A 142,894-nucleotide genomic window follows, 5' to 3' on the forward strand; every position below is an offset into this window, starting at 1 on the left:
TCCACTCCCTTAGTTGCCAGGCTCTATGGCAGGCACTTTCTATGGAAAATGCCATTTAGTCCTGCACTAGGATAGCAGCAACCACTGAATCATGTGGATACAATTTAATTCTCCTGCATGGGCAGAGCCTGGCAAGCTACCCGTGGCATATTCGATATGCCAAAACCAGTAACGATAGGTCTCATTCCCCTGACCCTGAAAGAGCCTCCGATAGTTGGGAAAGACAAGTAAGGAGAGGCTGCTAAAATCTCAGGGCTGGGAGGAATAGAGACGTTACTGGTGCTTGCTTGAGTAAATCGATGAACAACGGGATGACAGTGACAGTGACAATTAAATTTTAGATTCCACTAATAATGAGTGCACCCCTTAATTATACAGAGAAGGTTTTGTGGTCCTTGAAGAGGCATGAACATTGTGATAAAAATTGTTTGAACAGAGTCCTAAGCAATAGTACAGCAGATAGGGTGTTTGCCTTGTGGTCGACCAACTAAGGTTTGATCCCCTGGAGTAAGACCTGAGCCTAACAGGAATAAGTCCTGAGCAATGTTGGGTGTGACCCCAAAACAAATAAAAATAAAAGAAAATAATCATATTGCATTTGGATTATCCAACGAATGTTGAAAATTCTTTCTCAGGCTGGAGTGATAGTACAGCAGGTAGGGCATTTGCCTTGCACACAGTTGACCTGGGTTCGATTCCCGGCACCCCATATGGTACCCCAAGCACTGCCAAGAGTAATTCCTGAATTCAGAGCCAGGAGTAACTCCTGAGCATTGCTGGGTGAGACCCAAAAAACAAAAAACAAAACTCTTTCTTGGACTCAAATTCTTCACCAGCCTCCAAATCCATCTTTTAAACATGCGCTGGCTTTATTTTTTATTTAAGATCTTTAATCCGATTACTCAAGCATTTTAGTCCTGCTGAAATCATGGAACAGTGACTAAAGAGCTTTATCATGATTTAAACCACCATCAGCCTCATCGATAAGAATTATGAATTGAGTCCAGTTAGCCCGGGGCTGTATTGGTGTTATGCAAAATAATGATCCATAACCCACAGCAACTGAAACAGAAAGTGACTCTTAACAGCCTGGTTCATTCGTCCCAGCCAAAGAGTATACAGGACCCAAGAATCCCTGGTCATTCCTGCATCGCCAGATCTGTGTGATGTGAACTCACAAATGGCCATGTCTGGGGGAGTGGGTAGAGGAGAGACCCACTCCCCCAGAAGGTTCCAGAATCTTTCCTGGGGCTGTGAGTCGAAATAACTGCAGAGGCAGAGAGTGGCGGGTGGCAGTGGTGGAAATAGAGATGGAAGTGATGACGGGGAGGGGACAGGCCGTGGGAGCTGGGGAGCTGGAAGTCACTGTGGACCTAGTGGAGGGGAAGCGTTGGCAGAGGGAAGCTGGCAGTGCTGGGAGAGGTGTGGCGGTGTTTGAGGAAGGCGGAGATGTGGCAGCTGGGGCAGCTGAGCTGGAAGTGCTGGAGGTTGCAGAGGTGGCGCAGATGAAGACGAAGGTAGAAGTGGTGGAGAAGATGAAGACGAAGGTAGAAGTGGTGGAGAAGATGAAGACGAAGGTAGAAGTGGTGGAGAAGATGAAGACGAAGGTACAAGTGGTGGAGATGGAAGTTAAGTGGAGGTGGAGACCTCTTGCTAGAAACGTGGTGTGAGGACCTGCACTTCATTAAGAAGGAAACAATCAAAGAAAAAGTAAAATAACATTCACTGGCGTGGAAATCTGAGGGCTGTGTGTGGTCTCCTGAAGAGCCACTGTATTCAGTTAAAAGAACAAATGACTTAATCAAGAGTCCACCACTTGGAAAGCAGGACTCCCCTTCGGTCAGGGCAGCTCCGGGGGTGTCCAGAGGGTCATGGAAGCAGTGAGCGGCCCTGGCCAGTTCCAGTGCCCAGGGTCCCTGACAGGGCCTCCCTGGCTGGCACCGGCCTTTTCCAACCAGCAGCTTCCTGCAGCCAACAGGGAGCACACGAGCGTGCCATGCCCTTCGCCTCCGACCCCGCCAACGTCTCCAAAAGCGTGCCAAGTGCCAAGTGTCTCTGGGCGACCTGCAGACCCCCATCCATTTCCACCAGGAGGGGCTGGGGAGAGGGCTGTGGGCTCATGCAGGGCCCCCCTCAGTGTTGGGAACGTGGCGCTTGGCAACCACCATGCTCAGAGCTGGGGGGCCCTTGCAGGACATGCCCTAAGGTAGCCCTCAAGGGCGCCCACCACATGCTCCATATTGCACATGTGATAGCCATGCATCATTTCTATCGCATTCAGCTCTGCCCTCGTACCCGCTAATATCTGATCTCAGAGTCTGGTGGCCAGCACGGAGCCCCAAAAGCCCTCCTAATTCCCTTGTGATTGGTGTGATTGGAGGATAGATGGGTTCATGAGGACCTTGGGTGGGCTCCTGGCTGGAGGCTGACCATCAGACAGACCAACCCATGGCTTGCCAGGGTTGAGAGACAGGAAGAGCCAGAGAGAGGGAGTCCTGGTTCGTCTTATAGTCCCAGCAGTGGTGCTTGGGCAAAGCGCTGGGGTCACACCACGGGGCTGCGCTATGACCTCCAAGGGCTCCCAGCTGCCCAGCCAGGAAGGCACCCCCAAGCCATCCTGGACATCACTGGCTGATGAAAGAAAAGCCCAGGAGGCCTCCCAGTGTCGGGAGAAGGAGAGCGGGACAGGAACTCTGCTCCCAGGTGCTCCTACGGCTGTGATGGGCACAACCCCACAGGAACCGCCGGAAATGCAGCTTCCTGGCCTCCCCTTGACCTTCAGGCCAGACTCTGGGGTTGGCCCTGCACTTAAACTTGAACATGCTCACTGCTGACCTCACTGCGGGCAGCCAGGCACTGGTGACTCTTCCCTCTGCCAGTCCTGACCCCCAGAGACAGTTCCTGTGGTTCTTCCGCCCCTGCAGCCTGCACAAAGCATCTCTGCTCATCTCCCGCATCCTCTCCCCCAAGCCAGCTTCACCCCTGCAGGCACCCCTCCGTCTCTGTCTCCAGGAAGCTCCTGGCCTCTCTGCTTGTCCGTCTTCCTAGTCTTTGACCCTGTTTCTCTCTCGTGTCTCCCTGCCACCCTCTACTCCGGACTTCCTGAGTCTGCCCATTTCTCTCTTTATAGCTCTCTCTGTTCCACCCTCCCTCCCTCTCTCCACTCACCCTGCCCCTCTCTCTCTTTCCCTTCCTTCTCCCCCACCCCCTCTCAAACTCCCTGGAGGCCTCAGCAGTGGCCCAGGACAGATGGCTGCTGTCAGACCTTGGCCAGTGGCTCCTCCCCCGTGGCAGCCTGTCAGCGACCACCTGGGGAGTGCAAACTGTTCTGCCACAAACAGGTCCGCTGTCATCACTGCGATCAGGCCTGCCTGCCTGCCGCCTGCCTCGGGTAACCCTGGGCAAGGCCAAGCTCCGAACTGCTTGCGCAACCGCTGCCAGGGCCAGAGGCCCGGCCTCACGGGAACCCGATGGTGCAAGCCTGGCACCGGAGGCCTCTCGCCTAGGGGTGCACGGGAGGTGGAAGTCCTCAGAGGACTCTCACCGAGAGGCTTATCACTAGCACCCCACACCAGAAGATAGGGAAAAACCTGTGCTCGGTCCCCGACTCCCAGGCCTGCAGGGGTGCTGGAAGTAGCCTTGTGGCAGTCACCTGGGACCAGCCTGACCCCCATCAGCTGACCGGCAGCTGAGGGGCTCCCTGATTCCTGTGGCCCCACCTTCCTACCCCCGTTCCCAGGAGCCCCCAAGGCAGCCTGTGGACATGTCTACAGAGAAGGGAGAGAATCAGGGGTCAGGGGTGGGCCAGCTGCTGGACTCCCACCCCCAGAGGCCAGCTGACCCCATGCACTCATTGTCCAGGGAGGATCTGATGTGACTACAGCAGGGTGTGCAAGGGGAGGGAGGAAGAATGCACACATGTGCATGTACAGGCATGCACACACGCATGCACACACATGCATGCACACACGAGAACTGTCTTCAAGGACCACCTGGCACGTACAGGAAACAGATGCCCCAGAATAGGAAGGGGCAATCCAGCACACATGGGGGCATTTCTGACCTCATCCTGCTGCCCAGGAACCAGAGATGCCCCCGGGAGGAAGGAAGTGCCTAGAGTCAGCCCTGCCATGCTGAGCCCCAGCTGCCACCCGTGCCGCCCCTCACCCAGTGGCCGGCGGAAGCTCTGCAGCACCCCGCAGGCCCTTGAGGATGGACATCCAGGCAGTGTGGTCGGGAAGACAAAGGCCAGGGAGGGGCAGAGACTGTGGGCTGGACAGGCAGCGTGGTCTCCAAACTTACTGTGTGATTACACATACAGACACAAGCATCATACTGTATATGCTCGTGTGTGTGCACGTGTGTGTACAGGTAGGTGTGCATGCATCAGTTCATATGTGTGTAAGGTGTGTGTGCCCATGTGTATTTCTGTCAAACCATATGTGTGTAAGGTCTGTGCATGTATGTAAAATTCATACATATGCCAGATCATATATGTGTAAGGTGTGTGCCCATGTATACATGGGTTAAATCATATGTTTAAGGTGTGTGTATATGTGTACCCCATGTGTTCATGTGTCATCTCATATGTGTGTAAGATATGTACATGCCCTGTGTACACATCAGATCATATTATAAAGGTATGTGCATGTGTGTAAGGCATATGGCCATGTGTACATGTATCAGCTCATATGAAAGGTGGGTGCATCTGTGCCCATGCATGCATGTGTCAGCTCATGTGCATTGTGTGTAAAGTGTATACATGCATGCCCATATGTACATGTGTCAACTCACATGTGAGTAAGGTGTGTGTATATGTACCCATGTGTGCATCAATGTTCATTGCATCAATGTTTATGTCTGCATGTGTAATCTCATGTGTGCATTGATGCTTTTATATGCATGTGTCAGTTCGTATGTGTACATGTAAGGTGTCTGCATATGTCAGCTCATATGTGTGTATAAGTTATGTGCATGTATGTCCATTTGTGGATGTTGGCTCATGTTTATGAAGTATGAGTTGCATGTCCACATATGCATGTTGACTGATGTACGCATGCACCCTCAGGTGTGCATGTGCCCATCCTGATTCACATGCTTGTGTGTTCATGTGTCACTGTGCATGTGTACATGTTTGATGTTTAATATGCATGCATGTCAGTTGCTGTGTGTATGTGCAGGCATGTTGTACATTCATGTACATTGCATGTGTGTGGGTGCCATTCCTGAAGGAAGGCCTCAATGATAGTTTCCAACCACACTGCACCCCTCTCCCCACTGTAGGGCAGCCAGGGGCCGCCAGCCTCGGGGCAATCCTGGCCCCTGCCCTTCTGTGTCCCCAGCCCCCGCCCTCCTCCGTCCTGGCAGGAGGGAGGACAGGATGGCAGGAAGCAGTGGGACAAGGCGCGGCTCATGTTTCCCCTCTCTTCCTGGCGGGGGTACATGGTGAGCAAGAAGGACAGCTGAGTTGGCAGGTGGGAGGCCCGGCCATGCCGAGGGGAGAGCTGGGGGCGGGACTGCCAAGGAAACGGGTGACTGCAGCCACCACCCTCACGCCGAAGGGCTGCCCACGGGGCTGACCCGGGCCAGCACAGTCCCCGGCCCCCGGACACCCACTGCCCAGGCTCTGCTCTCCAGCGCGGCAAAGGCGTCCACACCCCCCGAGAGCAGAAGACGCGCTCCTGTAGGAAGCCCCGAGGTTGAGGGAAGGAGGGCTGTGGAACTCTAGAAGCAGCTCCCCACCCCTCCCAGCCACCCACCTCCCACCAACAGGCTCGGCAGCTGTCCCACAGCAGCTGGGACAGGTCTTATGACCCGCCATGGCATCCCGTCACCTAGCTACACCCCCACCTGGCCTGTGAACAGAGGCGCAGAGGTCCTCAGAGAGGGATCAGGGTACGGGAGCCCCTAAGTGGCCTCAAACGCCGAGAACCTGATTCCGATCCTGAAGGGCAGACACTGCACCTCAGGGCGCCATAGAGCTGGGCCCGGGCTCCGGGTTTCCTGGCTGATTGCGTCTGGCAGCAGGAGCAAAGCTGAGCTTCCCTCCAGGGCTCCCCTGGGTCCTCCCAAGCAAGTGAGAGCAATCTGGGGCCAGACAGGCCACTTCCTTCCCATCCTCCCCCACTTCGTCTCTATTGTATCTGCCCCCAGGTAGAGTCTGTGCATCCCAGGGAGCCTTCCGCACTGCCACCACCTCCTCCACAGCCTTCTTTGCATTGCTCCCCTTAGGACCTTCTGAGCTCTGTTTCCTTTGTAAACTCAGACAGGTTTGCTGCGAGAGAGACTCCTCTCTGCATCCGCCCATTGTCCCCCACAGGGCCTGGAACAGAGGGCCAGGTTCTGTCCGGCTCAGACAGAATGAGAAGCTCAGTGAGCAGATGGGAAGGGAAGGACTGAAGAGGAGATGGCTGAGCGGCCGGCCAGTGTCTGGAGGGGCAGAAGGACAGGCTTGGGCAAGGGGGTCAGGGAGTGGAAGCAGGGGCAGTGGAGGACCGGGCAGATGGATATCTGGTGGGAGGATGAAGGAGCTGAGTGGCTGGATGACCAGACGTTGGGATGGGCTGGTAGATGGATAAACGGACGAACAGAGGCAGGAGCTCGTGGGCTTTGGACTGCAGCTGAGATGCAAGACGGAAGCCCTCCATGCTTCCGTCTCAGAGGCCTGGGTTTGCTTGGCTTCCACTGCTCCCCGACCACTTGAGGACAAGAGGGAGGCAGTGGCTGACAGCGGCTGAGGCCAGGTCCCACCTTTCTTCCAGCCTGGGGCTCAGTGCTCGGGATGAGGGACGCAGACAACGCTGAAGGCACACTTGCCCTGCCAGGCTAGCTGAACCCCGTGGGCAGATGCCACACAGCAGAGGGCTGACTTCAGCAAACACAAAAGGCTGGGACAGGCCTGCAGATGGGCCCGGCTTCAGCCAGAAGCAGCCTCTGTGTCACCTGACTAAGAGAGACCGAGAGAGCAAAGCACAGTGGCTATGTGGCACCCCCAGCCCCCTGCCCGAGACAGAGCTGGCACAGACTGGCATGGAGCAAACGCCTGCGGTGAAATACTTGGGACCCTTCACCTTAACCCTGGCTGCTGCCTGAGGAGGGGGGTGTCTCGCTCAGGTGCCCCGCAGCAGCTGAGGGCCAGCCCTGGCACCTCATCCCCACCGGGGGCTGCACTGCACCCCTCCTTCCCACCCTCGAGTCTATAGGGTCATTCTGATGCAATGAGTTGGGGACTGTCCTTCGCACACGTGGCCTGCTGGCTGGATTGCCACAGCCCAGAGCCTCGCCAGAGGACAGAGAGTCCGTGGGGACGGGGCTGTGGGCGCGCCAAGGACCCAGGCTGGCGGCAGGCTCCACTTCCCGTGTCTGTGCTGGGGCCGCGCACGCTCACCCCGACCCCAATCTTTCTTCGTGAATTATGGGAAGTGCTCCCTGAGAAGGAGGCGAGCCCGTGCCCTTGCCTCCTGCTCCCCTCGGCTCATCCTTCCCTGCTCCGTGAGGCCCGGGGCCACCTCGCCTGTCCTGTGCCTGTACACGTGAGACTAAAAATACCCGCAGCTCCTATTAGCAGCTCTGCCCGGGGCCAGCAGGCCTGCGTCCCCGCTGACATGGAAATCTGGCTCCCTCGTGCCCCCTGGGATCCAGGCCACTGGGCCTGTCCTGCTGGGGACAGACAGACACCGTCTCTCATCAGTCCCCAAGAGACTAGAATCAGGAGCTGACTCTTCCTTCTGACCCTCCAAAGTCCTCTGTGGCCCGGCCCACCACTGCCGGGACAACCTCTAACCCTGGGAGAGGTACCCTGCAGCTGACCATGTCCCTAGGAGCATTGCCCAGGCCGGGGAGTGGCTGTCCACCCAAACATGCAGGACCACAAGTGTGTCAGGTCGGGTACAGTGAGTCCTGGACCCTTCAAGAAACCAGGGTTGGCTCAGAAGGAAACTCACAAACTCTTCTTGATCCTGTTTCTTGGCCGTAAGATTGGCAGAAATACATCACTGTGAGGTCCCCTGAGTTCCTGGGAACAAACCTGCAGGACTCTGCATCAAAGCGAGGGACTGTCAGGATGGGGTACGAGGACTCCTACTGCCCCCGGGAAGAGAAAGGTACATCGAGGAACACCCAGAGGGTATTTCGATCTCTCCACTCTAAACACTTGGCAAGGCTGAAGAGGTCATCTCTCCGTGGGTTTTCGTGTGCCACTGGACACCACTGTTGGCCCAGCCTGAGATATTTTGGAAGCGGTGCTGAGAGACAAATTGATTTTCTTCATTTCCATCCACAGGAAAAGGCCAAGAATGGCACCAAGTATGAAGTCCGCCTGATCCCGGCTCCACGGGAATGCGGGGCTTCCCACACTGGCACACCGCTGCATGCAAGGCGACAGGGTGTGACCCCGGCAGGCAGAAAGCTGAGGCAAGTCAGTGAAGGGTGGTGCAGACAGGAAAAGTGAGATACCGGGTGACAGGCAGGACCTTGGGCGAGAATGCCACAAGGTAGAGAAGGAAAATTCCACCTCGAAGGCCCCTGACCCAGCACTCCCAGAATCCTGCTCCAGTGGATTCTGCTAAGAGCTGAGAAGGTGCCTTGAGAGCTTCCTGTCCTCGATCAACCCCCTTTGCCCTCCTTCTGAGGTCTGGGACAAAGACACAGAAAAGCAGATCTTAAGAACCTCTGGCTGAAAACCCCACCTGTGGTCGAAGGTCTGCTGAGAGCATTCGTGCCACCCAATTTGATTTGAACAGTTATCAAGCACCTTCTGAATACAGCACAGAAGAGACCCAAGGTATGTTGAGAGGGGTAACTCAGAGTCAGTAAAACTAGGCCATTGAGGAACGCCAGGGACTTGGCCATAAAATAGGACCCATCTGAAGACAGTGAAACGAGAACCATCTGATGGTGGTTCCTTTTCGTTACAGCAACATTTAAAGGCTGGAGAGACATACAGAGGTTACAGCAATTGCTTTGTATGCAGCCAGCCCAGGTTTGATCCGTGAAACTGCATAGAGAATGCTGAGTACTGCCTGGAGTGATCCCTGAGCACAGAGCTAGGAGTAAACCCTGAGCATGGTCAGATGTGATCAAAAGACAAAACCTGGGTCACATTTAAATGTACTGATCCAATAGAACGAACTCCTTGCCCTCATTCTCCTCCCCTGCCCTACCTCCAACTCATAAACACATAAACTTAGGTAAAAATAATGGTTCGACCACCAAGAGAATAAGAAAGACACATCCTTTCAACAGTGAATATCAGGATTGAATGCTTTGAGCATGTGCAGAGAGAGAGAGATGCATGGAGACAGCAGAACCACAAATAGGCGCAATCTTTCTGGAAAGCAATTTGACATTTTATATATCTCAAACCTTAAAATAGTTGTAACCTTTGACTTGGTAACCCCACTTCCAGGAATCTATTCTAAGGAAATAGCCAGATAAGTGGTCAAAGGTATAAGCATGCAGATATTTATCATCATATTTTTTATAGAAAGTTAAAAATGCAAAACAAACTAAAAACCCAAGAAAAAGAAAATGGGGGAGTGGACAAACTTTTAAAATGGGCTGCGGAGAATTTCAGTAACTTCTTCATTGTTGAGTGAAATGTATGTTAAAAGAAAGAAATAAAAACAAGATACCTTTCTGTACCTGGTGTGATCCCAATATTATTTTTTTAACACAAAAGTGTGTATACACACATATAAACACGTCGATTGGATTGCTGTAGTGTTTGTTCCTGGAAGAAAACACTAAATAAGATATCTGATGAGACGCAGCGGGTTTGTTTACTTCTTCCAATAGCTTTTGCATTTTCTACATTTTCCACCATGAACCTGGATTAGGTCAAGCCTTATTTTTCAAGGACCCCTATGGAGGTCACTCCCTAGGCCCCTCATGAAGGGCCCACATGGTCGCTGAGGTGGGAGAGCTCTCGGGCGGGCCCTGGGCTGGAAGCTGCCCCGTTGCCCCCTGCTCTCCCCGCTGAGCCCAGTTCCCACCGTAGGCCCAGCCAGCACACTCCCCACGACAGCGTGAGACCCTGTGTCCAGCCCTCCGTGCTCTGACCACTGTCCCCGCAGCATGGCCCCATGGTTCAGGTCTGTTACATTAGGCCTGGCCTGATGAGACTGAGCAGCTCCCCCTCAGCAAGGCTCGAGCTCCACGCTGCTCCCCCACCCCTGCAAGTCTCTGTGCTCACATTCATCACCTCCCTCCCCTCCAGAGCCCCGGTGCCCGCTGCACGCCCCAACCCCACTGCCTGCAAAGCCCTCGCCAGCCTTCCCTGGGGAAGACGGGATTTTCCACTCTGAACTCAAAGAATGTGGGGTGTCAAGCGTTCGGGAGTCCCTGGCTCCCTCTGAGATGCCAGTAGAATAGATGGTCACCCATTGCCCAGCCTCTGTTTCCTCATCTGGAAAATGGGCATTATAGAAAGGCATGACCGGAGGTACCCAGTGTTCAAGGATGCAGTGGGGAGGTGAGGAGAGCCAGGTTGCCCAGGGTGACCTCTGCCAGCACCTCCCAGCTCTGCCACGACTAGATGCTGCCGCATGAGGCGTTTCTCGGAGGCAGGACAGTGTGGCTCAGAAGGAAAGGTGGCTGCCCTTTTGGGGGGCAGGAGAGGCCCGGGGCTTTGGGGGTGCTGCCCCTGCTCCTGCCCCAGCTGTGGGAGTGCATGCTCCTCCCGTATGCGGGCTCCTGACAGATGCGACTAGGAGCCGGCCCAGCTGCAGCCCTGGGGAGATTCCACTCCCTTAATCCCAGCAGCACCGTCAGGCAGGTGAGGAAATGGGCCTTGAGGAGGCCAGGCCTGGCCCAGGCCATCCTGATGGGCGTGGGAGTCCACGTGACGGCTTTCCTGAATCCGAGGAGTGTGGGCCGGGGCAGCGCCAGCCCGGCCAGTCCTGTGAGCTCTGGGGACGGTTCAAGGCAAGACCCCTGGACTAGACGCTTCTCAAGTGCTCCAAGAACAAAGGTGGCCAGGCTGGCTGGAAGATGGAAGTAAGGGCATAAGTCTGACCCTGAAGAAAAGGAAGAGAGTCCCCGGGGGGTTGTCTAGGCAGTGGTGACAGCAGCCATGGTCAGGGCTGGTCAGCAAACATGAGACGCCCATCCGCCTGCAGAAAGGCTTCCGGGGAGCCGTCTGGTCTCGTGCTCCTGCCCCCCTGCCCACTGCACTCAGGGAGGAGAGCCTGTGCCGTGGCCACAGACCCGCCATCCCAGCGCTCGAGTCTCAGCTGGGGACAAACTGGCCACAGGGACACAGCCTGTGTCCCCCAGGAGCCTAGAAAAGGCCGTGTGAGTCCAGGCACGCGGTGAGGAGGTGCACAGCCCTGGCAGGGGGCAGCCTGGCCGCTCCCCAGCAGCCAGGTAGTGAGTGGACAGCATCGGGTCTGGAGAAGCACAGGGTGGACACAGCCCGACTCTTACTGAAAGCACCGCTCTGACTCCCAGGGAGCACATGGCATTGAGTCCTACGCCGGACAGGCGGGGTCACCCGTAAGGGGCAGGGAAGTGTCTTCCTATGCCCGGGTCCCCCAAGGACAACTCTGAAGCTCCTTTGGGGGATCAGCACCCTTCATTGACCACTTCTTCCCAAGTCAAGTTGGACACCGGGAGTAGAGAGCTGCTGCCTGGGCAACCTGCAGGTTTCAGAAGCTTCCGTGTTCACTCCCCAGCCAGCCTCGCCAGCCCTGCCCGCAGACACCCACCACCCCAGAGCCACCCCACGCTGTCCCACCACCACGCTGCACCAGGAACCGCTCCTGCCATCAGGTGCCATCAGATGGCAAAGGAGGGTGGGGGCTATGGGGAGTATTGGGGGGGAGGGGGGAGGGTCAGTGAGGGGGTTAGTCTTTACTAGAGTCCATGTGTGAGCCCCACTGGACAAAAAGCTCTGCAGAGTCAGGGGTACAGCGATGGAGCCCCAGTTTCCTCACTGGTGGCCCTTCTCCGTCCTCCACCCTTGAAACAAGGTGGGTCTGCAGCATCCTCATCACAGCTGCCGGGACATCCACAGCCTCCCGGAAGCCCAGAGAAGCAGGCTGTGCCCCCTGCCAAGCAGGCAGCGCAGACCAGCGCTGGCTGGGCACCCAGGTGAGGGACAGCAGGAGGTGGGCTCCCAGGGGACAGGCTGGCTGCGGGGGAGGAGGCCGGCAGCCACGGGGAAGTGCGCACCGGAGTTAGGGGCTGGTGTGCTACAGGACCGCTAGATGCCTCTGTAAACACTCCTGAGCCCCGGGGCCAAAGGCACCGCCGCTGGCCAGGCCAGGGCCCGCTAAAAATAGGCGCTTCTCAGGTCCAGCTCCTGACCACAGCAGGCTGCCCGCTCTCCCTGCCACCCCCTCGCCTCCCGGCCAGAGCCAGGCTTCTAGAAGGAACAGAGATGTCAAGACGTCTGTTCGCTGCAGGCCAAGCCGGCAGCGAGGTTGTCGCCTGTGGAGAGCGCTCCAAGTTCTGGGTGGGGGTGGCACGCACACAAACCGTGGGGATGAGGGAGATGCTGACCCCCAACACCCCACCATCCCCTTCCCACACAGAACTGACCCCGTTCCAAGCCCCGCGGGCAATGTGGGGCTGAAGCACTGAGCTGGCCAGTACCTCCGCCCGCCGCAGCGCCAGCAGGAGCCCCCTGCTCCTTCGCCCAGACGGAGTGCCAGGGTGGACAGCGCGCTTGCTGCCCTGGGCGGGTGGGCCGGGGGGGCCGCCGGCCCCAGGGCGCTGCCGTGGGGGGCGGGGGCGGCGGGGCGGCGGGTGCAGGTCGGGCCGGGCGGGGATTTCCTTTCGAAGGTGACTTAGAGCGGCCGGGCGGGAGCGCCCTGGCGGGCAGGCCCTAATGGCGTGTTTGGCAGAGTCAGCGGAACCGGCGCCCAGCGGCCCGGCGGCGGGGGAGCGCCCTCTCCCGCGCCCTGCCCGTCTCCCGCGCCGCCCGCCGGCCGCGCCGGGCCAGTTGCGGCGGCGGCAGCCTTGCGAGCGGCCACGCGCGGCGGCTCCGGAGCGCGGCGGCCCCATGGAGCTGAAGAAGGACAGCCCGAGCGTGGCCATCGACATGCTGCTGATCGTGCAGCCGGAGCCGCGGCGCGCGGAGCCGCAGGCCGAGCCGGGCGCGCTGCAGCCGCGCCCCGCAGGTAACGCGCGCTGCCCCGGCCTCCCCGGGTCCCCGCCGGCGTGCGCACCCGCGTCCCGTAGCAACGCGCTCGCCCCGAGCGCCCGGGGGCCGCGCGCGCGCCCCGGGAGAGCCGCCCGGCTCCCACCCACTCTGCCGGCTTTGGGTCTGGGTGGGGAGAGTCTCGGGAGCACGGACCGGGGTCCCAAGCCGCCGGGATCTGGGGGAGATGGGGGGGTGGGGGACTGCGCTGCTCCCCCACATATTGGCTCTTTCCCGGACTAGCAGAGGAAGGGGCTGCATGCTGAGCGTCGCTTTGACATGCAGGGGCTGCTCCCTCAGTGCCTTTGCACAACCGCATGCAACTCCTGACTCAGTTTCCCCTCTCTGGAAAGGCTTGCAGCAGAAGGCGCACAGGGTGTGAAGGAGCAAACGTGGGGGGAAAGGGGGACTTGAAATGGGCTCTCCCCTCTCCCTGTTCATGTCGTTGGTCCCGGATATTTCCAGGGGGGCTGGGGCTGGTGCAACAGGGGCCAGTTATAAAGTGTCCATAAAAGAAGGCTTCCAAGACAGTACTGGGTGATACTTCAAGGGATATAAATCACTCTTCCCAAGTGGGGGCCTGGGGCCCTGGGGGGGGGTAAAGGGCCTGAAGAAGCCCTGGGAGACCCTGCACAGTTGGAGGGGCTGCCCAGGCTGGCCACCTGTGGCACTACAGCAGCAACGTGCTTCACAGCCGGGCTGAAAAGGATTTCTGTGTCCGTTCCACCAGCCGCACCAGGCCTTCCTCTGGGGAGCCCCCCTTTCTCCTGGCCCATGGACCCTGTGCTCACAGAGCACCCACCGACCCCGGGAGTCAAAGAGGGACAGGCCCACTGGTCACACCAACTGAAGCTAGCCTGGGAGCTCCCTGTGACCGCTGGGGAAAGAAAGAGATTCTCCGTCCAGAAGCTGCTTAGGGGCGCCCCTCCCCAGGGAATGACCCAGAGGGAATCTTTGTGCCAAGGATGTTGAAAGAGGCCATGGACCCCTTGGTCGAAGTAAGGCTGAAGAGATAGCCCTGGGCATATGGCCTTGCATGCGCAGACCCAGATTCAATACATGTCACTGCATAGGGAAAGAGAGGAGAGGAGAGAGGAGAGGAGAGGAGAGGAGAGGAGAGGAGAGGAGAGGAGAGGAGAGGAGAGGAGAGGAGAGGAGAGGAGAGGAGAGGAGAGGAGAGGAGAGGAGAGGAGAGGAGAGGAGAGGAGAGGAGAGGAGAGGAGAGGAGAGGAGAGGAGAGGAGAGGAGAGGAGAGGAGAGGAGAGGAGAGGAGAGGAGAGGAGAGGAGAGGAGAGGAGAGGACCTGAATACCACCCTGCAGAGCCCCCATTTGGTCCATACCCAGGTCAGCCCATGAATCCCCCTCCCCTTCCCCGTCACACCTCACTCCTACGGGCCTGGTGCTATAATGTAGTAGGACAGAGAGGTGCCCGAGACGCATGCGGTGTCGGACACCAGCACCCACCCTGTGTGACCGCAGGTGCCTCCTGCACACTCATGGCCAAGACTCCAAGAAGGGAGGAAGCCCCTGCTGGTGGGGCCCAATCAGCTTCTTCCCCTCGTATTCCCCTGATCGTGGTCTCCCGTGGTTCCGTGGCAGTGGGGAGGCCATCCTGCACCCAAAATGAGGCCTAATGGGCAGTGGGGTCCAGCAAAGGCCTTGCTCAATGATACTGACTTGTTCCATCTACATGACCCACCTCCAAGCACCCCTCCTGGGTTCTTCGCCCTCCCGGTCCCTGCCTGGACCCCTTCCATGACTCTGCAAAGAAGACCTGTGTCAGGAAAGAGTCCAGCACTGGCCGGGACATAGGGCAGGGTAAGGAGGAAAGCTGTGACCAGGTGGCTCCTCTGCTCTGTCCTTGCAGCTGAAAAGAAGTTAAGGGACAAGAAAGCAAGGCGTATGTACTAAAGTCCATGCCCTGGCTGCAAGCCATGCTCTCACCCCAGTTCCTGTAGGGTCCGAGCATTTCCCCAGCTCTGTGCATAGAACAATGCTCCCCTGACAGTGTCTACAAGTCCTTCCACCTCCCCTGGCCTCTCCCGGCCTCAAGCCTTCCACACCTGAAGGCACACACACATCGCCAAGCCCGATGGAGCATGATGTAGCATGTGTGTGACCCTCCACGGAGGTGGCAAAGAGAGTTTTCCAAGTGTGATGTCCCAGATGCTGATGCAGAAAAGGAAGGTGAAGAGAAGGGCCTGGGGGGTCCTGAGTGCTCTGGAGAACAGGCTGGGGGCTGAGCACCCAGGAACAGTCCCACACGAGCTGCACACAGATTTGACCTGGTGAGGAAGCTACAAGTGGGCAGGCCTTGGTGCCCGTCCCTCGCCAGGTCCTTGATTTTACTGCAGCTACTCCTGGTGTCAGAGCGGATGCCAGCTCCGAGCCGGTAACTCGACCTTGCTGTACCACTTCTCACCACAGCCAGAGGTGGGGGGGCAGGGGGCCAACAGCCTCTATTCCCTCTCCTTTGGCATGATCAAGTCCAAGAGAGAATGGGACACAGGTGTGACCAATGGACCATGCCTGGGCTGCACACGCCCAGGGTTTAGCTGCAAAGGAGGTGGGGAGAGTGGGCTGCTGGAGCCGTCGGCATCAGTGACCACTGCCCCCAGCCCCTCCACACATCGAGACGAGTGAGAGATTCACCCTTCACGGAAATAGATGAGCAAGATGAGTGGCAGAATGTCTTCTGGAAGAATGCTCCCAGATTTATGCTCTGGAAATGTGGGTGTAAAAAATGAGCATGTGTATTGCAAACCTCTAGCCCTGGGAGATCTTGATCACCCACCCCCAAATGCTGGAAATAGGTGTTTTTATATCTCAATGTTGTCATTGGGTGTTACATTCACACACCCCCCCCACACACACACACACTCCAGAGCCTTATTTTCGGCAGCCTGCCTCAGGGCCTGGGAGGGGTCCCCTCTACAGTGCCTTGCTCACCCAGATGCATTTCCACTAAACACACCCTTTGCTCGGCGTGGCTCTCTCCTCCCCAGAGGGCCTCACACCACCCTTGTTATTCCATAGGATTCCCGAGTGTCACCAGTGAAATCCAGAGATGGCAGAGATTGGAAGGCAAAGACCCACATGGTAAATTCTCTTTTCTTTCATTTCTCTTTCCACCCTTGGGACTCGGCACGCTGGAAACTGGCTGGAAGGATTGAGTTTCTCTGGTTTGAAGAGAGGCTCAGGACATGTGACCTCTCAGAAAGTAGTGACTTAGCCAAGCCTCCGAGGCCACGATGACCCTGCATGGATTTTCCTGGCATCGGGCCCCATGATTTCCTGGAAGCAGTACCACAGGCTTGACCACCCTCTGGTTCCCAGCCAGGCTCTAGGAAAGACGCGTATCATGGAGGGTGGAGAGACCCCAGCCCCCCGGAGCACAGGCCCAGTACCCATCTGTCATTTGAAAATATCCCCAGACAAAGAGGACAGGACTCCTCCACCCCACAGTGCCAGCAGAGAACTAGCCTGGTTCTAGCCATGGAAAAATCCACTTGGTCACTCTCATCCTCTGGTGAGAAGAACAAAGACCTGGGACAATCCTAGTCAGGCCCAGAGGGATGCCCATCAAGGCATCAGTGGCTTCTTGCTCTCTGAGGCCCCTGATAACTCAGCTTCTGTTATCTCCTTTCCCAGGCCTCTGGGGAGAAGGGGGAGTGGGGGCGAGATGGGGTGAGCACTGATGCCAGTAGTCTCTGCTAGGTCTGACTCTGCCCAGAGGGAGTCAGCTGCCCAGCCTCTAGAAACAAGGGTCAGTAATGAGCCCTGTGGGCATGGGCAAGTGCCGAGAAGAACCAGACCTCGATCCCAGGGCCCTTCGGGGGGCTCGGGCAGACCCGGCTGTGTTTCCCAACATTGAAGGTATCAAAAAGCACCATGAGGAAACCTTCCCCAGGGAAGTGGGCTCAGAACCGAAAGGGAACCAGGCTAAGTACCCCAGGGACAATAATGAAGTGTGGTCCATGCTAGCTTTGATTCACTCAGCCCTTCCCTAGGCCAGGCCTCCTGCTTGCTATGTGCCAGGCCAGTCGCTAATCGCTGGAGATGGGCATGGAAAAAAGACAAGCAGGAACCCCTGACTTCCATGCTGGAGTGTTCTTTGGGGCGAAGGAAATAACAGAGGCCAGAGGAACATGCTTTGCATGTGTAGACCCTGGGTTTAAGCCCGGGCACCGCATGGTTCCTGAGCACTGCTGGATACAGTTCTGGAGGCTCCAAGTACTCCCGGCACCTTGGTGGTTCCCAGCTTCTCAGGGACCACGCAGTCCCCCATTCTCAGACCCTAGCGTTGTGCAGGCCAGTAAGCCGAGTATCATGGAGATTGGGTCCTGAGAACCCTGAGCACTGCTGGGAGGGCCCCCCCACCGCAATCCATCAATCAAATAAAATAATCCTAATCCTAACAACATTTACATCCAGTCTCCACCCATTGGAGAGCAGCTGTCTGCACCTCTGCCCCATGCATGAGTCAAAGTCACCTCAAGGCAGCACCCCCTTCCCTAACCGGTCTGGGTCCTCTCCGGTGGGCTTGTGGGTGGTGGTGGGGTCATCCTGTCCAGACCAGCTCTAGCTCTCTGGAGGTCGATGCCAGAGTGAGTGAAGCTCTGATGGTGGGTATCATAATTCAAGGCAGACCTGCAGAGACCCCCGCACCGACCCCCATGCCCCAGAGACACACAGAAACAACCTGGGTGCAGCTTGGCCCATGTGTGTGTGGGTCAATTGGCAAGAGAGCAGGAAAGGAGAGGCAGCAACCACGCCTGGGAGTTGTCAAAGTTCATGCCAGGGGCCCTTGGGCATGTCATTCCATCCAGAGGGCACTAAAGCACGCCAAATCCAGCCCATTTCTTTTTCTTTTTGGGTCACACCCGGTAATGCTCAGGGGTTCCTTCTGGCTCTGCACTCAGGAATTACTCCTGGTGGTGCTCAGGGCACCATATGGGATGCTGGAGATTGAATCCTGGTCTGCAGCGTGCAAGGCAAATGCCCTACCCACTGTACTATCGCCGTGGCCTCAAATCCAGCCCATTTTTATCATCTTTGGTGACTCTGGTTTGGGCATATGTTAAAGAAAAAAACACAAACACAAGTGACTCAGTAGCTCTTGCAAGAGAGAAAGCAGGCGGGAGTCTTAGGACAAGTGAGCCAATAGGGTGCAGAAAGTCCTTCTTGCAAACCCTGATGGAGAACTGAGCTTCAGGCAACAGAGCCAGGTGGTGGCTCGCAGAGTGCTGGTTCCCCAGCCTGTGTGATTTGCGGCCCAGTTTTATTTCTCCTGCTGACAGCATGCTGGATGCTGAAATGAGAGGGGCAGCTTCCTTCTGAGTTTGCTATGGATGGGATGCCAAGACAGTGCCTGCCTCGGGAGGGTGTCACAGACACCCAACCCTGGAAGTGAGGTGACTTTCATCTGAGGAGGAAGAAGAGGCCGGTGTTGGTGGCAGGAGCAGAAAGGGGACTGGCCGGGGGGGATCCAGAAAGGCACCTTCCCCGAGTCTCCCTGCCCTGTGCACTCCTGGGGGTTGACGGTGTCCAGGGAGCCTGGAACGCTGCAAACTTTTCCAAGCAGCAGGTGTCCGGGCTGAGCCAAGCCCCTCGCTTGCCTGGCACCGGGCTTGGCCTGCTGTGATTGGCTGCTCTCCCTGGTCCAGGCCGAAGTCTGCCCAGCAGCACGGCAGCCACTAATGCCCACAGCGACAGGGAGCGCAGTGGTGCAGCCCTGGCTATAAATACCCGCCGCTGCTCTGCCAGCCAATCGCTTTCCGGGAGGATTCCCTTCCAGATCCCGTTTCCTCCCGCGGCCAGCCGGGTGGACAAGCGGCCAGCTGTGCCCATAGGAGGCACCTCCCGGCCAGGGCCGCAGCCCAGCAAACCACACGGGCCTGGGTCAGCACCCACAGTGGTCCTGGCCCTCAGCCCACAAGCCAACCACAGTCCTAGGGGCCGGGGTCTGGCTATGCCTCTTTAGAGGAGGGGCTGGGACAGGCGGGCATCTCCAGAACAGGGCCTGCGGCTGGATCTGAACCCAGAACGGCTCGGTGTCCGCCTTGACCCCCCTGATGTGAAGGGGAGCTGGTCTGGCCCCCTGACTCAAGCCTGCTCCTGAGCACAACTCCCTCCCGTCCAAAGGCAGGTCCAGTTCCTCGCTGCTGACCACGAGGAGGCCAGGGAGAAGGTAGCAGCCAGGCCGGTGGCAGGTGGGAACCTTTTGTCTTCCCAGCACCTCGTTCCACCCCTCTGAGCGGAGGTTCAAGGGCGGCTGCAGGAAAGAGAACACACTGAGTGTGTGTTTTGCCCATGGGAGGCAGCATGAGCGTGAGTCCCACTTCACGGGGTCCCCCAGGCACACTGGGAGCGACGCCCAAGCACAGTGCCCTCCCCCAAATAAGAACAAGCTCGAGGGCAGGGCCAGTGGGGGAGATGTGGGGGAGACGGCGCTTCTCAGAGGAGAGGAGAAAGCTGGGGTCTCCCCTCCATGCCAGGAACTGGGCCTTTCCTGCAGCAGCCTGAGTCACACGGCTCTGGGACCCACACACAGGGGATCCTTGGAGAAAGGGTCACGCCCCTGTGATGTGGAACCAGCCGCGGGGCCCTACATGGGGTCCCGCCCCAGGTCTCACCCTCCCGGGCCTTTGACAAAAAGTTGTAGGAAACATTGAAGGAATGAGGTCCCTGCCCCCCCAGCCCCCTCCCATGCCACAGAGAGAGGAGCGAGCCACCGGGCATTAGAGACACGTGTGGCCACCCAGAAGCAAAGCGCTGAGGTCACTTGGCTCACAGAGGCGGTAGGAAGTGGAGGGCTGAGGCTGTGTGCTCCTGGCTGTGCCACATGCCCGAGCGTGACTGTGCGGGTCACACGTGTGCAGAGGCATGCGCACGTGCTCAGATCAGGCCTAGGAGAAGCCCCGAGTCCGCCTGGCGAGGGGGAGCGGGCAGCTATGGGCCCCTGGGCCCCTTCTTCAGGGCATCATCTCCTACAGCCACCAGGGTCAGGGGTGTCTGATGACCATGGCCTCTCCCCAGCAGAGGCAGGGGGCTGCGGACAGAACTCAGGCAGGAAAAATCAGGGTCCTCTCCGCTGTGGCTGATGTCACAACATCAGTGCCCCCCACTTTAGTCCTCAGATATTGAGTGTGAGCCGTGAGCCAGGTACCCCCCAGCCACTTAATAGGGCCACTCAGGTGAAAATCGTGCTTGGAGCCGAGTGATAGAACAGCGGGTTTGATCCCTGGCATCCCGTAATCCCGTATGTTCCCTTGAGCCCTGCCATGTGTGATCCCTGGGCTCGTGTGTGTGTGTGTGTGTGTGTGTGTGTGTGTGTGTATGAGAGAGAGAAAGAGAGAGAGAGAGAGAGAGAGAGAGAGAGAGAGAGAGGACAGCACTTGGCAGCCATCCAGTGTGATGGATTCTCTTGCCATCCTCATTTCACAATCGGGTAAACTGAGGCTTGGGTAGATTATCCCACATGGCTCACTAGCAGGAACCAAGGCCTCTGGACCCCCCCAGCCACCTGCCAGGCCGCTGCCCCTCTCCTTCCCAGAGCTCTGTAACCCCCCGAGACCAGCTTGTCCCATGAGGCTCAGGGCAAGCAGCGGCCACAGTGGCTTGGGGCCATAACCCTGGGGATCTTGGCCACGGGAGATGGACCCAGGCTGCCAGGAGGACAGGCCTGGGAAGGTGCTGCATCAGCCTGATTGCAGGAGCACTGTCCAGGAGCAGCCCCCACTCCTCCTGGTTTTCTACTTTGGTCACTACTGGTCCCAGATATGATCAGACAATTTCCTTACAGGCTCTGCCCTCGGTACAGAGAGCGGAGACGGTGGGACCCTGGGCAGAGCAGGGCCTGCTCGGGGCACGGAGCTCTGACACCGACAGAGCAGAGTGGGTCGGGGCGGGCCACAGCCTGGCTTCCACGGCCAGCAAAGTTGGTGTCTGGGGGCTACAGAGGAGCGCTCTGGGAGGTGGTTGAAGGATCCACTGGTCTCGACTCTGACCCCTGCTGACCGGCCATGTGGGGCAATCTACCCAAGCCTCAGTTTACCCAACTTTAAAATGAGGATGTTGAGAGAATCAGTCACATTGACGGCCGCCAAGCGCCTGGGGGTGCCTGGCCACACATGGCGCTCAGCTGATGTCGACCAGAGCGGGGGATGGCCATGTCTCAGGATGCCGATAGCCTGAAACCCCCCTGAGACTTGCCCCATGAGGCTCAGGGCATACACACACATACACACTCCCACACCAAGAGCCACAGCAGGAAAACCAGGAATCTTGGCTTTTTGTGGTGATGTGACCTCAGAAGTTCATGCAGGGGGCAGTGAGAGGTCACCAGAGCCCCTGGCTTCTGGTTCCAGAGTCAGGAAGGAGCCAGGTTTCCCCCGAATGTCCTCCCAGCTCGGCCTGGGTCCCTGTCCAGATGCTGTGCCCCCTTCATTTAGGCCGCACGACCACTATTCCCACGATGCAGACGGGATCCTGAGGCTTGTGGTGCCCGAGGGGAAAGCAGGCTGGGTCAGGGCTGCCCCCAGGTCACAGTGTCATCATGAGCTGCCTGTCCCACCGCTGTCCGGCAGGCGGCTCTGGGCTGTCAGCGCTCGAAAGCTGAGTCCCACATCCTGTGCCACTCAGCGTGGAACCCCTCACCAGGGGGTTTGGAGAGGACGCTATGTTACAAATGCCAGAGCTGAGGTTTCCAGCTCTCAGCTCTGCAGGGGGAAAAACAGGCAAAGAATTCAGGTTGTAAAAGTGGCGGCCAGGCAAGAGTCACTAAACACTGGAAGTCAGGAATGCTGGCCTGAGGGCCACACACACACACACTCGCACTCACACACACACCACACACACCCATACACACATACACACAACACACACTCACATGTGCACACACAACACACACTCACATGCGCACACACAACACACTCATATGCACACATACACACACACACACTGGAAGTCAGGAACGCTGGCCTGAGAGCCACACACACACAGACATACACATATACACACATACACACATGCACACACAACACACTCTCAAATGCATGCACACACATACACACACTGGAAGTCAGAAACACTGACCTGAAGGCCACACATACACAGACACACACACACATACACACAGATGTACACACATGCACATGCGCGCACACACATGCACATACAACATACTCTCAAATGCATACATACATATACCCACAAAGTCAGGAGCGCTGGCCTGAGGGCCACACACACTCACATACACACTCACATACACAGGAGTGCTAGCCTGAGGGCCACAACAGACACATACACACACCCACGCATACACTGAAAGTCAGGAATGCTCACCTAAGGGACACACACACACACACACACACACACACAAACTCACCATCACACTCACTGAAAGTCATGAATGCTGGCCTGAGGGCTGTACACACCTTCCCCCACACATACTTTCATATGCACATGTACCCACACTCATACACACATGCACATACACCCTCACACATATGCATACATAAATCCACACACACTCAAACACACACCTACACACACACACACACTCTCACACAGGGCTGCTAGTCTTGCTTATGTGACCCCTTCTCCTCGGCGATGGTGAAGGAGCAACACACTGTCTGCAGTCGGCCTCCAGAGCGAAGCTTTCAGCAGATTCTGACTTAGGTGTGAAGAGACCAAGAGAGAAGTTGCCAGAGCAAGGATGCTCCAGGCCAGTAAAGGCAGGCCCTGGGCAAGACACATGGGACGCACCCCCACCTGCTCCCTCTGCACTGCCCAGAGTTGGGGGGAAGGAGACGGGGCCAGTGGAGCTTGGGAACCAGCCCCCGGCGTGCCACAGGAAACGGTCACCAATGCCTTCATTGAGATATCCAGAGCCTCTGACAAAGTAGCATTTGAGTGACACATGGTAGAACTGGGGTGCGGAGCACCGAGAGAGTCAGCCAGGACTGCAAGTCCCAGGCAGGGCTCCTTGGCAAGGCTTCCGGCTTCCTGAGAGCACTGGGGTTTTACCTGATGGCATTTAGCACGTGGGTCCAACTGTGCTTCCTGCTCCTTTCTTTCTCGTTGGCAGTTGGTCTGATGCATTGTTTTCCTTGGTTTGCCTTGAGAGATGAGCTGAGTTTTGGAGAGGAAGGTCATGCACTCAGCACTTCCCAGTTTCCGGTGGCAGGAGGGGCTAAGCCAGCAATGCTGCTCACCTGGACACTGAAGTGCCCGGAGTATCAGCGCAGACTCCTGCCCGGAGTGCCCTAGCAGAGATGGGCAGAGGGGGCAAGTGAGTCCCACAGGGAGCTGCTGTCCCTGTGAGGGGCTTTGAGAACCAGGAAGTGGGACTGGAGGAAGCTGGCCGCTGGCTACTCTCTAAGCATAAGCACGGGGTGGAGGGGGGGTGGAGAAGAGGAAGCTCAAGATGGTAAGGGGAGAGCTTCCGAGCCTGCACCAAGTTCCAACAGTGAGGGTACTGCCGCCCCACCCTGCTGGGATGATGTGGCTGGAACCGCAGTTATCCTTTGCCAGGCCCAGGGATGGAGTGGTAGAAGGACCGCATGCAGGCTTGGAGAGATAGTACAGCGGGTAGTGCGCTGGCCTTGCACACAGCCAACCCAGGTTCAATCCTCATATAGTCCCCAAGCCTCAACTAGGAATTATCCCTGAATGCAGGCTCAGGAGTAAGCCCTGAGCACTTCCGGGTGTGGCAAGGGGAAAAACAGCAAAACCAAAACAAAAGGAAAATTTGGGCACGCTATGGAAGGACGTGGGGGAAGATTTGGTGGTTCTTGAGCCCTGAGCCCCCAGCTACGTTGAGGCTGCCTTTCCCGCAGCGTGTCGGGCCCTGGGACACTGGGGCAAACCCACTCCTTTGCTCCCTTCCCCAAAAGTCTTGCGTGGGGAGACTTACAAAGAAGAGAGTGCGGGCGCGTCTTCCCCGCTCTTGTTCACAAGGGTTCTCTCAGCCAGGTACGCCTTGGCACTGAGTTGGAAACCGTCGCTGTATTTCAGGTGGAGGACAGAGCCCCGGGCCTCAAGCCTCCCGGGAGCATAGGGAGCATGTGGTGGCGGTGCTCCCTGCCCTATGACCAGGAGGTAGTTGTGCTCTGAACTCTGAAAATGTTTCAAGGCCTAATTAGAAGGTCACTGGCTGATTTTTTTTCCCTTTTTTGACAGTGAATGAGTTAGAAAATGCGCTTCAAAATGAATGTTAACCCCTTCAGAATAATGCCTTGGAGCCCAACAACATATCTTTTAGAATGAAAAAAAAAATTGCCTTTTTTTGGCAAGCAGAGCAAGTGTAGGAGCAACACAAGAAAGTGGAAAACAATTGCGACCCATTTTGCAAGCAGTAGGTTAAAACAAAGAACTCTTGGGAAATGAATAAGGAAAAAAATTAATCAATTGGAAAATTGGCAATTCGCACAATAAGATTTTAAATGGCCAATGATTATATAAATGTGTGTATAATGCTACACTGAAGGAAAAAATAGAAGAAATGCACCCAAGTGACAATGAACCATCACTTTCATTGATAGAAATGTAGAGGATTAATTAAAAAGCTAGTCACCGCGTCTATCTGTGATCTATGAATATAGTCAAACCCAAACTCTGTGCTTATGGCTGGGCCCTGCCTCCTTAGCTGAGCCACACTCAAGTCTGGCTTGGGCTACTCCTGGCTCTATGGTCAGTTGATGAGCTTGCTGGCGACCAGATGGTCTGGGCTGGTCTTCTCCTGAGCTGGCTCTGTTCTGCTCCTTGTGAGCACTTTTCCTCCAGCAGGCTGGCCTGGGGTCATCACATGAATATCACAGAACCCCAAGAACAGCAGCAGAAGCCCCGCAGTCCCTAGAGTTCTTGGCTGTGTCTGAGCTGGCTCAGCATCACGGTTGCCTTGTGCATTTAATTGAACAAACAAATCATAATGCCAGCCCCAATTAAGAAGACAAAAGGCCTCTCACTGAGAGTACACAGTATTGTGGTCAATTTTGCAATCAAACACACCAGGAATGAACACAGTTGGTATGGCCATAAATGGAGAAAGTCATTCATGGGAAAAGTTGGCCAGTGTCTAATAAAAAATCTTCAGCATCTCCATAACTTGGATACCACAAATTCACGAGTTTGTGAAATAAGGGTTTCATCACATGTGAAATGCCGTAGGTCATTTAATACAGTTGGGCACAAAAAGTCATTATTTTCAAGGAGTCGAGCCATTTACTCCAAGCTGTAGAATTTGTGTGCGTGTGTAAAATTGTTTGTAAGCGTCTTTATTAGTCTTTTAATGTATGTGGGGTCTCTCGTGATATGCCCCACTTCATTCCTCATGTTGATGTCCTGATTCTTTGTCCTGAAGCCAGTCCCAGCAGTGCTCCGAGACCCAAGCTATTTCTGGCTATACTCGAGGACATATGGTGCCAGGGATCCAACTCAGAGCTTCATGCATGATAGTCTCTACTCTACGCCTGAGCCAGTGCTGCAGCCTGGCATCTGGGTTCTTGATTGTTGCCTCCTTTTCCTTTTTTCTTGTCTTTTTGTCACTCTGCTTGGGGTTTTGGGTTTTTTTTTTTTTTTAAACTCTGCTGGTCTTCTCAAAGAAGCAGCCTTGATAATTGTCTGATTATCTCTTCACATCTACTTTCTGTTCTACCCTATTTCTCCTCTCCTCTCTTCTCAGTTCCTTTGGCATCTTAATGACATAGATATTAGGCCTTCTTTTAAAAAGGAAAAATAATTTGGGGATAATCCTCAGGGCATACTTATGGCTCTACACTCGGGGATTACTCTTGGAGGTGCTTGGGGACCATATACCTCACCTGGGATCAAACTCAGGATGGCTGTGTGCAAGGCAAGTGCCCTGTTTTCTTGAAGTACCTCTCTGGCCCTAGATATTAGACATTAAGCATTTCCCACACTCATCCCTGAAGCTCTGTTCAACATTTCTCTCTTAATACATATTGAATAATTTTTACAGATCTGTCTCCAAGTCCACTAACTCCTTTGTCATCTCTATTCTGCTATTGAACATACTCAGAAAAAAATTTTAATGACTCCACTTTTCAGTTCTAAACTTTCCATCTGTTTCTTCTTTGTATCTTCTAAATTTTTTTTGCTGATAAATTTGTATCTTTCCACTTGTTTCCAATCTATTTGCCGTTACTAGTTAGAGCATGATTCCAAAGGCTGTTTTGGATTCTGTTCATTTCAAAACTTGTACCACCAGGTGGCTGGTAACTTTTTCTTTCCTTTCCCTTTTCAAGATGAGATTACCCTGGGTCTTCCTATGCTGAGTAATTGGGGATTATAACTTTGGCAATGCTATACAGATCTGCCTTATAGATGCACCACCAATATCCTGGGTGGACATTTGTTTATCCCTTAGCTAAGTTCCTAAAGATTAGTATGATGTTTTGGATGGGACCCATGTCCAACTCATAGTGACCACAGGATTTTATCATGCCTTTATGGAATTGCTTTCTTAAACTCTTCATCACCCCCTTCTCAGCCGTCTAGCCCAAAAGCTTTCGTTGTCTTACTGTGCCAGGTAAGTCCTCTGCCTTTGGATCAATTAGCGGAGAATGAAAAAGGGAACAAAGGTAGGAGTATTTGCCCACATAGTTCTGGGTCTCCCCCTTCGAGAGTTAGGTGCTTGCCTAGCCACCACCATCACTTCTGTCACATTCTATCTGCACTATAGCACTGCCCTCCCGTTGTTCATCGATTTGCTCAAGCAGGCACCAGTAACATCTCCATTGTGAGACTTGTTACTCTTTTTGGCATATAGAATATGCCACAGGTAACTTGCCAGGCTCTGCCGTGCGGGCGAGATACTCTCGGTAGCTTGCTGGGCTCTTCAGGAGAGACGGAAGAAACGAACCCAGGTCGGCCGTGTGTAAGGCAAACGCCCTACCCGCTGTGCCATCACTCCACTCCATACGTTACCAACAGAATTCCTGCGAGGAAGTCAGACAACCACAGGAAAGGTTGGAGGGATGGGGGCCAGGGAGAGCGGCAGGGTGCTTGCTTTGCGTGCACCATGTATGAGCCCCTGAGCCCCAGCAGGAGTGATCCCTGAGTGCAGAGCCTTGAGCACCACTGGGTGTTGCCAAAAATGAAAAAGAGGTGGGAGTGGTGAATGCGTGAGGGTCTCCTCTCTCCCTGATGCACTTTCTCCCTCAAGGGCCAGGCAAAGGCCTTGTTTCTCTGCACCAGGCCGGGGGCAGAGAAGGGCCCTGGGAATCTCACTGCTGGGTTGCCGGTGCCTGATCCACCTGACGCCTCCCCTGGCTGCTTCCCAGCACTGTGTTTGCCGGGTCCCAGGAGAGCTGCCCCAGAATTCTCTCCGAGGTCCCTCCCTGCCTTCTCCATCTCGCCGGAACGGAGTCCCACTGTTTTTCAGCTGTTTTCAGACAGCCCTCGCCTGCCCTCTCCAGGAAGAGCACACGGAGGCGGGGGCTTCTGCTGCTGTCCCTGCAGCCACTGACCCTCTCGCCCCCCCATTCCTCTGCAGGCACGCAGGTGACCGTGGAGATCCACGCTCGAGACACCGTGCCCCAGCTGCTGCAGAAGTTCTCCTTGGCCAAATGTGCGTACGGGCAGGGCCGCTGAGTGTGCTGGGCTGGCAGCGGGGGGCTTCCTGGCCAGAGTGCAGGAGAAGCCCCCTCCGAGGGAAGGACAGGGAGGGCCCGGGCCTGCTCCCCACAAACAGGCATGAAACTTCTCCGGCCCAACACTCGCCATCCCTCAGCCGCTGTGCAGGTGGTCCTTGAAGACGTGCTGCCACAGCAGGAGCCGCACCACGTGGTTTGGGGGGGCCCCTTATGAGCTGCCAGCAGGGGCCTGGGCCGAGCTAAGCAGCCATGCCCCTGCCATGCCCTCATGCCACCCCACTTTGTAAAACATTTGTACTGATTGAGGTTCTGTGGTTTTCATAACGCTATGAATAATGGTTTCTCATGCATGTCATTCCAACACAGCAGCCCTCAGCAGTGCCCACCTCCCTCTCCCAAGGACGCCAGCAGCCCCCCTCCCAGCCCCCGCCCCAGCTCAGTTGTGCCGATCAGTTCCCCCACTCTGTTGCTTTGGCCCTGGCTTGCCGCCCTCTTGTGCCCTGCATCTGAGCTGTCACTCTGTGTCTAGCCCATCCTTAGAGCTGCCCAGTACTCTGTCGTCCCACAACTTCTTGATCCTGTCACCCGTAGTTGATAAACATGGGCCGGAGTGCGGGCTGGGCTGCACCCCCCACCCCGTGCCCCCTTGAGTAAGGCCCAGCAAGGCGAGGGAGCAGCAGCCTGGGCCCCGGCTGCGTTCCCAGCCGCTGGACGGCTGCATCCAGGGTGCTGGCCAGGCTGCCCATGCCCCTCGGGGCGCCTCCCCTCAGATCCTGGGCACTCACTCAGGGCCGGGTCAGGCCCTCAAGTAGGGGGAAGTCACACCTCAGCTCTGCAACTTGGACCAGCTGGTCTTACCTCTCTTTGGCCCTTGTTTTGCTCATTTATAAAAGAAAATCAGGGGCTGGAGGGATAGCACAGTGGGTAGGGCGTTCACCTTGCGTATGGCTGACCCAGGTTTGATTCCCAGCATCACCTATGGTCCCCTGAGCACTGCCAGGAGTAATTCCTGAAAGCATGAGCCAGGAGTAACCCCTGTGCATCGCTGGATGTGACCCAAAAAAGAAAAAAATATTATTAATTCCATACCCTTTAGAGAAGTGTGGAGAGGTTAAATGAGAGGGTGAACCCACAGCACACGCCCATGGGAGGGGCCCAGTAGACACGAGCTGCCATCGTGAACCCCCACCACACTGCCAAAGAAAGGGGCCAGAGCAAAGAGACAGGGCAAGCAGCAAAGGGCCACAGCTCCTGGGGAGGCCTGGGGCACGCTCAGCTTCCAGCCCGCTGGTACCCAGGATGCTCAGGAGACCCCCGAACTTCCCACACCCCAGACTCCAGCCTGCTAGGGCCTCCACCCGCAGCCCCCTGCAGCCCAGATTCCTTCAGGGAACCACATCTTCCTCACCTGCTTTTGCAGCTGCAGGGAAAGTTTCTCTTCTGTTGCCCGTGACCTCCAGTAACGACTGGGGGCCACACACAGGCCTGAATCCATAGGATCCGGTGCCTTTGCACCTTCCCAAGGAACGTGAGTCCGTAATTGCTGGGAGCAGAGAGAGAGGCACCACAGGAGAAAGGGCACCTGCCTTGCATGCAGCTAACCCTGGTTCACTCCCCAGTTCCACCTGGTCCCCGAGCAGCATCAGGAGTCACCCCTGAGCACAGAGCCAGGAGCTGCCAGGTGTAGCTCCCCTCTCCAGGATTTTCTGGGTTTTATGCTCCATGTAAACCCTCTTCCCCTCTCTCCTGCAGCCCATGGTCAGCTGGCCCAGGAGTTATGTAAGCGTTTGTAGGCGCCCAGCATCTCCCGGTGTGTTCTAAGCTGCCAGGAGAAGCCCAGGAGGCTGGCGGCACCAGGGCCCAGGCAGGCCTGCTGAGTGCCCCACATGCTCCTGGTGGAGCTCTCTGACTTCAGTGCTCTTTATTGTCATCTCTTCCCCAGAAAGTGCAGAGCGGTTGTGACAGCCCGGGGAGGGGGGAGTGGGGAGGGGCTCGGCGGGAGCCTTGGGGAGGAGGGACGCCCGACGGGATGTCTATGCTTTCGGGCTTCTTCTGAAGTCTCTCCACTCTGTCCTTGGGGTGCCATAGGTTTACACAGCGACAAAAATGGAAACACGAGGCCCCGGCAGCCTGGAACGAAAGACGCCATGGGTGAGTGACAGGGTTTGTGTTGGGGGCCAAGCTCGGGTCTCTGCATGGCTCCCTGGGGCACAGAACTGAGAGTCTGGGCCCACTTGCTGTCGGGAGATGGAGGGAGGGCATGAAGAAGTAAAGAACTCACACGAGGGACGTGGCCCCCGAGCTCAAACACCCACCCCCCACCCGCCAGTACCAAGGCTGCGCGTTGCAAGCGTCACTCAAAACAGAGCTCACAGTTGCCCCCCAGCCGAGGTGCTAGGCAGGAGTCCCAAGCCAGCGGCAGACCCCTGGGCAGGGGCCAGGGGCCTGGGCGCGAAGCCTGCCTTTCTCCCTCACTTGCCATCCCAGCCTCAGTTTCTCCCTCGGTGGATGAGATGTCATCTCACGCGGGGGTGGCTTCATGCATTGACCCATTGTTCTGCTTTAAAATTGGAATAATTTAACTCATGCCACTGGCATTTTAGGCACATTCATGCTCATTCATAATTTAGATCTTATGTAATCTGTTCAGAAGGTAAATTTAATGAGGCAGCAAACCGTGATGGGTGTTTTGGAGAGCTCCCCACTAGCACTCAGAAGGCCTGGGGGCCCCTCAGTCAGCTGGGCTGGCAGCGGAGTGCCAGGGCCTGAGGATATGCTGATGTGTTGCAACTGCAGTCTCAGCCATCACCCAGAATCCCCGGGCAGCGCTCCGGCGGGGCAGCAGCTGTACCCAGGATGCTCAGGGGACCACGTGGTGCCAGGGATGGGACCAGGTTGGCAGCATGCAAGGCCAGCACCTCCACCCCTAGACCACCTCTCTGGCCCCTCATTCTGGGCATTGTTAACGTTCAGACATCGTGAGGGGGAAGGAAAGAGAGGGGAGCGCCGGGCAGGCCTTCCCGCGCCTGCTTCGCAGACCTGCTGGGCAGAGACTTGGCTGCTGCGTCTACTTCCTGTCGGCTCGGATCCCCTGAGGAGCCTCATCAGAGAACAGAGGGGGCCAGGTCCCATGGAGGGGGACCACTGAGAAGTGGGGTGCTCTGCGGCGGGTGCCTCCGGAGGGAACCCCGGGGGAAGGGGCTGAGAGACTACACAGCAGAGCAATGATCTAAGTGATGGGGGGCAGGACCCCCCAGGAATGAGCCGTGGCAGTGCAGTTTTCAGGAAGTACCATTGGGGGTTCGGGAGTGCAGAGTAGGGGGCAAGGATTGGGGAAGGCCAGGAAGTTACTCTCGTCCTGGAAGAGGGACAGAAAATGGAGACAAGAGATGCCAGGTGCTGGGTGTGGCCGGCGGGGGTGCCCAGCCTGCCCAGCCCAGGAGCTGCCCTGTCCTTCCTGGGCCTCCCAGTGCAGGTTTGGGTCAGTGCTAAGTGCTCTGGGCTGCTGGGCTGTCAGGTGGGGGGCTCCACCCCAGGACCCTCTGTCATGAGCCCACAGCAGGGAGAGGTTTCCCTAGGCAGCCTCCCTCAGGGCTCTGTGGTCTGTCTGGGCATAGTTAGGGTGCTTCTGGGGGGCAGAGAGGGAGTCCGTCTCTGTAGGCCACCCTACAACCCTGACCTCGACAGTGCCACCTCTGGACTGGGTGCCTGGCTGGCAGCATTGCCGGGATGCCCCTGCCCCACAGAGCCGACTCTGCAGAGAGGTGACGGCACGGAAAGGCAGAGCCCTCACCCCCTCCCCCATTTGGGGGGACTTCTGAGACCGCTGAGGTGCAACTGGTCTCCTGGCCCCCTGGGGTCTGCCAATAGACTGAGAACTAGAAGGGCTGCCAGAGTTCCCCAATCAATGTGCCCAAAGAACGCGGCCGGGCACCCTCAGATCCAAAACTCTCACACTTCGGGATCAAACCGAAGGTGGGGGTCACAGTTCCCCCCACACACACACAGTGCCCCCCCTGCCAAGGGACAGCAGGCTGGGCCCAGGTCTTTGCTGCTGACCACATCTCCCTGCTTCCAGCCTACCCCTGGGATCGGTCCAGCCTGAAATCCCTGACGCTGGACCTGCAGCAGTTTGAGAAACTGGACGCCTACGCGTCCCAGGTGAGTGAGCCGCCCGCTGAGGCCCGGGAGAGAGCATGGCGGGGGGCGGGGGGGTGCCGTGTGAGCGGGGCACCACTGAAGGAGGCAGCACCCGCTTTCACCACGAAGATTCATGATGCTCCAAGCTGCTTTTCTAGAAACAGCCCGACCCTGTTTCATCTTGAGAACCCCTGCAAAAGACCTAATTTGTTCCCTTGTGTGTGTGTGTGATTAATACAGATATAACCTATAGAACACAATTTGCCATTTTAATCATCTTTAAGTGTATAGTTCATTGGTATAATTATATCCGCAGCATTGTACAAGCATCTGCTGACAAAATGTTTTCAGCCCCACAAATAGAAACTCCGCCCCCATTAAACCCTAATTCCCCACCCACTCCCCAGCTCCTTGTGACCTTTGACCTATGCGCTGTCTAGTATGTTGCCCAGTCTAGATATTTCACCTGTTGTGCATCCTTTCATCTGTCTTTGTTTGTTTGGGGGCCACACCCAGCGGTGCTCAGGGCTGACTCTGGCTCTGCACTTAAGGACCACTCTTGGACGACTTCAAGGAGCATATGGGGTCGTGGGGTTTGAGTCCGGTTTGGTGGTGTGCAAGGCAAGTGCCCAATCTGCTGTACCGTCTCTCCAGCCCCGTGATGCGTGTCCTTTTGAATCTGGCTTTTTTGCACTCAGCGTCACGCTTTTAAGGTTCACTCTGTTGTAGGAGGTTTCCAAACTTGCTTCGGTAGGCGACATCCCACTCTCTGGATAACCCGAATTCTGTGGGTCTCTTTCTCCACGCTGGACTCCGGGTCGCGGCCTCCTTCTGGCTACTGGAAGGGAGGTGAAGGAACGTTGGCAAGCAAAGGTCCATCTGAGTACCTCCCTTCATTCTTGTAGGTGCTTTCCCAAGAGTGGGATTACTGGCTCGTGGAGTCATTCCAAGCTTAACTTTTGGAAGACCCGCCAAACTGCTTTCCACGGCAGCTGCACGCTCTCCCTCCCCGCGGCCATGGCGAGGGTTTCCACTCACATTCTGGCCAGCATTCACTGTTGCTCATCTCTGTAGTCAGCCTACAAGTGGGAAGAAACAGTTCGTTGTGGTTTGATTTCCCGGTGACTAACCAGGGTGTAGAGGCCCTCTTCAAGTGCTTATTGGCCACTACCTACCTTTGGGAAAACATCTGTGTGAACTCTTTGGCCATTTAAAAAGCCCCTTGCAGGCCGGAGCGATAGCACAGCGGGTAGGACGTTTGCCTTGCACGCAGCCGACTCGGGTTTGATCCCCGGCATCCCATATGGTCCCCCAAGCACTGCCAGGAGTAATTCCTGAGTGCAAAGCCAGGAGTAACCCCTGAGCATCGCTGGGTGTGACCCAAAAAGAAAAAAAAAAAAACCCTTGCTTGCCTTTTTTTCCCCAATTTTTCTGCGTTATTGCCTTTATTTGCTTTTATCTGTTAGTTTCTTTTATTAGAAGCCTTTCTTTGTGATTTTTTTTTGAGTCACCATGAGATACACAGTTACAAAGATGTTCGTGATAGGGTTTCAGCCATACACTGTTCCAGTCACACATTCCCCACCCCCAGTGACCCCAGTTTTCCTCCTCCCATCCCCCAGCCCCAGCCTATCTTTTATGGCAGACACTTTCCACCCCTCCCCCACTCTCTGCCTTTCTCCCCCTTCTCTCCTCCCCTACTCTCTCCCCCTCTCTCCATTGTTTGTCTCTTATTGCTGAATTGTAGGAGTTCTCTAGATATCTGGAGACTAAGACCCTATCACACCTGTGATTGTGATTATTTTTCTCCGCTCCTGTGAATTGTCTTTTTGTTCTCTTGAAGTCCTTTGATACACAGGGATTTTTTTTGTTTTAGGAACTACAATTAGCAATTAGTATCTCACTTGTACAGCTTCTGTTTTAGCATCGAGTTTTAAAATCCATCGCCCAGGGGGCTGGAGCGGTAGTACAGCAGGTAGGATGTTTGCCTGACACAAGCCGACCCGGGTTTGATCCCCAACATCCCATATGGGCCCCCAAGCACCACCAGGAGTGATTCCTGAGTTCAGAGCCGGGAGTAACCACTGAGCACTGTCGGATGTGGTCCTCCCCCAAAAAGCCATTGCCCAAACCAAGGTGATGAAATTTACTCCTGTATATTCTAAGAGTTTTTATTACTTAAGCTCTTAAACTTGGGCCATTGATCTTTGAGGAGTTCCCCTTTGAGTTGGATGAGCTCCAACTCCATTCTTTTGCAGTGATCATCTAACTGTCGAGAACTCTGTGGAAGAGACGCTTCCTTCCCTACTTAGACCGGCCCGAATATCAGGGTTTATTTCTGAGCTCCGTGCCACACTGTTTTCATTCCCATTGCTCTGCAGTAAGTTTTGAAATCAGGAAGTGTGTCCCTGCCGACCGTGTTTATTTGAAGCAGAGCTTCGCCTGTTCTGGGCCCCTTCCCCTACCCAGACGTGTCCGAGGCGTGTCCCTCCCACACTCAGTGGAAGGCGCTGCTGGGCTCTGACGAGGCTGTGCTACCTCTGTAGCTTGCTCTGGCTGGAGCAAGAAGCTGATGCAGCTGCCCAAGGCCACACCTGGCTCACCCCAAAACCTTCAGAGAGAAACAGGGTCTGTGGGCCAGTGGCTCAGTGGGCCAGCATGCCCATCTGGTCCAGGACCCCCAAACTGAGGTTGGCCTCAGCCTCACCAGGTCACTCTGGGCCCTTGTTCCCTCCTGCCTGGAGGAAGAGCAGCATGGGCTGCCATGGCAACACCCTGGTTCCCATGACGCAGCACGCCCCTCCCCTCCTAGGTGACCGTCAAGAGTGGCCTGAACGAACTGGTGAGTGACCTGCTCCAGGAGGCCCACAGTGACCTGGAGCGGGTTCGAGCCATCTGGATCTGGATCTGCCACCATATCGGTAGGCCCCCGGTGGCACTCCCCTGACCACGCATTTGTGTGGGGTTGCGAGGGCAGGTCAGGGAGCAGATCCCCAGGGCGGGGCAGAGCGACATAGACTAATGGGAGGGGGGACAACCAGGGTGTCAGGCTGAGACCCCACCACCCCTGCCATAGCTGCAGCCCCCCCCACCCCAGCTGCGGCTTCTTCAGTCCTGGTAAGCTCAGCCCACCCGATGAGAGCCCAGGACAGGAGGGCACCTCCCAGAGGGCACACCCTGCCTGTCACCGCTCCTTGGAAAGCACATGTTTCGGTTGTTGTTTGTCTTCGAAGGTTGACCTTTTTATTTAGTGTTCTGGGAAACTGTTGGGTTACTTCTTACAAAGAAACTAAAGAAATTCAAAATTCACAACATAACGAAGCAGGAAATAGTCCTATAATTGAAAATACACGGGGCAGGCCTTCAGGGGCGGGAGGCAAGGGTCGAGTTTAACAGTGTGGGGAAGGCATTTGCCTTGCACCCAGCTGACCTGGGTTCGATTTCTGACTCTACATATGGGTCCCTGAGCTCACCAGGAGTGATCCTTGAGCACAGAGCCGGGAGTAAGCCCTGAGCACTGCCAGGTGTGGCCCACCCCTCCAGAAACAAGTCAGTGCCAAAGGTTGCTGGTACCAGTGCCACGAAGGGCGGGCACCCTCCTCCCACCCACCCCCAGGGTGCTCCCCCAGCTTTCAGGGAGGAGAGTCAGAAAGAGGCCCTGGCAGCCTCCACCGTCAGACTCTTTCTTACTGAGCTGCCTCTTACTGCGCCCCCTACTGGTCAGCGTGAGACCTGCAGGGACAGGAGAGCAGCCTCTCCTGCAGAGGTCTCTGCAGAGGGGGATATGGAAGGATGTGGACAGAGCCTGCCGCCCCTCCCCACCTGCACCCCTTCCGGGCCCTGTCTGGGCCCCACTCATCTCCTGCCAGAAAGGTGAGCTGCTGTGGCAGGTCGTGCTCCTGCCCTGACCACCTGCCCCGGGAGGTGACAGATCCCAGGTCTCTCTGGCCGGGCCCACCCGCCTCTGGCCCAGGCAGCCTGGTCCCACCCGGGTGACCCAGGTCAGTGGAAACCAGCGCATGGTACCGATAGCAAAGTGGAGGGCGGGGTACGATGGGGACACTGTCCACCCCCCCCACACACACACACACGCTATTTCTGCACCCGCCTCCCCATAACCTCTCCCTCTGCCCTGCAGAGTACGACATCGAGGCTGCGCAGGACAAGAACTGCCAGGTCTTCAAGCCCACCGAGATCCTGCGGACCCAGAAGGCCAACTGTGACGGCTATTCCGGGCTCTTCGAGAAAATGTGCAGGTACAGAGGGGGCCCCCGGCACGCCCCCGCAGAGACCCGTCACCCCTCCCCTCACCCCGAGGTGCCATGCCCCCTTGCCCACGCGCCAGCCTGAGTCCGCAGCTCTGCCCTGGAAGCCGAGTGAGTCCCGAAAAGGTCAAGTCTTCCCTTTTTAACGCCGGCGTAATTGACTTTGCACCATCTGCGCGCTTTGCGATGCATTAACATAATGGCAGATGAATGCACGGAGATAATTGGGTTATAAAAGGGCCTTTTCCACCTTCTCCCGGCTCTGAGCAGCTGAAGGTTAGCGGAACACCAGGTCAGGGACGAGGGCTGCTTGCTCTCTGGGGGATTGCATGGGGGTCCCTCCCCCAAGGGGAACAAAAAAAAAAAAACCAGGCCCCCAAAGGACTTGTCAGCTGTAGAAGCTGCGTAACTGGGCGCAGCCCCTGGGCCCCGCCGCGGGTCTGGGGAAAGCGTTTCCCGACAGCTGCACCTGAGCAAGCGGGCCTGGGACGGTGGCAGGAACCATTAGTGTCTGGGGACACCATTGCTGGGTCCAGGTGGGCTGGAGTGAGGCTCGAGCTCGGGGTGTGGGGGGAGTGCAGACCCCCACAGTCTGCTGGGCCTCCTCGGAGAGCACACAGCCAGCCCCGAGCCACCCCAGCAGACAGCCGCCCCTCTCTGCCTCCCACCCTCCACCCAGGCAGACCCACCCGAGCCTCAGGGTTCCCCACGCGCCTGCTCTTCCCCTGTGCCTCCTCCCAGGGCACCCCCAGACATTAGGAGGCACCAACGGCAGTCCCGTGCCCCCACTCATACTCCTTCTGCCACATCCCCCCACTGCATGTCCCTGTGTCCTTGGACCCCTCAGACTCAGAGCCTGGCTCCAGTGTCCAGCCCCCCTGCCTCGACATCTGTCAGTCAAGCCAGGCCCTGACCCCGCCTTCCTGCCGCCCCCCCACACATACCCAGGACAGCCCGCCACCCCTCTCTCCCTGAGACTTGGCCACACCTGCTTCCGCCTTAATTTGAACTTGTATTTTATCCCTTTGGAAATTTAAAACAAAACACTACCGGATAATGAAAGACGATTTATAAAAAGCACAAAAGTCAATAGAAGACCGGTAATGTCCTGAGCCCCAACCCTTGGGCACAGCTCGGGCCTCTGTCCCAAGCCTGAGTGCTCTCTGGGCCATGAGCCCCGCGCCCTGCTCCCTGCGGCAGGTCCTCCAGGATCCCGCCTGTGGGCCTGACTCACCTTCCCACGCTGGACCACTCACCCGTCTGCTCTCAGTTCTGCCGGTGCCTTTCCAGCCCTGTCTGTTTCCATCTTACTCTGCGCCCTAAAGGCCCCCGGAGTGTCTCGGTCACAGAGTAGATCCTTCATCCCGTGGAGCTTCCCCAGATCCAGAGCCAGGATCCCCCATGTGCCCGTCTCCAGGCTCACAGTCCTGTGGCTGGTTGGCTCCCTCGGGCTGTTTGCTCCCTGACCTCTGGGAGCCTCTGTTTCCCCACCTGCACACTGGGACTCTATCTGGCACCTGAGTCTGCTCACATCACTTTGGTGGGTTGGTTTCATTGATTTTTTTTTTTTTTTTTTTTTTTTTTTTTTTGCTTTTTGGGTCACATCTGGTGATGCACAGGGGTTATTCCTGGCTCATGCAACTCGGAAATTACTCCTGGTGGTGCTCAGGGAACCATATGGGATGCTGAGAATCGAACCTGGGTTGGCCGCATGCAAGGCAAATGCCCTACCCCCTGGGCTATCGCTCCAGCCCCTGGTTTGATTTTTAACCTTCTTTCTTTGTTGAGAGCTGGAGGTTTTGTCCTATTGGTCTTTCCTACAAACCCTCTCAGACTCAGGAAATTGTCACCTACCTGGGGAGTGTGACTGTCCACGCCAGCCTGGCTGATTGCTAACGGCGGAGACGAGAGCTGGCCCCAGAGGGTCCTGACAGCACCTCCGTGTTTCCGCCTGTCTTAGAGTCGGGCTCTTAGCTGATTGCTGTCGCGTGCAGGACCGGCCCCCTTGGCGGCTCTCTGGGCCATGAGCCCAGCACTCTGGGCTCCACACACATGCCAGCAGCCCCCGAATGTCTCTTAAAGATCAGTGACCTCATTCGTGCCTCGCCCAGCTGTAAGCAACTCGGGAGGTTCTGCGCACGCGCTAGCCGAGTCCCTTCCTGCCCAGGGCCTGTGCTTCTGTCACTACCTGTTTGTGGAGCTGGTGGTCTCTGTGTAAGAGCCGTCCCCAAACGGCCATCATCCCTCCTGCCGGCTCATCCGCCTCCCTCCTGAGCTGCCGGCTTGATGAAGGGGGGGACTCCGACAACTGAGCAGCGTCATTCATGTGCTCCCCGTCGCTCTAGGTGACTTTTTTCTGTTGTTAGCGCTAATGCCAGGGTTCCAGCTCTCTGTCCTCCCTCGTCCACCCGGCAAGCATGCCAGCCTGTTCTTTTCTGCCTGCATTGTCCACGGCAAGATGAACTCGGCTTCACTTCCCTGCAAGGAGCTGAGCCTGACTCCCCCTCTCCCAACCCTGCATCAGCACCACCCCCCTGCATTACCTGCCTGCCCCATCTCCGCTCCAGCCACACCAGCCCAAGGAGTTCTGGGAGCTTGTTACCAGCCTGTGGCTTGACGCTTCGGGGCTGTCTCCATCACTGTCACCCTGTTACCTCCAACTTCCCGCTCTCACAGAGCAGAGCAGTGACAGGCTTCCAAAGGCCGAGGCGTGACTGCCTAGGTCAGCCCAACGCGGATGCGTTAGCCTGCCTCCTCAGAGCGGGGACTCCACTGCCCTCCTCCCGCTGATGGACGGTGACATGGACCCTGGGCGGCAGTAAGGCTCCATGCACTGCCCCAAGACTGCTCTGGCCCTCGTGTGTCCCTGGCTGAGGCAGTTTCTTCCTCACCTGTTGGAGAGAGCGTCCCTGAGGGCTCCGGGGGCGCGTCGCTGGGATCAGAAGTACTGGGCTCCACCAAAGGGCATGTCAGACGAAAGGGAAGAGAGCAGAGAGGCGAATATGAAGATTCCACCGATGTGGACCGAGGGTGAGGAAGGCTTAGCCCTGACTGTAGGTGTGCAGAAGGCACAGGTGTCCCGTTAGGCGGGACCCTAACACGGCGGGTCAGGTGCTTGCCTACACGCAGCCAACCGGAAGGTAAAACCACAAATCAAAGCTCCCTGGTGCCTCTATGTTGCCTCCCTGTGAGGACTGGAGAAAGCAGGAAGGTCTCTCGCCCCTCCCCCTTCTTCAGCTCTCCCAGATTCCGCCAATACAGTGCTCCTTCCCACTGGTTGCTTGTCACTGGCATTTAAGTGACACTTAGATCCCAACTATGAGCACGTCCAGGAGAGCCGGGGAGCTTATATGGGGAGTAGTGTGCATTTGTCTTGCTTAATATAAACGTGTGGTTTTCTACTTCATAGCCTTCATGTGTGAAATGCATCCTGCCCCTTAGCCATCACCTGGTGTAGCCGGCCAGCACGGAGCCTGGCCCGCCCTGGCCCCTCGAGGACAGGAAGTGGCCCTGCCCGTACCTAGAACCACTAGTTCCACGACTGTGCGGGAACTGGGACGTCGTTGCCAGTGGTGCTCTGTGTTCCGTCCAATCCCTCTTGCACGTTTGTGCCGGAATAAAACCTCCTCACACCCGCAGAGCGTGGCTTAGGGGCACAGCCGGAACCTTTCATCTTTCTCCGCCCCAGGCATTGCCCACTGCCCTCTGGGCTTCTCCTCGCCTGTCGGGAGAGTCTGAATGCCAGCTTCCCCGTTGCCCGGGAGGTGCCTGGCAAAATCACACAGGAGGGAACTCCAGGGGTGGGATTGGCCCTTGCTCTCCACACACCACAAACACCTGGCCCCTGATCTCCCTGCCCAGCCCCCTCAGCTCCTGGGGGCCGTCACTCCTGCTCCTCATCTGGTCCTCAAATCCCCCACGCCCCGGGGGCACTGTCCTCCCAGGAGGATGACCAGCAGCGCCCACTCCGTTTCACTCTGCCTGGAGCCGGGAGCCCATCCCTGCACACCCTGCTCCTTCCCTTCCGCCCAGCAGGCGCCCATCTCCCCGCCCCCCTCCCCAGCCACTTCCTGCAAAACAGTTGCTCTCTACCCCTCCCTCCCCCACCACCCCTACTATGGCTGCTGTGGGCTGCTCTGGCCAGAAGGGAAATGGGCTCATCCAAACATGATTGTAAGTCGAGTTTGTGGATTTTAAAAAGTTTCATTTTCGGTGTACACAAGTGATGCTGGGAGCTACTCCCAATTCAGTGCTCACACACACACACAAGGAGTGTACACACACATAAGCACATGTACGAGCACACATAGGAATGCTCAGGCACACACATGGAGTTGTGCATGCACATATATGCACACACATACAGCATGTGCATATACAAGGATGCACATGTACACACACACATACAGGGATGTATACACACATACACACAGACAGAGATGTCCACTCACACACATGATTTCACATGTCATATGCACACAGGGATGGACGTGCACAGGTGCTCATGCAGGGATGTGCATATGGAGGCACACATGCATTCACACACATACAGGCACCGCATGTTTCATAGCTTCTTGTCAGCTAACAGGGAGGCTGTATGAGGAACCTGTAAGAGAAACGCTTGTATTGGATATGAAGACTCCATGACGGGCTTTCGCCGTTGGCTTCCAGGCAGTGTTCCAGCATCCCCCCACCCACAGCCTGCCTCCGACACACACAGAGTTTTGGTTTTGTTTTGTTTTGTTTTGTTATTTGTCTACTGGGGGGCCACACCCAGAAGTGCTCAGGGCTGACTCCTGGCTCTGCGCTCAGGAGTCATGCCTGGCGGGACACAGGGGACCATGTGTGGCGTGGTGTGGGGGGTGGGGGTAAGGCAGCACCCGCCCGCTGCTGTGGCGCCAGCCCAGGGTTCGGGCCCGGCTGTCATCGTCTGGACACCCTGCTTCCTGTTGCTGACTCTGCCTTCGCCGTGTAGCCGAACCCCCTACCCCCATGACTTCCAGCCCCAATCCCAACTGTGACCTCTTGTCCATCCTTCCTCCTCTCCTTCTCTTTCCTTCTTTGTCCTTCTCATTCCTACAAAAGGCTCCTTCTCTCCACTCGCTGTGTGCGGGGCCGCTGCTGCAGTGACCCCCATATCCCTGCTCGACCCCCGTCCCTCTCTGCTGGCTGAGCGCCCCCCCCCCGACCGGGAGCACTTCAGTGCCCCTCCGGATCTAGGGATCACTGTCAAAAGGGCCCTCTCCCCGAAGAGCCTGTGGGGGGGCCTTGGGGAGGGCCTGTCCCCAGCAGAGAAGTGCAGGTGCAGGAAGGGTCAGTGGCTCTGGGGACGTGCCAGGGACAGAGCCCAGGAGACACAGCAGGAGCCCCGTGAGGCACACAGGAAAGCTGCCTGGGGCGTAGGGGGGCCCTTGGGCTGGGCCTGACCAGCGCAGCCACCAACCGCGGAGAGAGTCCTTTGGAGAGTGATTCCGTGCCAGGCGTCAGACCACAGGGCCCCCAGCCAGCCGGGGTCCCCGTGCCATGCTGGGGCTGCAGCAGAGGGACTGGCTGAGCAGGGGTCGGGGTCCGGCCCCCGCACGAGCCCCTCTGAGAGCCCGCCTGCCCGCAGGGTCGCGGGAGTGCAGTGCCTCACGGTGCCCGGCTATTCCAAGGGCTTCGGCTACCAGATGGGCCAGAGCTTCTCGGGGGAGTTCGACCACGCCTGGAACGCCGTGTTCCTGGACGGCCGCTGGCACCTGCTGGACAGCACCTGGGGCAGCGGCCTGGTGGACGCCGCCACCTCCAAGTTCACTTTCCTGTGAGTGCGCATCTCCCCTCTAAGGGCCTGCAGAAGTGGGGGCCCCCGGGTGGAAGGAGGCCATGGGTGAACAAGGATTGGAGGAGGGCCCTGGGGAACCCCTCACCCCTGGCAGGGACCGAGCCCAGACCCTCAAGGGCCTCCAGCAGATCCTAGAGGCCGCAGGTGTGCGCATGCACATGTCTGTGTGCGTACACGAGCATGCGCACTCCAGGGAGCATTCCCTCTGGCCCCGTCTTTCAGCCCCACTGGTTGTATTGCCGTGTGGGAGGCCCAGTTTGGCCCCCCTGCTCCCCTATACACTGAGCTCCATCTGCTCTGGCCTGAGGGCAGCCCACGGTGTCTGGGACAAAGGGGCCACATTTGGGCGGGGAGCCTGGAGGGTGCTGGCCTCTGGGTCATGTTGCCCCCAACCCTGGCCTTAACCTGAGACGGGCCCTCGTCCCGGGCGCTGAAGCCTGCAGCAGCCGGGGTTCCAGGAAGGAGAACTCTGCCTGCTTTTGAGTCCCCACAACCCCGCTCCTAGGGGCAAACAGGAGGCGGGCTCAGACCCCACACACAGGCCCCCACCCCTGTGCTCTGTCAGCTGCCCTCCCCCGACCAGAGGAGTGTCTGTCACTCACCTGAGCCGCCCCCAGCGCCTTGGGGAGCAGCTCCTGCCTGCGGTGGGTGGGGGCCCGGCTTCCCCCTGGCAGAGCAACTCGGGGGCCGGAGAGGGTGGAGAGGACGCTGCTGCTTCCCTCCGGGAGCCCCCGGGGTGTCGGCGCCCGCTCACGGCCTCCCGCTGCAGGTACAACGAGTTCTACTTCCTCACCCACCCGGCGCTCTTCATCGAGGACCACTTCCCCGACAACAAGAACTGGCAGCTGCTCAAGCCCCCGCAGTCGCTGCACCAGTTTGAAAACAACATGTACCACAAGAGCGAGTTCTACAACAAGGGGCTGCTCAGCGCCCGCCCGGATGTCCCGGTGATCAGAACAGGTAGTGCCCGTGTACTCGGTGCCCCGCCGGGCGCATGTTCCGCCCATGCACTCCGTGCCCCACCAGGCGCGCGCTCGGCCCGTGCACGAGGAGCCCCAAGAGGCGCGCGCCGAGGAGCCCCAAGAGGCGCGCACTCGGCCCGTGCACTCGGTACCCCACCAGGCGCGCGCTCGACCCATGCACAAGGAGCCCTACCAGGTGCGCGCTCCTCCCATCCAGTCGGTGTCCCACCAGGCGCGCTCCCTAGTGGCAGGATGTGCCGGAGGTCACACTGCCGGCAATCAGAGGAATCCGCCCTGGTTCCCTACCCACCCCTGCCAGACCTTGCTCAGCCCTGCTTGTGGCCTGTGGGTCCCAGTTGGGAGGACACAGCCTCGGCCCTGCTGGCCCCAACCTCTCAGGGACCCCATAGTTGGCTGTGTTCATGCAGACCCAGAAGGGTCTAGAGTGGGGGGTGTACGGGGGAGGGGCAGTTGGACCACTTATAGAGTCCGGTGCCCGGGACACCAGGTGACATGCTTAGGGTCATGGCCCCGGGACACCAGGTGACATGCTTAGGGTCATGGCCTCAGGTTTTGTCCCGGTAGGCACAGCTCTGCCTTCAAGGGGAAGCACCCCCAATCTGGGGCCGCCTCAGAGGGTGCAGGCTGTCCCGCCCGTGCCCTCACCCCAAGGCAGGACCCAGCCTTGTCCCTGCGGCTGCGTGGCAGGACGGCAGCTGAACTGTCCTATAAGGGTGTAGCTGACCTTCCCTCCCACCTTCCACGCTCCCAGGCCCCTGGCTGCTGGGAGACGCAGGCGGACGGAGGGTCAGTGTCCACCGCGCTCACGGCCAGGGCTTGCTTGCTGCTGACTTGCCTCAACAAAGGTTTCCTAACAGGTGGTAATTTCATGGCGCTCAGAGCACCCACAGCACCCAGAACCCTCAGCACCCACACAGCCCTCAGCACAGAGAGCCCTCAGCACCCACACAGCCCCTGGCACCCACACAGCCCTCAGCACCCACACAGCTCTCAGCACCCACACAGCCCTCAGCACCCACACAGCCCCTGGCACCCACACAGCCCTCAGCACCCACACAGCTCTCAGCACCCACACAGCCCTCAGCCCACAGAGCCCTCAGCACCCACACAGCCCTCAGCCCACAGAGCCCTCAGCACCCACACAGCCCTCAGCACCCACACAGCCCTCAGCCCACAGAGCCCTCAGCACCCACACAGCCCCTGGCACCCACAGAGCCCTCAGCACCCACATAGCCCTCAGCACCCACACAGCCCTCAGCCCACAGAGCCCTCAGCACCCACACAGCCCTCAGCACCCACACAGCCCCTGGCACCACACAGCCCTCAGCACCCACACAGCCCTCAGCACCCACACAGCCCTCAGCACCCACACAGCCCTCAGCCCACAGAGCCCTCAGCACCCACACAGCCCCTGGCACCCACAGAGCCCTCAGCACCCACACAGCCCTCAGCACCCACACAGCCTCAGCACCCACACAGCCCTCAGCACCCAGATAGCCCTCAGCACCCACACAGCCCCTGGCACCCAGAGCCCTCAGCACCCACACAGCCCTGAGCACCCACACGGCCCTGAGCACCCACACAGCCCTCAGCACCCACACAGCCCTCAGCACCCACAGAGCCCTCAGCACCCACACAGCCCCTGGCACCCACACAGCCCTCAGCACCCACAGAGCCCTCAGCACCCACAGAGCCCCTGGCACCCACAGAGCCCTCAGCCCACAGGGCCCTCAGCACCCGCAGAGCCCTCAACTCACAAGCCAAAGGCGAATTGCATGGGGGTCCCACACCTCTCGCTGTGAAGAGGGAGGGGGCAGCAGAGAGCAGCTGGTCAGCATCTGGCCCTGCCTCCCCGCACCTCCACGAGCCCGGCTCTGTGTCCACAGTGAACGGGAAGGCCACGATCACCGTGGAGAGCTGCGCGCCCACGCCCTTCATGTTCATGCTCAACGGCAAGCAGGAGCACGGGCTGCTGAGCCTGCGCAAGAACGGGATGAAGCTGGACGTGTACCCCCCCACCATGGGCACGCACAAGCTGCAGATCTTCGCCAAGGGCCGCACCGACGTGTACAGCTCGGTGCTCGAGTACACGCTGCAGTGCAACTACGTGGACGCGGGTGTGCGGCTGCCGGCCGAGCTGCACCAGCCCGTGGGCCCCAGCTGGCTGTCGGAGCAGCTGGGCATCGCCAAGCCCTCGCACCGCGACCCCGTCATCCACACGCGCGACGGCCGCTGCGCCGTCAGCTTCGGCGTGGACGAGGGCCTCAGCGTGCTGGCGTCCCTGCACGGCGACAACGGGCCGGGCACGGAGGAGACGCAGCGGCGCTACATCTTCCAGCTGCGGCGCGAGCAGCGCACCGAGCTCCGCGTGCAGCTGCCGCACGCCGGCAAGTTCGCGCTCAAGATCTTCGTCAAGAAGCGGCAGGACGCGGGCAACTACGCGTTCGTCCTCAACTACCTCGTGTGCTGCAGCAACAGCAAGGTCAGCTGGCCCGTGTTCCCCGAGAGCTTCGGCAACTGGGGCCCCGGCAACGAGCTGCTGGAGCCGCTGTCCGGCGTGCTCCCAGCCAACCGCCACGTGCCCTTCAAACTGAAGCTGCACGGGGTGGCCAAGGCCCTGGTGAAGGGGCAGGACACGTGGCCCCTGACCCTGAACAGCGACGGCTACTGGGAGGGCAGCTACAGCACGGCCGGGTGCCAGGAGGTGTACGTGATGGTGCTGGAGAACGCCAACCACAGCTTCTACTCCTACATCCTCAAGTACCAGGTGGGCGCCCAGTGACGGGCGCCCCGGCCCCGCCTCGCTCCCCCTGCTCGGCGCCCCGCAAGGCTTTCCTCCAGCCGGCCGGTGGCCCAGGGGACAGGGGCAAAGGCCCTTCGGGAAGAAAAAGGTGCTATGTAAACCCGCGGTATTGTGAACGCGGCCCTGACGGTGCCCTTTCTCGTCTCAGAGCTTCGTTGTCAAGGGTCCAGGGGGAAACTGGCTGGACGCGGTGTCCTGGAGAGGGGGCAGGAGCCCGGGAGCCCCTCCATGAGTGTGTCTATGCTTCTCCCTGACTCCTGGGCGCCAGGAGGGGGATGCCACTGCCTCAAGCCCTGGGCCTCGGGATCCTGCCACTTCCTGCCCCCCCCCCAGCCCCCCACGGGGGGCTGAGCGGCAGCTGCTGCCTGTTCTCCTCGGGCCTCCTAGGAGGGGCGTGAGGAGGGCCTGGCACCTGAGTCTGAAGGAGTCAGACCCCAACAGTGCCCATCAGCGGGGGGAGGGGGGAGACGGCGCCTCCCACAGGGAGCCCCAAGGGGCCTTCTCCAGTCGGGGGGAGTGCAGGAGCCTCTCATAAGGGCCTCGGGCATCAAGGTCACAGTTGGGGGTGTCCACCTGCCAGGAAGCAGCTACCCAGAGCCCCACACGGCAGTTCAGAAGGCCCCTTGTGCCAGCAGCCCCTCCCCCAGTGGTTCCCAGGCCCTGTCCCCATGGCCCCCCGGGCACACTGACTGAGGATGGTCCCAGTGGGGGTTGGCAGAGAAGCCCCCTAGCACCGCAGCACCACCCAGCAGGACCCAGGCATGACTCCTGGCTCGCCCGTCCTCCAGCTCTCAGCTGTCCCCAGAGCCTCCTCATGCCACCTCACCTTGGTGCCACCAAGGCCCCAGCAGCAGCCCCCAGACCCAGCCTGGCACTTCAGCCCTCTGTCCCTTGAGGTTCCTCGGGGGCCTGGATCTCGTCCCCCTGACCCAGTACCCACTCTCCAGTCCCTAGGGGCACCGTGTTGTTCACCCCTGACAGATGCACAGAGGCCCCCCCGGGCTGCCACACAGGGGAATGGGCAGAGTTTGCACCCCGGGAACAGCTTTTGCTCACACCCTTGACTGCAGGGACTGTGCACCATCAAAACACTAAGCGCTTTTGGTGTTTAAAAACTTACCCATGGGGGGCTGGAGCAATAGCACAGTGGGTAGGGCATTTGCCTTGCACGCGGCCGACCCGGGTTCGATTCCCAGCATCCCATATGGTCCCCTGAGCACTCAGGGGTGATTCCTGAGTGCAGAGTCAGGAGTGACCCCTGTGAATCGCCGAGTGTGACCCCCCCCAAAAAAAATAAAAGCAAAAAGAAAAAAAGTCACCCATGGGCCCAGCGCAGAGATGCGGCCGTTTCTGAGGGACCCAGCCCTGTAGGCGATGCAGTTCATGCACACGCGCTGTGGTGTGTAGGGGGTGCGCGGCCAGGGACCCCTCGGCTCCCGCAGCCCCCTGGCCCCACACTGCTAACCAGCACCCTTAGGAAAGACAACTGGGGGACACAGAAAACCACCTGCGTCTCTTGTCGTGAAGTAAAAATACACGAAATGTAATGCAGTCCTCCTGAATCCTCACACACATGCTGCTGGGTTGGAAACTCGAGGTTGCTTTTGGAAACCAGCAACTCAAAACCCTCATCTTTGTTTCCTGGGCAGGGACCCCGGCGGCTGGAGGCAGGGCACGGGCGCCGCCTGCTGGCCAAGTGCGGCGTTTCCGCGCTGCCAACCTTCCAGGGCTGAGTCTGTCTCCAGGGCTTTTTTTTTTTTTTATAAGCTGAATTCGAGACGCTTCCTGAGATGTTTATGTTAAAAGTCACTGGGTGCTTTCTCATGGCTTCTCGGCGCTTTCTCGTGTGAACTTGGGGCCCATATTTGTCACGCACCAGCTGTGAGGTGGGCTTGCAGGGCTGCCGCTGGATGGGACTGGGGAGTGTTTGGCCAGAAATTGTGCTTGAACAGAAGCAAGGAGTAGGGCTGGGCGGGACCGCGCTGACCGCTCTGTCAGGGACACGTGATGGAACGTGGTGGAGTTTAAGGACTTTATCTGAAGAACGATAGCACAGCGGGTAGGACACTTACCTTGCACGCAGCCGACCCGGGTTCGAGTCTTCCATCCCTCTCGGAGATACCGAGAGTATCCCGCCCACACAGCAGAGCCTGGCAAGCTACCCATGGCATATTCGATATGCCAAAAACAGTAACAAGTCTCACAATGGAGACATTACTGGTGCCCGCTCGAGCAAATGGATGAGCAACAGGATGACAGTGACAGTGACAGTAATCTGAGGATGGCAGTGGTGAGGCCACAGGCAGGAGGTGCAGGAAAAGGGGGAGGATGGGGAACTCTGGGGGGTGGAGAGGCCAGGGCAGGCCGCCGGGCACTTAACCTCTTTCTAGCTCCTTCTGTAAGGCCCCTGCACAGCTGGACACCATCGCCAATCTGACGGCGGCGGCCCTGTGAGTTCCCCACACATGCCCAGGACATCCCCAGCCAGCCTGCTGGACTCTGGGGACGTGGATAGCCCAAGGCATCAGCTGGACGTCAAGAACAAGGGTCAGCAGGAGACGCCTCGCCAAGAGAGCCTGTGAAGTTCTCTCCTCTAAAGACTTGAGGAGGGGGACGGTATCCCCAGAGGTCTAGGATTTGGGGGGGGGGCGCACAGTCTTTCCAAACCAGCGAGTTCCTGACACGCAGCCAACGGGCTGCAGCTGAAGCAACTGGACAGTGTGGCTCTGGGCCAGACCCGCTTTCATGGGGACAGGGCTGGGGACGGTCCTGAGGGGGCCAACCCTTCACTGTGTGTGCTGAGGTGTGTGGGCGGGGGGGCTGCGCCGTGCTCCCCTCACCTTGTTGCTCTTGTTGTTTTCCAATAAAATTTATATTCATTTTTATCCAACAATGTAATTATCGATCAGTTCTTATCACTGTGCTCACAAGGGGAAGGGGGGAAAAAAATCACACAACAACAACTGGAAAAACGGCTTTCATGTTCAAAGAGAGCCCTCGGAAAAAATCAATGTCCCGCCATGGGGCCGTGACGGCGAGATGCAGAAGGGGTGTCAGGCAAAGCGCTGGCTCACATTAAAGGAAACGTAATTAGGTTCGCTCCAGCCCATCTCTGCTCACTTGCCTTTGAAGAACATGAAGGCAGTGTGTCTTTCACTGAATCTTGTTTAACTTGAAATTTTTAAAGTTAATCCTAGCTTCTTTTTAATGGGAGGGGGAAAAAATATCAAAGATGCCTCTAGTCTACTTTTCCTATTGTTATGAATGTACTTAATACACATTAGTTGATGGTCAAATACATGCAGAAAATTTCCAGTAGTTTCCCTAAGGAGTTTAATTCCCAACTTATATACTAAAGGGGGGGAGGGAGAGGGAATAAAGATCCAGGCCCCTTGGGGGGAAGCCAAGGGAGACAGGGAGACCATCTTCAGAGCTCAAGTTTGAAGGACAGGAAGGTCTTGAGTGTCTGGCTTCATCGAGCCCTTCCTGTGGGATCCGGACCCTGAGATTCAGCCTGATTCCTCCCAGGGCAGCTCTCCCAGGGGACCTCGTCTTAGCAGCAGACTCAGGGAAGTTAAATCAAAGTCTACCGCTTCCATTATTGGCAACAGTCAGAACACGGCAGACCGAGATAGAGAAGGGCCCACTAGGACAACATTAGTCGGAAACGGTCACTGTGGACAAGAACTAAGTGTTGAAAGTAGATACAAGGATATACATGAAAACCTTTCAGCATCTGTATTGAAAACCATAAGGCCGAAAATGAGAGAGACAGAGAGAGAGAGAGAGAGAGAGAGAGACAGAGACAGGGACAGAGATGGAGACAGAGAGAAAGATATAAGAGAGGTGCCTGCTGTGGAGGCAGGCTGGGGTGGGGGATGATGGTTTGGGGGGATTGGGAGGGAAACTGGGGACATTGGCACTGGGAAATTACACTGCTGGAGGGATGGGTGTTGGAGCATTTGTATGACTGAAACCCAATCATGAACAGCTTTATAATGCTCTATCTCATGGAGATTCATCAATTTGTTCATTGATTTGCTCGAGCGGGCACCAGTAATGTCTCCATTGTGAGACTTGTTGTTACTGTCTTTGGCATATCCAATACGCCACGGGTAGCTTCCCAGGCTCTACCATGTGGGCGGGATACTCTCGGTAGCTTGCCGGGCTCTCCAAGAGGGATGGAGGAATCGAACCCGGGTTGGCCGCATGCAAGGCAAATGCCCTACCCGCTGTGCTATCATTCCAGTTCCAGTTCACTTCTTGGCCTTTTGGTTAAGATCATGAAGATTCATTTTTTTAAAATTTAAGTAATTAATTCTATAGAAAAAGAAAAGAACATGCCAGACCAGGCTGGGCTGGTGACCTCTCAGGTCCTCCTGAGTTGGGGGAGTCTGTGATGCTGTATCTCCCAGTATCTCCCAGACGGCTGCTGGCAGGCGGTCAGCCTGAGCTCGTCAGCTGTGAAGTATCAAGGGACCACGCTGTGCTCAGAGCTGTCCCTACAGCCCCCAGGACTATAGACTGGCACCTCTCCTGCCTGGAGCAAGGGAACCCAGCCAGCCATGTGAGGGTGTAACCCTGACATGAGGCTTCCTCACTGTCACTGGACAAGCGGAACTCATGGAAAGGAAATCTCGGCCAGCAACACAGGGGCCACTGTGGGACCGTCCTTAGGCATTTGAAGTCACTAAGGAGCCAAGTGGCTCCAGGTCCTGCCATGCCCCTGACACAACAAACTGCTCCCTTCCCAGCCACCTCAGCCCGGTGCACGGCGGGGTCACACACTCCTTCATTCTCCTCCTCCAGGGCCGGTGACTCGCCCCTGAAGTGCTCGCCCATGTCGGCGCCACTCTGGGCTGTCCCGGGCACGTGGCCGTCATCTCTCAGCCACTCTGTCCTGCAGGTGCAGCCCGGGACTCTTGGCTGTGGAGTTCCAGGTGGGAACGAAGCCTTGTTTCTTCCCAAAGAGGCGCTCTGTGTCCCGGGAAGGCGCCAGCGGAGCTGGTGAAAGACTGACCGACCTGAGCAGTGGTCTGGAGGGAAAGCAGGAAGATGTTCTGTCTCCCCGTTTCTGGACTCTGGAGAGGCACAATGCCGAGGGGCTCTGACATGGGGTCAGACTCCACGGGGGATGGCTCTGTCCGCCAGGACTATCTGGGCCTGGGGGAGGGGACAGGTGGAGCCTGCCCTGTTGCCTCTAGCGAGTCCAGCGGTCACTGTCTCTCTGGCGCCCCAGGAATCAGCGCCGTGCTCCTGGTTGCGCTGTGCTGTCGGCTGGGTTCTAAGAGGGGTGCGCTCTGGGCGTGCAACCAGTGCTGGAGAGGAAGACTCGGAAGGCGAAGGGGGAGCAGCGTCAGGCAGAGAGAAGCTCAGACGGGGGGGCTGAGGCTTTGCAGCCCAGCAGGAGAGTCCCGAGTTGGGCAGAAACCGCTCTGCTCACCACTGGGGCCAGCGTACCAGGTCTGCTTGGGACGAGCCTCAGTCCAACAAGCAAGAAATTTTGTTGTCGTTCCAGCCACCTGCGTGAGAAACCAGACACACTGAAAACCTGCGGTTTCTTAGATCAGCGAGAGAAGTGGGATCAGACCCAAGTCTGGCTCCCATGGTTGGAGGGACTGAGGGGCCAATGCAGAGACCGGCAGTGCAGCATGAGAAAGGAGAAGCCCACGCGTGCCAGCCGGCCAGAGAACCTGAAGCACAGCTAAGGATTGCCAGGGGCTCGTGGAACATTGCTAGCGGCGTGGAACAAGATCTGTCACATTCTGGACCATTAAAATACACCTTGATTGATTTAGAGGACGAGAAATCATCTACGGCCTTCTCTAGTTTAATGGAAGTGAACTAGAGATTGATAGAAAGACAGGTGGGAAAACCTCAACATACTTTAGATGAAGCCACACACTCCTCAATATCAAAGAAGAACTCTCATGAGAAAAAATGTTAAGTATTTTTAGGTAAATGAAAATTAAAACGGCAACTTGATGTGGGATGCAGTGAGAGTGAGTAGCGTTTACAGGGAAATGTATTGCATTGAATGCACACATTCGAGAAAAAGGAAAATCAACAGTATAAGCCTCCATCTTCAGAAAAAAGAGCAAACTGAATCAAATTTCAAGATTTAAGATAAATAAAAATCAAAGCATAAATGAAATTGAAAACGTGAACTTGATGGGAACAAAATAAACAAAACTAAAAACTGGTTCATTGAAAAGAGGAATACAACCAATAACTCTCTAGCCAAACTCTCATCATCATCATCATCATCCCATTGATCGTCGAATTTCTTGAGCTGTCTCAGTAACGTCTCCATTCGTCCTAGCCCTGAGATTATAGAAGCCTCTCTTTACTCGTCCTTCCCAACCATGCTGCATTGAAGGCTCTTTCAGGGTCAGGAGAATGAGACCCAGCTTGTTACTGTTACCAGTAACAAGCCAAACTCTCTCTCTATATATATATATTTTTTAAAAAAGGACACAAATTGGTAATATCAGAAATGAAAGAGTGGACATCCCGCCATAGCCAAAATATAGAAGCAACCCACATGTCAAATGACAGATGAACGGATAAAGAAGTGGTGGCATAGAGATATAATGAAACACTGTGCGGCTATAAGAAAAGATGAAATCTTCCCAGTCATTGCAAAATAGATGGAACTGGAGCACATTATATTAGGTTAAAAAAGTCAGAAGAAGAAGAACAAATACCAGATGATCTGCTCATCTGTGGTATGGAGAGAAACAAACAAACAAACAAAAAATTCAATCGTACCTAGCAATGATAGGCCCTTGGCCTTGGATCACAGAAATGAGATTATAAGCAGTGAAATAAGGGAAGGAAAAAAAGAGGAAGGAAGGAAGGAAGGAGGAAGGAAGGAAGGAAGGAAGGAAGGAAGGAAGGAAGGAAGGAAGGAAGGAAGGAAGGAAGGAAGGAAGGAAGGAAGGAAGGAAGGAAGGAAGGAAGGGAGGGAGGGAGGGAGGGAGGGAGGGAGGAGAGAAGGAGGGAGGAAGGAATAAATGATCCCTTGCACTTATGTGATCCATAATTTTCTTAAGTAAATGTCAATTTGTCCCATTCAAAAGAAATATTTCATCACTGGATTTACTTAATGGCTGTTGATCCAAGACTGTAACCTGTAGTCTTTTGACTCGAACTCTAACCGCCTGAAGAGTCATTTTCATGTTCTTCCCAGCTAAGGAGAAGCCTGCGCCAGCAGGCCGCCTTTGGCTCCGTGGGGAAATGTGTTTACAAGAGAGACTCTTCCCCGTCGGGAGTGCCCTGCTCTGAACAGGAAGAATCAGGCCAACCGATCAATGGAACTGGAAAGAATCAGGCCAACCGATCGATGGGAGGAGTGTCCATCTCAGGGGACCCAGTCCCCTCAGCCTGGGCCAGCATCGCGTGGTTTCCGTGTGGAGGCAGGTACGGCTGACTGGCTCTGTGACACAAGGAATCAGCCATCATTTCACCCCAGCTGTGGGGGACCTGGGAGAGGCAGGCAGAGCCGAGGGGGGCCAAGGGCAAGTGGACCGCATGATTCATTGAAGTACAGTTATTCAGAGTGGGGGTGGGGGTGGAGAAGCCCCCCTCCAAACAAAGAATGAGCGTAGAGGAAAACGAGGAGCATTTCTCATCTAAACGGAAACGCCCGTGGAGCTGTTAGATTGCCCAGTGAACAAGCGGCTGACCGGTACATGCATTTGCACAGATGTCAACACCTTCGGGCTCTGAAAATGAGCATTTTACTATATACTGAAAAGAATTCAGTGTAGCTAGGATGCAAGCCATTGGCTTCCGGCTCCCAGACCGCCTTCCCGAGGTGCGGCGCTGTCCCCTGCTCAGGGGCTGAGCCCACTCCACCGGAAACAGCCTCTCTTCACATTTTTAAGACTCGGCAAGTGTTGAAAGTCCAGTTTAAAAAGAAGCCAAGGGCTTTCTTCCGGGAAAGCTGGGCTGAGTCTGCTGCGTGACGAGCACTGTCTTGCTTACAGTTGGGTGGGAGCCAAGTCTCCGTTCCCCTCTGTCAACGCTGGGCTGATTCGGGGGAGTCCTGCTGCTAGCTCGAGACCCCTCCCCAGATGGTGTGAGGGTTCGTGGAGGCAAACATGACGGCCAGCTCTGCCTCCAACCCCAGCTCTGCCACCAGCGTTGCTACTGAGTCTCTGACTTCTCTCAGCCATCAAATGAGGCTTTTGTAGCATCGTCCATCTAACAGGGATGAAACGAGTCCATGAAAACCCAGAGAACAAGGTGTGTTCGTGCCCCAATAATCCAAAGGCCCCTCATAAAATCATGGCAGCCAGTGTTGAGCACATATGTCAGAGCATATTGGAGTCTAGCAGATGAGTAATCTAGACTTATCTGTCAGAGCATGTTGACTCACCTGTCTATTAGAGCATGTCAGAGCATGTTGAACGTTGTGTTAAAGCATGTTGGGCACATCTGTCAGAGCATGTTCAACTCCCACAGAGTCCTGCTCTAGGCTGGGTGGCCGAGGGGCTGGTATAACGGCCACAAACCCATAGACAGTGAAGGGAACCCCGAAGTGGAGGAAAGAAAAGGAAGGTTTCCCACCCAGAGGCCCTGCAAGCCAAGAACGTGCAGAAAACTCCTGAAGAAAAGTTATCAGGCAGAATAATACAGTCTTTGATTTTACTCACATGTGGCACTTCAAGAAACAAAACCAATTAGTGGACTAAGTTTTAAAAATTAACTTTTAGACCAAACTATGGTTACCAGAAGTGATGGAGGGATAAAAGTGGGTAAATCAGGTAAAGGAGTCAAATGTATGAGGATGAGTGAAATTCCGCTTTTAGCGATGAATGTATTACATAGAGATACGGACATATACCATTATAAGATGATTTTATAAACCAATGACTTCAATAAAAATATTTTGTCTTCCTCCTTCCCATCCGGACACGTGTGGGAGCCCAGTATGCCTTGATTGCTCTCAGCATCTAAACTGGTTCCCGCCAAAGCACATGTCCGCAGCCTCTCAGCTGCTGACCCAGATTTGATTCCTCCGTCCCTCTCGGAGAGCCCGGCAAGCTACCAAGAGTATCCCTCCCACACGGCACAGTTTGGCAAGCTATCCGTGGTGTATTCGATATGCCAAAGACAGTAACAACAAGTCTCACAATGGAGACGTTACTAGTGCCCGCTCGAGCAAATCGATGAACAACAGGACAACAGTGCTACAGTGCTACAGTGGTAATGTTTATGAGACTGACACCCGAGGACAGTAGAGACAAGGGTCAGGAATATTGCTCCATGGCTGGAAGCCTGCCTCGTGAGCTGGTGGAGAAGGCAGCTGGAATAGAAAAGGGACCACTGAGCCAATGATCATTCGGGATGGGAGATGTGTGCTGAAAGTAGATAAAGAGCCAAACATGATTGGTCCTTTATTGGCCTCTCATTATCTGTATCGAAAACCATAATGCCCCAAATTAGAGAGAGAGTAGGGGGGAAATTGTCTGTCATGGAGGCGGGGAGGGTGGGGATGGGAAGAGAGGACACTGGGCACATTGGAGGTGGAAAATGTGCACTGATGGAGTGATAGGTGTTTGATCATTGTATGACTGAAACTCAAGCATGAAAGCTTTGTAACTATCTCACGGTGATTCAATTAAAAAAATTTAATTTAATGTTTAACTATTGGTTTTAGTTATTTTCTAAAGAGAGATTATCTATATGATCTGCACCCTGAAAGCTGAGATTACCTCCAAATTCACACTAAACACCCTCCAACCTGACTGCCCGGGGAAAGGCTGCGGGATTCCTGTCTCAGAAAGCTGACCAGCCCGAGGAACGTGGCTCTCGGGGGCTGTCCATGGGCACTTTCTCCAGCAGAAGCAGCGGGAGCCACTCGGGAGCAAGCAGCGGGTGTGGTGGTTTGAACACGTATCCCTGAAGCGGCAGTGAGACTGAGTGACTCACTTTTTTTTTTTTTTTTTTGCTTTTTGGGTCACACCCAGCGATGCTCAGGGGTATTCCTGGCTTTGCACTCAGAAATTACTCATGGCGGTACTTGGGGGACCATATGGGATGCCGGGGATCGAACCCAGGTCGGCCGTGTGCAAAGCAAACACCCTACCCGCTGTGCTATCACTCCGGCCCCTGTGACTCACTTTTTAAAAGTGCATAGAATATGGCAAAAGAAACAGTGGGGGATGTCCAAGACCAGGACACAAAAGGTCATGGTCACTTCCTTAGTTCCTCTCTCAGCAAGAGGACTGAGTTCCCATGTCACAAAGACTCACAATGCCCATGGGTAGGGAAAACGTTTTCTTACCACACATCAGAAAGCCCTAAGATCCAAGATACCCAAGAACTCACTCCCCACACCTGCATCCGAAAGATGGCAAATGGCCAGAGCTGGCAGGGCTGTGGGAAAGAGCCTGATCCACTGTTGGTGTAATGTCATTTGTCCAGACTATGGAAAATTGTAGAGATTTGTCAAAAAAAGTAAGAATAGAGCCTCCATCTAGTTTTTGGCATCTCCCCAAAGGGCATAAAAGCATTCATTTGTAAGGATATTTGTGCCTCTTAGTTCACTGTAGTCAATACACAAGATCTGGAAACTACCCAAGAGAGCCAATAACATTTGAGTGAATAAAGAAGTAAAGAAATTGTGTATGCTACATATATGTATATATATATACATACTATATATGTATATATATATTATATATGTATACACACAAGTTCTATACATACATATACATATATATACACATATACACAGAGCTTTTACAACTCAGATGATAATACTGAGCAAAGTCAGCCAAAGAGAGGACAAATAGATCTGATCTCTCTCATATATAGAGTTATAAAAAAACATATTAGGGGAATTAAAAAACTAATAAAAACATATTAGTGGTCACTGAAGTGGGGGGGTGAAGACCTAGAAACAGTGGGAGAGTGACACTAGTATTCTGGTGGCCAGTGAGATATAACAGCATTATTTCTTGAAATGTTACTATTAACACTATTTTAATTAAAAATTAATTTTTAATGTTTCAAAGACTCTCAAGTGTTCTATGGAGAGGGCATGTGAAAGAAACTGAAAGATCATTCTGTGTATGTTCCTCTCCTTCTCACTAACTACACTTGGCATGACACTTTCCAGATCCATCTACATAGTAGCAAATTGCTTAATTTCATCTTTTTTATAGCTGAGTAGTATTCCACTGTGTATGTGTACCATAGTTTCAGATATCAGGCATCTGTTCCTGGACATATTCAGATGTCTATTCTTCAACACTGGGTAGATTCCATATTTGGGTGATTGTGAACAGTGGTGCAAAGGACATCAGAGTGCAAATGTCTCTTCTAAGTAGGTTTTTGGTCTCTTGCGGTAGATGTCAAGTAGTTGAATTGCTGGGTCATATTGAAGCCCAATTGCTAATGTGGAGGGATTCCTTTCTTTCTTTCTTTTCTTTCTTTCTTTCTTTCTTTCTTTCTTTCTTTCTTTCTTTCTTTCTTTCTTTCTTTCTTTCTTCCTTCCTTCCTTCCTTCCTTCCTTTCTTTCTTTTTTCTTTCCTTTCTTTTTCTTTCTTTCCTTTTTCCTTTCTTTCTTTTTTTTTTTTTGAGAAAAGTGAATATTGTTTTTCAAAAGGCTGGACCAGTGGACATTCCCACCAGCAGTGATTGAGGGTCCCCTTCTCCCCACCTCCGTGCCAACAACACAGGCTGTTTGCCTTTCAATTCTTTCTCTCGTTGGAGCATGCTGGGTAGATGTGGTGGCAGTATTCTTCCCAATCTCAGGAGAACTTTGAATACTTTCACCCATTCAAGATGAGTTAGACACATATTCCTGAAATAAATTTAATTTTGGTTACTTTACATCATCTATGTGGTATGTCGTTAGATTCTATTAGATGAAAATATTTTAAGTTTTATCTGTGGAAAGAGACTCGTCTGTAATATCCTTTTCAAATGCCCTTGACAGGTTTGGTATCAAGATTATAAAATGAGAATCATTTCCCTCTTTGTCATATTTGTAAAACGGTATTATGGAATTGCATCTTCCTTGAGTGGTCACTGGTGAAGCCATGCACACTGACGCTTTCTTTGTGGGAAGTTTTGCCATTTGGAATCAGTTTCTCTCATTTATTTATGACTTTAGATTTTCTGCCTTTTGTCTACTTTTGTGTGTGTTGTACCGAAGGAATTTACCTATTTTACTTATTTTTCACTTTCATTAGCAAATAATTGTTCTTTTTGTTAGCGTTTGTAGTCTCTACTTATTATTTCTCATACTGCTATTTTATACCTTCTCCTTTCTTCATTAGTCTAGCCAGCGAAATAATCTTTTATTAATCTTTTCAAATAAATAAATTTTTATATGATAGTCTCCACTAAACAATTTATAATTCAATAACTTCTGCTCTTTAGAACTTCCTTTTTCTTTCTTTGGTTTTGTTATTATTTTCTAACTTGTTTTTCTGGGGGGCATCCACAGCAGTGCTGGGGGACCACTAGGGACACATTGGTGACTCCAGGAGATCACAAGGTACCAAGGACCAAACCTGGGTCCTGTGCAGGTCAGGCACGAGCTCCAGTCCCCTGGGCGCTCTCCCAGCCCCAACTTCTTACGATTTATATGTACATTACATGATTTATTTTCACAATTTTTTCTTTTCTAAAATAAGCATTTAAGGCTATAAATTTTCCTTCAAGTAAAACTTTAGTGGCATAATAAAAGTTTTTATATGCAGCAATTAATTTAATTTAGTGAAAAATATTTTCTAATTTTGATTTATTTTTTAAATTGCATGTTTCTTGGCCAGGGATTTAACTCAGTGATTGAGCACTTGCTTCACATATATGAGATTCTGGATTTAATCCCTGGCACCACCCTGAGGACTGCTGGAAGTGACCCCAGAGTACCAAGCCAAGAGTAGTCCCTAAGCACAGCCAGGTGTGGCCCAAGAAACAAAGAAGCAAATAAATGTGCTTCCAAATGTATTGCCTAATTTCCCGTGCTTGTATTATCAAAATTATCACTGTATCATTGTCATCCTGTTGCTCATCGATTTGCTCGAGCGGGCACCAGTAACATCTCCATTGTGAGACTTGTTACTGTTTTTGGCATATAGAATATGCCACGGGTAGCTTGCCAGGCTCTGCTGTGCAGGCGTGATACTCTTGATAGCTCTCCAAGAGGGCTCTCCAAGAGGGGCGGAGGATGAAATTATATTTAAAATAATATTTACTTTTTAATTAAGAATTGTAGATTAATTCTACTTTTGTCAGGGGACAAAACATATCCAATATTTTGGCATTGTTGAGCCTTTCTTTATGATCCAAATTTTGTTCAATTAATTAATAAATGTCTCCAATGCTCTTGAGAAGCACAGCCTGAAATTTTGGAATGGAATCTATTTTGTATGTCTACTAATTCAAGTTTGTTGATCTAGTTCAAGTCTTTTTTTTAAAAAAAAATTAACTCCTGGGGGTAAATCCAGTGATGTTGATGGGTTACTCCTGGCATTGTGCTTAAAAATTACGCCTGGAGAACTCAGAGGACAATATGGAGTGTGGGGGATTAAATCTGGGCCGACTGCATATAAGGCAAGCATGCGACCCGCTGTACTATCTCTCCATCCCCCGCTGCAAATTTCTTGCATTCTTGCTTTTTAATCAACTGTCCCTTAAATGTTGACCAAAAATATATTGAATTTATCTAATTGTGTATCTACTCAAGACTTACTTCTTTTTCCTTTGATTTCTATCACTGTTGCTCTTCTGTGGTTTTGTTATTGGTTGCTCAGTGGCTCTGGCCAAAGGGAGGCTGAATTCTGGCCCACCTAAAGCTCCCCACCCAGTGCTCTTGGCTAGGACTTGTGAATACTAGCGGGCTGCTGCTGGGTTCCTGCCAGGCTGAAAAGGGTCCTGCCAGCCACATGGGGGTCACCATACACCACTGGGCTCTGCCCTAGCCCTGGCTCTGCCACACGGGGAGCTGTGCTGTGGAGTGTCCTGCTGAGGGAAGGAGCCAAACTCAGGACTCTGGGACTCTCAGACAAGATGCAACCCCTAGTGAGCTCTCAACTTTGTCATCAGCTAACATCTGCATAGAACCCAGACAAACCACTGAAAATTCTCGCCAAGAGGAATGAGAAGATTCACCCTCCAACCCCTCCACCTCACCACCACCGAGCAGAGACATTTGAGTCTCTGAGAACACCCAGGGTGGCCTTCATGTCTTCATCTTATCTGGGTAGCCCGATTAATGAATTAGATATTAAGAAACTAACTCAATTTGATTTCAACAATTTTAATATTTGGCATATCTTTTGAAAAAACGAAGCAGAGGTTAAGTTACAATCAAATGTTCTGAAAAATGTAGGCAATCAGTTTACTACTTCGAGTTTAAATAACACAGTAGATGCTTAAGGAAGTACATAGTATCTCATGATTTCTTAAGCTCTTCCAGTGACTGGAAATTACTCTCTCTCTCCTAGCTAGCACAGACAATGAAAACTTCAGGGCCGGGCTGAACTTTTACTTGTATAGGATCATATACCTAGTGATGAGAAATAAATGGTCCAAATCAAGAGCTTTCGTACAGAGCACAAAAACGAGAGTGTGCCAGCAGCTGTGGGAGCAAAGGACCAGCAGTGTGAAAGGAAGGCCGCAGCCACCACGGCAGCATCGGGCAGAACCCAGTGCCAGGATGTCAGGAGCCAGCCCCTCCTCAGGAGTTTCTGTTCTTCCCGAGTTGCAGGACCATCTTAGGCTTCAGATCTTTTTTTTTTTTTTTTTTTTTTACTTTACGGGTCACACCCGGTGACACACAGGGGTTACTCCTGGCTCTATACTCAGGAATTACTCCCAGCAGTGCTGGGGGACCATATGGGATGCTGGGAATCGAACCCGGGTCAGCTGCGAGGCGTGCAAGGCAAACGCCCTACCCGCTGTGCTATCATTCCAGCCCCCAGCTCAAAGGAAGAATGTAATGAGTAAAAAACTAATTTCGAAGTCAAAAGAAGGTCTCTAGAAGAAGAGCCAGAACAGCAGAATGTGTGGCCAGAGAATAGAAAGATGGAAACGTTGGTCGGTGGGGGGGGGGGGGAGGGGGGCGAGGGAGAGAGGGGGGGAGAGAGAGAGAGAGGAGAGAGAGGGAGAGGGAGGGAGGGAGAGGGAGAGTGGGAGACAGAGAGAGGGGGACAGGGAGAGAGAGGGAGAGGGAGAGTGGGAGACAGAGACAGGGGGACAGGGAGAGAGAGAGGGAGAGAGAGAGAGAGGCCCTGTAAACGCTGCTCAGAGACCAGGAGTCAGTGTTGAAATCGAGGACAGACAGCGCATCCCTAGTGGGGACAGGGATGAAGATGGGGGGATTAGAATCACACTGCAGATAACTCCTGCTTAAAGCAGTAGCCTGAGGCAGCAGAGAGACTGGGAAACTGAGGTTTGATTTCACTTTCAAGAACAGAAAGGAGCCGTGCCAAGACAGGAGACTTCTTGTCTCTGCTTGCACTGTTTGCACCTGGCACTCCAGCATCTGGGACCCTCGGGTGCAGCATCCTCGGGGCGCCAGGCCCTGCCTTCTGCTCCTTTCCTGCCGGGCATGCCTTCACGAGCAGAGATCGCTTCCCCAGACTTCCCAAGTGCCCCATGTACTCCAACGTTTGCTTTTTCAGACACACCACAGGCGTCACGTACTTAAGCCGAACCCGTCCCTGCAGCCCCGTCTGCTCCACCTCTTCCTTAACCTTTTGGTCAAGGTTCTGCGGTGAGCAAGGCCTGCTCTCCCCCTCCTGCCCGCACACTACCAGCCCAGTCAGCAGCAGGACCAGTACATCAGTGAAGGTCAGCTTGATGCTGGAATTCGCGCCTCCACCACACACTTCCCTTAAACAAAGTTCTTGCAGTTGCTTTATTTAAAAGAATTATAATCAAATCTTTCGAGTCTACAGCATTCACATTTAAGTCAGTAAGAAAAAAAGTATCGCTGTGACAGTGAGTATACTAATATGAGAAAAGATCAGCAAAGTCGTTTATTGTCACAGTTCCTGCTGGAAAAGTTCTTGTAGCAAGCCAGCAGGGGAAAGCCCACGAAGCACGGGCCTGGCAGGGTCCCGGCTGGGTCCTTGAGGGCGCCTCGCTGTGACAGCGCTTCTGCGCTCACGTCGACAGAGAGGCTTCTTCAGCAGACAGTTGATCCCCGGGGTTTATTTCCAAACTGGTGAGTGTTGACTACACAAGGGCTCTGAACTGTCGGACCGTCTTTTCACTCTCTCTCTTCAGTTCCTCAATATGGGCATCCAGGCGCTCTAGAATATGATGAGACCGCAGTTCCTCCTCCTCCAGAAACCTTGCTGCTACCGAACCCAGGGGAGACACAGGGATGGGACACTGGAAGAGAAATGAAAGTTGACATATAAAATTGAATATTTTCTAACTAGCAATATAAAATGGTGATTTTTTTTAAAAGCACTCTTATCCTAATGACAAGTAGGAAAAATCAAAGCAGTAGGTTCTATAACATCTAACACACCTAATTATTTCTGACCGAAGTTGTAAAACTGAAGTGTCACATGAGGTATTTGCTACAGGACTGGACAATATTTCCGTTTGGATTTGTACATCCTTTCTCCAGAAGAGAATTTATATGGAGCCTGTTATTTCAAACTCACTTTTAAGATATGAATGATTTGTTGCTTTTAAAGTATAGAAAAATCAAGCAACAATAAAATTAGCTGTCAGTTAAATTCAGCGTTTTCTAAAATTTTAGTCCCGAGTCCCTTATCTGAAACCCTTGTGGCCAATAGTATTGACCCTCCTTTGCAATATTTCCAATAAAGGCACCTTTACACTAGTAAATACGGAAACATTGGCAGAGCTGGCGAACCTTATTTCCACCAAGGGCTATTATTTATAACATCAGAAGGGATGCCACGAGAAGCAGACATGTCTGTCCTGTCATGAGCCAGGATCAGAACACGTGACTTCTGTGGTCTTACAGATTCTGTGGACTGGACACTCTCTCTACCCCTGTTCTAAGGGATATGGACATGCACATACCCACACCCATGCATCAGGGGTGGGCACACACACACCCCTCATTTAGTTCTCACTCTGGAAACAATGTATCTCACACACACTCTGGAAACAATGTATCACACACACACATACACCCTCATTTACTCTCACACACACACACACACACATACATACACACACACACACCCTCATTTAGTTCTCACTCTGGAAACAATGTATATGCATCAATTCTATTTTCTCTATTTGACAGGAGAAAATGGACCAGGGAAGGAGCTCAAGTGACAGAGCACACATGAGGCTGTTGGACACCAGGCAGCCCCTGGTGTAGCCCTGGTGGCCCCTAAACCTGCAAGCACTGAACCACAGGCCAGTGGTTCTCTGGGTCAGAAGTGGTAGAGGGTGGGCCCCTAACCAGTTCTCTGGGTGTGGCCCCAATTTGTAAATGAAAACATGTAAGCCAGATTGCAACATGGTCAGATAAGCTCAGTGATCTGAGTCCCCACCAAGGGCAACAGAGTTAGGGTCCAACGCCCACATCCCTCGCTTCTTGCCCCCCACTTGCTCCCTGCTGCTGACTCCATCCTCTGCCATCCCTGTCTGAAGGGGCACCTGGCTGCCCTCAGCCCTGACACATTCCCAAGTAAGCGTCTGGTGAAGGGTTGAGAACAGCACAGTGAGTGCTCAAGTTCACACGGGCGGAACCGCCGGCTGACGAGGATCAGCCTTATCACCCTAATGGAACCTGGGGTAACATTCCACAACCAGCTACACTGGTGATGCTAAGCAGAATGAGCAGGTCTCTCTGTACCATCCCACGACTTCAAGTTTCAGTACCAAGGAAGTTTTGCTGACCACCTTAGGAAGCAAGCTGGTTTTTCAGGATTGTTTTTGAATTTCAGAATTTACTTTGTTTTCTGTTTCAGGGGCCAGACCCAGCAGCGTCGGGGCTCTGCGCGGAGAGTCTGTTCTCAGGATCACTAACAGGCAAAGAGCACCTCAGGGCAATGAGCTATGCAGCTCTCCAGCCCAAGTGATTTCGGAAACTAAAAGGGGAGCTTTCCGTGAACTTCCTGGTACATTAAGCAGTTAAAAAAACAAGACAAAAACCTGAACTTTTACTTGTATGGGATCATATAGCTAGTGATGAGAAATAAATGGTCCAAATCAAGTGCTTTCGTACAGAGCACAAAAACAAGAGTGTGCCAGTGCTGTGGGAGCAAAGGACCAGCAGTGTGAAAGGAAGGCCGCAGCCACCACGGCAGCATCGGGCAGAACCCAGTGCCAGGATATCAGGAGCCAGCACCTCCTCCAGCCCCACCAGGCCCCTGCTCAGGAGTTTCTGTCCTTCTTCCCTAGGCGCAAGACCATCTTAGGCTTCAGATCTATTTTTTTTTTTATTTGCTTTTCGGGTCACAGCCGGCAGTGCACAAGGGTTACTCCTGGCTCTATACTCAGGAATTACTCCTGGAGGTGCTGGGGCACCATATGGGATGCTGGGAATCGAACCCTGGTCAGCTGCGTGGCATGCAAGGCAAACGCTCCACCCACTGTGCTATCACTCCAGCCCCCAGATCTATCTCTTGAATGCACCATTCCCCTGCAAAACTGGCCTGTCTGGAAAGGGCAGGAAGCAAAGTTTCAGACAGGATCAAAGATAAAGGAATGTCCATTGCTTAAATGTCCGAACGAAGATGCATTTTGAAAATTAGTAGTGGCTGAATGTCCCTTCCTCCACATGTGAAACCATAAGACACAAATACCTGAGCATAAGGTGGTACTTAAGAAACCCAGTAAGAAAAACAAAAACTATCACCCTCCTCACCCTTAAAAGTAAAAATAAAACTAAGTAAACTATTCAGATCAGAACATTTCCATACCAAAGGTAACTCTTCTGGGTCACTTATACTTTCAGATACAGTGTCAGAAAAATTGGCTTCATTTATGTCTAGGACTGAAGGCAGAGATTCAGTTTTATACTGAAAGGTGGAAGGCAAAGAGACCGTAGAGCTGAAGTGGCTGGTGGAAGGACTCAGAGGGCTGAGGACCCTGGGCAGGGGGTCTATGCTATCCGCTGCTTGTCCTCCTGACGGATGAAGGCCTGTTGGACAGTGTTCAGCCTTTACTCCATCATGTCTGTGCTGGCCAGGGATTGGCCTGGATACAGATTGAAAAAAACAAAACAAATAAAATTTTAGCAACTTGCCTCTCTTTTAAAGAATTACAGGCAGCTCACTTAGAGATTCAACAGTCTAGCTAGCAAGACTCTGACTTCCAGAATGAGCAGCCCGTCAAACAGGTAACCCTGAGTCCACATTCACGCCCCAAGTCTCCACTGCGAGGCCCCTGCCCTCACAATTTCAAATTGGTCAAGGAAAACGAAGCTGCTGCCCGAGTGACCTAGGGTGGTTAATGCAGGACAGGGCAGTAATGTGCAGGCGAGGACAGCCCAAGCACACTGGGCGTGGCTCAACCCAACCCCCACGTTAAATAAAGGTACCACTCAGGTCCTGAGGTGGAGCGGGAGCGGGCTGAGAGTCAGCAGGGGATCTGGTGGGGAAACATGGAAGCCAGATGGCAGAAGCTGAAGCCAAGTGGCTGACTGCTAAGCTTTCCGCGTACAGCCACCATCTCGTGGAACAGGTGGGATTACAGAGGTGCAGAAAGCCTGAAGAGCTCAGGGGAGCTGTTTCCCCTCCTGGAGAAGCCAGTGTTCTCTCTGGAGCACATTATCTTAATCAACTTCTCTAATCTCCCTGTCTCTCCCTGAAACTCTTTTACTTTAAGAGGGACGGAGGAAGGGCGGGCAGGCGGGAGGGAGGAAGCTCAGGGGAACAAGGATGTCCTTCCTAGGACACTCAGAGTACCAGACACTCAGGCCTGATCCATATAAACCTCCTCCGCTTTTAACCTGGTAGCGGCTGTCCTGTGCACACGGAACCTCAGGACTGAACATAGAATCCTCTGATAAAAACTAATTTTTGTCAACCTAAAATAACTTTCAAAGAAATGAGAATGATATTACAGTAATGCACTGTGAAGAAATTTTACTTGAACTCTGTTTTCTTGATCTCGGGTGCTTTGCTGTGTGTCAGTTTAAAGACAACGTCAGGGGGGTTCTGGCACTTCTGAGTAGAACTCTCCAGCTTAGATTTGGTATCCATCAAATCTTTCTGTAGTTGTTGATTCTCGGACACTAACTTATTTAATGCCTCAATATAATTCTCCTGAAGGTCTGTTAGTGAATTCTCTTTAGCCTAATAAGAAGGAATATGACAGTCACTTAGTTTACATGTGGATACTTGTGATTAATGATACTAGTGATGGAAAAGTACCTTTTACTCTGTTCTAATAAGCTTAACTGTGGCTATACTTAAACTTAGTTTTCCAATATTTGTTTCTGGCTCTTGTACGAATCAGAGAGAGGGCTGAGTGATAGTACAAGGGTTGGGGCTGGAGCAACAGTACAGGGGGTAGGGCGTTTGCCTTGCACGCGGCCGACCAGGGTTCGATTCCCAGTATCCCATATGGTCCCCTGAGCACCGCCAGGGGTGATTCCTGAGTGCAGAACCAGGAGTAACCCCTGTGCATTGCCAGCTGTGACCCATAAAGCCAAAAAAAAAAAAAAATGAAGATTGTACAAGGGTTAAGGCACTTGCCTAGCATGTGGCCAAACCCAGTTTGATCCCAGGCACCATATAAGGTCCCGGAGCACCACCATGCTAGTCTGCTGGGTATTCTGTTTCTTACAGCAAATAGGATGGAAAATTTTAAAGTGCCCTAATGCACCAAAGAAAACTCCAGAAGCTGGATGAAATATGAAAGCAAAATGGAGGAAAGTGGCAAGTGGAAAACAGTAAAAAGGAAAAAATAGTAGCCATAGCTTCCTCCTTAGGAAACAGTAGGCCTACTTCAAGGAAAAAAATGTGAAAGGAAGGTTCTGAGAAGAAATTCTGGCTTGCAGAATTCTTAAATAAATACTTTATTCAGGTGTCATATGGAATTACTACTCGCATCCAGTCTGAGTTCTGTGATCATAGAATCTATTGCTCTTCAACTCTAGGTGTTTCCTGTATTCTGGCAATATGGTACCTTAAAAAAAAAAAAAAACAGAAGACTGGACAAATGACTGCCTGGATATAATTATTTTTCTAATGACAAATCATTTAAACCAGCATTCCAAAAAAATATGGTAATTCCTGGAGGTTAATAAGATGCTTAGATTCATCTTTTCTGTAAAGATTTTTCTGATATTTTAATATCTAATATCTAATAATCAGATTGAATATCTGATATTCTACTTAAAATAATGTAACTTTTCAACAAGTTGTCAATGCTAAATAAAATCTCAAAATAAGTCAACAGTGAAGCTTCAAGTCATCATAGGCGGATGCAGACTGGTCAGCCGTGTGGTCAATGATATGAGCATTTAATTTCACAGCAAACAGGGCGCTTGCCTTGCACACACTGACCCGACTCTGATCCTCGGCACTCATGGTACCCCGAGCACCGCCAGGAGTGATCCAGGAGTAAGCCCTGAGCAGAGCTGGGTGTGGCCCCAAAACTACATAAATAAATAGCTACAACTAGCTCAAGAATTTATTTGTATAAGGAATTTCTAGGTAATAAAATGCAATACAGTCCTTCCTAATAACTCTTTGTAATGAGAATGTTTGCGCTGTGTTCAGCTTCCAAACCAAAGGTGTTTGAACTGCTGACGGGGTTTCCAACAGACTTTGCTATCGTTACATGCAAAATTTAAAAAAGTAATGATTGCCCTTTCTGCGCATCTTTAAATTTTTTCTTAAACATAAGAAAATATGGGGCTGGAGGGGCCGGAGTGATAGCACAGCGGGTAAGGCGTTTGCCTTGCATGCGGCCGACCCGGGTTCAATCCCCAGCATCCCATATGGTCCCCCAAGCACCGCCAGGAGTAATTCCTGAGTGCAAAGCCAGGAGTAACCCCTGAGCATCGCTGGGTGTGACCCAAAAAGCAAAAAAAAAAAAAAAAAAAAAAAACGAAAAAAAGAAAATATGGGGCTGGAGCAATAGCACAGTGGGTAGGGAGTTTGCCTTGCACGCGGCTGACCCGGGTTCGATTCCCAGCATCCCATATGGTCCCCTGAGCACCGCCAGGGGTTAATTCCTGAGTGCAGAGCCAGGAATAACCCCTGTGCATCGCCAGGTGTGACCCCAAAAAAAAAGCAAAAAAAAAAAAAGAAGAAAATATGTTATAGTTAATGGAGTATGGGAGGTAATATAAAAAGCTAAGTGTGCAGTATACCCTGACCTAGAAAGAAAAAAGAAAGGCCAGCAGCCCGCCGTGAGAAGGTTTTGCAGGGCAGCTAGCAAACACCATCTGGGGGACAGGCTCCCTTAAGCCAGTCCCTAGGAGAGTACAGCTCCAAAACAGGAAGAAGTAAGGACTACAGAAGAGTCTCTTAAACCAGTACTGCAGTACATCCAGAACCTGCTGCAGATTCTGCGGTGAATTAGGGTTAGTATGTAAAGTTATTTTCCATATTGTTAAAAAAAAAAATGTTTCTGTGCCAGACCTGATAGTGCTCAGGAGACCATCTGGGTGCTGAGATCGAATCCAGTCAGCCATATCAAAGGCAAGAGCCCTCCCTCCCTTTCTCTCTGTCTCTCTTCCTCCTTATCCCTCCCCATGTTGCCCGCCCTCCCACGCCCACCCCAACTTCCATCTTCCATAGAAAATGTTTAGCTAGTGTCTCCTTTTCTATTTTCCTATCATTTTAGGCTTGAATTTTTTTTCTTTTAATCCTTTAATTATAAGTTTCAGAAGGATTTGAGGAGGGAGGAAGAAAGATTTAATACATATTTTCATCCACCACTTTAAACAACAGTACAGTGTGGTGTTTCATAAGATAGAAAGTCACAAAGAAACACATCTATATATTTACATTTACTTTATTTCAAAATTTTGGATATTGCAAATAACACTACAAAGACCAATTTTACAAGTTTGATCCTATAGAGTGGGTTCTTTTGGAATGCAAACTAACATGTTCCTTCTGGAGAACAAGTCAGCAATGATTATCAAAATTAGAAATACATGTAAGCAAAGAGTTATAGGCTATATATATTTACAAGTTTGATACATTTGGCTAACTTGTCCTTTAGAAAAGTTTTATCCATTAGCTCTTTTATTAATAATACATGAGAACACCAATTTCCCTAATCCTTACCCATACCAGCAATAATGACTTTTTAAAAATCATTCTTAATCCAAATAGCAAAGCAACATTTATGTCCATTTTGTTATGATTCTTAGTGAGGTTGACAGCTTTCCTTATTTACCAAAGTTTAGAATTATTTCCATCAATTACCTATTTTTGTTCTTTTAACATTTTTTTCTATTGAATTATCTTTTTAGTATCTTTACAGGAAGTCCTTATATGCTAATATTTTATGAACATCTTCTGTCCGTTAGTTTTCCCTCAGTCTAATAGTCATTTTTATGGGGTCTTTTGCCTTCCAGAAATTTTACATTTTTATGTTATAAAATTCCTTGTGCTATAAAATTCTTTATGGTTTTATGATGCTTATAGAGAATCTTTCCCTTCCAAAAAATTATTTAAAAAGTTCTATATTTTCTTTTAACTGAAACATAGTATTCCCTAGCTTTCCCCAAATCCCCACCCCCACCCCACAGCCTGCTTAATCAACCATGAATGAGAACTGTTTGGGCATAAAGGGCCATTATCTAACTATGCATCTTTGGAAGCAAACACTCTGGAAACAGGAAAAAAGCATTTCTACAATCTCCAGACATGTGACCTACATCAAGAAAAGCTGAGTCAGAACAGAGAATCATTTTGAAAATTATAAGAATTTTGTAACAAATTAGTTAAAAAGAGCGTACTTATAACTCACCGTACAACCAAGCACTAATCAAGTTCTCTGAAGTTTGACAGGAGCTGGTATACATTTCTTATCCTCCCTCCCAAATTAATTTCTATCTCATGGGCAAGAGTCTTATTCATCTATCCTGTGTCTATTACCTACTAAAATGCTTCCAGCATAAAATATTCTAGAATATTTTATTTGATTAAAAAAAAATACCTTCAAACTGCTGGAGTAAAGAGGAATATTTTGCACAATTCCACCAATGTCTTCATTTTTGATTTGAGAAAGTTTCTGTAAAAGGATCATTCCATAGCATGATCTTAACTGCATCTTTAAATGTCAGTATCTACAAAGAGCTTTCTCTAAAGTATTGAATAGTAGAAAAATGGAACTTCCCTTTTATGTACTTACGTACCTGATGTAAACTCAATTCTAATTTCATCACCGTTTCAGAAAGATGACGGTTTTCTAATTTGAGTGACTCCAGCTGATTCACAATCTCCTGAGAAGGGAAAAGTAAAAAAAGGACAAAAATAAGATCAAATGCACCTTATACAATTTTTCCACATGTAAATTTCACTGGGTAATGTCAGATTCTTCATATATGTAAAAAGGACATTTAAGTGAATAAATACACAAGCAATTATCATTCTAAAAATAGGAAATGGCTCACTGGCAAATCCCTAACTGCTCTCCTACATTAGACTCCTCTAATTTGGCTTTGACCTCCAATATCATGGACTATGTAGTATGTACTACATTCACAAAATAAGTTGTTTTCAGTCCTCATTCTCCTTAGCATTTCTGCTCAAACATTCCTGCTTGAAAAGATTCCTGCCTTCTTTGGGTTCTACTTACTTAGTAAAAAAATACCTGGTTTTCTTTCTTCCTGTTTCTCTTCTTTAGTTTCACTCCATACCTTTATACTTCAAATGAATGGCATCCTCAGGGGGGCCAAGTCTCTGCTCTTCACATACAATGCTTTCTCATGATAACCTCAAGTCTCTCAGAATACATGTTTCACCCTCATGCACACCTCCACAGCTCAATATCATCCTGGTTTTAACCTCTAACTTCCAGGCTTTAGTGGAACTGACTCCTAGAGACTTCAAGCTTTTCTGTCAAACCAAATATGTCCCCTCTGCCAATTGTCCGACATTGTATTTTCCCTACAAGTTCATCATCTTCCCCAAACTTGCTCCTTATCTTTCCTGTATTCCATTAAAAAGCATCGTGAACCACGTGACAGCCCTATTTGAGTCCAGAGTGCATCCTTCCGGTCTCATGGATTTTCTACAGCAAGCACCTCACTCTGACCACAAAAGGAATCTCTGCTTGTCTGTACCTATTCTCACCTACTCCCTCCACAGTGCTCACTAGAATGGTTAATAATCTCCCTAAAGAGGTGGGACCAAGATGGAAAAAAAGGAAGTGCTCATTGAGAGTTCCCTTTCAACACAAAAACGTGCTAAGAGCTGAAAGAAGCATAGTACCCCACAAAGGGCTCCCGAGAAAACCCACTGGAGAAAACAACCACTACTCAGGGAGACTCAACTCCACAGGACAAAGAACTGGGCAAGTTCTGCCCAAAGAAGCAGAAACTGAAAGAGAAAAATGACCACCAAACCCAGCAAGCTGGTACCAGACAGGAAATGCCAACCTAGGCAATAATCACCTGGCAAAACACAAGGTGATTAACAAAACTTTTTTTAAAAAAAAAAATATGCTGTTGACAAAGTAAATCTTAAAAAACAAACCAAATAAAAGAATTTTTTGTTGTTGTTGTTTTTGTTTTTGAGTCACCCCCAGCGATGTACAGGGGTTACTCCTGGCTCTTCACTCAGGAATTACCCCTGGCGGAGCTCAGGGGACCATATGGGATGCTGGGATTAGAACCTGGGTCGGCCTCGTGCAAGGCAAACACCCTACCCACTGTGCTATCGCTCCAGCCCCAGAATTTTCTTTTTTATCTATTTTTTCTAAGATTTTTTTTTCCAAGCTTCACCTTATGCTCTACTGCTTTTACTTCTGCCTTTTGGATCTCCTCTTTGAGTCGCTTCTCCATATCAGAGGAAGAGCTTTTGGTGGAAGCAATGGTGATGTCCCGCTGGTGCAGTTCCCGGGTGAGCTGGGAGATCTCCATCTTCATTCCCTCTAGCACAGAATTGTAACTTTGGTCCGTCTGTAAAATTTGTTCTTTCAACTGCAAAGGAACAGGAAGGAAAACATAAAAGGTTAAAAAGAAAACAAGTAGATAAAAAAACATTAATTTAAATGAAGACATTTCTATTACTGAGATCTTGCCTCAAGCTATGAATTTTTCCTCTATATAAACTGCCAAAAAATATTTACAAAATTGCATTATCTGTTCTGAAGGTCATGTATTAGATTTCAAAACAGGCATACAAGACTTACTCAGAGGCTGAGAACCAGTATCTAAGTACAGAACACATTAGTTAGAGTTCAGCTCCAGGAAATTCCACTCTTTTTCAGTAACTACAAACCTAAAAAAAACAGAGTGCCTATCTAGTTCACTGGTCCACCAAAAGACAAGAAAATAAAAAGGCTGGAAGTAATCCCAAAGAAGTAAAACAACCACTTGAGATAGTACAGGCCCTGCAAAAATCTTAGTAACCAAAGAAGGTGCCAACTATACCCCAAGCAAGAGAACCACAGCCACCACTAGGTAATGCCACTCAAATAGTATATTTTTGCAATCAAGAAAGTATAGCTTACAGAGCTTTTTTCAGCAAAATATGATTAAAGTAAGTTCAAGAGTCCAAAGGCAGCAAGTTTGCACTATATGGAAAGTATTTCAGATCCCTGATGAGTCAAAATTTGCCTAACCACATTCCAGATTACCAAGTGGCCCTTTGGACTATCTTTTTCTTTCTTTCAAAATTATCCTTGTATACCCTTCCAAGACCCAGGTTCGATTCCTCCTCTCAGAGAGCCCGACAAGCTACCAAGAGTATCCTGCCTGCACGGCAGAGCCTGGCAAGCTAATCATGGTGTATTCAATATGCCAAAAACAGTAACAAGTCTCACAATGGCGACCTTACTGGTGCCTGCTTGAGCAAATCGATGAACAATGGGGCGACAGTGCTACGACAGTGCTACCCCTCCAACCCATAACCCAGTTCATAAACTAATATAACTTTGTGATCCCAGATATTTACCTTCTTTATCTCTGCCCTGTATTCATTATTATATGTTTCCATCTTCTTCAATTCTTCGTATTTTATCATTAGTTCTTGGCTTAATTGCTTACATGTGGAACTAACAGATTCCAAGCTGTATAAAAATAAAATCACATATTTAAACACACACCCCCAAACAGAAACTGAATTATCTAGTTTAACCTTCTTGGTGTCCAAGAAAAATCTTAATTTATTACTTCTTCCTAGATAGTAAAACTTATTTTCCACTCCCTTATCACTAGAAGCAGCTAAATCCAACACAAACCTTTAGAGACCTTTGCTTCTGCTTAAAATTTAGCAAGCTACAAAACTCTACAGACTAATTAACTTAGCAAATTTGTTCTCTCTAGTTGTACAGGAATTGCCACCATCACTTCAGCTTTACCACACTTACTTACAACTCCATCCTACACAAACTTGCCAGAATAATCTGCTCAAAGGAATATTAAATTTGTCATTCCTAAGAATAAATTCCTCTTTAAGTTTAAGAACTTCAGGAGTACCAGGCCTGTCTTATCTCACAAATATTTTTGCTTCTAAATCAACAGCTAACTATCTGCTATAGGCACTTGCTCTGCTATGAGTCACGGGACATTTGATCCAACAATTCCACTTCTTAGCATTTACCACAAAAGCCTCAAAATGTTCATTCAAAAAGATACATGCACTACAATGTTCACTGCAGTACTATTTGCAGTAGCCTAGATCTGGAAAGAACCCTTGTCCAAGAACAGATGAGTGGATAAAGAAACTGTGGTGTATTATGCATAGCAAAATACAACTCAGTTATTGAAAAAAAAAAAAGGATGAAATCCTGCAGCTTACTGATGGATGGGACTAGGGGGTATCATGCTGAGTTACATTTTTTATGAATTACATAATTTTATGAACTAAATTTTTATGAATTCTATTATATTACTTTATCAATAAAACAAAATCACGATTTCTAACTTGAACATTGCTTAAACGTGCACAGAATTATCTACCTGGTTTCTAAGCGAGTCACCTCTGCCTGCAGAAGCTCTTCACTGGTGTGGGTGAAATCCAGCTTGGACAGCACACTCTCTAAGTCCCCGTGCCCCTGACAGGAGTACTTCCTTTCCGCTGCCTGAGACTCCTCGAGTGACCTACGGAAGCACACAGAACTGTTAACCTTTTATCTTTGCAAACCAGAAACAATGCAAAATCAGTTTATATTTCCCAACTGTTTCTGGTGAAGACTTCTGTGGAGCCCCTCAGTTTTTCTCTTTCTGAAAAGAACACTGGAAGAATAAGGAGGGCAAGAGAATTTTTTTCAAAAGACAGCAGCACCTTACACCTCCCTCAACTGGGATTTGGTGTTTTTCAAAGGAAGTAGAATAAAGTGACAAAAAAATCACTTCGTTCATGCTTGAAACCTTGGGTTGAAAAACTAAAAAGTTAGGGGCTGGAGCAATAGCACAGCGGGTAGGGCGTTTGCCTTGCACGCGGCTGACCCGGGTGCGATTCCCAGCATCCCATAGGGTCCCCTGAGCACCGCCAGGAGTAATTCCTGAGTGCAGAGCCAGGAGTAACCCCTGTGCATCGCCAGGTGTGACCCAAAAAAAAAAAAAAAAAACCTAAAAGTTATAGGAGAGCTCTGACAAGAACAAAAATGTGCATTGGATTTAAACTACATAGAGATGACAGTGACACAGTGATACAGAGTTCCTTAAAACAAAATGATGACTGTGCAATATTTTTTTTTTTTTTTTTTTTTGCTTTTTGGGTCACACCTGGCGATGCACAGGGGTTACTCCTGGCTCTGTACTCAGGAATTACTCCTGGCAGTGCTCAGGGGACCATATGGGATGCTGGGAATCAAACCCGGGTCGGCCGCGTGCAAGGCAAACACCCTACCCGCTGTGCTATCGCTCCAGCCTGACTGTGCAATATTAAAACTGATACTTAATGTCAAATCAACAAGTGGCTAAAGGGACTAATACTTCAAAATACTTCAGTGGAAACAAACAGATGAACTAAATAAAACAAAAATAAACCTCTGGACTGTATTGGTGGTTAACAGAAGAGACAGGGTAAGGGTGGGATAAATTTGTAGAAAGGTGACAAATGCATGATGAAGTCCAATTCTGGATTTTCAGTGTGAAACTTAATGAAATATATATATAAGCTGATATTCAAAAAGAAAGTTTTCAACCCAATAATGGCCAATGGATTGTTTTATGTATAACAGTACATAAATTAGAGATCATAACAACAAAAAATGTGACTAACAGTATAAAATTTTACTTTATTCTAATTGTGCAGTTGTCACTTATGATTCTAAAATAATTCATAAATAATTATGTCTTGATTCTAAATTCATAAAGAATAAACAGGCCTGTATTGTCAAGAGATACTTCAAAGATGTGAAAACTCATAATCTGTGAATGTAAATCATTTTTGTTTGGCTTTGGGTCACACCCGGCAGTAGTCAGGGCTTACTCCTGGTTCTGTGACCAAGGATCACAGCTGGCAGTGCTCGGCGCCCCTCATGTGGTGCCGAGGATCAAGCCTGGGTTGGCTACGTGCAAGGCAAGTGCCTTCCCAGCTATACTGTCTCTCCAGCCCTTTGTGAATATAAATCTTTCTATAGAAATAGTCAAAATTCACTCAACTATACCTTATCTGTTTCATCAGTCTTTGCATAATTAGTATATTATACACATATTTAGTATCCTTGAAAGCTCACCTTTGTTTGCTGAAACAATTTTTTAGATTCTCAAAAGACTGAATATACCGGCCCAGATGAGATCCAGAGCAGCCACGCATAGAACGGCCCCTCTGTTCCTTACAGACTATGATCTGGGAGGTGTACTAACCCATTTTGGCACCCAGCGGCTTCTTATAAAAATGCATCTAGACTGTGAACTAAGCTAAAATATCAGAAATCCAAAACCACATGGCTGCAACAGCTCATATAATCTTCATTCTTAGCAATGGAAAACAAGTTATCAAATGATGCCTTTTCAGCAGGTTTGATTGTTGGGGTAAAATTCCAAATAATAATAGTAAGTTCTCTGTTGAAATATTGAATGTATTCAAAGTATAGAGAGAATAAAGTGAAGATCATTAGTCACTCAGGTGGGGGGGGTATAGGAGGGGGGTATAATTGGGGTTCTTGGTGGGGGAACATGTGCACTAGTGAAGGAATGGGGGTTTGATCATTATATGACTGAAACTTAAACTTGAAAGTTTTGTGACTTTTTTCATGGTTATTCAATAAAAAAAAAAAGATTGAATATACCTTATGGTTTCGACTGTGTGCTGGCTATCAGTGGCCTTTAATTTTACTTGTAATTCCTCCTTTCTCACTCTCGCCTCATGGATGAAACTTTGAGACTGAAGTGTTGCCATCAGTTCTCTCTTCTCTTCACGGAGAACCTGCAAAATATTCAAGGGGAAAAGTCAAATGTAATTAAATTTTTCTCTTTCATGCGATAAGGAAGTCAGGAATCCGGCTGTAAGTTGTATAACAGGCACAATATAAGATTATTAATGTCTGATCCACCAGCTACAAGGTGGGGAAAAAAAACAGAGATTTTTTTTTTTTTTTTTTTTGCTTTTTGGGTCACACCCGGCGATGCACAGAGGTTGCTCCTGGCTCTGCACTCAGGAATTACCCCTGGCGGTGCTCAGGGGACCATATGGGATGCTGGGAATCGAACCCGGGGAGTCGGCCGCGTGCAAGGCAAACGCCCTACCGCTGTGCTATTGCTCCAGCCCCAAAACAGAGATTTTGGAACTTAGTTCTAGATTATTTTCTCGTGACACAATACTGGCACTGCAATTTGACTTTCTTGCTACCTGGAGACTTCAATACTTTCTTTCAACGAGCCTAAGTTAAATTTTGAAATTATCAATAAGCTGAAATTAATTTCAGCTCTATGGCAGTTTTTCCTATTTACCAAACAAGTTTAACAATCTATCATACATTTGGCGGTACAGTCTATCTGATGTGACGTCAAAGTGTGAGCCACTGATGCTACATCCTGGTGCCACATGCTAAGATTTCCCAAATTACAGTAATTTTAAAACACACCTCTAATAGTTTTTCCGATTCCCTCAGCTTTTCTTCTTTTTGCCGCTGCTCCTGGATAATAGTCACATTGGTTCCAAGCAAGTCATTGACTCTCAGGGTAAGGCGCTCTATTTCCAGCTCGTTGGCACAGATCGTGTCATTGGCTCTCTGCAGCTTACTGCTCAGGTGCTGAATTTCTGACTGGCTGGACAACTCCATAGACTCTAATTTCTGTTTCCGATTGGCAAGCTGAGCCTAAAAACAGAGATCAGCAACAGGTTTAAGTAGAATGATAAAGGAATAATCAATGAATAAGGAAGACTAAAAACGAAGTTTTACTTTCATATCTCCTTTCATTATTACTTTTCAATATTACTTAGATGCAATAATGCAGAAGGAAATACATATTTGGAAGACAAAAATGATCTTTGTTAACAGATAGCACAACAGTGTAGACAACCTAGGAAAGGCAACAAAAAGAATCCCTGGAATTAATAAACAATTATATAACAGTATGAGAGACATGATTATTCTGTAACAATGAACACCTGGAATTTGAAATTACAAGCACAACAACATTCGCATTAACTTTAAAAAAATAAAATGTTTAAATATAAACCCAACAAAATATACAAACATAATCTATACAAGAACTATAAAATTCTAATGAATAAAGTCAAGGAACTAAATACATGGCACTCCATATTCACTGAAAAATTCAGCACTGTTACGGTGTGAGTTCTTCCCAACATGACATATAAATTCAACATAATCAATCAAAAATCCAGGAAGGGGGGCCAGAGGATAGTCCATTGAGTTGGGCGTTTGCCTTGCACACGGTCAATTTGAGTTGGATCCCCAGAACCCTACGTGGTCCCCTGAGCCCTGTCAGGAGTGACTGCTAACTGCAAAGTTAGGAGTAAGTCCTGAACATCACTGGGTGTGAGCCCAAAACAAAACAAAATTAATCCAGGAAGAGTAAGCAGATAGCACAGGGGGAGGGGTAAATGCACATCGTGTCTGAGTGAGAGAGTGAGACCTTGAGTTTGATTCCCAATGTTGCATGGCCTGAGAGTCCTACCAGGCATGGTCTGGTGGTCACTACCATCAATGAGCCACACAGCATGCACTGTTGGACCCATATGGTGAAGAGTGGCCTGGGGGCCCCGAGCAATGCTGGGGAGCCAACCTCCCCATCCAAAAAAAAAAAAATCCCAGCAAGTTACAAATATTGACAAAAACCATCTTCAATTGTATACAAAGGCAAAAATGCAGAATGGCAACATTATATCGAAGGAGAAGAACACAATGGATGGCTGATGTAACCTGACTTCAACACTTAATGCAAAGCTATAGTGATCAGGTTGTGTAGTTTAGCAAAAGAATACACAAACATATCAAAGACACAGAACAGAGAGCTCAGAAATATACCGATAAATAGAGACAATTAATAAAGAAACAAAGGCTGGATGGAGAGATAGTACAGCAGGGAAAGCATTTGTCCTGCATAAGGCTGACCTTAGTTCAATCCCTGGCATTCATCCAGTCCCCGAGCACTGTCACAAGTAATTCCTGAGTGAAGAGCTGGGAGTAAGCTCTGTGCATGACTGGAAGTGGCCAAAGAACAAACAAAAAACCCAGAAATGATCTTACACTATACTGACAAAACAATCCTCTTTCTATGCTTATATAGCCATCACTCTAATTGCATCTAATAATGCCACATTGCTTTAACAGATTACTAGATTAACATTAAGATATAACATATTTTGCTCTTTAACATTCATTTACTCTTCCAAATAAATTTTGCTTCAGCCAAAAATAAAAAAAAATGACAAGACTGGTTTTGTTCCAAGGGTATAGTTTTTGAAAGCTGGAAAAAACTCTAGAGATCTTTATAAAAAAATTCATGTGGTTAACATTACTGTTCTTAGCTTTCTATTACATGATTAAGATGGTGAATTTTAATTTTTTTAGTATAGTAAGACAAAAAGTTAGCAAAAGAGTAACAATTATTAATGTTGAGTAATGGGCACACATATTTACTTATGTCATCATATTTTCCAAATGTTGACCAGTAACACTAATAATGAATTACAGAAAGATTTAATTTTTCTTAGTTTATTAAAATATTAGGAATATAAGCAATTTTTATTTTTAAAAAATAGACACCAGAAAATACAAAATTCCCTTTGTAGGAAAAACACCAGAAAATACACCAAAAATATAAAATTCCCTTTGTAGAGAAAACATATGTTGGCTTTTTAAAGCTTCTTATTGTCACCTTAGACAACAACTATGATAAATAAAAAAATCTCATTGTTACTAACAATGAAGTTTTAATAATTGAGAGTAATTACAGAGGTGATTTGAAAAAAGGATCTGCAATCACTAACAAGCACATTTCATAGATGAGTAACTGAGACTCAGTTTTCCTTATCAACCTGAAGACTACAATTACGATGCAACAATATCTTGCTCTTTAAAACATAAAACATAAAAACAAAAAGCTCTTCATATTTGTATAGAGCTTTAACACTAAGCTCAAAAATTCTGGCCTAGATATCCTGGATTCTGTTGGCTGCTCTGACTGCCTAACTTGCTGCAGCCCAGAGAATCATTTTTTTCCTGGAGGCTGCTGTGGGCCCTTCCTGCCAGAATCATTCAGGGAATAGCCATTCTAGGTAGTTTATTCAGTCACCTGATATTTCAGATAGATGATCAAAGCCAGTATGCTATTAAGACATACAGCAGCACATAATGAAGATTATATAAAATCCCTCCAGCTATCTTAATTTATCCAGTCTGTTCCCTCATCCTGTAAAATGAGGAAACCACTGCGCTTATTGGATTTCTCATGATACCAAACAGGCAATAAATAACTGCATTCTAGATAACTGCATCTGGGAGAAACACGGAGCCAGGGAGACAGTGTCCAGCACATAATAGATGGCCCCGGATATTCATGTCTATGTTCTTTTCCCTTCATATTCTTGGCTTTTAATTTAACATGCAAATAAAATAAACATATTCTAGGAAGAAATCTCATCACTAAGCAGCCTTTTGTTTTTGCGTAAGTTATTGATTCTTCCCTCCAAAGGGCTGTGGACGTCAGACACCGCTGCTTTGAGGCAGTGCACACTCTGACACGGTGCAAACACATCTCTCAGCGTCTGTGTTCAGACAGGCAGAATGGCTCAAGTGTCTGGCCGAGGCACTCTGCCCACTGTATTTCCCCAAATCTCGAGAAGGAGCAAGACACACAATCTGAAAGAGAGCCAGGGAAAGGGCTAGGGACAGAAAGAAAAGGAAAGGGAGGGAAAAAGGAAGAGAGATAGGGGGAACCCAAAATTAGAGACTGAATATAAATGTGAGATTGACATGCGCATGAGAATTCAAGACAGTGAAGAGATGGAAGCAGAAGAAATGCAAGAGGGAGGCAGTTTGCACGTGTAGGCTGAATTAAGGTGGTTGGGAAGTTTAACCCAAACCTCTCAGCTTCTCATTATTTAACAAAGTCTTTTAACCTACCTGAATTATCTCTGATTGTTCAGCCAGCGCCTTCCTTTGTGCCTCCAAAGAAGATACCTGTTGCTGATAAATCAAGCGTTGCTTCTCCCAGTCCAGTGATTTCTGACGGAATTCCTAAAGAGGCAATTAAAGTACTTAACTTCTAAGTGCCTCCCCTTGCTGGCACTGCTTCCCAAGTTTACTTTACTCTCATTCTTCTCCACATCCCTGGACACACACCCCTTTCTCCACAGCAGGAGCCCCATTACTCACTTAGCTGACACAACTACAACACTGTATTGAATTCTCTGCATACTGTGCCCCTGGATATGTCTTTCTAAATTTAACACCCTAATGGTGAAGTGCACGGAACGTTGAATACATGGTGATTTTCACAGATTTGCTGCCACCTAAGGGTTATTATAACATTTTAGTGAATTTTTTTCTTCCAGAAAAACCTATGCTAACTAAAATTTCCTAATATATTAATATATACTCCTCACCACCCATATTACTAATATTCAAAACCCTGTTCAGGAGTTGAACAGAGTGAAATTTTAGCTAAGTCATTCAGCAGCCCAATTATTACTTCTTAGTATCTAAAACTCAGCTACCAAAGAGATTTAAATGACACAAGAATATCCTTTGGCATTCAAAAATTCTACAATCTTAACAGAACTGCAGACTCGACTAACAAGAAAAATCTGTACTGTAAGTTAGCAGATAAAACCCAAACAAGTTGAATAAACAAGAAATGTGCCCCAGGGCTAGAGTACTGTGCGATGGCACAGTGGATAGGGCATTCGCCTTGCACGTGGCCAACCGGGGTTCGATTCCCAGCATCCCATATGGTCCCCACCATATGGGAGCACCATATGAGCACCACCAGGGGTAATTCCTGAGTGACCTCTGTGCATCGCTGGGTGTGACCCAAAAAGAAAAAAAAAATGTGCCCAATGTTTCTGAAAAAGGAGCAAATGAAAGGAAAAGAAAACTCAATCACTCATTTGCAGGATCTTCAACTCCTAAAGCTTCCTGTAGCTTGGGGAAGTTACAGTTAAGCCAGTTTTCTTACTATTCATTCACTTGATCATTCTACTGTATCTGCGGGTGTTGTCTAGGTGTTGGAGCGACACGAAACAAACAGAAGTCCTAGCCCCACTCCACTGGAGGGAGTAGCCAATACAGTTATTGTGTAGTATATTATATGGTATGGCATGCTTTACAGAAAATAAAGCTTGCAGTGCTCAGAGATTTGAGGGCGAAATTTTAAAAAGGGAGAAACATCCAGAGAGATGAATATGAAGTTGTAGTTTACTAGACAGAGGGACCAGCAAGGACAAAGACGCTGAAGTGGAAGCACTCTGGTACATTTAAGGAAGAACAAGGACGCTAATGAGGTTGGAGTGGCATAAAAGAAAAGACAAAGACCATTTAACCGAAGTAGGTTTTTAGAGTAAGTTTGACTTTGAAGAGACATTACTGCAAACCAAAAGAATGATTCTGTTATAGTGTAAATCAAAAATCCTCCTCCTTGGTTTGCAAAGAAAACATGGGTAATTCCAAAAGTTCTGTGCGTGAGCAAACTGAGGAAGGAAGCTGCCATTATATGAAACAGGAGTGGTGCTAGGAGGACACCAAGGAGAAACATCAAGACCCTTATTTTAGCTTAAGGCAGCTTTAGACACTGATTTGGAGATTTGAAGGAGGAAGTTGAAAATTATTCGGTTGAAACAGATACTAAAATCCTTGGGCTTATGATGAGAAATAATGGGGAGAGAATAGTAATAAACTAGCAAGTGATATTTCTGTGGCCCTAGAGGATCCAAACACAACTACTTGACTAATTGGTCTATAAAATGAATTGGTAAAATGCGGCTGATGACAAAAAGAAATTGAAGATGGGATTTTTGAAGCAGAAAGAAAAGAGAATGGTGGGGCTGAGCAATAGCACAGCGGTAAGGCGTTTGCCTTGCACACGGCCAACCCAGGTTCAATCTCCAGCATCCCATAGGGTCCCCCAAGCACCACCAGGAGTAATTCCTCAGTGCAGAGCCAGGAGTAGCCCCTGTGCATCACTGGGTGTGACCTCAAAAGAAAAACAAATGAAAGAGAATGGTATAATTAACAGTACTGTAAATCATGGAAGCACTGTAGCACCGTCGTCCCATTGTTCATCAATTTGCTTGAATGGGCACCAGTAACGTCTCCATTATGAGACTTGTTACTGTTTCTAGCATATCGAATATGCCACAGGTAGCTTGCCAGGCTCTCCAAAAGGGATGAAGGAATCGAACCTGGGTCGGCTGCATGCAAGGCAAACGCACTACTGTACCTCAATAAAAAGGGTAAAGAGAAAAATGTAGAAGAAATAACACCCCCACTGCCTGAGTCATCTTGCTTGTTTCTGAAAATCAGCTTTTCAGAACTGTTTTTAGCACATTGCTGGGTTATAGAATAAAGGATATTCATGGTGGCAAAAAAACATTAGCAGAAATCAGACATAAAGTGAGTATAGCCAAAAACGAGATGTTTCCATAAATTCATTATTCTGAATGCAGCTACTACACAGAATAAGATATCTGGATACAGAAAAAAATGATTACAATTTAAAAAATGTAAGTTATCTACCTATCTACCTGGGTATATAGCTATGCACAGACAGAGCCAGAAAGACAATATTGCAGGCCAAATGCTTGCCTCGCACCAACTACAGTCCCCCAAGCACCGTCAACCAGAAGCAAGCTCTGATGACCGCCAGGTGAGGACCCAAAACAAAACAAAACACAGACAATACAGCATGATTCTTTTTTGTGTGTGGAAAAAACATGCTCTAAGTTTCTTTGTTCAAATAAATAAATGTTTAATTATAAACCAAATTATACCAGTAAATATGTGTATAATTCATACCAATAAATATATGTATAATTTAACCAATAACTGTATGCATAATTGTAAACCAAATTATATTTGTAGTATAAATCAGTACAAATTTTATTACTAAAACTTTTAGAAAAGAGAAACATAAAGCGGTATAATAAGAACATGAGAGTTATGGGGAAGGGGAGTGTGACTAAAGAGACTGCAGAGAAACCGGAGACATGTACTGCTCTGATAAGGAATTCAAATGTACACAACAAATGAGATGTAAAAGAATAAACAAATGTCAAATTCAGGTATATAACGGTATTGATGGAAGATAGGTCACTCTGAGGAAAAATGGTAACAAAGATGCTTCAAATATTTCTCAAATTCATATTAGCCAGAAAGCTGAACAAAGAAATGCAGGTTCCCACATCCCATGCCACACACCTAACTCTGAATCTGGGTGACTCTCAGCCGCCCCGGAAAAGCCGTGACATGGAGAAGAGAAGCAGCGAAGGCGGAAGCCTTGTGCTCCCTCATCTCCTTCCAGCGGTAAGCACTCACTCTTCCCTGAACCCTCCGGAACAGTCAGCACGGACAGCATTCATCCTTAACAACAGAGTCAGCAAAGAGGAAGGGGAAAGCGCTCGCTACTTCTAAGTGGAAATAAAATGAACAAGCTGATATGCAGGATATCTGTACAAAAATGTCCTAGATTTTCAACATTTACTGAGTCTATCTACTCCGCTAGGTGACACTTGAGGACACGGCCCACAAAAGTGGTCATAGGTAACTACTTCTCAAAATTAGCACTTGGGGTACATGAAGCCCTCCTGTGCGGAAGAGAACCAAGCAGGGCCAGTATTCCTCATCCCTGTCCCCTAAACACTGGTTTCGATCCCAATCATTTTTTAAATCCCAATGATTTTAAAAACCAAAACATGTCCCATACATTTCCAAAAGCACCCTAAGGGTCGTGCTGTCCTGCTGAGAACTCTTGATACCAAGGGGCTCAGGCAACACAGGGAACCAGCAGGTGAACTCTGCACCTCTGAGAGAGCTCAGTGGCAGTTCTGGAGATGGGAGAAAATTGGTTTCGGGAAATAGCCCTATTCCAGATGGCATCTTCTTCCTGAAGGCTGGCAATCACTAAGGACAGATCCTCACTGTGAACGTACCTCGATTTTTCCAGTTAACCTCTCAATTTCAGACCGATCTTCTCGGTGATTCCTGGCGCTTCCTCGGAAATCTTTCACATGCTTTTTCTGTAGTTTTTCATAACTTCTCTTCAGTCTGCCTAACTGTAGACACAGTATTTCTAGAGTTAAAATTTAAGAATTTATAAAGAGAGATGGGGGAAAAATTGAAAGCAAAAGTACTGCTAAATGGTACTACTTATGATAGATTAAGTTAGAATTGCACATTAGAAAAACTCAAAGCTACAAATAAAAAATAAGTACCAAGGAAGATATATATTGAGAGGGGAAAAGAGAAAAATAAGAAGTTTAAAGGAAAATTTTAAACAAAATCCTAATTTTATTATAATAGCCTTGTACTCAAAGAGCCCACAACTTACCTCACTATGGGGAAAACAAAAACAAACAAACAAAACCCCCAACTCTGTTGCTTGAAACATTTTCCTGGTAAACACTGATATTCAGAAAGCAGGAGAGGAATACTTAGGAATTAAATTAAAAATTAAAGCAGGGGCTCAAGTGATAGTATAGCATGTAGGGCACTTACCTTGCATGTAGCCGACCCTGGCTGGGTCCCATGAGCCCCACCAGGAATAATTCCTGAGTGCAGAGTCAGGAATAACCCCTGAGCATTGCAGGGTATGACCACCCTCCCCCTCACCCCCCAAAAAAAATAAAATAAATCAGAATTTACCCAAAGTGAAGCATAGAGTAAATAGAGTAAATATTGAGTAAATAAAAGTTAATTTTTTTGTATTTATCCCAAAACACTTTTTTAAAAATTTATTCATTTATTGCTTTTGGGAGGAGTCATACACAGCAATGATCAGGATTTACTCCTGGCTCTGCACTCAGGAATTACCTCTGGCAGTGCTCAGGGGACCATATGGGATGCTGGACACCCAACCCAGGTTGGCTGTGTGCAAGGCAAACACCCTATCCACTCTACTCTCTCTCCAGCACCCCAAAACACTTCTGAAATATTTGTATCCATTATTTTATATCTTCAAAATTAAAATATTAAATGCAAGTTTTGGTATAAATATTTTCACAGCATTACACCAAAAAATTATTTATTTTGGGGCACTTTATTGAGAAATTTATTTTAGAATTCCTGTTCTACAAATAAATATACTTAAGCAGATTCTTTGCCTGAATTGAAAAACACCTCCTACTTCCCCTAGGATATTTATTGCCCTCTTTACAAAGCAGAAACTAGTCTATTAACAAAACTCTCAAAGATTAAAGAGATTTACACAACACATAATAAGATTAAATCTCACTTCTTCCTGTAGTTTCTTTAACTCCTGCTTATATTCCAGAGTCATTTCCTGCTTTTTTTTTTCATTTTCTTCTATCTGCTGATTCAACGTTCCAACCTAGAAGCAGAAAGGGGACAAGATATATTATCATTCCCCCACTCCTCTGTCTACACCTTCCCACTCTGTTGGGCCTTCAAAAGCAACAGCAGCAGAACTGCCCCGTACAACCAACCCAATCCCAGCAGTGTAATCAGAGAACTCATAAAACATTCACTTTCAAAATGAATTTACACTGATACACTTCTGAGTAGACTCTGTGGCAGACTAGAGCTCATGAAACTGCAATCCAACATAAGAAAAGGAGCATGAGGCAGAATGTAAATCAGCCAAGTCATGAAACACATTGTAAAAAAGTAACATTCTATATAACAAAGTTTTCTATGAAATGAAGCTGCAATGTACAGAACTACATACACAGTGGTCGGGGATGGGTTTGGGTCACACCTGTCTATGACCAGGCTAATTCTTGGCTCTATACTCCAGGGACTGCCTACAGTGCCAGGAATCAAACAAGGGTCAGCACATGCAAGAGAAGTACTTTAACCTTTGTATATCTCTCTGGCCCATCAAAATTATATTTCAATTCCAGCTTTTCCATTCCTCATGGATCTGTCATCTAAGCAGCACTGATTTACACCTACATTATTTCTAGGACTTTAACTTTCAAACAAACACGAATGACAAAAAACCTAAAAGCCCTACTTTCTAGTTCTCCTATCATGTACTGTTCAGATTATGAACATGTTATTACCAAGACAATTTCACAAACTATATAAACTAGATTCCCATTAAAAGTGTTTAGAAAAGTACTTTAAACTTAATTAACTTTCAGCAACCAACCAATGAGGCAGTAAATTGACCAGACAGCTACAATTCTAAATTTCATTTTTATGTCCCCAGGCCAAACACATAATCCTCAAATCTTTTCTGGAACTTGTCCATTCAATCCTTTTATTTCTCTTTAAGGTATTAAATAATGGCAATGATGTCCTTGACATCAAAAACTAAGTCTCAGAAATAAATTTAAGCAGCCTCTGAGTGTCTCAATATTTTCATAATCATACACACAGGAACTTTCTAATAACTGACTTGGATACCGGCTGGAAAATAGCCCTGGAGTAAGGTATCTGCCTTGCACATGGCCAGCCCTAGTTTGATCTCCGCTACCACATAAGTTGTAGAGCTTTGTGAGTGGTTTTATTTATCTTGGAATTAGCTTTGTATATTGAGCAAATATTTTCCTCTACTCCTAAGATGTCTCTTATTTAAGCTTTTTTTTTTTTCAGTCTAAAGTAAATCCATTTGATTATTTTTTTGTTTTCTTAGTCAATGGTGTTGAATCATTGACTAAGAAATCCTTGGAAGTCACGGAAAGTTCTGCCTATTTTTCTTATAGAGTCAGGTCGAACAGAAAGATCTTTCTTTTTTTTTTTTTTAAATATTTTCTTTATTTAATATCATAAATATAATAATAGGCATTATTTTATAGTATATAAAATTATTTTCTTAATTATTATTCATTTTATTTATACTTTATTGAGTTTTTTTACTTTACAATAAAGAAAGGACATTTTGTTTATCCATGAAATAGTGTATCGTTCCTTCAAGTTTTTTTTGTTTTTTTTTTTATAATTTATTTATTTTTAATTAGAGAATCACCGTGAGGGTACAGTTACAGATTTATACACTTTTGTGCTTATACTTCCCTCATACAAAGTTCGGGAACCCATCCCTTCACCAGTGCCCATTCTCCACCACCCGTAAACCCGGCGTCCCTCCCACCCTCCCCAATCCCATCTCCCCCCCACCCCACCCTGCCACTGTGGCAGGGCATTCCCTTCGAACAGAAAGATCTTTCTTCCATTTTGAGTTCATGGGTGGGTCCTTTTGGAGACCAGATTCATTACTTGTGTGGCTAACCTTTTTCCAGCATCGTGTTGAGACTTTCCTTGCACCACTTCATGGACTTGGCTCCTTTGTCATAGAATAACTTCCATAAAGCTGAGGATTTTTTTTTTTGGGTCACACCCGGCGATGCAAAGGAGTTACTCCTGGCTCTGCACTCAGGAATTACCCCTGGCAGTGCTCAGGGGACCATATGGGATGCTGGGAATCGAACCTGGGTGGGCCGCGTGCAAGGCAAACACCCTACCCGCTGTGCTATTGCTCCAGCCCCAAAGCTGAGGATTTAACTCCAGCCTTTCAATTCTATTTCATTCGCTGTATCACTGTATCACTACCATTCCACTACTCATCAATTTTTTAACAGGCGCCAGTAACGTCTCCATTCATCCCAGCCCTGAGATTTTAGCAGCCTCTCCTTACTCATCTTTCCCAATGATTGGAGGCTCTTTCAGGGTCAGGGGAATGAGACCTGTTATTGTTACTGTATTTGGCATATCAAATACGCCACGGGGAGCTTACCAGGCTCTCCCATGCAGGCAGGATACTTTCGGTAGTTTGCCAGGCTCTCCAAGAGGCCCGATCGTGTGGAAAGCAGCCTGGAACGTGGTGGCAGTTGGGTAGTGGAGGTCGGCTGCTGGGACTGGGTCCCTTGGGGTGGGGAGAGTCCTCACCCTTCACTTTCGGATGCCCCGAGTGAAAACAGCCTGGCGCATGGAGTCCGGTGGCATGGTTAAGAGGGCTTCATTTTATACTCCCTTCCTGGAGAAGCAGCCGTCAATTCTGGAGGGTGGCCAATGAGGAGATTATCTGGTGCCAGCAGGAGGTGGTTTATGTATTCCAACACCACACTTTTTTTTTTTTTTTTACTATTGTTTAGTTGTGTAATCTAAAGTCAGAAAGGCAATGCCTCCCACTTTCCTTCTCCTCAAAAATCCTTTGGCTATTTGAGGAGTTTTATTACTCTGTCTAAACTTTACCAGTATTTGTTCCAAGTCCTTAATGAATGCCATAGGAATTCTGATAGGGAATTATTCAATCTGCATAGTGCAATAGGCAAGATGGTCATTTGGACTATGTTAATTCTTCCCATCTATGACCAATAAATATATTTCCATGTCCTTGTATCTTCTTCTACTTCTTTTAAGAGTGATTTATAGTTTTCTTTATAAGTCACCTACTCAGTTAATTTCCAGGTACTTGGTTCTGGAGAGGACACAACTGTAAAAACAATCTTTTATTTATTTCTCTTCTGCCTCACTGGTTGCACTTAAAAATGCAATAGATTTCTGCGAACTGATTTTATTGCTTGCCATTTTAAAAGTTTATCATTTCTAGAAGTTCAATTTTGGTGTTTTTTTTTTGGCATACTCTCTAGGAATTTATATATATATATATATATATATATATATATATATATATATAAAACAGGCCATTTCCAAACAATAATAGTTTGACTTCTTTTCCTATTTGGATCCCTTATCTCTTTCTTGCCTAACTGCTGTTGCAGAGACTTGCAAAGCTATGTTGAATTATAGTGGACAGAGTGGTTATCCTTGTTTTGTGCCTGGTCATAGAGAAAAGGTTTTCAATGTTTCAGCATTGAGAATATTGTTAGATTTGTATTTGTAAGTATAATCTTTTATTTTTTGGAAGCTTCTATTCCCAATTTCTTGAAAGTTTTTATCATAAATAGATGTTAGATATTGTTGAATGCTTCATGCACTACTGATATGATCTCATGGCTTTTATCTTTTCTAATCAATGTGGTTTATCACATTGACTTGCATATATTCAACCATCCTCACAATTCTAGAGTAAATCCCACTTGATCACTGATCATTGTCTATCACCTTTTCAATATATTCCTGAATTCAGTTTGTTAAAATGTTGTTAAAACTCTGCATTTTATATCAATAGATGCAGAGAAAGCATTTGACAAGACCCAGCACCCATTTATGATGAAAACTCTCGCCAAAATGGGTATAGAAGGGACCTTCCTCAATATAGTCAAAGCCGTTTATCACAAGCCTACGGCAAGCATCATCCTCAATGGAGAAAAACTAAGAGCCTTCTCTCTAAGAACAGGGACGAGACAAGGATGCCCACTCTCTCCACTTCTATTCAATATAGTTCTGGAAATACTTGCAATAGCGATTAGGCAAGAAAAAGATATTAAGGGCATTCAGGTAGGAAAGGAAGAAATCAAGCTCTCACTATTCGCAGATGATACGATATATACTTAGAGAACCCTAAAACCTCTACCAAGAAACTCCTAGAAACAATAGACTCATATAGTAAAGTTGCAGGCTATAAAATCAATACCCAAAAGTCCATGGCTTCCCTATATGCAAATAATGAGAGAGAAGAAAGACATGATAAAAGCAATCCCATTCACAATTGTGCCTCAAAAAATCAAGTACCTCAGAATCAGCTTAACTTTACCTTAAAGGTATAATGAAAACTACAAAACGCTACTTCAGGAAATAAAAGAGGACACGAGGAAATGGAAAGACATCCCCTGCTCATGGATTGGAAGAATTAATATTGTTGAAATGGCAATACTCCCCAAAGCATTGTACAAATTCAATGCGATCCCTATAGAGATACCCTTGACATCCTTCAAAGAAATGGAGCAAGCGCTCCTGAAATTTATATGGAACAATAAGCCCCCATGAATAGCTAACGCAATTCTTGGGAAAAAGAAAATGGGAGGAATCAACCTCCCCAACTTCAAACTCTACTACAAAGCGGTAGTCATTAAAACAGCATGGTACTGAAACAAAGGCAGAGCTGCAGACCAATGGAAAAGGGTTGAATACTCTGACACACCCCCGCAAATATATGATCATCTAATCTTTGATAAGGGAGCAAGAAATATGAAGTGGAGCAAGGAAAACATGTTTAACAAATTGTGCTGGCAAAACTGGACAGCTACATGCAAAAAAATGGGCTTAGACCTCTACCTATCACCATGTACAAAAGTCAGATCAAAATGGATTAAAGACCTCAACATCAGACCAGAGTCCCTAAGGTACACTGAAGACAAGGTCAGCAAAACCCTCCACGACATTGAAGTCAACGGTATCTTCAAAGCTGACATACCACTGGCCAAGCAAGTGAAAACAGAGATAAATAAATGGGACTATCTCAAACTAAGAAGCTTCTGCACCTAAAAGAAACAGTGACCAAAATACAAAGACAATCTACAGAATGGGAAAGGATATTTACGCAGTACCCATCCGATAAAGGATTGATATCAAGGATATACAATGCACTGGTTGAACTCCACAAGAAGAAAACTGCCGACCCGATCAAAAAATGGGGTGATGAAATGAACAGAAACTTTCCCAAAGAAATCCAAGTGGCTGAGAGGCACATGAGAAAATGTTCAACATCACTAATTATCAGGGAGATGCAGATCAAAACAACAATGAGATATCATCTCACACCACAGAGACTGGCCCACATCCCAAAAAACAAAAGCAACCGATGGGGGCTGGAGTGATAGCACAGCGGGTAGGGCGCTTGCCTTGCATGCAGCCGACCCGGGTTCGATTCCCAGCATCCCATATGGTCCCCTGAGCACTGCCAGAGGTAACTCCTGAGTGCAGAACCAGGAGTAATCTCTGTGCATCACCGGGTGTGACCCAAAAAGCAAAAAAAAAAAAAAAAAAAAAAGCAACCGCTGTTGGCGTGGATGTGGGGAGAAAGGGACTCTCCTTCACTGCTGGTGGGAATGCCGACTGGTTCAGCCCTTTTGGAAAACAATATGAACGATTCTCAAAAAATTAGAAATTGAGCTTCCATTTGACCCAGCAATACCACTCCTGGGAATATATCCTCCTGAAGAGGCAAAAAAGGTATAGTAGAAATGACATCTGCATTTCTATGCTCATTGCAGCACTGTTTACAATAGCCAGAATCTGGAAAAAACCAGAGTGCCCAAAAACAGATGACTGGTTAAAGAAACTCTGATACATCTACACAATGGAATACTATGTAGCTATCAGAAAACATGAAGTCATGAAATTTTTTTTTTTTTGAAATATTGAATGTAATCAAAGTAAAGTGAAATTTATCAGTTACACAGGCAGGGTGGGGGCGGGGGAGGTGGGTGGGGGGGAGGTTTACTGTGATTCTTGGTAGTGGAATATGTGCACTGGTGAAGAGATTGGTGTTCGAGCATTGTACAACTGAGACTTAAACCTGAAAGCTTTGTAACTTTCCACATGGTGATTCAATAAAAGAATAAATTGAAAAAAAAAAAACCATAAAAAAGCATTTTATGTTCATCAAGGTCTCAGCTCTTTGTCATTTTAAGTAGTGTCTTGTCTGCTTTTGGCATCAGTTATGCTGGTCTAAGAGAAACTTCTCAATAGAATTCCTTTGTCTTTGACTTTTTGGATGAGTCTGAGGATAGAAAGCAGGTCTTTGAAGATTTAAAGGAACCACTAATGAATCCATCTGGACCAGGGGTTATGTTATGAGGGAGGCTTCTGATCACTCTCTTAATTTCTGTGCTAACAAACAGCCTATTCAGAAATTCTACTTCTTCATGATTCTATCTTGAGAAGCAACAGGTATGTATGGTATTTAGTTTCCAATTGAGCTTTTTTACATTTTTGTTCGTGGTTTATTTCCATCTGTATATTACTGTGGTGGAAGGAGATCCTCTGCACTACTATAATCTATATATTTTTTTAATTGTCCCATAAGCCTTCGTATTTTCTCTTCTTTCTGAGCCACACCCAGTGGTGCTCAGGGCTCATCACTGGCTCTGTGCTCACAGAGCCTGGTGGTGCTCCAAAGACCGTATGGGATACAGGGATCAAACCCAGGTCGACCGCTTACAAGGAAAGCACCTTGCCCACTTTACTATCTCTCTGGCCTCTTATTTTATTAATTTTTTTAAAATTCTCTTTGGTTGTCCTTCAATGTTTATTTGAGGAGGAGGGGACAGAGGTGGTGTGGGGCTCCCAAGCCATGCCCAGGAGGTCCAGGGCTGACTCCCGAAGATACTTCACGAATCTTTCCAGCGGTTCGGTGCTAGAACCTGAGGATGCAGTACTATTCGGGCCCTGTGCTGCTAAGGACCACCAGCGCCATCCCAGACTGTTCAAAGGTTCCAGGATCAGACTGAATGAGCTGAGACCCCCCCCAGGGCTACACCCAGCAATGCACAGAGACTCTGTGCTCCTGGGGATCAAGTCTAGGCCAGGCAAATGCAGTTTCAAACAGCTCATCCTCATGCCTCCCAATCTGTTCTTCGTCTTGTGCCTCTTTGGCCTTGAGTCTTCCAATGAATTTTAAAAACACCCACTCTGGGGGGCTGGAGCAATAGCACAGCGGGCAGGGCATCTGCCTAGCACTCGGCCAACCCAGGTTCGAATCCCAGCATCCCATATGGTCCCCTGAGCACTGCTAGGAGTAATTCCTGAGTGCAGAGCCAGGAGTAACTCCTGTGCATCACCAGATGTGACCCAAAAAAAAAAAAAAAACACCCACTCTGCTTTTCAGTTCAAGCATCTGACTGTAGTCTTCCAGACTCTGCCTCATCCTTCCCCGTTCACTGGGCATCTCTTCCAGTGCTTTCCTCAGTTCGCTACACATCCCTACCATTAGCTTACTTTGAAATTGTCATAGCTCTTGGGTGCTTAGGAACCATTTTCGGCTTTCGTTTCATTATTTAGGGGAGGCTCCTCCCCTTCTTGTCTTCTCTACTGGAGGCTAAGGATGAGGGTCAGGCCTGCTTCTGTGCAGGCCTGATTGATAATCTACGGCTCACATCTGGCAATTCCACAGAGAGCTTTCGGAGCTGAGTTTGTGTTGCTTCCAAACACTGCCACATCTCTTCAGTTCAGCCCAGTGCTGCTCCCCGACCCGTGTTCTTATCTCCCAGTGCCTCACCCTGGGCCCCTTGCCTTGGTCCTTATGTGTGGACAGCCAATTACACCAGAACTAGTCTTTCCTTTTTCTCTTTAGCCAGCCTCTTCTCTGACTCTGGAAGAACCCCTGCACTCAGATGCGGTGTGGTGGAGGGTACAACCTCTCTCTCCCCCTGGAACAGGCAATGATGATGATTTGTCTCACTGACCGCGGCTGCAGCTGTGCACCCACCGCCTTCAGCTGCTGGCCTGAGTCTCTTCCAGACAGTCCCGCACGCTGCTCAGGCTTTGTAAGGGTAGAGATGCAGAAAGCTATTGGTGAGCTTTTCAGCCCCACCGCTTCCCGGCTAAAATCTGTCTGCATTCCTCCTTTCTTCGCCGCCCCAGACCCCCAGCCTGGGGTCACACGAACAGGGCTCTTGGCAACAATCTCCTGAAGATTGTCCTTTCCTGAGCCCTCCCAGGGGGCAACAAAGCCATTTCTGTTTTGTGGGAATTTGAACCCAATATTATGCAGAGGGCGGATCATTCCCCACCATCTTTTCCCTGCTTCCTCCACTCTTTATAAAAAGACACACACGTACTATATGTGAAAAGATAACATGATCCCCAAAGGCAAATTTTTTTAAAAAAACCATGATCCTTGATATATTACTGTTTTTATGTCACAATTTTCCTTGTAAAGGAAACTACCAAAATTGAGATAAAACAGAAACTTTAGAAGTGCTCTACATATATACTTACATACTTAATATATCTAGTGTAAAAGGCAAATGTGAAGGCATTGTAAAATCAAAGAGGAGTTAATCAACAGATTTACCTCTTTCTGCTTCATCTCTAACTGACCCCTCAGAGTCTTCACTTCCTGTTCACGGATGTTCAAGCAAGTTTCAAGAGCATGTGTCTGTCCCTCCCATTCAGACTTTTTATGAGCCACCATTATATCAATTTGTTTCATGAGCTCCTGTAGTTCTGCTTCACAGGATGTCAAAAAGCCCCTAAAAATAAAAACAACCCTTGAGATATAGAACATGTCCAAATGGCTTTTCATCTTTCACACAAAAAACTAAACAAATATAGTCCTAAAAAAGGCATAATCCTAGATAATGTGAATAATCAAGAGCAAATGAACAAAATTTGTAAACTTTTCCTTTTATTGTTTAATTAAGAAGATTATTTATTCCACATAGTATTTTGTTTTCCTCCATGAGCCAACCTAAGGCCTAAGTCATCTGTTGATCACAAGACTGTTAAGTCTGAACTATGAATCAGATTTCTACAACCAACATCCCTTTTGTAATATTTGACAGAAGCTTTTAGGGAGAATCCAGGCAAATTTCTGTCACATTCTCTGGTAGACAAAATAAAAAGCCTAATAAGTAAGTAGGCTAACTACTCACAATTTTATTGAGAAACTTACCCATCATGTCCCCGATTTTGTATTCCTTCCAACAAAGCCTCCATCACCAAATCTCCTTCGTTTTGGCAACTAGGAAAAAAGAGAAAAAAAGGAAATTCATATTTTAAGTTTGAACATACCAGCTTGTAAACTTAATAATGTGAATGAGGTAGGAGCCAGAGAGGTAACTAAGGGTGGAGCAGATTTGGAGCTCAAAGTTCAGCCCTCAGCATCACAAAGCCTCCCAGCCCGCGGGAGGAGTCCTGGAGACACACCAGGTATGGGACCTTGCCCCCAGGGAGAAGGCGCAAACCACAAGGAGAAGAGTACTTCTGAGGATACAGGAAAATCAGTCAAGAACGATCACTTCAAGGGCAACTCAGAGAAGCGATCACCAACTACATTGTAGTTGAAGGCCATGTGGGGGAAGGGAGTTGCGGGCTGAATGAGGGCTAAAGACTGAGCACAGAGGCCACTCAACACCTTTATTGCAAACCACAACAGCTAATTAGAGAGAGAGAACAGAAGGGAATGCCCTGCCACAGTGGCAGGGTGGGGTGGGGGGGAGATGGGAATGGGGAGGGTGGGAGGGACGCCGGGTTTACAGGTGGTGGAGAATGGGCACTGGTGAAGGGATGGGTTCCCGAACTTTGTATGAGGGAAGTATAAGCACAAAAGTGTATAAATCTGTAACTGTACCCTCACGGTGATTCTCTAATTAAAAATAAATAAATTTAAAAAAAAAAAAAAAAAAAAAAAGACATGACAAGAAGAACTAAGGAGTCATAGATATCAGAGAAAAAGCACAGCTTTAAGAGATCGAAAAAGTGTAAAATGTCCTGAACATTAACTCCCTGGTCCTTCATAGAGGCGCCGACTCAGCCCTCAGATGGCAGGCAGGCGAAGCTTTTTTTTAAATTTTTTTTTATTTTATTAATTAGTGAATCACCATGAGGGTACAGATACAGATTCACACATTTTAGAACTTGTTTTTCCCTCATACAATGTTCACAAACACATCCCTCCACCAGTGCCCATTCTCCACCACCAATAAACCCAGTATCCCTCCCCCCCAATCCTATCTCCCCCCCCACCCCACCCTGCCTCTGTGGCAGGGTACTCCCTTTTGATCTCTCTCTCTCCAATTGGGTGTTGTGGTTTGCAATAGGGGTATTGAGTGGCCATCATGTTCAATCTATTGTCTACTTTCAGCACACATCTCCCTTCCCGGGTGGGATCTCCAACCACATTCTACTTGGTGTTCCCTTCTCTATCTGAGCTGCCTTTTTCCCCAGCAAGTGAGACCAGCTTCCAAGCCATGGAGCCAATCTCCTGGTACTTATTTCTACTATTCTTGAATATTAGTCTCCTATTCTGTTATTTTATATTCCACAAATAAGTGCAATCTTTCTATGTCTGTCTCTTTTTGGCTCATTTCACTTAGCATGATACTTTCCATGTTGATCCACTTATATGCAAAGTTCATGACTTCATTTTTTCTAACAGCTGCATAGTATTCCATTGTATAGATGTACCAGGGTTTCTTTAACCAGTCATCTGTTCTCGGACACTCGGGTTTTTTCCAGATTCTGGCTATTGTAAACAGTGCTGCAATGAACATATAAGTGCAGATGTCATTTCGACTATACTTTTTTGCTTCTTCGGGGTATATTCCCAGTAGTGGTATTGCTGAGTCAAATGGGAGCTCAATTTCTAATTTTTTGAGAAGCGTCCATATTGTTTTCCAGAAGGGCTGAACCAGTCAGCATTCCCACCAGCAGTGTAGAAGGGTCCCTTTCTCACCACATCCTCTCCAATAGCGGTTGCTTTTGTTCTTTTGGATGTGTGCCAGTCTCTGTGGTGTGAGGTGGTATCTCGTGGTTGTTTTGATCTGCATCTCCCTGATGATTAGTGATGTAGAGCACTTTTTCATGTGCCTTCTGGCCATTCGTATCTCTTCCTTGGGAAAGTTTCTGTCCATTTCTTCCAGGTGAAGCTTTTAGAATACTCTACTCCCGGGCATGCAGGCTACATGGGCCCTTCTCTCCTCAGCAACTTTTTGCTCTTAATCCCAGGTCTCTTCAAAGGAGTACAGCACACTAGAAATGAGTTTACCAAGCACGCTTTTTCTGTATCCATCCTTCTAGGACAGAAAACCAATTTTGTTCATCTCCAGCTCCAGAGTTTAGTGGAGCTACACTTGGCACGTGCTAGACAATTACGCCTTAATCTTAATTCCCATCTCCTTTAACTATCTTGCCACCCTTAAATTCACAAGTGCTAATCGAAAATATCTGCTACAGGTTCCTCTCCTCTCCTCCCCTCCCCTCCCATCCCCTCCCCTCCCCTCCTCTCCTCTCCTCTCCCTCTCTCTCTATCTCTCTCTCTCCACTCAACTGTGTTCAGCGCTTACTCCTGATGGGCTCAAGGGACCAATATGGGGTGCCAGGAATTAAACCCAGGTCAGATGTGTGCAAGGCTTACATGCTATACTCTGTCTTGCTCAAGTTTTTCAACCTCTTGTGACAAATCTTCATAAAGCTAATCAATGTCAAACCACTTCTCACTCCAGGAAAGTTATTTTTCTCAGACTCAAGCCTGAATTAGTGTCTTCATACAGCCCTACGCTCTGTATGAAAATATATCGTTCTGAGAAGGAAATGCCTTTTAGTCAACAAAGAATTCCAGGTTGTAATAATCACTAAACATACCATGATAAAAGACATGGCCTTTTTCAAAGAATTGATAGTTGAGTAAGACTTAGAATGAACAACTACAATTGTTTCCCCAGTATGACTAACACACTGATAAAGGTATGCACAGAATGTTCCAGAGAACCAGAATAAGAAAATTGGAAAGCCCAACCAATGCATGATGTTTACACTTCTCAAGTTAGTAACAGGTATATTCAAAAAACTTCATGCAGATCTGGCAGAAAGGATTTTTCATTTAGCTTATCCTTTATAACACACTACCAGACACAATGAAGACTTAAAGAAAAAGATTTTCATGTTCAAATCTACTTTCTACCAAACCACAACACAACACAACCCATATTCCACATTTTGGCCTCTCCTTGGGGAACTGAGAGGTCATCCTCAAATTACTATGGAGATGCAGATGCAGGATCTATTAACCTCTGCACCTAACTAGCTCCAGGTCCGTGGAGTTCAATCTTTGCACATGTAGAATAAGGGATACAAAATATTACCTCCATTGCTTTTTCTAGTTTTTTGATGGAGCCTCCTTTATTTGGGGGCCACACCTGGCAATGCTCATGGATCACTCCTGGCAAGCTCAGGGGACCATATGGGGTGCTGGGGATCAAACCTGGGTCGGCTGTGTGCAAGACAAGCAGCCCACCCACTATACTATCACAACAGCCCCAGTTTTCCATGCATTCTTATAGCAAACTAAGTGCTGACTGAACCGGGGGCAGCCCCAAGTGCTCTAGCCATCTGAGCCACCTCTCCTGTTTCTAAAACTGGACTTCAGTAAGTTAATTATTCTTAAACATTATCATGGTAATGTGTATTAGTAATACATTCACTATTATGTAATTCGTTAATTTACTTTCTGGGTATCATTTAATAAATTAGCAGTATTTATAATAAATGCTAAAATGTCACTGAATGTTCTGCCTTATATATTATACACTGCCAAGAGTCACTGTCACTGTCACTGTCATCCTGTTGCTCGTCGATTTGTTTGAGCGGGCACCAGTAACGTCTCTCATTGACTTATTGTTACTGTCTTTGGCATATCCAATACACCACGGGTAGCTTGCCAGGCTCTGCCGTGTGGGCTAATACTCTCAGTAGCTTGCCGGGCTCTCCGAGAGGGGCGGAGGAATCGAACACGGGTCGGCCATGTGAAAGGCGAACGCCCTACCGCTGTGCTATCGCTCCAGCCCACTGCCAAGAGTATATTATCTTATTATCCTTATATTTAACTGCCTCACATATTATCTAATTCAGTTTCATAACACTCATAAATGAGTATTGCATTTTTTTGAGAGGCAGCACATCCAGAGTCACTAGTTTGTTCACACAGTGCCAGGAACTGAACTAGGGGCTCCCACAATCAAAGTATTGTCCTCTGTCACTTTGAGCTATCTCTGAGGTCCAGACACTTCCATTCTGAGCAGACAGTCTCAAGAGCTAGAAAAGCTGACTATAGTTAATAACAAACTATAGCCCTAGAACTCAAACCTAGAATTATAGCTGCAGAATTCAGTGAACTCCTCAGGTTGAGTCAATGTGCACTATTTTAATATTGTATAGTTAATAATGATATTAAAATACATAAGATATTATTAGACATTATTACATGTTTTTGTTTAACAGGGAAATTCAAGTCTGAAGATGGGAAAAAATACAAACAGAAGTATGGCATTGCCATGATAACCACTAGATGGCAGCAGCACAATAAGGAATGGGCATTTCAGCTATCAGAAAAATGGTGTAAAATTAGGAAATCTCTACTTTAAAGAGGTGGGGGAGTGGGAAACATTCTATGCTAAAAAACTTACTAATGTGTAATGTGCTTAGAAATACCTTCAACATCTGCGTGAGCCACAGCCAAATACCATCACCTCGGATCCAACTCCTTAGGGTCAGGTTAAGTAGCAAGACAGGTTTTCTCTTTTTGAGTTTCTTAGCTACATCACTATTAACGTCCCTAACCAATCTCAACCGAACATTTGCACAGTCACTTTGGTTTCTTCTTTTCTAGTACTATGTAATAATTATATAAAGTTCGTCCTTGTTTGCAATATTAAATATAATTACTGTTTGAAACCCTGATACTCCTTGACACCAATATAAAATGCTATTGTGGTTAAACAGAAACTATACAGATCTAAAGTTGATATAATCTTAGCTATATCCCCAGTTATGCCATGACATCAACAGACAGAAACGATTTTAAACCCTCCTCTGGAATAAAGGTTTAGTTTTGGTTTTTGGTTTTTCTTTTTCACCAAGTATACAAAACAAGGAAAATCTGCAGCAGAGCCGAGGAGCTAGCACAAGAGGGCTAAGGTGCTTCCCGTGCATAAGCACAAGCACAGTCTGATCCCCAACACTGCACGTGATCCACGAGTACATCAAGAAGTGACCCAGAGCAACACGACGTGTGACCCCAAAAGCCTAATCTTTATTACCCACACTCCCCCCCCAAAAAAAAACACTTGCTACAAAACATGAACACTTAAGGAAAAATAAATCCAAATGCCTAACAATGGGCAAAGCTATGATATTAACACACTGAAACATAGATAAGTCCTGAGAGCTTGGCCTTTCTTTTCTTTCTGTTTTACATTCAGGAAGAATATCCAAAATACATGACCAAGAGCAACTTACTCACAAAATACAGGAAGTAAACTCTGGAGTGAATTAAGAAAAAAATATATTCTAACAGAAGAGGTACATCTACCTACTGAGTCTTGTTTCTTTAAAGAAAGTACTTTTCCTGGGCTGGAGCAAATGCAGGTAGGGCATTTGCCTTCCATGCGCCCAACACGGGTTCGATTCCCAGCATCCCATATGGTCCCCTGAGCACCGCCAGTAGTAATTCCCAAGTGTACAGCCAAGAGTAACCCCTGTGCATCACCGGGTGTGACCCAAAAAGCAAAAAAATAAAATAAAATAAAACTATATATATAATTTTTTCATTTATATAACTTTTATATATATAAAAGTACTATATATATATATATAGTACTTTTCCTGGCTTGGTGTTACTGTGATTTCAGGGATTTATGCCTATGTGAGATATTCTGTGGCTGGCAAACCACAGCTGATTCAATACACAATCAATTTAATTTACCAGTCTCCAGAAAAATTCCTACTTAGGAGAAAAAAAATCAGCACATGAGACTATCAAAGAAAATTTTCCAAATAAAACTGTAATTTTAGGGCTGGAGTGATAGCAATGGGTAGGGCACTTGCCTTAGATGTAGTTGACTGGGGTTCATCTCTGGCAACACAAATGAGGTCTCCAAGCACTACCAAGAGCAATCCCTCAGCAGAGCCATTTTGTAAGCAAAAAAAAGCAAAACAAAAAACCCAACAACCTAATTTTAAAACTGTTATTTCTTTGGCTTAAAATCCAGAAATACAAAGAAGTAGTGATTAAAAAGGTTCTTTTTTACATGGGAGAGCTATTAGTAAAGACAAGTGAATGTGGGGCTGGAGTGATAGCACAGCAGGTAGGGCGTTTGCCTTGCACGCGGCCAACCCGGGTTCAATTCCCAGTATCCCATATGGGCCCCTCAGCACTGCCAGGGGTAATTCCTGAGTGCATGAGCCAGGCATAACCCCTGTGCAATGGCGGGAGTGACCCCCAAAAAGCGAATAATAAATAAAAATCAAAAATGGAAATTCTTAAAAAAAAAGACAAACGAATGCACACCTTGGGAGTTCATCGCAAAGGTCAACTATTTAAATACATGTAGAATTCCACTGGAGTGATAGCACAGCGGGAAGGGCACACAAGGCCGATCCAGGTTCGATTCCTCCATCCCTCTAGGAGAGCCCGGCAAGCTACCAAGAGTATCCCGCTCACACGACAGATCCTGGCAAGCTACCCATGGCATAGTTGATATGCCAAAAACTAACAAGTCTCACAATGGAGACGTTACTGGTGCCCACTCGAACAAATCAATGAACAACAAGACAGTGCTACAGTGCTACACAGAATTCCAAAAATCAAGGGGGCTGTGGAGCCAGAGCTATAATGTGGTGGATGTGTTTGCCTTGCAAGCAGCTGGCCTGGGTTCAATTCCTGGTATCCTATAAAGTTCCCTGAGCACCACCAGATGTTATTCTTGAGTACAGAGCCAGGAGTAACCCCTGAACATTGCTGCGTGTGTCCCCCTTCACCACTACTCCCCCCTCCCCAAAGAGGGTAATTCCTGAATGCACAGCTGGAGCCAGGAGTAAGCCCTGAGTGTCACTGGATGTGGCCCAAAACAAAACAAAAAAAAAAAATTAAGGGGAAGAAAACAGATTTTTTAAAAAGGGCAGGAGATATGAACAAATATTATTTTTTTTGGGCTTTTTGGGTCACATCCAGCGATGCACAGGGGTCACTCCTGGCTCATGCACTCATGAATCACCCCTGGCAGTGCTCAGGGGACCATATGGGATGCTGGGAATCAAACCTGGGTCGCCTGTATGCAAGGCAAACGAACTACCCGCCGTACTATCGTGTCAGCCCCGATATGAACAAATATCTTGCCAGGATAAGAAACGCAAATGAACTTAAATATTAGGAGATTTTCAACCTTGCTCAGAGTAAAAGAAATGCAAAGTTAAATTATATTACTGTCTTCTGTATTATATAACCCAAAAATGACAATATATTCTGATGACAAGGCTATGGGGGGGGGGGAGGAACTCACATGTAAAATGGCATAACTACTGAAGAAACACTGGAATACCCAGCAACTGATAAACACGCATTTATTCTTTAGAACCTGCAATGCCTGTTCTGGGTATCTATCTCAAAGAATCACTGCCTCCCAACTGCCCCCTCCTCCCAATTTAAATAAGTAAAAGGTTGTCAACTAAATGCAACCTGAGCAAGCTCGCTGCAGAGGCACAGACCGCACTGTTTCATTCCTGTCAACGTGCGCTTTTGCTCTTGTTTAAGTAGAAATGTTTTGCTACTGTTTAAGTGGACTGCTGACACTGTTGCCACTTCATGAGAACCAATGCAATCAGTGTAACATACGCAACTGTTACAAATTAACTTTTAAAATCTTAATCTACCTGGGGCGGGGGGGGGGGGGGTGCGCGCTCCTTGTGGTGCTCAGATGGAAAGTTGTTCCCCAGTCAACTTGAGTTGGCTCCACAGAAAAGGAAGGAAGGCTCTGGCCCTGAAACTAGTTTAACGCACTTTAGGAATGTTCACTAACCTCTAATCCATGTTAATGTCAGCCTCTTTTTAAAATCAATTTTTATCCCTGATGATATAAAGGGCACGTTAAGAACTCAGAATACAAAGGCAGATCACCTTCCAAGTAAGAAAATGCAGCCACCTTATTAAGCCTCAACTGTAGTACTAGTAAATATCATGCTAAAGTAAAATAACGATCCTTAGTATTTGCTCTCACCCCTAAGACAATGGGAGCGAGGCTGGAGAGTGCGTTGGGTAGGGCGCTTGCTTTGCAGGTGGCCCACCTGGTTCCATCCCCAGCACCCCATCTGCTTCCAGAGTGGCCAGGATTGATCCCCGAGCAGAGCCACAAGGAAACCTTGAGCATAGCCAGGTGTGGCCCAAAATCAAAAACAAATCCAACAACTGGAACATGTGGGGAACTGTATAAATATAAGAAACCTACCCAGAGGAGGGGGCGCTTTTTGTTTTCCCTAAGAAACAAAAGCATTAGCTGTAAAAGCTCAAGGAAGACTTTGCAAACGTGTGTGCTGCCCATCAGCCTGGTCTTTACTCTGATGACGTAAGGGACAGAAGGAAAGCCTTGGGGGGCCTTCAATGTAAGTCTTCCAATAGCTCCACGGCTGACGCGTTCCTACAGGCTCGGGCCCCCGGAGCCGGGCATCTTCCACCCCCGGTGCGTGCGGCCCACTGGGGGAGCTCTGCTCTCCCGCTCGGCGGCCCCCGGCCCATCATCCCGACCCGGGACCGCGCCTCGCCCACCCCGGCGCGCAGCTAACCAGGTGCGGCAGCTCGGGCGGGAAGGCGGGGACAGCAGGGCGGCCCCGCCCGCGGCCCCGCGGCCCGCCCGCCGCCCGCCCTCCCGCGCCGGGCTGGGCCCGCGGCCGGCCGGCACGCAGCGCCGGGCAGCGCCGTAGCGGCCGCTGGGCTGCGCGCAGGCGGCCAGGGCGAGGCGCCGGGGGCCGCAGCGGACGCGGGCCGGCGGGGACGAGCCCGGGGAGCGGCGGGACTCTGGGCTCGGTGACCGCAGGACGGCGAGGCCCGATGCCCAGCGGACGGCCCGGGAGGCCAGCGCCGAGCCATTCGGCTTCAGGGCCGGCCGCACCAACGGAGCCGGGCACACCTCCCGAGCGGGACTCGAGCGCCCCGGGGCCGGCCTGCGGGCGCACATGCGGTTACTAGGCGGGCGCGCTCCCGCGCCTTCCCGCCGTTACCTCCCGTCAGGACGCGCGCGCGTCCCCGCCAGCCTAACGTTCAGCCTCCGGCGTCGGCACGTTGGTTCCGCCCACCGGCCCTCGCTTTTCCTCCGGACGTCCTCGCAGACCGTCCCTCCGCGCCAGCCCGTGGGCCCGCCCGAATCCGAACGGGAGGTCACGTGGTGGGGGCGTGGTGACGGAGGGGGCGTGGTCGTGCAGCGCGGCAGGGGCTCGTAGTGCAGAGGCGTGGCGAAGTGTGGACTCACGTGGTATCGGGGGCGTGGTCACAACTGGCGGCCGGCTCGGTCACGAGGTGCAGGGGGCGTGGTCACATGCCGAGGAGGGCGTGGTGACGCGTGAGGGGCGTGGCTGTACAGTCGGGGGGCGGTCACTCATCAATACAGCGCGGAGAGTGTGGTCACGTGATACCGAGGCGTGCCTACGACGCGCGGTGGCGCGATCACAGGCCGAGGAGGGCGTGGTGACGATCTGAAGGGCGTGGCCATACAGTGCGGGGGCGCGGTCACGTGGTGGGGGGGGTCACTCACTGACCATACAGCGCGGAGGGTGGGGTCACGTGGTGCGAGGCGTGGTCATGGCGGAGGGTGGGTAACATGCCGAGGAGGGCGTGGTGACGCAGTGAGGGGCGTGGCCACAATAGCGCAAGTGCGCGGTCACGTGGTGTGGAGGGCGTGGCCTTGAGGAAGCGGATCCTGCGCTGGGCTGGGTGCTGGTAAGGGTTTCCCGCGCTCCTCTCTCGGTCCTTAGGGAGCGGGAAGGAGCCTGTCGTTGAGCTCGGACTTCGCATTCTCAGGGCCGAGGTCCAGGTCCTCACTGAGCCCTGGACCTCACCGTTGCATGCACGCTTGGTCGCGCCGGAAGTCGGGGCGGCGGCGGGGCGCCCGACACCTATGCGGACGGTGGTGGCCCGCGAGGGTCTTTTCAAGCGAGGGAAAAGGCCTCCCTGCTTGGATCCTGCAGGTTTGGAGAGCCCGAAGCACAGCGGGAGAAACGCTGCCCCTCCGCGCGAGAAATCGGGCCCCACGGAAGGGCGAAGGGCGTGTCGCAGGGTCATCTGCTGATGACGCCCCAGCTAGGTGTTTGGAGAGAATAGGGCATTTTATGAAGAGCTTTCCAGGCTCTGGAGCTGGCACAATAATTTTTTTTTTTTTTTTTTTTTTGCTTTTTGGGTCACACCCGGCGATGCACAGGGGTTACTCCTGGCTCTGCACTCAGGAATTACTCCTGGCGGTGCTAGAGGACCATATGGGATTCTGGGAATCGAACCCAGGTCAGCCGCATGCAAGGCAAACTCCCTACCCGCTGTGCTGTCACTCCAGCCCCAGCTGGCACAATGATTTAAAAAAGAAAAATAAAGTTTGTTGGAACATCATCTGTCTTTGGTATTTCATGCGTCCCCAGTGAGTGGTGGTATGGGGGCTGGGGCGATAGTACAGCGGGTAGGGCATTTGCCTTGCACGCGGCCGACCCGGGTTCTAATCCCAGCATCCCATATGGTCCCCTGAGCACTGCCAGGGGTGATTCCTGAATGCATGAACCAGCAGTGACCCCCTGTGCATCATCGGGTGTTACCCAAAAAAGCAAAAAAAAGAAGAGTGGTGGTATGTTGACACCTGGCCCTGGAGTTGGATGCTGGATCCTCAGTCTGAGGTCCACTGGGACTGAAAGACAGCAGGAATTAGTGATGGGGAAAGAGATGTTTAAATACAAAGGCTAGGAAATGTGACAGGAAAGGAGCTGGTGAGGAGACACAGACCAGATTGGGCAGAGGTGTGCTGAGTAGTATTTTTTTTTAATTTTTTATTGATTATCCATGAGATAGACCATTACAAAGCTGTTCATGATTGGGTTTCAGCCATACAATGATTCAACACCCATCTCCACCAGTATACGTTTCCCACCACCAACATCCCCTGTTTCCCTCCCAGCATCCCCTAACATAAAGAAGTGTCTGTCTACGGCAGATACTTCTTTCTCTCTCCTTTTGTGCATTATATTTTGCAGTACAGGTACTAAGAGGTCATCGTGTTTGTTCAGGGCATTCAGTATTTTTATCAAGATGGTAAATCTGGAGTAGCTTTTTAACTGGGTGGCAGCTTTGGGGGGGTGGACCTAACTGCCCAGGCTTCCAGAAATAAAGGGAGTTGGGGAGAGGTAACCATCTTGATCTCGAGATTTCAGTCACAAAACCCGCATACGCAAATTTTCAGCAGATTGTATCTTGGAGAGGTCTGTCCAGAGATGATGGAGCCTGGCAGGGGGCGTGGCAGTGATTTTGGATTGCGGAAGCAAGCAGCTGCCTGAGGCTCTGCTTGGCCAGGCACCAGGCTGACCTGCCCCTCTCCGATTTACCCTGGTCTGTTCAGCAATGCGCAGGTCTAAGATTTACTGCACCTTTTGGTATCTTTCAAGATTTATTTATGGGCCTCTGAAGAAGGCAAGGCCGGTGAAGGAGCATGGTGGCGTTGGAGTTGGCTCATGGGGGCCACTACTGGTGTTCCCAGGAGTATAGGGAAGTGGGGGGAGGTAGCCCATCCCGACTCTGAGAAAGCCTGGAGATTTCAGTCACTAAACCCGCATACCAGAATTTTCAACAGATTGTATCTTGGTGAGGTCCGTCCTGAGACGGTAGAGTCAGGCCAGGGGTATGGTGGCGTTTTTGGATTGTGGAAACAAGCGGCTTCTGGAGTGTCTGTGCGGGTACCAGGCTCACCCGCTCCCCTCTGATTTACCCTGGTCTGTTCAGCCTTGCACAGGTCCAAAGTTAACTGCAGGTTTTGATCTCTATCAAGATTTATTTATGGATCTCTGAAGCAAGGCTGATAAATGAGCTTACATGGCTGAGCCAGAGGTGGTTTGTGGGCACGGCTCCCATATACCTAACTTTTAGCCATTTAATTTCTCAGACCCTTAGTTCTGAGTTGTTGAGGTCCAGCCAGAAGCACAGCAGCAATTTGGGGGGACCAGGAAGCCTGAAGACACCATTAGGCTGCTGATGCACTCACCCTGAGGGTACGGGTCGACCTGGCAGCACCCCCGTGCTGAGTAGTATTGATACAACTATGAACCAGGTGACATAACAGGAAGTATTGGCCTAGAGGACTGTGGTCTGGGATATAGCAAGATGTTCCCAGGAAGAGCCACCCTTTAAGCTTAATATATCTCTTACTGTGTTCACACAAAATGAATAGAAATATTAGTAAGAAGTAAATGTAATATGATTGTTTAAATGGATTACTAGCTAAGGAAAGGAGAAAGCAATATGCTCTTAGCAGGAATCCCGCCCTTGAGCCGATCTCCTAGTAATCTAGAGATTACTGAACCCCGAGGTGAGATCTTGTCCTTGAGTTAGTTTCCTAGAAGAACTTCCCCTGAAGGAGGGGCTTTATATCTGCTTTACTGTTATGCTAATGTTCAACCCCACCTATCTGTACTCCCACCCTGCACAATTTCTACATAACTAATGCTGTGATAGAATGAAAAACGGCCATTGATTACCAGCCAGCCTGTGGCCCCATTCCTTTGTTCCCATTCCTTCATTCATCTGTCATCGTTGGCTGGCCAAGGGACGGAATGCACCCACACTTTGAACTCACATAGGACTCTTGTCACTGTGACGCTGCCGAGCCATAGTCTATCAGCTTTGCTAGGTACAGTGTCCACAGCTTGGGGGCAGTGGGCGGGAACTGTGATCTTCAAGTTGTCACGTGGCCTGCAGAGGCACATGCATTAACTTAGCAAGAGTGATGTTACAACAGAAGGCCTGAACACCTGGAAGTCCCAGTACGAGATAATACTATTTCCTCCATCTTCAGGTCTAAAATATCACCTGTTTGGCTTACAGATTGACACCAAAGTGGCCGGAGAATGGACAGTGAGGTACAGAGAGATGGAAGGATCTTGGATTTGATTGACGATGCGTGGCGAGAAGACAAGCTGCCTTATGAGGATGTTGCAATACCACTGGTACGTTACGATTTATGCCCAGCACATCGCCTGGCGAACCTTAGTACACATGTAGGGCGTGAGTGGCACATCAGCGACAGAACAGAGAATCAAGGCTTTGCGAAACTTAACTTGAAACTTCTGAAGAACATCTAGATGGATGTTATGTTTGAAGAGAACCGTGGTTCGGCAGGTTGGCATAATTGGCTCAGTTAGGAGCATGCCAGATCCAGAACCCAAGACTTTTTTGAGCCACATTATGCTGAGTTCACCATTCCAGAGCCAGAAAATGAGGTGTAAGAGTTTATGCACCAGTTGGGAAGAGATTAAAAGCAGTAGCTTATCTCCTTTTCTTATCTTGGCCTTGTTGCTGATATTGTTAGGAACTTCTTGGAACTAGGTCCCTGGAAAACATTTGGAAGACACCTGGCTTTTCTTTAGACCAGTTTGCTCCCAGAATACTCTTGAGTATCCTGGAATAGTTTCTCTGGGACAATGCCCTGCAAGAAGTTTCTTAGACCTACTATAATAAGTGATCAAAAGGTTTTCTTTTATAAATGTATGTCCAAAAACCAATTTCTGGGTTCAGAGCTATAGCACAGCAAGTGGGATTATTGCCTTGCGTACAGCCAACCCAAGTTCAAACCCCAGCATCCCGTATGAACCTCAGCACTGCCAGGAGTAATACCTGAGTGCAGAGCCAGGAGTGACCCCTAGCATGCTGGGTGTGACCCAAAAAACTAAAATTAATTGATAGTTTAAAAAAAATCACCTTAAGTTATAGAAGCAGAACAAAGAACAAGAAGAACAGGGTCCAGGGACTGTTATCCTTTTTTTATTTTTTTCTTTTTGGGTCACACCCAGCTCATGCACTCAGGAACTACTCCTTGCAGTGCTCAGGGGACCATATGGGATGCTGGGAATCGAACCCGGGTTGGCCGTGTGCAAGGCAGACGCCCTACCCGCTGTGCTATCGCTCCAGCCCCAGAACTGTTTTCCTTAGAGCATGCCAGACTTCTAAGAAAAACTTATTTAATGAAAGACAGTTAAGGTAGGTTGCTGCTGTTTACAGAAAATCTATACTGTAGTTTGCCTAAATTTCCATTTAAGAATAAGATAAATGGGCCATGGAGATAGTTCAAGGCTGGAGCCCCAGGTACAATCTCTGGCACCACTTAAGTTCACTGAGCATCCCCAGGAGTGAACCAAAAAACTTCATAAGGTAATATGTTCAGCAGTCATAAAACTATGCATACCAAATGATGAGTCACAGTTTCATTGAAATTAAGAATAGCTAAAAGAGAAAGCCCAAGAATGATAACTAAGGGCCAGAGCAGCCACTTGCCTTGCACACAGCTGGTCTGGGTTTAATATCCACAGCACCTCGTCTGCTCCCCCGAGCCCCTGCAGGGCTGATCCCTGAGCACAGAGTCAGGAGTAAGCTCAGAGCATTGCTGGGTGTGGCCCTTCCCCACAACCCAAATAAATTGCAGTTTCAGTCCTTGTAGTTTCTGATGCGGAGAACAGTCTGCGTTGGCAGGACAGAGAGGATTCACAGGCCGATTCAGTGCTCTGAGCAAGGGCAAGAAGATGGAGGGGGCGGTTGGCAAACCCCATATATTTATGGTAGGACTTGGGCACTGCAGCATGGTAAGGTGGGAGGGAAAGGAAACTGTAAAAACATAAAAGAGAAGAGGAGGTCCAGCCGGGCTCTATCTCTCCCGCTGCCCAAATTCGGTAGTCTCCAGCCGCTTCCCCCACCCCGTGGGAGGTTGATGGCGATGATGAGGCAGGCGAAGGAAGGAACGGAGCCAAGCTGGTTGGTCTCAATCGCAGTTTATTCCAATCTCCTCTCTCTACACTCCCGTCTCTCTCGCTGCTTCCTCCCCATTCTCGATCTCTCTCTGGATCTTCTAATATTCCCCTTTCTGTCCCGCTCGCTCTCACTTCTTTCACCTTGTGCTCTGCTTATGTGTGTGCCACTGTACTCTCTTCGTCTGTCTCTCTGCGTCTGTCTCCTTCTTCTGCCTCCTTCTTCTGTCTCTTCTAGCTCTGTCCCCCTTGTCTTCTTTCTCTCCCCCTGTCTTCTTCATCTGTCTCCGTCTTCTGACTCTTTGTTCCTCTGTCTCCCTTGTCTTCTTTCTCCCCCGTCTCTTCTATCTCCCCTCAGTGCCCCACAGTCTTAGTTTATATAGCAATATAGCAAATTACATAGGGTGGTGACACAAAGGTGGGTTTAACATCAACAAAGAAGGGTAAGACCATTTCTCGAGGAGATTAACAAAATCTCATCTAAGGAGATCCACTCAAGGGTGTGATTCCAAACAAGGGTGTGTCAGAGTGTGAGCTAGTAATCTACTTAAATAGTTATAGTAAATCTACTTCTAATATTTCTAGCAATGTCATTCTGTATGAGCACAGTAAGAGATATAAAGTTTGATTTTTCCTGAGGACATCTCCAGACCACTGTCCTCAGGCCAGATTAATCTTCCTAACCCCAGCAGGGTCCTAATCTCGTCGTTACTTTGGATCATGACAGCATTGTCCATGATCATGCCCTCAACTTATAGTTGAGTATTGTGGCACTTTGGCCTGGCCCATTTTGATGCCAGGGTAGCACATAACTCACCACTTGCCTGGATCCGTCCTGTCCCTCGTCGGGACCCTGTTTTGGGGGCTGTTAGGAACTAAGGGCGACTGAGTTAAGAAAGCAGATGCTCAGGAGTAAATATTATTGGAGTCAATCAACTCCCAAGTTACAAGCACAATATTGTCTTCCTGTGTCCATACAGAAAGGACATTGCTTTAAGGTAAACTATGTTCCCTAAGGCAAGGCTAAAAGGACAAACCCCATGTTATCCTACAGAAACTTTCCGTGCTGGCTCCAGGTTGCAGCCCGGCCCGGCCACTGATTCATAGTCTCCGGCCACAGATCGTGTGGCAGGTTTGGGGGATGCTGCATGACACCATCCCCAAACTGGGTGGCGTCAAGACTCCCTCGTGTCTTTGGAGCTCAGCTGATCCAGCCTTGGGTCTCCTCAGCCTGGATAGGGGCTGCTGGACTTGCTTGCGCGTTGCCCCCATTCTGCAGATCCGCTCGAAGCTGGCTAATTGGGACACTTTCCTATGAATTGCAGTGGGCAGGCGGAGCTAGGGTGAGGGGATAACCAGGTGACAGTCCCGTTATCCAGCAGACAAGCCCATGCATCTTTGCACAGACATCTCGGGCTGCAGGATAGCAGAGATGAAATGTCCAGCTCAGCTTGCTGTTGTCCGGAGCAAGTCTCATGGCCTGTTGGAATCTAACTGCAAAGAACCTGGCCTTTTTTGCAGCAGCCGTAATGATTGTGTCGATCATACTTTGTATTCTGGGCAAGTATGTGCTGGCAGAAATGACAAAACCAAAGTTATATGATAGAAACCATACCACAAGTGGGATGAAATCAAGCCGAATGAAATCAAGCCTCTGATTTAAGTAAATTACTAATATCAACTATGAGTCATTATTGGGAACCGAACTCTCTCTTTAAAGATATAATCTCTTTATAATAAGTGATATACTTGCAATGTGTATGTTTGAACCTCATTTTATATTTTAGGATAGGGCAAGATATATCTGTGGGTATTGTGAGTGAGTTATAGTATTGGCCATGGTTCTATTCACGTAGCCACATGTACTGTGCATGTCCCACAGATTAGAATCTGGTAGAAGATTCTAAGTCTGGATAGTGTTCACCCTTTGAAAAAGTACTGATTTAAATAACTTAAAAGAATATATTGGTATTGATAAACTCAGGTACAAAGCAGAGTCCTGGTAAGTCTTAAAACATGAAAAAGGCTCTCAAAAGTTTTCAGCAGGGGTCAGAGAGATAGTACAGTGGGTAGGGCACTTGCCTTGCATGCAGCCAACCTGGATTTGGTCCCTGGCATCCCATATGGTTGCCTGAGTACCATTCGGAGTAATTCCTGAGTACAGAGCCATGAATAACCCCTGAGCATCACTGGGTGTGGCCCTAAAAACCAAAGAAAAAAAAATTTACGCTGGGCAGAAAAAATGTAACACTGAGGATTTGTTAACCTTACTGTGATAATCATTTTGCACCCTACCCGTGTAGCAAATTATCATGTTACACACTTTAAACCTAACACATAACACATTGTTTTGTTAGGATGTGAATTTAGTCTGAGTCAGCTGGGAAAAAGGCCCAGAGCTGTTCCAGATTGCCCAGGTAATTGCCCTCGGGCTTCCCATTATCAATCCTGTCCTCTGTGGCCCTGCTCTGCCCCAAGGGGACAGACGCTTCCATCAAGTCACATTTTCAGGTTTCTTCACTGAGCCTCCCTCCAGTCTAATGTAGATGTAGATACACAGGTAGTTCCATAATGTTTCTTGTGTTTAAGAAACAGGCTACAGAACACGGTATTCTGTTTGAGCGGACTCCAAATGTAGAGCACTGGCTCTTTGAGTTCCTAGCCACTGTATGGACTAAGTCGGATCCCGCGTCACCGACAGAGAGTGAGAATCCTGGGACACGAGGGCTGCTTAGTGCTCCCGCTTGCCAGAGAGGAAGCAAAGACTAGGGGTTTGAGTGCTGTACCCAAGTTAACTCCGCAGCGGCCGAGTCCTGGGCGTGGCTTCCCAGGAATTCCAGAAGCTTCTCTCCTGGCCCTCTGCCGCCCAGCCTCCTGTGCTTGTGTTAGAGTCCTCGTGCCTTCCCCTGCTGGATCAGACTCGGACACCTGAGGAGCATTCCTGTCCTCTTTTCCCGGCCAAACCCCTCTCCATCCTGAAGCTTGGCTTCCGGGCTGTCAGGGGCTGTCGCGGCCAAGCACACTGTCCTACTGAATGTCCACTTGACCTTTTTCAGAATGAGCTTCCGGAACCTGAACAGGACAACGGGGGCACCACGGAATCGGTCAAAGAACAAGAAATGAAGTGGACAGACCTCGCCTTGCAGTACCTCCACGAGAATGTTCCCCCCCTGGGCAACTAACAGCTGGGCTTCCTCCCCTCCACTGGCCATCTTTCAGAAATATATGGGTACAAAAAATATTTCCGTTTTGTCTCCTAATTCAGACCTCCTGGTGCTAGAGCAGCACTCAGGAAGGTACACCGCGCAGGAGAGACTGGTTGAGATTTCCTAGGAATGCAGAGTAGTTTGCTCTTTGAACCTCAAGTCCTTCATTCACTAGCCTGTGTTTGAACAGCAATTGATTAAATATTTGCCTTTAACTCTGATTTTGTCTTATTGTCGGCATTTAACACGTCAGACTACTTATCTGTATCCTCTGACACAGGTGCCTGAAGATGTGAGAGGGAAAAAGTTGACAGGAGCAGAATCACTCCCCCTGTGTGCCACAGCAGTGGATGTGTGTGCAGCCTGTGGACAGATTTCACATTCCACGAACCTCTCCACTGACCGCCGGGATTCCTCACATTCCCCGTGGCGTGTTAGGACTTCACTGTGTTTACATATGAAAAGTATGACCGCGACCTCTGTTCTTCCTACAGAGGTGACTTGGAAAAGATCTTGAGCTAGATGCACCATTAGCTTTATCCAGTAATAGGATTTCCTACTTCCTCAAGGTCCTTAACATGTTACTGAGATACCGTGGAGTCCACAGCTCTGCGCTTGTATAGGAATTTATGCCAGGTGAAAACCTAGACATTTATCTCCCGGATTGTTTGCCTCTACCAGGTGCTTTCATCCTCTGCCCAGATTATAACTTTGTGGCAGGACACATTGGCTTATGTGTTTGATTCCCTTGTTGAAAAGCAGAAAATACAATACCAGGTGATTGAAATTTCTCTTCTCATCCTTTTCAACTGGGTCTTTTTATTTAGTCTTTAGGAGAAAAAAAAGTACAGCAAAAAAATTAAAGGAATTTTCCGAGCTCTTCTAAAGCAGAGAGGTCGTGCCTCCAGGACTTTCGGCCCTCCCCCGTGATGCCTTCTGCGACTGCCCTGTTCTAAAATGGGAAGAAATTCCAACTGACATGAAGAACTTTGGAATGTTAATTTTGTCTCTATAGTTGAGATCAAGAACTGAGAGAATAAATTTTATTGGGAACCTAGTGGTCATGAAACATTTTAAAAAATTCATTCCATTACCAAATTAATATATATATAACTCATAACTTTACCACCGTGAGTCACAGTGTTGTCACTGGGTTAGAAATTCCAAAGGTGTATTTTCGTATGTGGTTGCTCCTGAGTGGGCCGCTCAGTGTCAGTACTCCTATCTCCCCAGCAGGGGGCACCAGGCACCTTTGAGAAAGTTGGAGCCACCGGTAGCTCTTTGAGTTAATTCTGAAAACTCAAGGTCGTGGATAAATAAATACAGTGTTTTGCTTGAAAGTGATTCTCCTAACTGAATCGCTCAGTGTTCTGGGCGAATCCCTTCAAACCTGGCCAGCCACACGTGGACTGGGTGGCTCGCCTAGTGAGTTCTTAGCCTACGCATTGCGGGGGTCTGCAGGTGGGAACGGGAGGTGAGAACAGCTCAGATCTCAGGGCTCTCAGGAAAAGGTAGTCAGAAAGTGGCATCTTGCCCTCCTGTGATCCCAACACCGCACCCTGAAGCAGTAGGGGCACTTCTGTATGAGATGGATCATTCGGGGATCGTCTTGGGAACGGGCCATGGGACTCCAAAGTTTCACTTGTGCTGACCCAGCTTTAGTTGCAGGTGAAGATACTTCCTAGTCCCTTGCCATTAGCAGCTCTGATAGGAAGTATCAGGGCTACGGGCTGATGGGGGGGCGGGGGGCGGGGGGGGGGGCGGGCAGGAGCGTCTGGGAGGGGGGAGTTTCCTGGCTAGTGGCTTTGCTGCCTTGGGGTGGTCCCAGCGGGTGGCCCTGGCCCAGCAGGACCTGTTTCTGGGTGTTCGGCCCATACAGTCACGGGGCTCTGCACTGTGGGGTCTTGTTGTTTAGCTTCTGACACTTCTTCTTTCTGGCCTGGGCCCTGAAGACTATGCAGCTGGTCCTTGAATCTGTGGCGCCATCTCCAGCCACCTGGGTAGCTAGTGATTAACTCAACCCACAGGTGACTCACCTTGGGGGTAAGAATTCATGACACCAGGCCTGCAGGTGACAGAAAAACGGACAGACCCAACGGAGGTGGCCAGAGAGAAGCTGGGGCCGACTCCGCTCCTGCACGGCCTCCTAAAGGTGACCAGCTTCCAGGGTCGTCATAGTTGTTTTCTGAGCTAAGCCAAGTCTCCAGCCTCTGAGTGACCGTGGCTATGTCACTGAGTGACCATGTGCTGTCTGGGACCAGCGTAGCAGGACCAGACGCGCGCGTGGCTAAGAACTCAGCGGAGCATCACCCAGTCCCCAGCATGCCCCGCCTGCCTTCCCTCTGCCTCCTGAGCAAGTGCTCTAAGAATCTGTCAGCACCACGTCTCTTAGCGGGGGTCACAGGCGGGAATCCATTCATGCAAGAAGCACTTCTCCCTCCGCTTTTCAGTTTATCCTTCTGTGTTGAATCACATGAAAAAAAAGCCGGTTTTTTCCAGGTTAAACAGTCACAATTTCCCGTGTTTTTAGCTAATATTCTCACTTGGAGCCAACTGTGTAGTCATAAACACACAAACACACACCCCACACCCTGGCTGGAAATGGGAGGCGAAGGGTGGAGAGTTTGAGGACAGCCCAGTGACTGGAGAGGAAGTGAGGTCGGTGGATGCATAAGCACCCCGGTTATTCCAGGCTCCGATGATGACTCAGATCCCCTTCAGCGTGGGGCCGGCACCCAGGGGCGAGTGGGGTTTTCCAACACCCCGCCAGGATCTTGCCTCCCTTCTTGGCACCCCTGTCCCTGCTTCCCGCCCACCTGCCATCTCAGCGCCAACAGTTCCTTTGCCCTTGCCACCCCTCTTGCTCACAGGCTGCCTCTGAGCAGCGGGACTTCGTGGGGGAGAGTGGAGGTACCACCCCTCCCGCTTTCCCTGTCGGGGACGCCAACGCCTCTCACTGACCAAGAGCCCTCTGCCTCCCCAGCCCAGCCGGGCTGAGCCCCATCGGGCCCTTCTCTGACCTGTCCAGTTGTGTGCCATGCGCACTGCCCCATGCGCATGTTGAAAGCTCCTCCTTCGTAGTGCAGCCCTTCAGAGGCCAGGGTCCATTGTCCAGTTCACGTCGGACCCCTTAGCATGTGTACTAATTCGATCATTATAAATCAACGTGGAAGCAGAGCTGTAGACTAATTTATGTAATTTTTTTTTCTTAAGACTAGAAGGTAAGAACAAATTGTGGGCACTCCTTTTCTCTAGAACAAGTTTGGAATCGCAGAGAAGGACATTGTCACATCTTTTTCTCATTCTGAAAAGGTGGTGGGTAACCCCATGCATGACTCCAGGGGGCAGGTTTGAGTTTGGGGCCCGCACCTACCGGTGCCCAGGGTTTACTCCTGGTTCTGTGCTCAGAGATCACTCCTGGCTTACAGGAATGTATGGGTGACGGGGGACCACATCCGGGTCAGTGGTGTGTGAGGCAAGTGCCTTATCCACTGTACTGTCTCTAAGGCCCACATACTTTTTTTAAAAAAAATTAAGTCAATATTAGGGCTTGAGCGATAGCACAGCGGGTAAGGTGTTCGCCTTGCACGCAGCCAACCCGGGTTCGATTCCTCCATCCCTCTCAGAGAGCCCGGCAAGCTACCGAGAGTATCTCACCTGCACGGCAGAGCCTGGCAAGCTCCCCATGGCGTATTCAATATGCCAAAAACAGTAACAAGTCTCATGATGGAGACATTACTGGTGCCCGCTCGAGCAAATTGATGAGCAACGGGATGACAGTGACAGTGACAGGGACAAACTCAATATTAGAAGACTCAAGAGCACAGTTTTTTATTGTGGTTTTGTTTTTGGTGCCATGGACCAGAGTCACGGTCTCTTCCATTCAAGGCATGTCTCTGTCACTGAGCCACATCCCCGGCCCAAAAATAGCGTTGCTTGAGGAAAAACAATTTTCCACTGTCTTTGAATAAAGAGCTGGAAGGTATATAAAAACTGTCAGGATTCAGAGCCCTGATGCCATTAACATTCAGCAGGAATACAAGCTCTGGGCAAAAACACTGGGAGATAAAAGGTAGATGAGATGTGAGATTCTACTTGAGATATGAAGCACAGAGTCATGTTCTCAGAAGAAAGAGGTCACTGTAATGGGGCACAATACTTCCTGAAGCAGATGGACAGATGGCTGGATTGATGGCCAGAGGGAGGAAGGAAGGGGATAGAAAGATAATGCCCAGAGCGGGGAATCAGCAAGGGACCAGCTCCTCTGCTAAGTGAGCTTAGAAAAACTTTGTGAGAAAGATAGCCTTTGACAGATGGACTAGGTTTGCATATTGAGACATTGTTGGAAAGGTGCCTTCTGTGATATTCTTCACTTTCCTTTCTCTCCCAGTGTTTCTCCCCCACACCCTGCCTTCCTGCTAAGGAGAAGTCCTGTATGCTTGGAAACATATGAAGTTCTTTTTAACTGTTGCAGGGGTCCAGAGGTGATGTCCAAAAATGCTGCATTTCATGCCTGTGAAGCAGTCTGCAGTAAAGAACTGTTCTGTCCAAAATTGAGAAACATCAGTGGGCAAGATAAGCATCATAAACAGATTATTACAATGCCAGAGAGTGTTGACAGGTATCTGCACATTTTCTGCCTTTTTTTTTTTGCTTTTTGGGTCACACCTGGCAATGCACAGGGGTTACTCCTGGCTCTGCACTCAGGAATTACTCCTGGCGATGCTCAGGGGACCATATGGGATGCTGGGATTCGAACCCGGGTCGGCCACGTGCAAGGCAATGCCCTACCCGCTGTGCTATCACTCCAGCCCCCATTTTCTGCTTTTGTCAGCAGAATCAGACGAAGGGCCCTCCCCCGCAGGAAAGCACAGAACTGAACCCCCAGAGGCAGCTCAGCGGAGATTAAACAAGGCCTAACCAACACCCCCTCCTGATTAGGAGATGACCCTGCCCCATCTCTTCTTTAGGAATTGACAAGCCCCTATTTGAAAAGACTCTCAAAATGTGAAGTGATACATGAGATTTTAAGTATTTACATCAGACGGGGGAAAACATTTTTTTCAATTTTGAAAAGTTAAAGTATAATAAGTTTGTTGAACAAATTATGCAAAATAGTTGATTTCCCATTTAGGGACACAAAAACTAGATGATATCTGTACCTCATACCACACACTGGGAATGGTTTAAAAAACTAGATTTTAAGGAGCCGGAGAGAGAGTACAATGGGTGTTTGTCCTGCATGCAGCCGACCCAGCTTGTATCCCAGGGACTCCATATGGTTTCCTGTGCACTGTCAGGAATAGTCCCTGAGTACAGAGCCAAAAGCACTAAGCACTGCCAAATGTGGCCCAAAAGCGAACAAAAAATAATAATAATAATAATTGTATACATAAAATGTGGGGTGGAGTTGCATTGCTTAACTATACAACCAGGATCCAGAAAATATAAAAATAGATAAATGTTAAAGATTTCTACATGACAAAAGATGCAACATTAAAACAACCGGAAGGTGAATTTTTTTTTTTGGGGGGAGGGGCTTGGGGGTCACACTGAACAATACATACTCGGGTGTGACTCCTGGCTCTGCACTCAGGAATTACTCCTGATGGTGGTGCTCTCTAGTGACCTTATGGGATGCCAGGAATCGAACCCAGGTTGGTTATGTGCAAGGTAAGCACCCTACCCGCTGTACGATCGCTCCAGTCCCCAGAAGGTGATCGTATATACCAGACAAAAGGTTTTGTTCTAGATAACCCGTTTTACAAATTAATTTTTTTTAATGGAGCTAAGTAGAAAAATGTGCAGCAGACATAACCAAGGACTCCGTAGGGGGAAAAAAGATATAAAGAGTTTTAAAATCCATGAAAATGGGATCACAGTAGATGTTTCCGATTGATTTGCTCCTTGCTCGCCTCCTTGTAGCTTGTCTCAGCCCCTGTTTGAGTCTTCCCAGGCTCTGCTTGTGACTTGGTTTCCCCTCCAGATGTCTGCTAAGTGATGGCCCGGGGGTTCAGGGCGTCTTTATGCTTTGTTTTTGTCTGAGTCAGCGCTTTTCTGACATCGAGGTTCTGCGTGTGCAGCAGCACGGTGGGCGTCGTGGAGAGGATGCACACACGCAGCTGAGACCCCGAGACCGTGTGGTCCTGGAGACCAGTCTTGCTGAGGCTTCCTGCTTGCCACCTTGCCAAGTCAGCGGGTGCAAGCTGCTTCCACAATCCCGTTTCCTGGCCTCAGCAGAGACGCAGTCCTGTGGTAGATGGACCTGGCCGGAGTTCGGGGAATCAGTCCTGGATGCTCAGCCCCGAACCTGCTCTTCCATCCAGTTCCCTCTTTTGTTTAAGTTTTGGTTTTGGAGCCATACCCAGCAGTGCTCAGGAGTTACACCTGGCTCTGCACTCAGCAGTTATACCCTCTGAGCTTGGGGACCGGATGGGGTGCCAGGGACAGAACCCGCCTCTGCCATGTGCAAGGCAAATGCCCTACCCGCTGTACCATCACTCCAGCCCCCAGTTCCCTATTTTAAGTCAAGCAGTTCCCTTTTCCTGTTTCTACCTCTGAACAATTAAAGTTGCTTCTGTGATCTATACCTGAACTCTGACACAATGATCAGACTTATTTGCATCATCACAAAATAAATAAGTGATCGGGGACGGGCTGGTGGTATGATTCCTCTCGCTCACCATGTGTGTTCGGTGGCCATGAACCACTTCCCCCACCCTGGCCTGCAACCACTGCAGCCACTGCAGGAAGAAGGGAACAGGGCCGCCAGGCTGGTTGGTGATCAGTTGCCCTTTATCCCATTCTCCCCACGTGCCTGTTCCAGTCTCACCGAGCACCCCATTCCAGTCTCACACTGCCCCTAATTCCCGTCTCCTCCCGTCCCCCATGCTTGTCTCTCTGCACTCAGTCTCGCAGCCCTGTTCTCGCACCCACCCTCCAAGCATGCTGGGTAGCAACCACACCTGTGTTGGTAGCACAATGAACATGTGAAAGCCCTTCCTGATCTCCTACAGCCAGGAGATCTGCTCAAGGGCGAAATACCACTGAGGGGTGTGTTTCTCCTTTCCTCAGTCCAATAACCATTCAAACATTCATCTTAATATTAGTCATTTTGTATGGACACAGTAAGAGACACGTTAGGCTTGTAGGGTGGCTCTCCTGGGGACATCTCGCTATAGATCCCAGACTACGGTGCTCAGGCCAGATTAATCTTTCCAAACCCTAGCAGGGTTCTAATTCAGTTGTTACTCTTCAGATCATGACAGAATTTGTCCATGACTGTGCTCTTAACTTATATAGTTAAGTATTATGGCTCTTGGCCTGCCCATTTTGATGCCAGGGTAGCTCACAGCTTGCCCTGGGTCCATCCAGTCCCTCGTCAGGACCCTGATTTTGGGGTGCTAGAAATTAAGGGCAACTGAGGCTTAAGTTGAGAAAACAGATGCCCAGGAGTGAATATTATTTGGAGTCAATTAACTCCCAAGTTACAAAAGCATAGCATTAACTGTCTTCCTGTGTCTATACAAAAAGGACACTTCTCTGAAGCAAACTATGCAAAAGAACATAAGAGAAGGAAAAAAGCAGTATCTCACTTACAAATACAAATCAACAGAGTCTGATTTGGAGATAAAGGTGATTGACTGGTTGGGGAAGCAGAGCACAGAGAAGAGGTTAAAGATAAACACACAGCAATGGGAGTGCCTCAGGAGGACTGTGATGGATGTAATCCAATAAGTCTAAGCTCCCTGCAGCCAGGGAGAAACGACAAACCAAAGTTATCCTGCACTTATTCATATCCAAAAAATGCATGTTTGGAAAGGAGTCTTATTAAGAAAGCAGCTGGGCGCTCAAATTCAGGTACCACTTGAATCATGCCCAAAGAAATGTAGGCAAAACCAACAATCAAATGATTTCTCATTCTCCTGAGCAAGGAGACTTTAAAAGATGGATAAAAACTGGATAAGGGGAATTGGGCTGGCTCCTGGAGGCTGTGTGGATCAGAGCTGCCATCTGGCTGTATCTGGCCAACTCTAATTACATCCAATCCAGCTCCCCACCTCCAGGCCTCTGTCAAAGAGAAATACTGCCCCATCTCAGGGAAACATTTTCCAGGACTCGAATTGCATCATCGCAAGTCATGAAAAAATAAGAACAAATAACTTAAATGTCCATCAAGTGGGAATTGTTGAGAATCTGATTGTACAACCGTTCTTCGGAATCAGTGCTCTGCAACAGTCGAGAATGAGGCAGAGCTCCAAGGATGAATATGGAAAGATCTCAGACATCTGAGTGAAGAACAAACTGCAAAACAGCATGTGTAGTGTGAGCTCATTTATGTTTAAAAACACTTTATAACCGAAATACATGTTTCTGTTTTTGCCGGTACAAACACTGATGAAACTCAGGAAGACACAAGCCAGTCTCCCCCGTGGGCTGGGGGGAGTGTGGGAGGCTCCAGTAGCTCTGCTGCTTCAGCTCGTGTTCTGTTCGTTTCTGCGTTTGGATATTTCACAAAAATATACTCCTATATTACAGAGTTACATTAAGACATGTAACTCCGAAGGCCAGCGAGACAGTACAGGGGGTAAAGCTTTTGCCTTACAACCAACAGGAGTGAGTTAAATCCCAGCACCACATATGATCCCTTGAGCACTGCCAGGAGTGATCCCTGCCTTCCCCACACACAGACACACAGACACACAGACAGACACACACAGACACACACAGACACACACACACTAAAGACACATAACTCCAAAGGTTATTAAATGAAAGTTACTAAATGCTACAGGGGCCAGATTCCAACTTTTAAATGTCTAAACAAAACAGATGGATCCATCTCCCTATGATCTATCTCAAAATAAAAAGCAAACAGGACAAAATATAACTGTTGGTGCGAAACGGAGGGACATAGTTTTCATTGTACTATTCTCCCAACTTTATTAATTTTTTTTGGTAATATAAGACTGGAAATAAATACACATCCTGAGACTCACACGCGCTTCCTGTTTAAGCAGTGCTTCCCAGATGTGGGAGTGAAGACTAAAGCATGCCCAGCTTTAAGCATGGTCAGAAGTCACTGGCGGCCTTGGAGCGGGCTCCCGGTGCAAGCACCCCTCGAGTGGAGGCGCCGTGGTATGTGATGGGGTAGGACGATGTCCCTCTCCGATTCCTGCCGGCACCCAGGGCCAGGGCTGTCTGGGGACAGGACCTCGCTGCCCTCAGCCCTTCTTCCCACAGAGGCAGAGTGTCCAGCGCCCAGGACCCCTTAAGTGTCCCTCAGGCCAACCCTGGTGGCTGTTGATGGCACTCCACTGAAGGGTGAGGTGACAATTGGTCACAAAGGGCCACCCTCACACATGGCCAGCCCAGGGGCCTCTGCAAAGACACCATTGCCTGAGTTGATGTCCTCAGAGCCCCTTGCCCCCTCCTCCATCTGGCAGTTTGAGGAGAGTGGGGGTGGGGGTAGGGGAAACGGCTATTTTTTTTTTTAAGGAATTTACTTTTTTTTTTAGGAATTGGAATTTAAATGAGAGCCATCTGGACTGTTTGTCAAGGGTGCATATGTTTGGTACAAGAAAGCAATTCCTTAGCTCCAGTGAGGAAAAGGGAAGGGGAGAAAATTGTCATCCTCCGTTTATTCCCCCCCAAAGGATGGGGAACAGACCCATCCGCAGCACGCACAGGACAGAGGCTGGGGGTTCAGAAGTGCTGCAGGCAGAGAGGTTGGGGGGAGCAGTGGGCTGGGGCAGGAATGCACCTCCCAGGCCAAGAAGGCTCAGAGGAATGGGTTGCGGTGGGCCCGGGGCCAGCGCCTGGAATCTGGGTAACCATGGAAACGGGCCCGCGGGTGACAACAAACATGGGATGGAATTTCAGCTTTCGCAGCCAGGCCACTGAGGAATGGGAAAGTTGGGGAAAGTTTTTTCTTGGGGGGGGGGGGTGTAAGGGTGAAGGGTAGTGGGGAGGCAAGTTACTGTGGGGAGGGGGAGGCAGGATCCCGGAGCCTCAGTGTCCCCAGGGTAGGCTCGCTGCCCAACACCTGCACCAAGTCCCGGCAGCCAGGTTCCCACCGAGACTATTTTCACTTTATTTTCATTATTAGTAGCCCCGTTGCATCTTGCCAAGGATTCCACCGGGGCCCAGAGTCACGCCCGAGGATTGCCTGCGCACAGCCAGCGCCCTGGCCGGAGCCAAGAGGCCGCAACACAAGGCCGTCCACGTCATGAGGACAGCCACCCGCACATCCTTCAACTCCACCTCACAACAGCCCTGCGGCGGGGGTGGCCAGGGCACCCCCTGACAGATGGGGACGGGGAAGTGAGCGAGCCAAGATTCCCCAGCAACTGCAGCCACGCTGCCCGGCCCGGCCCTCCTCTCCACACCAAGCCCTGAGGAGCCGGCGTTTCTGGAAAGTAAAGCGTTTTACGGCTCTCCGTGCACAAATGTCAACAGACCATGAGGTGAAAGCTTGAAGCCTCTTGGATAGAATGAGAGAAGACTGATGTGATGGAAAGAAAGAATAACCAGTTACCGGGGAGAAAAATTAAACAATAAGTGGACTCCGAAATTCTCTTCTCTGGGGTTTTCAGGAAAGGATCCCAATGTGGGACCCTAAAGATCTCTTATTTGAAGCCAGTTGCACGTGGCAGACTTGGCTTGTCATTCTTGGCACCTTGTATGGTTCCGTGAGCCACTCCGGGAGTGATCCTTGAGCACGGAGCCAGGAGTAAGGACTGAGCACAGCAAGAATGTGCCCCTCACCTCCCAAAAATGATTCCCTATTTGGCAACGGGGTAAGTTGAGGCAGAATCAGGCCAGGAACCCAGAGACAACCCCATAGTTGACTCTGGGGGTATGAAAATGAGCTTTGGTGAAGTCGTATGAAGGAGCAGGATTAAATCAGGAAATATCAACCGTTGCAGAGAAGAGGATTCTTAATTTTCTGGGGATTAGAAAACGGAGAAAGTGCATAATAGATTGGCATTCTTCTAAGCTGAGATCAGAGTGCTGTAAAGTCCACTCGAGTTTTATTGTTATGACTATCAGTAGCTAAGAGGGAGCTTCCATCTTTAAAACAACAACAACATGGAACTATAAGACATTACTCAAGGAATGACACAAAGGAAAGGCATCCCATGCTCACGGATCAAGAAAACAGACATTATTGATATTACCATCTTACCTAAAGCAATCTACAGTTCAATGCAATCCCTATCGAAATACCAATGGCATTTTTCAAGAAAGTAGAAGTAGCGATTCTAAAGTTCTAAAATTTTATTATTCTTGTATGGAATAACAAAAGCCACACAGTGATTCAAAGTGTTTATGAGGGAAAAGGAGAAAATGAGGGCCCAAGAGAGAACTCAATAGATCGAGTACATGCATCACATATGGGAGAGACCTGGGTTTGATCCCCAGAACCACATTGTTTCCCAAGCACTGCCATGAGCAACCATCAAGCCCTGAGCCAGGAATAGCCCCTGAGTACTACTAGGTCTACTAACCCCACCACCCAACATAAGCAAAATTAAAATGAAGGTGCCATGGCTCCTGACTTCAACCTATATTAAGAAACAAAGATAATTAAAACAAAGTATCCAAACAGAAACAGATATAGAGACCAGTGTAACAAAACAGAGAGCCCAGAAATAAGTCCACACACCTAGCACAAAGAAGGCAAGTCCATACAATGGAAAAAGGACAATCTCTTTGACAATTGATATTGGGAAAACTAGGCAACCACTTATTTTTTTAAAAATAGAGAGAGTGAGGGCTGGAGCGATAGCACAGCGGGTAGGGCGTTTGCCTTGCATGCGGCCAACCCAGGTTCAATTCCCAGCATCCCATATGGTCCCCTGAGCACCGCTAGGAGTAATTCCTGAGTGCATGAGCCAGGAGTAACCCCTGTGCATTGCCAGGTGTGACCCAAAAAGAAAAAAAAATGTTTTAATAAAATAATAGAGAGAGACTATAATTTAATACCACTGACAAAAATTAGCTCAAAATGAATCAAAGACTTGGATATAAGACCTGAAAACTATAAAATACATAGAAAAAAATAGGTGATATATTTCAGGACCTGAACATCAGGGATTATTTAGAAACACAACTCCAATGGTAAGGGAGACAAAAGAAAAACAAACAATTGGGATAAAATAAAATTTAAAATCTTCTACACAACAACCACAAAAACAAAAGGCAACCTAGAAATTAGGAGAAGTTATTTGTATATCATATGACAAGGGATAACATCCAAAAATATATAAAGAACTCACACAACTTCACAACAATAAATCAAGAAATGCAATTGAAAAATGGGCGAAAGACCTAGATAGACACTTCTCTAAAGAATACACATAGGTGAGCCACAGACACATATGAAAATACTCAAATTCATTTATAATCAAGGAAATGCAGACCAAAAGCACAAGGAGACATCCACTTGTCCCAAGGATGGCCTTTATCAAGAAGGTTGTGACCAATAAGGGTTTAGGATATGGAGAAAAAGAAATTATGCTCTACTGTTGTAAACGGCACAACCTCTATGGAAAATGGTAGTGAGATTTTGTTAAAAATAAAAAAGAAATTTCATATCACTCTGCCATATGACTCCAAGACATATGGAGTCTGAAGGACATGAAAACAGTAACTCAAAAGGAAATTTTTTTACTCCTATGTTCACAGCAGCCAAAATGTGGAATCAACATAAAAATGCGCATCCTCAGAGGATTGGAGAAAGAAGCTGTGGTATAGACACTTTCTTCTGTCATCATAGTATGATGTCTATTATGACATAAGACTGTTCTGTCATTTAAAAAGATGAAATTGTGAACTGGAGAGGTAGTTCAACAGGTAGGGTGCTTGCCTCGCATGTGACTAACCCAGATTCAGTTCCCAGCACCGCATATGGTTCCTTGAACTTTACCAGGAGCCATCCCTGAGCACAGAGCTAAGAGGGAGCCCTGAGCACCACCAGGTATAGCCCCAATACAAAAGAAAAAGAGAAAATTGTGCCTTTTTGAACAAAATGGATGGAACTTGAGGTGATTCTGTTCAGAGCAATGAGCAAGATCGTGAAACACAGTTACAGTATGGTTTCACTCAAATGTGGAATATAAGTAACTAAATCTTCTAAATGAATCCCCAGACGCAGAACAATAGTGATTCCCTGAAGGAAAATAGGGCTGGGGGTGGGTAGGGGAATGGGTCGGGGTCTTCTGTGGAGGGGTGGGTGGCCTGTTATTGAATGCTGGGTGGTGGAGTCAAGCCCATGTACAGTTCTGTGCCTGTGCCCTGAAATTCCATACTGTCGTAAAGCATGGAAAACCAATAGAAAAGCACTAAAATAGAAAAGTTAAAAGAGGAAAAGACTCAAGAGTTAAGAATTCAAGCGAAGATGGTTTTCAATCCGCAAAGTTGCACAACTTTCTAACAGTTTGAAGAAATCATCTTCAAACTTCATTAGCAAAAAAATGCCCTGCCATAAGCCAACAGGAAAACAGAAGTGCCAGGAATTTCTGGAAACCGGAGAGTATGATTTTGTTTGTTTTTAAAGTGGAAAAGAAAGTTTTTAAGGAAAAAGGAAGCCCTGACCCACATAAAGATAGGGTTTCAGTGAAACTAATTTCAGAGCAAGAGGCAAAGCCTGGGTCTGTCTGCAGAGGAGTAAATGTCCGGCCAGGGGCCGTGTGGCCTTGCTGAAAACAGCAACAATCCCAAAAAGGGGTGCAGCAGCAGTCAGCTTCCCACTAAATAAGCAGCTTCCTTCACCCAAAAACAACAGCTCTTGGCGAGCCCGGCCTTGGCCCTGGGGAAGTTTAGTTACTACATGGGGAATTTACAAACGGTTCCAGCACTGAATCCAGAAATAGTTGCTGTTCATCCTCAAGTCATCGATTTTTTTTTCCCCGCTGTCTGAAAAATCCGGTTTCCCTCTTCTGTGTTTGGACACACGGGCGGAAGGAGCAGGGTCGTGGACTGCGGGTCCTGACTGAGCCACTATCCCACCCGACTGCTGCCTCCGAGGCTCAGTCCCAGATCCGAGTTTTTCATGGTAAAATGCAGAGTCTGCACGAATTTGTGAGCATCCCATAAAGGGTTGAGTGTTTCCTACCTTCAAATACTATGCAAGCTTCAAGAGGCCTCTGCCCATTCCTAATGAGAATCTTCTGTTTATGATTCATGGAGTAAACCCCCGTAAATGGCTTTATGTACATGGCCAAAATATGTGGACCCACAAGACGTCCAAGAGTACTCATGTGATACTCATGTAAGTAAGTATGCATCTGCTCGTGAGAAAGTGTGTGTGGGAGGGAGGGAAGGAGCGCACACTGTTTCTGTTTCATTTTAAAAAGCTAGAGGGGCAAGCAAGACCTCTTGGAACACATACACCAGCCAAGGAGTGAGTGTAGAGGGTGGAATGATGGCAGGAGCCAATTCGTCTCCAAAGAGTTCTCTTTCAATGGGAACCCCGTATGCTGCTTTGTATTTTCTTGGTGATAATAACATAGCTGTTGTTTTTCCATCTTTGTGATATTTAAATTTTCATTAATGGAGGGTGGAACTGAGCCACACCCCGTGGTACTCAGGGTTGCTGCAGGGTGCGTTAACCAGGGAGCCACGACATGCTAAGCATGTGAACAAAGAGCCTTTGGAGCGATCTCCTTTTCTACAAAGCAAGCAAACAAAACCCTACCCTGCTGCAGAAATGTTTATTTAAAAAAAGAAAGCGGGGAGGTAGTGGGGAGTGTTCTTTTACCAGGTCTTTATGACCTCAGGGAGAGCTCCACTGAGAGCTGTGTTCCCGTCGGCCTGGTAGGGGCCACCCAGCCCAACAGAGTTGAACGCTCTGTCGGCACAAGGGTCCGGATACCAGGGTTCTCCAGCCAGGGCGTCTCATTCCCGTTGGGTTCGAGAAGCGAGGCGCTGGATAGACTCTGTGTGAGAGGGTCCTGCAGATATCCCCTGGCCCGTCCCTGGTCCAGGGCACAACTCACTCTTCACTTTCATGGGAAGTAAGTAGCTCCAGAAATATTGGAGCTACTTACTCAGATGGCTTATACTGAGCAAAATGAAAAAGAACACTTTCATTTGGGCCAAAATGCCTCTATGAGACCATATTTTTGGACAATCACTGGCAAAAATGATGAAGCAGAACCTGTTGAACGTAGTGTGGTGCTGTCCGGATGTGAAGCTCTCATTCCAATCAAGAAACATAACGTGTCCAATCAAGGTAATATCCTGCATTCAGCAGAGACTTTTGTAATGTCATTGTGCCATATGGGATGATTTTAGCTGCAAGTAATATAAAATTCAACTAAGCAAAGCTCAAATTATAAAGGAATTTATTTCCCTAGATCATCCCAGATCCATGGTTGTTTAATTCTACAATTCAGGTTCTTGTTCATCTTTAAAGTTCTTGTGTCACAGCCAAAATCTGAAAACAACCCAGGTGTCTAGGAACAGATGTCTGGATACAGAAACTATGGTCCATGTACTGAAGGCATACTACTTGGCTGTAAGGAAAGATGAAGTCATACAATTTTTTGCTACATGGATGGGTCTGGAGAGTACTGTGCTGAGTGAAGTTAGAAGAAGGAGAAAGACAGACACAGAATCTTCTCTTTCATGTGGGATATAGAGAAGCATAGCAAGGAAATAACAAATAACCAAAGGCAGTAGCAACTGAGAACTGGCCTTCAGTAGGAATCGCACCCTAGTAGGGGGCTGGGAGCTAGGATGAGAGTAAGGAGACACTGGGACAAGGGTGGAGGGGAGTGGACTCCAGTGGAAGGTGTGCTGTGGCATGTTTTATGCATGAAACCTACCATTAACAGTATTGTAAATCATGGTGCTTAAAGGAAATTCTAATAAAAATTTAAAAACAAATAAAGTTCTTAAGTCTTTCCCTCACCGTCCTCAAGCCCACGACTCTGAGCAATACATCGTCACTCACATAAGAAAAAGGGGGTTAGCTTTTCCCCTCTGGCTCCAGAATGGGAAGAGGCAGAACCCAAGCCAGTGAAAACTTAGCTGAGAAAGTGGAGCATAGAAAAATAGCTATGCATACGCATGAACACACACACACACACACACACACACACACACACACACAGAGGATATGGCCTTGTGGATTGCCGGCAGCCATCTTGGAACACTCTGGTGATTGCGTGTCCAAGGACGTCCTGACTGTTAAGGACAGAGCTGAACCACGCCAAGAGATAGGGTGGCACTGGGCTTGAATGGCATTCTGGGTCATGCACTCCCGGGGCGTTCGTGCTTCCTATGCCAATAAGTTCTGCATAACAAGGAAGTTCAGACAGGTTGTCTTTGGCTTGTAACACAGAGTCCTCGCTCATGCACCATCCTTGTTTAACTTTTCCAACCCAGCACTGGCCTTCCAACTCTCTTTTTAATTTTTTTCAAGTATTATAGTTTGGGACATTCTGCAATGATTCTTGCCGGTACTGACCAGGTCGTGACAAACAAAGACTGAGAAAGTCAGAAATTGGTGAAGACTAAGGAGAGCTGAAAAATAAATGCAATGTGGGATCCTAGAGTGATGGCTGCATGGGAAAAGGGAACTGATGACAAAATTAGGAGCATCCCATAAAGTCTGTTGGAATCATCTCTTTATTCCTTTCGTGTGACAAGTGTGTTGTGACTTAGAAAGTGGCACTTTTAGGAGCAGCTGAGTGAAAGGTTTACAGGATCTCTCTATACTTTCTCTGCAACTTCTCTGTGAATCTAAGGAATTCTATGATGAGATTTTGTTGTTGTTGTATAGTGTTTTATTTCCCCCTTAACACTCTGTTCCAGAATCCAGTCCAAGGTACCACACACAGAAGGTAAATAGATGATATAAATACAGATATAGATAGAGAGATAGATATCTTCTGACCTGTAGTCCTTTCTCTCCAGCCCTGAGAAAATATACACCTTCTATTGTGTTTTCTATTGTGTTATCACACACGCACACACACACACACACACACACAACCCTAGCTGTGGTTGGCCAGAGAACACACATGGTTGTGGAACTAGGGGGTTCCCAAACTGAGGAGCCTCTGGCACCACGCTTGCACATGTGGGTCTCACGGCCTCATGCACACAAGGCAGGAACATTTGTCATGGAGACATCACTAGCGCCCTTGAAATAAAGATTGTTAATATATTATTGGTCATGAATACTCCAAAGTTTAGTGAACATTACATTACACTGATTTCTTCCAGACACAGGCAATATTAAGTCCTAAAGTGAAGGTACTTGCCCATGGTAATAGTGCCAGGACCCTCACTGTACCACCTGGGTACACAGCTCTCACCACAGGCCTGGCTGGCACCTGGCATCTGCTGAATCTGGGCACACAGGGTTTTGCTCATTTCCATGGAAACAACCCAGCAAGAACACCAAATTCCTTGCTGCACTCCACATTAGCTCTGGACCATTAGATTTCAAAGTCTGCTTTTCACGTTGATAAATGACACGATTCTAGCAGTCCAAGAATGAGCTGTAACATCATGCACAAGGAATTTGGAGCAGAAATGTAAACTACCATATGGTCCATGCATTAGCATTCTCCATAAATAGAAGCCATCACATTCTGTGGGACCTGACACGCATGCTTGTATGAATCGAGCGTTTTTTCTGAAACACAATACATTAATTCAAGTGACAACATTTCCACAGACAGACTTTACGGGGCCTGTAACTGAAATAACTTCGGTGGGCCTGGCCGTGGCATTCAGTAAGAAAGCAGAGGCTGCCCCAAAGGGTTCTGGTGACAGCAGACCCTGATGACTGTCTTGTTTGTAAAGTTTGGAGAAAATGTGTTTTGTGAAATGTGAAGAAGTGGAAAGAGCCCTAGGCCAACAAGAGGTATGTCCACTCGTGGATATTCCCCCTCAGAGCGTTGAACCCACAGATCCAGAAGACTGAGCCTGAGGAATGATGCTTGGTCCTCCTGATCCCTTCAAACATGCCAGTCCACTCAGGTGCCCTTCTGTAAAGCTTCTGTCACCCATAGTCTGGTGCTCTGAGCTGGGCATGGAGTCAGCTGAAAATGTCAGTTCCCTCCGTTCCTCTTCTCCTTGCCCAGTAATTATTCTCTTCCATCTACGAGCCCCGGCCCTGCTGCGGAGTCCAGGCTGGGCAGCCTCTCATCACAGCAGGCCAGAGTCCAGGGAGTTTAGCCATGCCAATTAGCACCCATCCCTGTAATGGCCGGGGATTTGGGAATTATCTGATCAAAGTGACGACAGTATGATGCCCCCTGCCTTGGCACCAACACGATTTGAGGAAGTGCATCCTCCTAGGGGCAAAAGCCACAACTCCTGGGTTGGTTACAGTGCCTGTCATTAGCTAATGGTTATACGGCAGAAGATAACATATGGCTTTGACAGGCAGGAATAATGGGCCCCGAGTGACAAAGTGTCATTTGGAAGGAATGTAGGCAGTGCCTCAGTGAGGCTCCTCAAAGTGCCTTGTGGAGGCCCAGCAAGCAGTGGAGGGATGCCGGCCTGGGAGTGACAGCACCACACTGGCTTCAGGAGAGGCCGTTCTCTCACCAGCCTGAAGAAACACCAGCGCCAAGATGAGTCCGTGAGCGATGGTGTCTGCAGGAAGGTGTGCCGGGTGCAGTGGGCCATATGCTTCCCGCGGATGTTTGACAACTCAAAAGAGAGTTCATGACACAAGGTAAGTGAAAACAAAAAGGGAGAAGGAAAGCTCAACTATGAATTCCAATTCTAGTTGGATGCATCAGAGCTCTAAGGAAATGATGACCAGATTAGTTGCCCACCGCTCACCTGACAAAGATATATATCCAAGATATATAAAGCACTGGTAGAACTCTACACAGAAAAATGAAATCCAACCTTATCAAAAAATTGGAAGAAGAGATAAACAGGAGAATCTTCAAAGAAGAAATACAAATGGCCAAAAAAGCATATGAAAAAATGCTCTATACCACTATTCATCAGGGAAATGCAAATCAAAACAACAATGAGACATCATCTCACATCACAGAGACTGGCACTCATCGAAAAGAACAGCAGCACCCAGTGTTGGTGATGATGTGGGGAAAAGGGATCCTCATTCCCTGCTAGTGGGAATAGTGGGAACGTCGGTTTTGGAAGACAATATAGACATTTCTTAACAAACTAGGATTTGAAGTTCCATAACTTAGCAATTCCACTCCTGGGAATATACCAAGGGCCCAAAGGCAGAAATCAGAAAAGACATTTTCACTCCTATGTCCATCACAGCACTATATACAATAGCCAAAATATGAAAACAACCTGAATGCCCATGAGCAAATGATTGGACAAAGAAATTATAAATATAGGGGCTGGAGAGATAGCACAGTGGGTAGGGCGTTTGCCTTGCACGCGGCCGACCCGGGTTCAAATCCCAGCATCCCATATGGTCCCCTGAGCACGGCCAGGGGTAATTCCTGAGTAGTGCAGAGCCAGGAGTAACCCCTGTGCATTGCCAGGTGTGACCCCAAAAAAAGCAAAAAAAAAAAAAAATTATAAATATACACGATGGAATACTATGCAGCCTTTAAAAAGATACTCATGCAATTTGCTGCAACATGGAAGGATCTGGAGAGTATCATGTTAAGTGAAATCAGCCAGAGGGAGAGGAACAGACTCAGAATGATCTCTCTTATATGTGGATATAAAGAAACCTCACAGGGAATATCAAATGTCCAGTGACAGTAGAAATGAAGAGCAGAAGAACTAAATTGTTAGTAGGAAGCAGTAGGAAGCTTGACACTGGGACAGGGGTGAGGGGAATAAGTTAGAGAAGGTAACACTAAGACATGAGGGAGGGGGAAAAATGGCACAGAGGCAGACCGGAGGCAGGAAGGAAACTGGGGACATCGGTGGAGGGTAGTGGTTGCCGGTGAAGGGATTGATTGATTGATCGAACAATGGATGCCTAAAACTTAATCATAAATATCCTTTCAACTTTTTAATTCATGGTGATTCTATACAAATAAAATAGATGCATCAGGAAAAAATATCAGAAGGCACAGACTTGGGTTTGAATATTCAGAGCACTTAAAATTGGAATAATAGTGTAAAAGTGGTTAATGTTTAGCTTTAAAATATTCCCTCACATGTGTGTGTGTACACACACACACTCTCACACACACACAGAGTGAAAATTGAGGTTGCTCATGTTATTCCTCTCACAAACCCTCCTCAGGAATAACTTGAGCTAACATGAAATAAACCAGATTTTACCACATCTAGAATTTGCTAGAAGCATCTTTTGTTTCAAGCAGTCTTTAAAAGATATCCGTGGATTTCGCTTTCCTTGGAACTAATAACCCCCCAGTTCCCTGAAAAAAACAGTATTTTTCTAACAGATCACATAAAATGAATTGGTGCTTTCATGCAGGTCGCTGATGAAGCAGATAGGGAGACCCCAGAAACCAGCTACTGTCATGTGTGGGCAGCACAGGGGCCAGGGCCTGTACCGGGCAGCAGAGGCCTCGAGTCGGCCCCCTACAAAGGTTTACTGAGGGGAAAAGGATAAGAGGCAGAGGGACACTGAAGCCTGCCCTGGTCCAGGCTTCCCAGTCTGCGCCAGGCCGGTAGGGTAGGGCTGAGTCACAGTGATAACTTGTCAAGGTCGGAGAAGAAGAGCTTGGCAACTTTGCGTGTTGCACTGGAAAAACCAGTGTGAAGGCATTCCTCTCCTGAAAATTCTTCTCAGTTTGTCCACACCAACACCACCACCACACTGCTGTGTAGGCCCCGGGTTTGTCTCTAATAACTGTGGCCCCTAAAAGGAAAGGGGAACTTACGGTCGTCTGGAATATCTTCTAGATGTTACCAGAGACAGGAAGCTCTGGGGCTGTCTGGGGCTGTCTGGTAAGACCAGGAGCTGCCTTGAAGGGTCTCATCATGGACTGACTGAGCATTCGAGAGGATCAGAGGCAGGACTGAAAAGGACGCCAACCCTGAATCTGAGAATTCCTAAGAGAAAGTTCATATGAAATTACACAGTTGAGGGGCTGAAGCAATAGCACAGCAGAGAGGGCATTTGTCTTGCACGTGGCCAACCTGGATTCGATTCCCGACATCCCATATGGTCCCCCGAGCACCGCCAGGAGTAATTCCTGAGTGCAGAGCCAGGAGTAATCCCAGTGCATCGCCAAGTATCAACACACACATACATACACACACACACACACACACACACACACACACACACAGACGATATAGTTGAAATTCAAAAGATGAATGTGGCATGTTCTGTTTGTTAGTGCATTTAATAGACATGTACCTACACACATTTGCTGTGACCCACAGGACCCCTACCACATGCAGAAATGGGAAGGCTGTGAAGAGAAAAAGAGCCAGTGCACAATCTTCAAGACATTCCTTGTTTTTAGGAAAAGAAACCTCCTTTCAGAAAACTCAAGTCTGCCTCCGTCCCAGGGAATTCATAACTAACCTCCGTTAAGAAGCATTCTGCCAGACCCAGAGGGACTCGATATTGGTGAAGAGTTCAGTGCTCACATCTTAGAATCTTGTTGTTTCCAAAGTCTCACATCAGGCCAGAGGGCTAGCCCAGTGGGTGAGGCCTTGCCTGGCACAGGGCTGACCCTGCTTCTCTCCCAGGCATCACATATGGTCTCCTGAGCACTGTCAGGAGTGATCCCAGAGCACAAAATCAGGAGTAAGCCCTGAGAACTGCTCCAGGATTGTGCTTGGCGATAGTACAGCGGGTAGGGCTTTTGCCTTACAGGCAGTCGACCCAGGTTCCATCTCCAGGAGAGGCAGCCAGGATGCCACCTCCACAGGGCTCACAGATGTTCCCTCCCACGTGGGTATGGACAGCGAGGCCTCTTCCAGGCATTCACTGGAGAAAAGGGCAAGCGTTTGCTGGAGGGGCTGGAGTGATAGCACAGCGGGTAGGGCATTTGCCTTGCACACAGATGACCCGAGTCCGATTCCTAGCATCCCATATGGTCCCCTGAGCACCGTCAGGGATAATTCCTGAGTGCATGAGCCAGGAGTGATGCTTAATGGCATATCTGGGCTCATGTCAGGCTGGCATTTGCCCAAAGGAGCCCCACGTGTTCGTGAATGTAGCCTTTCCCCACGCAACGTCTCAGCGCTAAGAGTTTGCTCTAAGACTACACGCTAAGTCCATTCAAATGCCATGTCAAAGAAGGTCACTGGATGACAAATGTCCGCACCAACGACAGAGTTGTCAAATAGATTAAGTTGCCCTGCAAAGGGACCAACTCCTACAGGGAAAGATGGAACGGTCCAGCCAAGGGTGCATGGCCACCTGACAAGGACGATGAGATGCCTTCAGTGGGTGGGAAGCGTGACTTTCACATGACTCTTCTGCCTCCAACAGTCAACTGACAGTAGGAGAAATCATCATTAGGGGGAGGGAGGATACAACTAGAAAGCAGAACTAAGCACTGCCATCTTCTTTAAGATGACTTGTTTAGCCGGAGTGATAGCACAGTGGGTAGGGCATTTGCCTTGCAAGCAGCCAACCCGGGTTCAAGTCCCAGCATCCCATATGGTCCCCTGAGCACCAGGAGTTATTCCTGAGTGCAGAGCCAGGAGTAACCCCTGTGCATCACTGGGTGAGACCCAAAAAGGAAAAAGAACTGTCAATTATTGATGTCTGCTACAGCCATGCCACTGGACTCCGCTCCAGGCTGTTTGGGGGCGGGTGAGAGCCCTCCCCACCCCAAGGGACCCAGCCCCGGCAGCCAAAAACCTCCAGAACCCAACTGTGGCCATGCTCAAAGCAGTTCCCCACACGCTCGGGCCAATCCTCATATACAAGTGAACGTATTCCTGGACTGCAAATGCGGCCACACAACACATCATGAGATACTCCCTACCCATTCTCCATAAGTACCACACCACATCTGATGGGTTTCAAATAGTAGGCAACAAATCATAGAGGGAAATATATATATATGCAGATATACATAGTTTCATAGATATATACAAAATCTCACATCACTCAACCTTTAACAACATGTTAGTGATATTCTAGAGAATGTCTTCATGTACCCTTCCAAAATAGAACAATCTTCACACTGTCTCCTTTATGGATACTTTTTTGTAGCATTTTCAGCGGTTTTCCATAACAGACAATACAAAATATATTATTTCGGTTGTGCTTTGGTACAGAGTTTGGGGCTTGAGATGGAAACATCCCAAATCTGGTGGTGGAAAGGTGTAATGGTGATAAGATTGGTGTTTGAATATTAACTTTAACCAAATACTGTGAATCACCTTATAAAATAAAAAAAATTAAAAGATGACTTGTTTAAATGAAACTCTGTTTGGAGGTTGGAATACTAGTTTGTAAAGGTACTTCTGTTGACTTGGCTAAGAGGAAAATAAAATATGGAAGAGAACAGCCTGAAGCTTGGTGAGTATCAAGGATTCTGGATATACCTGCATGTGTGCATGACTGTGAATATGACCAGTCAGTTCAAGTTCACATCCTGTTATCAGTCAGCAATGCCTGCCTCCATGGCCGCCTAGTGCTGGATGCTTAGCGATGAAAGCAGGCACAGAACAGTTCAAGTTTTCCTTAGTATGGCCAGTCCGTGATTTTCACTGTATAACCTACTCAGATTTCTTCCTCTCCACGTCGTTGACTGTACTTCTATGCTAGGACTTTCTTTTGACTCCTCATTCTTGGATGCTCTTTCCTGTCTTTCGAGTCTGGGTTTTAGCTCTTCCTTCAGCCAGAGATCACTACCTTTAGGTCATTGGAAGTTCCTAGGGTTGCCCAGTCATTATCTCAAAGCACACCTCTCTGAGTTCTTTCCAGCCCAAATCAGCAACTCTCCCTCTCCTAGAGGTGTCCCTGCCCAGAGAGCCCGTCTTCTCCCACCACTTTAGCTCTTGTGTTGTCTTTCTGAAACTCATCACCATGGCCCATCATTTTTCCTGCTCACTGGTTCTCAGCTTGTTTACTCTTTCCGTTGCAATCAGGCGAGGAGCATATGAGCTTTATCCACTATCACACCCTCAGCTCCCAGTACCGTTCCTGGCACCCAGAATGGCATCATCTATGGCATCAGTGTATGCTGAATAAATAGTGAAATGAACATACTCTTCCCCCTTTAATTTTAGAGCGATTTCTCTCCAGATTGTATCCTGTTTTCTGGGAGACAGAGCAAATGAGAGAGCGAGACTCAAAACTCAGAAAGTCATTTTTATATTAAAAGGATTCATCCTTGGCATGGGAATTTGCCCCTTAACTGACTCTATGTCTTGAGGAAACTGAGGAGGAAAAGCACTTTGTCAGGGGACTTTACCCAGGGCCCCCTCTCTCTCGGGTAGCACATCTAACAAACTCCAGGGCCAGCTGACCTCATTTTCAAAGGCGTCTCTGCTCTTAATAACCAGCGCGAAGGAGGTGCACATCTGTCCGGCCCCTTCATGGTCTTTGCCTGTGGACACCCAGTGAGTCCTGAGTTGAACCGAACTCTCGAGAGTGGCTATTGTTTTTTCCTCATGGTGTAGACAAATAATTACTTGCTAGCTTGCCCAAGTGCCTAAGCTAATTGATAGAGGATGGCTTGTAAAGTATGAGTGCACACCGCCAAAGCTGGGCTTGGAACACCGGCCAAAGGACTTTGCCCCACGGGGAACTTCTGGAACGTTGGCAGGAGGAGACCTGCAATTATTTAAAGGACAGAAGATGGGAGGAGTATTTTGCAGAATGTCATCACACAGGCTTTCTGGAGTTCCGCGTAATCCCAGGGCAACCTAAACATCAGCCAAGGACAGAGGGAGCTGCCTCTCTCCTCCTGGGGGAAGCCTGGGTACGGCAGGTGGGGAAACAGACGCCCTTCAAGGAACGTTACAGATCTCGCAGGCAGGAATGTCATCTCTAGGGATGCTCTTCAGACAGGAAAGGTGGCTCAGCAACGGTGAGCTGACATCACGTCATGCCTATTTGAAAGGTGACCATGAGCAGCGTAAACTGCTGCCATGCCTTCTCTGTCTTAGTTTGCTCTCCTAACTGCGGGAGTCAGAACCAGAAGTGAGCCTTCTTCACTTCTGTATTCATCACCCTGTGTTCCTGAGTAGCCTGGATGTGCCAGACACCCTTTTGGCTCTTGAGAATCGGCCATGAGCAGAACGAATAGCTCCCTTCCTTCAGGTCTTCCACCTGGCAGTGAGTAAGGGCCATGAAAAGGTGAGGAAATAACCACAGGGACAATCGGGGGGAAATATGACCAAAGCCAGGAGGTACGCATCAGGCCTGGAGCCCAGACTGCCTCCACTCTGCCCGGGAGAGAGGCAGGTCGAGGCCAGCGCAGAAGCCGAGGGGCCCCCACCTTTCTCTGTCTCTCTTCCTGTTCCATCTGTGCTCTGTTGGGCCGAATCATCACGAAGCAGATCATAGCTAGGCACCCCATGCTCCAACTAGTTTTCCTCCTTTCGGCCAACTCTGGAAAGCCATGACTTTTCCAACAGACTTTGCCACAAGTAATGTTGGCCCGCCCCAGACATAGATAGGCCAGTGTACACGTCCTGCATTGGAGAGAAATGGTCCACCCATTGGACCATTGGAGAAATGGTCAAAGAGATAGTACAGGAGGTAAGGTCTTCATTTGATGGGGCTGGAGCAATAGCACAGCGGGTAGGGTGTTTACCTTGCACGCAGCCAACCCGGGTTCGAATCCCAGCATCCCATATGGTCCCCCGAGCACCGCCAGGAGTAATTCCTGAATGCATGAGCCAGGAGTGACCCCTGTGCATCACCGGGTGTGACCCAAAAAAAAAAAAAAAACAGGTCTTCATTTGAGTGTGGCCTAACCAAGTTTGATCCCCAGGACCCCATCCAGCCCCTGGAGGACCACTGAGTCCGTTTTGAGTGCAGAGCCAGGATTGAGTCCTGACCACTGCTGGGAGTGACCCAAAAAACAAAACCAAAAAAAAAAAAAACAAAAAGGAAAAATAAAAACAGAAATAGTCTGGGCAGAGGGCTCCTGTTCACAGTGGGTGGTTCTCGCTGCCCAGGAGAGCATGGCCTGGGCAAAAGTGGGGCAACAAATCCAGACGGCCCAACAGCTTGCAGCTAGGAGCTCACTGCCCCCTGTGGAACGGTTCCCTCCTGATAGGGGAGCTAACCAGAACACCCCACAGTTCCCACAAAGACCAGCCCCAAAGTACCCTCACACAACCCCTTTCTCCCTGACGTGTTTGTCAGGTAAGATACTATCTTCATTAGCAGCTCTGTGGCCTCCTGGGAAGACAACTGGGTAAGGGGAACAGGGGCCCAGGCAGGCCCTCAGCGTTTAGGGAACCTCTAGAAAGATCGCCAAGCTTTGAGCAGTGCCAGTTACAATGCTGAGTCAACAGCACAGGAGACACAGGTGACTCCCCTCAGGAAAGCTAGCCAGACAGGCAGGAAGTGGCTGGCTGCCAGGGATGTCCACTGAGACACACCAGCGGTTCGGGGCGGCCCAGGGCAGCTTTCCTAGCTTTTGTATGAGAAGCCGAGCTCATCTTCCTTGCTCCCCTCCTCCTGAAACCTGTGGGAATCCAGACACGTGATGTCACAAGTGCTCACCTGCACCCAAGGGTATCACTGCACTAATCCTCGGTGGGTTCTGAACTGATATCCAAGAAAGATCCTGAAAATCATCTTGATGTGATGTGAAATCTCAGAGTCAGAGGTCAGAATGAGAGCTCAGCCCCGAGAACGTGCTTTGCATCTGGCCGTCAGGGCTTCGTTCCCATGTTACACGGTCCCCCAAGCCCTCTCGGCACCCGGCCCCAAGCACAGAGCTGGAAAGTTCCCCTGAACACTACATTGGGTGGCCCCCAAACAACACCAGAACAAAAGTCCAAGAGTTAAGCTGAAACTATCTTTAACTAGAAGCCATTTCTCAAAGCAGATGAGAAACATTATCTTTATCTGTAGCTTTCATAGAATTAGTTAATTCTCAGGGAAGAAAAGGCACCCTAAATTTCCTATCTCCTGCTAAGAGTCCTGTAGACCAAGAACAACAGCGTGTCCTGAGCTGAAAACACACCAAACTCGGGGCTGAGAGAGAGTGCAGTAGGTAAGGAGCTCGCCTCGCAAGCAGGCGATGGGGATTCGCATGACACTGAGCTCTACCTTTCCGCACTATCTGTCCCTGACCCCATGTTGCCCCGGTGTCCTCGGAGATCAGGGCTGTGGCCCCAACCATGGGAGAGATGACAGCCAAGTGAAAGTTATGCGCTATTAAGGAACACACAATGTTGCTAACTGTGCTTGTTTGTTATGTATACTTTTTTGTTTGCTTTTTTGCTTTTGGGCCACAGCCAGCAATGCTCAGGATTTACTTCCGTCTGTGTGCTCAGGGATCACTCTGAGCATAGGCGGGGCTGGGGGTCAAGCCCAGGCTGACCATGGTCAAGGCAAGTAAGTGCCTTAACCTCCTGTGCTATCTGTCCAGCCCCATTTATAATCTTTCTTTGCACCCTTGTCCTGAGCACCCCACACTGAGGGACAGTCCCCTATTGCGGCACCCTGGATGCCAGCAAGAGAACCTAGATATCTGCAGACAGACAGACAGACACAGAGACACACAGGCACGTGCGCGCGCGCGCACACACACACACACACACACACACACACACATACACACACACACACACTCTTTGCTGATAACCAGCTCTGTCTCCCCTGCTCCGTGGCCTTGGCGAGGACACAGGAGAGGCAGCCTCCCTGTGCCTTGGGTCCCCGAGCCCCTGTAGGGATGACCGGCCACTCCTCGCTCTCAGCCGGCCTCCCTATAAGTCTGGAGGGTCCCAGGTGCTGTCCCACGGAGGCTCCCAGACTGCATCTGCCTCAGCATCCTGGGCTTCTCAATGCTGGCAGAGGGGCCGCCGCTGGCCCGCCAGCTGCCTCTGCCTTGAACCCATTTCCCCGCGCAGAAACCCCCACGGCTGCTCTTCCACAGCTCCTCAGAGCCCCGGCCTGGCCTTGTGTGCAGAGACCCCTTGCCCGGATCCTGACACCCTCCTGGGACATCTTGCAACATCTTGCCTCCCTGGCCGCCCCACCGGCCCAAGGCTGAGCTGTCCCTTTCAAAATAAACACTTAGCCTGCCCTCAGAATGACCCTTGCAGAACAGTCCTTCTTCGCTGTTTTGAAGAGGAAAGATGAAGAGGCCGTGCTGGGGGGAGACCACCACATTCTGTGACAGTACAGCCCTGTCCGTGCCCCGCCCCCCCACCCCCCGTCCTCTCTGTTTCCATCTCCCCTGAGCCGAGCACCCTGGCTGGGGAGGTGGGAGGCCCCAAGCCCCCCACGTCTCTCAGGAGAAAAGGGCCAGCGGGTGCCGCACATGCCCTGACCTCAGAGACGGGGGTGCAGGCACCCCCTGCCGCGGGGCCTGGATTTCACGGGGAGAGAAAAGGAGGGGCCCAGAGAAGCAGCCCCTGACCTGGTCACGGGTCACTGAGCCACTAGGCAGGACTTTGACCCACAGTGTGTGCGTCCATCACAGTTCCGTGGACCCGGTTCTAGGAGACCAGTCCACAGTTTCTTGGTAACTAGGAAGGGATTTCCAGGGCCTTCTCGTCACCCCGGAGAAGGACAGTGGCCAGGATGTGTGGGCAGAAGAGGCTGGCCAGTGGCCAGTCAGGCTGGCTAGTGCCAAAGGTGTTTGGGCCCCAAGTGAAGGAAGGAAGTGTGAAAGCAGAAGGGAAAAGGGCAGTGGGGACTCCCCGCCGCCCCCCCCTCGCCTCCCTGCCCCCGCGGCTCGGCCTCCCCAGCACATCCTGCCAGCCTCGCCCCTTTCAGGCAAGGAGAAGGGAGTGCAGTTGGTGGCACGTGGGTGCCACTCACCCCTGAGCGTGCCTGCCATGGTCCGGGAGGGAGCGCGGAGCCCCAGGCCTTCTGGGCACCCCTGGGAGCTGGGCTGCCACAGGGACATCTGTGGAGCATTCACAGTCCTGGACTCTGCTCAGAGATGGCTCCAGTCTCCGGGGTGGCCAGAGTGTCAAGATTTATGAAAGCTCCTTGGAGGATCCCAGCCTGGGATCAGAAGGAAACCTGTGTTCAGACTTAAAAATAAAAGGGGGGGAGGGACTGGAGCAATAGTACAGCGGGTAGGGCGTTTGCCTTGCACGCGGCCGACCCGGGTTCGATTCCCAGCATCCCATATGGTCCCCTGAGCACTGCCAGGAGTGATTCCTGAGTATAGAGCCAGGAGTCAGCCCTGAGCATCGCCGGGTGTGACCCAAAAACCCAAAAAATAAAATAAATAAATAAATAAAATAAAAGGGGGGCGGGGGACTTGACCCACTTCTTGTTGCCCTGAGAAACAGCCAGTCCTTTCCCATCCTCCTCTCAGCCCACACTAGAGAAATTGCCACTGCACCCCTGAACGTTCAGCTCTCTGCCGAGTCCCCTTCCCGGTGTCCTGCCCAAAGCCTCCGTCTGGTGCTCTCTGCTGAGGGCCAGCCCCCCTGCCGGGACGGGAAAGGTATATCCGTGTGAACAGATATGTGTTGGGGGCCATGCCTGCTGGTCCTCCGCAGCCCAGTGCGGTGGTTGGGGTCATTCTGGCGGTGCTGGGGGAACCCCACGCACTGCGGGAATCCAGCCTGGACTCCCACACGCAAAGTATGCGGTCAACCCTTCAAAGGTTCCCCCGGATCTGAACGTGATACTAAAAAAAAAAAAAAAAAAAAAAAACAACTATTCCTTCTCAGAATGAAAGAGTAACTAGGACCAGACCTGTCCTTGCACTTAAAAAGATAAAAATACAATGTTAAAGGCTAAAGTACACAAAACAGCTGTTTCAAATGCTCA

General features: G+C 49.4%; 3 protein-coding genes across 7 annotated transcripts; 2 read left to right on the plus strand and 1 right to left on the minus strand.

The window, feature by feature from the left end:
• The first annotated feature begins 13,003 nt into the window (after positions 1–13,003).
• KY (kyphoscoliosis peptidase) lies at positions 13,004–48,547 on the plus strand. Its single transcript, XM_055127624.1, has 10 exons — positions 13,004–13,121; positions 16,179–16,241; positions 27,661–27,735; positions 29,849–29,911; positions 31,839–31,921; positions 34,713–34,821; positions 36,039–36,156; positions 41,777–41,965; positions 42,756–42,946; positions 44,856–48,547. The coding sequence occupies exons 1-10, from the start codon at positions 13,004–13,006 to the stop codon at positions 45,749–45,751; spliced, it is 1,905 nt and encodes a 634-aa protein (XP_054983599.1). The 3' UTR covers positions 45,752–48,547.
• Positions 48,548–61,640: 13,093 nt separating this feature from the next.
• On the minus strand, positions 61,641–104,239 carry CEP63 (centrosomal protein 63). Of its 4 annotated transcripts, XM_055128232.1 has the most exons (16): positions 104,090–104,239; positions 94,995–95,063; positions 94,395–94,572; positions 85,746–85,841; positions 84,445–84,567; positions 80,423–80,536; positions 76,913–77,146; positions 76,118–76,254; positions 73,839–73,979; positions 72,832–72,946; positions 71,658–71,855; positions 70,068–70,154; positions 69,869–69,943; positions 65,834–66,039; positions 64,663–64,939; positions 61,641–62,137 (listed from the first exon to the last, which is right to left on the minus strand). In XM_055128232.1, exons 2-16 carry the CDS (start codon positions 95,036–95,038, stop codon positions 61,979–61,981), a joined length of 2,184 nt encoding a protein of 727 aa, XP_054984207.1. In that variant the 5' UTR covers positions 95,039–95,063; positions 104,090–104,239; the 3' UTR covers positions 61,641–61,978. The 4 variants fall into 4 exon arrangements, with proteins under 4 accessions (XP_054984207.1, XP_054984208.1, XP_012787021.1 ...); XM_055128233.1 differs by lacking the exon at positions 69,869–69,943; XM_012931567.2 differs by lacking the exons at positions 64,663–64,939; positions 65,834–66,039; positions 69,869–69,943.
• Positions 104,240–104,662: 423 nt separating this feature from the next.
• ANAPC13 (anaphase promoting complex subunit 13) lies at positions 104,663–114,124 on the plus strand. Of its 2 annotated transcripts, XM_004602961.2 has the most exons (4): positions 104,663–104,804; positions 107,937–108,058; positions 112,906–113,078; positions 113,336–114,124. In XM_004602961.2, the coding sequence occupies exons 2-3, from the start codon at positions 107,960–107,962 to the stop codon at positions 113,029–113,031; spliced, it is 225 nt and encodes a 74-aa protein (XP_004603018.1). In that variant the 5' UTR covers positions 104,663–104,804; positions 107,937–107,959; the 3' UTR covers positions 113,032–113,078; positions 113,336–114,124. The 2 variants fall into 2 exon arrangements, with proteins under 2 accessions (XP_004603018.1, XP_054984210.1); XM_055128235.1 differs by lacking the exon at positions 113,336–114,124 and having other exon boundaries at positions 112,906–113,276.
• Positions 114,125–142,894: the final 28,770 nt, after the last annotated feature.

The sequence above is a fragment of the Sorex araneus genome, chromosome 2, assembly GCF_027595985.1.
Source record: "Sorex araneus isolate mSorAra2 chromosome 2, mSorAra2.pri, whole genome shotgun sequence".
NCBI lineage: Eukaryota > Metazoa > Chordata > Mammalia > Eulipotyphla > Soricidae > Sorex > Sorex araneus.

Excerpts from the sequence above, each read along its gene's own strand:
- CEP63 (XM_055128232.1), bottom strand. The coding sequence starts at position 95,038 with ATGGAGGCTTTGTTGGAAGGAATACAAAATCGGGGACATGATGG. Across the intron at positions 70,155-71,657 it reads TAAAAGCAGTAGAGCATAAG|GAGATTGTGAATCAGCTGGA; the intron begins GTGAAGCTTGGA and ends TTCCCTTCTCAG. Across the intron at positions 62,138-64,662 it reads ACCCAGAAGAGTTACCTTTG|TGTCCCATCCCTGTGTCTCC; the intron begins GTATGGAAATGT and ends TTTCTCTTCCAG.
- ANAPC13 (XM_004602961.2), top strand. The coding sequence starts at position 107,960 with ATGGACAGTGAGGTACAGAGAGATGGAAGGATCTTGGATTTGATTGAC. Across the intron at positions 108,059-112,905 it reads AGGATGTTGCAATACCACTG|AATGAGCTTCCGGAACCTGA; the intron begins GTACGTTACGAT and ends GACCTTTTTCAG.
- KY (XM_055127624.1), top strand. The coding sequence starts at position 13,004 with ATGGAGCTGAAGAAGGACAGCCCGAGCGTGGCCATCGACATGCTGCTG. Across the intron at positions 29,912-31,838 it reads TGGAACGAAAGACGCCATGG|CCTACCCCTGGGATCGGTCC; the intron begins GTGAGTGACAGG and ends CCCTGCTTCCAG. Across the intron at positions 36,157-41,776 it reads CTCTTCGAGAAAATGTGCAG|GGTCGCGGGAGTGCAGTGCC; the intron begins GTACAGAGGGGG and ends GCCTGCCCGCAG.